Below are 141266 nucleotides of genomic sequence, written 5' to 3' on the forward strand. Positions count from 1 at the left end.
TTACAACATAAATTCCTAGGTATTAAATTGTAACTGAAAGATTTCAAAGTTTTCGTTGTGATCCTGTATTGTGGGGGACCAGAGTTAACACCACCTGTCCGTAATTTTTAACATGTAATGCTTTCAGAGAGCACATCTATAACCAATGGTGTTAGGGTAAAATATATATTTCAAGTATTCCCAAAGTTTTTTTATTTCTGGCTTGTTGACAATTTTAAATTTATACTCGGGGGTCTGCCTGCGTGCAGTAACTGAAGTACAACTCTTATACGACATCAAATTGATTGGAGTCAAACAACGCAAGAAATTTTGGATTTTTTATTCAAGGTTTTTTTTATATCATTTTGTATGAAAAATAAGTTATCATATAATTGTTCATTGTAACAAATCAAGAAGTTTTATCACATAAGATCTATGTAGCAAAAATTGCCATGAACACGAACATGAAGGTACATTTTGGTATGAAAACAACAAGCAATATCATAAGTCCAGTTTAGAAGCACTTTCTGTGGACTATGGATGGTCCAGCCTCATCATACTCCTGCTTGCTGATCCACATCTGCTGGAAGGTTGACAGAGAGGCCAGGATGGAGCCACCAATCCAGACGGAGTATTTCCTCTCTGGGGGAGCAATGATCTTGATCTTCATCGTGGATGGAGCAAGGGCTGTGATTTCCTTCTGCATTCTGTCAGCAATGCCTGGGAACATGGTAGAACCACCAGAAAGGACAGTGTTGGCATACAAGTCTTTACGGATATCTACATCACACTTCATAATACTGTTGTAGGTGGTTTCATGGATACCGGCAGATTCCATACCCAAGAAAGATGGCTGGAACATTGCCTCTGGGCAACGGAATCGCTCGTTTCCAATGGTGATGACCTGACCGTCAGGGAGCTCATAGCTCTTTTCCAGGGAGCTTGAGCTGGCTGCAGTTTGCATTTCCTGCTCGAAGTCAAGTGCAACATAGCAAAGCTTTTCTTTAATGTCTCTGACAATTTCACGTTCAGCTGTGGTTGTGAATGAATAGCCACGTTCTGTGAGGATTTTCATGAGATAATCTGTAAGATCTCTACCAGCCAGGTCAAGACGCAGAATGGCGTGGGGAAGGGCGTAACCTTCATAAATAGGAACAGTGTGAGACACACCATCACCAGAGTCCATCACAATACCAGTGGTACGACCAGATGCGTACAGGGACAATACTGCCTGGATAGCAACGTACATTGCTGGGGTGTTGAAGGTCTCAAACATGATCTGGGTCATCTTTTCCCTGTTGGCCTTTGGGTTGAGTGGGGCTTCTGTCAATAGGACTGGGTGCTCCTCTGGGGCGACACGGAGCTCATTGTAGAAGGTGTGATGCCAGATTTTCTCCATATCATCCCAGTTGGTGACGATACCATGTTCAATGGGGTACTTGAGGGTGAGAATACCTCTCTTGCTCTGGGCCTCATCTCCAACATAGCTGTCCTTCTGACCCATACCAACCATCACACCCTGAAAACAAATTATAAATAAATTTATGCCTTGACAAACTAATAACAAGCGACAAAAGCTCAATGGTTTTTAAAGAATTATTGTTCATCAAGTTGATTTAAAGGGCGAGTTATTCTAATCTGCCAGGCAAAAAGCCAATTATTACATATACAATGTTAAATTTAAGAGTATTCTGTCTTGCATTTACAGATAAAATTATAAGTTCAATAGTAAAGAAGTAAGCCATGCTTATAACGAATAGACAATCTGCTTTGTTATAAAATATAAATAGGCCCATCTCCCCCGCACGGTAATTTCGTGCATCTTGGGTATTAGTCTCATTTATAAGACGCGCAAAGAATTTAGAGATACTTTTTATATGGGCTAAATTCTTTGGAACGTCTCATCGTTGAAGGACCTTTTTTGTGGTGGAAACCAGTAAGTTTAAATTTTCATCAATTTGCGTAAAATTGCAAAATAACATTACCAACTCATTCAGTTTTAATTCAGAAGTTCATTTTTACATCAAATATCGTCGATTCGAAGTTAGAAAGGCATAAATTCTTCAGTTAAACTTCTGCTTAAATCGCAAAACAATCACTGACCTGTAGCCATGTCATGAAACTGATTTAAATATGAACCAATCAGAAGAAGGCATTACGGTGTAACGTGTACGCGTAATTTTATTTAACATGAGCTTTTAACACCGACTTTTACGTAACTAGATCTAGTATGCTAAACTTTGTCGATTTAATAAGCATATGTTCAAAACAGATATGGTGCAGTTTCTATTCACTGTTCTAAGTTTCAGGAAGTGTTTATGCATGTCTTTTTCGCACCTCTGTCTGTGTTGTTTTATGTACTTACATTCTACGTTACAAAGGACGGTATACTGTACGATCTGTATCAATATTATTTATGTACAGTATAAAAATAAAAGATGTAATTTATTTCAGAACTTTTTAATTGTCAATTTAGAAAAAAAACAATGCTAAATTAATCCAGAAAAGTATAACATCAGTTTACTATGTAACGCGCTGCACCACAACAGACGAACGCAAACTGTATTTTACGCTGTTTATTCTTCCACTTTAAACCAGATGCTTTACATCGAGGTCGTGTTATCGATTTATATCTACACAGCGAGCGAATCGAGAGATATTGAAAAATTGAATAGTGGTTGGATTTAAATTGCTCAGGCGTGCAAAATTCAAAGTGTCATTACTTAATTTTTACGGAACATTATCGAGAAATGAATTGTCTACACAGGTATGTAAATATTATTGCAATCCGTTGTTATTAAGTGTCTTATATCGGGGCTTGAATGTTGCGCACAAAATCCTTGCGCAACAATATAGACAAAGAACAAAAAATACCCACCACATAATTGGTCTTTCACCCTTTGTACGCTCCAAATATTACCCATATAAAAAGTAGCTTAATATTTAAGAGCGTCAAAAATTTGGACTACTTGGGTATAAGTAGTTTTGCAATTTATTTGCACACAACATAATCCAAAATTGCATTTGTACGAGGCCTGCTTATTCCTTGTTTTTAAAAGATTAAAACATATTAATTCTAACATGTTTGGCATATTGACAGGTATGATTCACAAATAACGTATGTACGGCTAGACAGTGTGCCGCGCATGCGCAATACGCTACCGACTAAATGCAAATTAGGCCCTGCCCTAAGAATGGATATGTAAAACATTAGTAAACGCTATTCTCGCTACAATACAGTTTAACGACGAGTGCTTTTAAACTAAGTGTTATTTCCCAGAAACAACCAAAGGAAACAAAATAAAATTTAATATTCCAATACATAATCTCGATTGATAACGGTTTCAAACTAATTAGATCTATCTCACATTTGTGCACGCGCAATTGCAATAACTTAAATCCGCATCTTAATAAGTTTACAATTGATATTCAGATGAAGCAAAATATTTATTTAAGCACGTTTATCCGAGATAATGTTAAAATATTACTAACCTGATGCCTTGGTCGGCCGACAATCGAGGGAAACACGGCTCTTGGGGCATCGTCTCCTGCAAAACCAGCTTTGCACATCCCAGATCCATTGTCAACGACAAGAGCTGCAACGTCTGAGTCGTCACACATTTTGTTAAATAGATGTTGTAATTGTACGTCCAATAAAATTCGCTACACGTCTTCGCTGTGCGAGTTGTTCTGTTGGAGTGACAGACACAAGGGCTATTTTATACCGTTTATACAATTGTAGTGGTCGTTGTCAGTGCGCATGCGCTAGAGAATTCATATTACCAAATATGGACATGCGCTACAAAGCAGAACAGCGAATCACAAGATTACAGGTAGAGCCTAAAACGGTGAATGGAATTTCAATGAGTGTGTAAACACACCTAAGATAGTTTGGAAGTATACTTCGCAAAAAAAAGCGAGCTTCACAATGTGGTGACGTACATGTGGTCGTAATCAACCTTTATTTCGTTGGATGTAGAACGATACGAAATACATTACACATGTATATACATCGATATAGCCTTCATTACAAATTTTCTGAGCAAATCATGTATCAGATATGTATTGCCGACGCCAGAACGGAGGCAGTATAATCATTCACGGTATGCTAACATTTGACGTGGTTTGGGGATATGAATGCCTACATTTCATTTTCTCACATTTTAATAAGACGCAAAATGGACAATTTAAGTTAAATAAAAGATAACAATTACCATTGATACCCAGTATAATGTCTGCACAAAAAAATATGAGGATCCCCGAATACAGATCATTGCGCGTCTGAATGGGTTTACCACTAGAACCCGAAATGTAAATGTTATGAAACTCTTATTTTAATGATTTTCGGATATATTATGTCTTAACTTATATTCTAGTTTGTTAGTCCTCAACGTTTGATCTGTTTTGAACAAAAAAAGGAAGATTGTTCAAAATAGCAATTTTTTCACGTTACAAGAAACATGCGATAATTTCACTTGTCAACGTTTCGGGCAAACCCTAAGATAATGATCAGTATAAAATTACACAATTTTCGGTATCTGGAGAAACGAGAGCGATGCACAACTCATGATATATAAACATTGTAGGGGCGAATCATTGATTTTATATGCACTATTATCTTCATGCATCGTGCCATCATGTGCGCTTTTATCTTCGTGCATCTTTTCTTGCTATCCCACAACAAAGTATATTGGTTTTCTGCTAAATAACATGGACAAATACCTTACACGAAGATGTGTGGGTTTTTTTTTCAATCAGCCCCATACTCAATCTGTTCTATTATTAACAAGAAATATATTTTAAAAAGATATACGGCGTTGATTGTGGTTGATTTGGTGAAAGGTAAAGAGTTCAATGAATGAGATCAAAGATAGCGAATGTCTTTTTCTGTGCAGTTCTTAGCTGCATCACACGCAGTACGGGATGTTACGCGGAGTTTTCGCGGCTTATTTTACATTATTACATATTGCTGGTCATAAACCTATAGATACAAAACAGAAAACCAAAAGAAACACTACGTCAACCGGCCACACGCGAAGTATCCGTACATTCATACGCGCGTTTCTTCGAACAAACCTGTTTCAGTGGTTTGTCGATTATTACAGTATCGAGAATTAATACATTATTATGATACTGGCGCTAGCAATCCTCTGAAAATAAAAGGTGCACGCGCAAACTGCGTTGATGTCGAGAGTTGAGTGTAAAACTGTTCTATCTATCAAGCCGTTTCATTAGAGATACAATTGTTTCATGCAGTAAAACAGTATTACAAAGACGCGTCCATGTTTCCAATGTTCTGGTGGTATGTTCAAATCAGCCGATTAAATAAACGAAGTGTATTCATTCGTATCTAGCCGCGGGAAATTGTATTTGAATTATATTGGACACTTACAGACAGACAGACAGACAGACATAGTTTATTCAGACTTATGCAATAGTACATCGTCTTAATACTAAAAATACACATCATATTATGTCACGTGAATGCGAATAATAACATAACATTATATAACATAAAATCAATACAAATAAACATAATATATGGTAAGAACACATAAGTTCTAACGAGGGGTGGTGAAAGCTATTCAACAGTATTATTTAGGATTGTATTTCTTACAACTAGAGCTTCTTTTATATATTTGCATACATTGGAAATTATTAATCTATCACAAGAAACTAATATTTTGTGAAATTTATACACAGATGGATTAATATAATATGTATTCCTTATATATATTTTTTTTAAATCGATGTAACATCGGCATATACATATAAAATGATATTCGTCTTCTAAATCAGTGTCATTACAACATAAACAATATCGTTCATTGCGTGGAATATTGTGTTGGGCATATCTGCCAGTTTGAATTCTCAACGGGTGTGCAGAGACTCTTATTCTTACAAAAAATAAACGCAGACGTCTAGGAAAGGTGAAAAGCTGGCCTATACAGCTATGCCGAAAAAGCGACTGGTTGCCGTTGCAACGTGTATATTGTGCCCAAATAGCGATCGAAAGTTAGCGGGTTCGATTGATCATTCCCACTGTGGGAGCTTCCCTTATTTCATCTCCCTCAAATACTAGTTCTACCTAAGAAAAGGACTCGATAACGTCTAAATAGGCGCTCCTTGTTAATGCAATCGAGCTTACATAAATAGATTTAAACTACAGAATCCCAAGTGAGGTTTTTTCATAACGTTAACGCTTGTTTTAAAGGTTTTTGAGGTTAAACATAAATTAGCAATACGCTGTTATTTTCAGTTGTGGACTTTAATGGCATGTCATATAACATGATGCATTTTGAACCGCAAAATAAATAAGGATCGATTTGGACTTCTAGGAGAAACGTCAAATGGCGATTTGCAACATCACACGTAGAAATCGTATGATTAGTTATCGGAGTGCAATAGCTGTTCGTTCGAATACTGTATATTATCGTCTGCAACTGAATTAGTTCATTCTGACAGTTTCTGCGTCTAATGATATTTATTTCTTCAGTTAATCTCACTTTAATTAACCTGTCTGTATGGACGACGTGTTCTGACAGTTAACAGTCCTGTTTAATGTGCATATCTATTTATCTATTGACGCATCACTGACACAGGCTAACACCCTAGGGTGAAACGATAGAGATACCGATTGGAATTTGCGCATATCATTATCACCACTAACGTTTATCGCCTCATTTGTCATCTTACAGAAGTCTGGAGAATTCATCAGAATTATGATTAGGTAATAACACATTTGGCCGTCTATAGTATTACTTATATTTATCTATAAACTGCTACTGTTTAATCGCCACCATACATCCGCAGCAATTAATGGCTGATTAAATTACAATCACTACTACTACTACTCATTATTCTTTTTATTGTTATTCTACTACTACTACAACTACTACAACAACAACTACTACAACTACTACTACTACTACTACTACTACTACTACTACTACTACTACTACTACTACTACTACTACTACTACTACTACTACCTTCACTACTACTACTACTACTACTACTACTACTACTACTACTTCTACTACTACTACTACTACTTCTACTTCTACTACTACTACTACTACTACTACTACTACTACTACTACTACTACTACTACTACTACTACTACTACTACTACTCTACTACTACTACTACGCTACTACTACTACTACTACTACTACTACTACTACTACTACTACTACTACTACTACTACTACTACTACTACTACCACTACCACTACTACTAGTACTTATATTACTACTTCTACTACTACTACTACTACTACTACTACTACTACTACTACTACTACTACTACTTCTACTACTACTACTACTACTACTACTACTACTACTACTACTACTACTACTACTACTACCACTACCACGACTACTAGTACTTATATTACTACTTCTACTACTACTACTACTACTACTACTACTACTACTACTACTACTACTACTACTACTACTACTACTACTACTTCTACTACTACTTCTACTACTACTACTACTACTACTTCTACTACTACTACTACTACTACTACTACTACTACTACTACTACTACTACTACTACTAACAAGAGCACCGCATAACGGGTGCCACGCTCGGCTGCAAAATCTTGTCTTTTTTTTTTAGAGGTCACAGTGACCTTGACCATTGACCTAGTGACCAAAAAATGGGTGTGGTGTGTAAAACTCATCAAGGTGCATCTACATGTGAAGTTTCAAAGTTGTAGGTGGAAGCACTTTTATTTTAGAGCGAATGTTAAAGGGATCTTTTCACGCTTTGGTAAATTGACAAAATTGAAAAAAGTTGTTTCAGATTCGTAAGTTTTCGTTTTAGTTATGATATTTGTGAGGAAACAGTAATACTGAACATTAACCATGCTCTAATATAGCCATTATATGCATCTTTTGACGATTTTAAAACCTAAAAATTATAAAGCGTTGCAACGCGAAACGATTGAATAATTTGGAGAGTTCTGTTTTTGTCGTTAAATTTTGTGAAACTACGAAGATTGCTTATATAAAGTATAAAATACATCACGGATGTGTACTCAGCGGAATAGCTCAGTAGGCTAAAGCGTTTTTACTTCAGGACTCTGGCAGGACTCCAGGGGTCACTGGTTCGAAACCTGCTCCGGACAATGTTCTTTTCCTTTTTTTATTTTTTTTCTTGATTTTTTACTTGAGCTTTTACGATCCAATGTTTACATTTATCAATATAAAGCATTTAATGAATAAGTTAAAAAAATGCAAAAATCTGTGAAAAGGCCCCTTTAAGGTTGCAGCACGACGCCGGCGGACGACACGACACGACACGACGAGCTGGCTATGACAATAGCTCGGGTTTTCTACGAAAACAGCCTCGCTAATAATAATAATAATAGTAATAATAATACTACTAATAATAATAATACAAAGACTTCTGTTTGTTGCATACCAGCGTCTCATGTTACGATCTAATACAAAATGCGCTCATTTTCTTTTTTGTACTGTATATCTTAGGTCCTGTCAGTGCAGCCGCATTTACCAAATGCATACATGTTTCTTATATTGTTTATTGAACTCAGTTGTTTAAAATAAGGGCGTGGTGGCGTGGGCATTTATTTGGAGAAGTTTATTAGATCTATACGGTTAATAAATAACATGTTATCATTATGGTTACTAATTTACGACCGAATAGTTTATATTTCGTACTATGTTATCTATCAAGCCGTCCGTCATTCGCTTGCAACCTTTTATGATTAGATGACGCATGTTGTTGACTTACCTGGGAGGGTCAAGATGTACCGAAAGCAATATCAACAATGTGTTCACCTGAACATACCGCCCCAGAAGCAGTCAACCATATTTGGTATTGAGTCCATTTTTGGACAACGTACAATTATTTTGTCCATACATGGTTACATTAAAATTAGGAAATTCTGTTTTCAGCAAATGCCAAATGTGTATTTATATCCTTTTTATTTGAGCTTTACCCAAATTCGTAACCATTATAACAACCGACCATATAAAGATATATAAACTGCTATTCATTCAATCGCTATAATTTTGCATGATAAATGAAGTCAGCAAAATCGATTACCGTAATGTAGCTGTGAAAACCAATCAAATTAATTTCAATTCAATTGCGTCTTTGAAGACGATATTAAAGCGTTAATCAATGTAAACTGAGTTTCTTTATTTTATCGTGTTAAGAAGCGGAATTAAACAGTTGTGTGAGTGCGTGTGTTTGTATAATTGGTTTATTTTTTTTTCTATAATAAAAATGACCTGAGCAACATTATCAGCGCTCATAACTTATACCTAAATCGGCGACAAATAATAAAGAACGATTCGCATTTAAAAATATTAAGATCGTACGCGTTTATTTACCCTATTGTATTAAAAATACTTACAACACGGCGTAAAAGGGCATATTGATGGTGTAATAATGTTTCAAAAGAAGACTAACGTTTAAAATGTTTATACCGCATGTATATTTGCTCGTACCACACGCGTCTTATTGTAAATAACATGTTTACAAATATTTATTTTTAAGTAAAAAATGGGCCCCGACCGATTTTGCGATCGCGACAAACTCAATAACTGTTAGTTGTAGTAAAATCGTTATAGATCTATATTACGCGCGCCGAAGTTTTGAAAAATTCTCATTAAAATTTGTGACTTTTGTAGGGGTGTGTGTTCTAACCTCAATAGGGCAATTTATGGACTTTTGGGAGCAAAGTTTAATAAAGAGGAAAAGAATTTCAACCGATAAGCATTGGTGATAGCCTTTATCAAATACCATTGGAGGGAAGTTTATCGACATATCCTTTGAAACCCACCCACTAGATGTGTATAAATGTATCTTTTACTGTCTCCACCTGTGATAAGTTACAATGAGCATGGTTTGCGCGTTCCCAGTGAAACGTCTTTTATGACACGCAGGTCTTGTTCCGTTGTGGTATTTTTCTTAATTTTACTAGAATAACTTCTACTCTATCTCAGAATTTAAACTTACAAGAACTCTTTACGCAGGTTTGGCAAAACGCCTACATTAAGCACATCCCGGAGTGGACTCTGGTTGAGAAGTAATTTCTGCTGGCTCACAGGGTTCACACCCCAAAAGTCGCAGCGCTCGAAATTACAATTGTCGAAATGACGGTAATGTCTTTCGATACTCCGAAAAGCGGTTTGGTCCATGCACTGAAGACGCTATTGCGTTTTGTTTAATCGTCATCATCATCATCATCAGCAGCAGCAGCAGCATCCTCAGCATCACCACCACCATCCTCTTCCTTCTCCTCCTCATCACCACCATCATCATCATCATCATCATCATCACCACCACCATCACCATCCTCCTCATCATCATCATCCTCCTTCTCATCATCATTATCATCATGATCATTTCATTTACCGGTCTTGCCGTTGACGAACACAAACCACTAACAGATATCTCATACACAGTGAATAATATCTTGTATTAGATCAATTATGAATTGACAACGTGCGTGTTCAATCATATAAAGTTGCTTAAATAACTTTCTCGTGAGTTCTTTAAAAGATACAAATATTGAACATTCGTGCAAATATTAATCCGACAGCGACCCGATGACTGGCGAGACATATACAACGTGTATTATATAGGTTGACATCGCATCTGTTAATAATTGTTCATTTTTATCATGCACATAAATATTGAAGCGACAAAATACAATAGACTGTCGAGTCATTAAATTGTTCATTACAAAAATGTAGTACATGTAGTCTTTAGATTTGCTGTAACTTGTGAAATTCATCCTGTAATTTGTATATGATATGCAATCACATGCATTTGGAATCAGGCACATCTAGGTGGGTTTACGGCATGATGCTAATGTCGGACCGACATCGAGCTATGTTGTACATCCGGTCTAAAACATTTGTAAACCCCGATATTAGGCCGATATTAAAATTTAAATCGGTCCTTTCTTTGGCCAGTATAAAGCGTTTACTGGGAGTCATATCTCGTCGGGGTCATATGATTTCGAGTGTAATTCAAAATAGTGTAATTGTCTGAGCTTTGTTAATGGTTAGTCCATATCAGCCAGTAGTGTTTCCTTCCGGGAATTCCGATGCCCACACACCTCGAAATTGAATGCCTTTCATTTAAAAACTGCCGACAATTACTTCTACATGTACATTAAATGTAAGTTCCAACTTTCGTGAGTCTAGTAAGTTTATTAGATAGAACCATTGGAACACATTCCAGGTCCTCACATCATGCAGCCTCAAGTACGGAAGGACATCGAAACTCACACGGTTTTTGTATCGTGACTGGACATGGGCTCGCTGAGAATGATGATCATCTTGACTAATGCAAAAGTGTATCATGGAAATATTTAAGAACATGTGAAGAGGCGCGCTATGCTATATAGCTGCATCCTATATCATTTCTGAGATTGCGTGCGATCACTGTGTGGACATGTTTGACACGCGAACAATCTTATAAATCACACAGGGACTTTCAGTACAATTAAGTCTATAATCGCTTTAAAAAGTACTTTCGAAATTTCTCTAATATTTTGTTCGTGCCATACAGAATTTGCGTGATCATCTACAATATCTGGGTTATCAGAACGCACATCCGAAATTAACAGACCAGACAGATCAAATCCAATCTCTCGTGGGTCGGTAGTGAGTGATATGTGATGATATGTAACAGACCAATTCATCATAAATATTGAGAACTGCCGAGTTTGAATATAGAACACGTTCCAAGGTCATAGATCAAACGTTGTTACGAGTATCATTTCACGATCTCGTATTATTTCACGCTAACTTCTGATAACATTACATAAATGTATTACGATTCATAAATATTTATTAAGAAAATGCTTTCGTCGTTTAATAACAGTATATGTATGGATAATTTGCAAGTTCTTAAATTGAAACACGTTGAAGAAAGTTTGAATGCTGTCTAATACTCTCACGGCCGATAATCAAGGGCGCCACCTCTTTTTGCGTTGCATTGATAAACGAGCCTGTTACTGCCGAGGTGGCGCCAAGGACCAGATGTTCTGAAATGTCAAGGATAATTCTACCGAGCAAGTTAGTTTTATATTGGATTTTTAATATATTTCGCATTATTTTTAAACTCCGGAATTCTTCGCTAAATCACAATATTTGTCCGATTTTTGAAATATTGCGAAATATGTTGGACCAGATGTGCTCAGCACGGGTACAACGTGCTCCATTTGCTAGACCAATTACACACAATTTTATGGTTTAATTTGTTTAAATCGTCCGTACCATCGTCGAATGAGACAACACCTTTCGCTCTCAATATTTGCACATTAGTATACTGTATTAAATACATGTATCTGAACATGTGTATATAAATATGATATATCAATCGATAAATATTTATACACCATTAAAACGTAACAATGCTTTCTAATCTAATCAAGTAAGTATAGGTCTTATATTGAAAATCATGTATGTATAGCGGGCATTCGTTTCCGATTTCTCATAAAGCACAGCATTTTCGCAAACTTAATTTCAACAGGATGGTTGTACTTTTAAGCAAGGACATATAGATATTATTCGCCGACAACAAGAACTATAATGCCGGACAATAAAGATGCCGATTCGATGTGAATTACAATGAAATCGACGGGGTTTATCTCGCCCACGCGTATGTTTACAATGAAACATGTTGTTCGACAACTCCGGAATTAAGGACGGCATTTAAGTATTGATTAAAGTCTAAATGCCGAATGCTATAACGGTAAAAGTTTCAGAACATAGGATAGGCTGTCTGTGTGGTTGGAGACGGACGATGGATTTTATGCACTTTTACGAATTGGAGCTCTCATATTCGTTCGCTTCGTGTATTAAACGCGACGTTAATCGGGAATGCTGTACATACATAGTTTTGTAAATTTAATTAATCTGGAAATTTCGAAAAATGTATAGGACGGTAAAAAACTTACATCTTGTCTTTAAACGAGTAGTTGCGTGGTCCATTAAGATTGTTTAGCATCATAGCAAGACGACCTGACCTGCTAATGTGCATTAACTATACTTTACGTACAGCAACAGATACATATGTGTGTGCATGCAATGTTTGGGCAAACACTTAATATATACGAGGGTGTAGATATTATAAGTTACAAGTACATTAAATCGAACGTTTTTATTTATTTTCTTTCACAGCCACATTATTTGAAAATTGTTCGTCACCATGCCACATAATTGCACAAATGAACAATTAAGTATGCAACTGTCCTATCAAAGCACAACCCCTTCTCACAACTCGAATTACAGATCTTGTATAGCACAGCCTTAATTAAGTAATACTGACAATAAAGTAATACTTCAACAATAAACAGATCTAGTTTCCAGTACATGACTGGTTTGCAAGTTTAGACAGTTTTTTTAAGATTTAGAAGCACTTTCTGTGGACTATGGATGGTCCAGCCTCATCATACTCCTGCTTGCTGATCCACATCTGCTGGAAGGTTGACAGAGAGGCCAGGATGGAGCCACCAATCCAGACGGAGTATTTCCTCTCTGGGGGAGCAATGATCTTGATCTTCATCGTGGATGGAGCAAGGGCTGTGATTTCCTTCTGCATTCTGTCGGCAATGCCTGGGAACATGGTAGAACCACCAGAAAGGACAGTGTTGGCATACAAGTCTTTACGGATATCTACATCACACTTCATAATACTGTTGTAGGTGGTTTCATGGATACCGGCAGATTCCATACCCAGGAAAGATGGCTGGAACATTGCCTCTGGGCAACGGAATCGCTCATTTCCAATGGTGATGACCTGACCGTCGGGGAGCTCATAGCTCTTTTCCAAGGAGCTTGAACTGGCTGCAGTTTGCATTTCCTGCTCAAAGTCAAGTGCAACATAGCAAAGCTTTTCTTTAATGTCTCTGACAATTTCACGTTCAGCTGTGGTTGTGAATGAATAGCCACGTTCAGTGAGGATTTTCATGAGATAATCTGTAAGATCTCTACCAGCCAGGTCAAGACGCAGAATGGCGTGGGGAAGAGCGTAACCTTCATAAATAGGAACAGTGTGAGACACACCATCACCAGAGTCCATCACAATACCAGTGGTACGACCGGATGCATACAGTGACAATACTGCCTGGATAGCAACGTACATTGCTGGGGTGTTGAAGGTCTCAAACATGATCTGGGTCATCTTTTCCCGGTTGGCCTTTGGGTTGAGTGGGGCTTCAGTCAATAGGACTGGGTGCTCCTCTGGGGCGACACGGAGCTCATTGTAGAAGGTGTGATGCCAGATCTTCTCCATATCATCCCAGTTGGTGACAATACCGTGTTCAATGGGGTATTTGAGGGTGAGGATACCTCTCTTGCTCTGGGCCTCATCTCCAACATAGCTGTCCTTCTGACCCATACCAACCATCACACCCTGAAAATTGCAAATTACGCTGAATTTAAAATTCATACACACCTATCAAAGATTGCAATCAATGAAGAGTTTAACTTAACCGTATCCATAATACAGATGCTTACATTCAATTTTACATTTCCAAATAAACTATTCAGTTTTCTGAACTATATTCAAGCAGAAAATATTTAAGGTGCCATTCACAACAAACGGTAATTTATGAGTTTGGTTTATGAAATAAATATCAGTTTAATATTTAATGCACTCAACCAATAAGAGTTGACATTTCATGACCGGATCCACGTGTAGGCTAATTACCACCTTACTGGCAATATGCAAATTAATTGGGCCCCGCCCTGAATATGTAAAACACCTTATTTTAAGTTTAATGGAACAGAAAAAAAAGTTAGGTTTGATATTGATATGGGCAGATTTGAATGACTTAACACAAGTTATATTGTAACAAATCATGCAGAATTATAGAATAAACTAACCTGATGCCTTGGTCGGCCGACAATCGAGGGAAACACGGCTCTTGGAGCATCGTCTCCTGCAAAACCAGCTTTGCACATTCCAGATCCATTGTCAATGACAAGAGCTGCAACGTCTTCGTCACACATGTTTAAGAGATGTCCGACTCAACGTACGAAAATAAATCCAAACGTTCGCTCCGGCTGAAGGTTTGTCTACGACTGAAGACGCTTAGAGCGTGTCGCGATATAAAATGCGCATGCGCGTTTACAGAGTTAACCATATATGGTAATAATTTCGAAGTCGCGATAGAGTCACGTGACCTGCGGCGCGTTAGTAATGAACAGGACACACAGTCGCAAACTATAGTAAATATGTCGTAAGTTAGGTTAGGTGTTCGAACTCTATGTAAATTGATAGGTCAATCGATATATTCTGCACGTGTTTTCATTTTCTTTATGTACGTGTTAGTATGCAAATTGGTAAATTGAAATTTTAAATGAATCTAAATACTCGTAATTAAGAATAATAAATCTACCGCTAGTACTATGAGAAAACTTAAAAAATGCCTTTGTCATATACTGTAGCGTTAATCCTTTTTTTAGACTGATTTTGTTCTGTCGGCAATTAATGTATCAAATATATTTTGCTGTGTATTGAAACAATTACGACCGAAGCGCTGTAAACGTATCAAATACAGTTTGAATAAAGCTCCAAAATTGATCTCTTAACAGTTATCAAATTACAGACAAACACTCAAATTGTAATAATCGATGTCAGTAAATACGTGTTATCAGCGAGTTAATCAATAACTCAACAAAAATATGAACGACCGATATCAGAAAAAATCTATTCAGGCCTGATTCAAAGTGTTAGTAACTTATTATGTGAGTTAATTTTGTTTATATAGGTCTAGACTTTAAGTAATTTAAACCTAAGTAGTGAGCAAAACCCTTACACTCATTAATTGTATGTATAATCCAGGGCCGTACCCAGGATTTTTTTACTGGGGGGCCCAACCGGGGAGGGTGTGGGAGGGGTCCCCCTCCCTATAAATATACTTTTTTTAATTTGGCACTTTGCAAGGTGAATTTTAATGCTTATAAAAAACGTATTTTGTGATATGAATTAATGGAATATAACAAGTAAATCAGCTCATTTCAAAAGTCTTAAGCTTTAAACATTGGTGTGAATTCACAACAATATTAAAAGCTTTAGATTTCCGAAACTTACAGGTTAAAACTAACGATTATCCACATCAACTCTCGAATGGCTTCCACCATTGTTTCACAAATCAATAACGTCACAGGTTTTTTTAAATCTGATTTTTTGGGAAATACCTTGCCATTTTTGAGGAAAAATATTGCGCAAAACGCCTAATTTTGGGGGGGGAAATAATGAAAGTCTTAAATAATCAATTAAACATATTTTACTGCTTTCAAACAAATTCAAGGAAAGAGACAATTTAATTATACAATAATTTTCTACACTGGATCAGGTTGACTTATATAATGAGATCGATTTGTTGTTTCAATTTTCATTTTTTACCAATGAGCCATTAATAGGTTGATATTACTTAATTCTCGGTACTCAATATTTTAAATACTGAATTATGTCAAATTCTTATCTGTTGCTCGGCAAATTTATGAATCTGTTTTTCTTTAAAACAAACATGGTAACTCTCTCATCGTAGTCTTTTTCAGTGATTTCCTTTCAAAAATTATAAATACTCAGTTTAAATACCTTTCTCAGTGTTTTTGTTCCGGTTCAAATTCAGGGCCCTATTCTCAATATAAAAATTCCCAATAAAAGGTTTAAAAAAAAACTTTTAGAAGGGAAAAATACGTCTAGGGCCTTCTCAAAGAAGGAAAAAAACTTGCGTCGGCAATTATCAGACCATAGTCTACGAACTCCTGTAGCAGTTGCTTCCATTCGCTGCACGTATCAAAATACATGTTACATCAACCATTGATAGATGAAGCATTCATGATCACAATGGGGGACTGATCGGGGATGTGTGTACAAGGCGATAAGAAAACATTGCCTAGAGGCTTATCTCGATTGGCGAGCGTTAATCCGCTTGTAATCAGGGACAATAAAACACAGCTGCTCTTTTGTTTTGAGGGAAAGTGTACTGTGGGCCCTTGCAAAAGAGAAAAAATGCAGTGGGCCGATTATAAAAAAATCATAGTTCGACAGCCAGCTGGGGGGGGGGGGGGCCGGGTCCCTGGGCCCTTGGCCTGGGTACGGGCCTATAATCTTACTACCTGTTAGCAGAGACGTATATAACTACGCCTCTGCTGTTTGGCTGAGTTGATATTTGCAAATCTAAAAAGAAATAGATCTAACTATTTTAATTTTCCAAAAAATTCATGTCTGAATAAGAATGAGGATAAACGACGGACAGTGAAATTTGATTTAAGACAATGGACTTGTATTATACAGAAAACTTTTTAAAAGGTCTAAATCTGTTGGCACAGCTATGCTAGACTACTGAAATCCCTAAGTGTTCAAGTTTCATTGGGAAATATTTTTTTTCAGGACAAAAGGCAATTATTAAATTGATAAAAGATATGAATGCATCATTGGCATCAAATAGATTTAAACAATATATGTTTGATTATATGATAATATAAATAATAAACATGTGCAAAATGTAAACATGAGATTTAACGACAAACTTCAATAGAAAAAACCCTTTCATTTTGAGAGTTTTGCGAAATTTGGACCACATACTGTTTTAAGTTGTTATAACCTGGTCCAAGACTATTAATGGATGAAATGTATTTAGTAAACCAACAGATTATCAATTCCATTCATATTTTCCAATGATTAACTAGCTAAAACCAGTTATTGGTATTAACATGGGCAGGTCATTTGTTGTTTAAGTTCAATCCTTCTATCACAATTAATCCTTAATTGCCCAAAGTATTCAAGGTTATTAGGTTAATTATGAGTCTTCCTTGTAGGAGCATACCTATTTTTGGTATTTCATTTTAATGTAAACATTTTTTTAAGACAAGAGATTGTCTTCTTTTTGTCTTTCTTTGTCATTTGTATTACCTGAATTATTAAATCAGTTAGACACTTAAGACATTATTAAATCAGTTAGACACTTGGACATTTCACACATAAACCAATATTTTGTGCGACCAAATTTGATTCAATCATTTAAAACTGTTGTATGAAAAATACCATCAAACAGTATTGTGCGAAAAAAAGATTTAAACTATGGGAACTGGGCCATGAATAATTAAATGAAACAAGGGTGTGTCAAGTACAATTTACATCAAGTGAGAGAGTTTTATTTAAATTGAAAATTTCCCAGGCTGGAGATTACCAGATTCTACCAGTGTAGTCCTTATTTCATGTACAAGTAAGGTATCAGATATCAGCATGTAAACAAACAAGAACCTTTGATCTTATTTACAAAACCCGTCGACCAATCTTAAGTGCAGTTAGAATAGGTGAAAACCCTTATGAAAATAAACACATATTGGATTTCTGGAATATTTAAAACAAACAGTGTTGGGTCAGCAGTTCTTAAATCAGACTTGTTGTTGAGTATTTAACTCATGTTTCTATGAATTACAATATGTAAAGCTTTTTTTATAATTCAATATGATAATTAGCGCGATTGAAACAACAATATAAATATTCAGTTTGAAGTGCCATTTAATTCTAAGTCCCAGTTAATTAGGCTATACAACTTTTTACTTTGCTGACAATTCATATTGAGTTTACCCTTTTATAAAAATGCAAAGATTTTAAAGAGTTTACAAGACAGAATGATGTCACACAAAATGAATCAAACATTTCTGAGCCTTGGTCTGGAGAATCAGACTAAATAATGTGTGCCTAAATAGTCATTTCAGATTAGCCTGTGAAGTCCACACAGGCTAATCAGAAAACTGTATCTTTGCATTAGACTTCTTTTAAATAAAAAATACCATACAAGCGTTTAGTGTTTTTCCTGAGTAGCTTGTGCACAATGCACAGGCTAACATTTCATGACAAACTGTATGCACATGCATTAAGCCCTCTATTCCCAGAACATGGATCATACATGTGTATAGTATTGGATCATACATGTGTATAGTATTGGATCATACATGTGTATAGTATTGGATCATACATGTGTATAGTATTTTGTTTTCTATGTTCAGAAACTGGCATTTTTTTATATATTTTTACATTTGTATATTCTCTAATGCTATGTGATGAAAGTGCAAATCTTAAAATAAAGGTCACTTAAAGAACTCATAACTATCAACTGTTAATTAGGCATTACCCTAGCCACAAATAATGCTATGCAAATAAAACTGTAAACTTTTGAACTATGGCCGTGGGCTACCATAGGCTAAAACTAACCATTTCTATAAATAGAGGATGACTAACATCTTGTTATAGATTTCTCAATCAAGTACTGGTGTGTGTCCATTTTCCATTTAATTGTCTGCTGTATGATAATGGTCCTTGTTTCTGTAGATAATTGGTAATGAAACCGTTAAACCAAAGGTGTTATTGTTTGGACCAGTTTCAAAATATAGTTTCTAAAAAAAAGAAAAAAGGAAGTTTGCTATCTCTACTCTGTGGCAAAAATTGATGAATACCCCGCACAAATGTGTCAACTAGCAATGTTTTCTAGACACAATAATTCAGAAATGTGTTTAAAAGGAGAGATGTGTTTGTCAGAAACACAATGCCCCCTATTAAAGCTATATATTTGACCTTTGACCTTGTAGGATGATCTTGACCTTTCACAACTCAAAATGAGCAGCTCCGTGAGATACAAACGCATGCCAAATATCATGTTCCTATATTCAATATTGCAAAAGTTCATGCAAAAGTTTAACCAAGGTTAAAGTTTTTCACAGAATGACAGACAGACAGGTCAAAAACGATATACCCCTGATCATTCAATCCGGGGGCATAAAAATGTCTTTCACAACCACATGTCTAGCCTAACCTGACATCTAAGCTGATTGATGTGACAAGATCTGCTTGTCTAGCCTTACCTGACATATCAGCTGAATGATGTGACAAGATGTGCATGTCAAGCCTTACCTGACATTTCAGCAGAATGATGTGAAAATATGTGCATGTCTAGCCTAACCTGACATCTCAGCTGAATGATGTGACAAGATGTGCATGTCTAGTCTTACCTGACATTTCAGCTGAGTGATGTGACAAGATGTGCATATCCAGCCTTACCTGACATCTCAGCTGAATGATGTGACAAGATGTGCATGTCCAGCCTTACCTGACATCTCAGCTGAATGATGTGACAAGATCTACTTGTCCAGCCTTACCTGACATCTCAGCTGATTGATGTGACAAGATCTGCTTGTCACGCCTTACCTGACATCTCAGCTGATTGATGTGACAAGATCTGCTTGTCCAGCCTTACCTGACATTTCAGCTGAATGATGTGACAAGATGTGCATGTCTAGTCTTACCTGACATTTCAGCTGAATGATGTGAAAAGATGTGCATTTCCAGCCTTACCTGACACCTCAGCTGATTGATGTGACAAGATCTGCTTGTCCAGCCTTACCTGACATCTCAGCTGATTGATGTGACAAGATGTGCATGTCCAGCCTAACCTGACATTTCAGCTGAATGATGTGACAAGATCTGCTTGTCCAGCCTTACCTGACATTTCTGCTTAATGATGTGACAACATGTGCATGTCCAGCCTTACCTGACATTTCAGCTGAATGATGTGACAAGATGTGCATGCACAGCCTTACCTGACATCTCAGCTGAGTGATGTGACAAGATTTGCATGTACAGCCTTATCTGACATCTCAGCTGATGATGCGACAAGATGTGCATGTACAGCCTTATCTCAGGGGTGTCAATTCACCAAAATCTAAAATCCTGAAAATAGGCCTATCGTTTTACGGACAGAGCAAAAAAGGGTTAATAATTCATGTAACTTTGTTTACTATTGTATATAACTTATGTAACTTTGTTTACAAGTGTATATAACTTTGTAAACATTATGTCAAAGTAAAACAAGAGCACCGCCTTGCGGGTGCAGACCGCTCATCTATTTTCTTTTTAAAGGTGAAGGGACTCTCATTTTCAATCACAAAGGAGGGAGGGATGGAGTGAAGAGCGGTGCATTGTGTGGGGGTGTGGACATTTATTACATTTTCTTCCAAAAATGCGAAAAAAAGGAAAAAAAAAATCGGGGGGGTGGGGGTGGGGGTGGGGGGGATTCTTGGGTGCGATGGTTGGACAGTATTTCAAACATAAAATAATAAAAATAAATATTTGTGTTTTTTAACCGTTTCATAAAAAAAAATTGGGGGGGGGGGGGTGAGGTGGGGGGGGGGGGGGTATAGTGTGAGGGTGTGGTGGTAATTTGTGAGATGATCTTAAAAAAAAAAAAAAAAAAAAAAAAAAAAATAGGGGGGGGGGATTCGGGTGGGGGGAAGGGGGGTGGGGGGGGGGATTCTTGGGTGCGATGGTTGGACGGTATTTCAAACATAAAATAATCAAAATAAATAGTTTTGTTTTTTAACCGTTTAAAAAAAATTGGGGAGGGGGTGGGGTGGGGGGGGGGGGGGTATAGTGTGAGGGTGTGGTGGTCATTTGTGAGATGATCTTAAAAAAAAAAAAAAAAAAAAAAAAAAAATAGGGGGGGGGGGGGGGGGGGGGGGTTGGGGGGGGGGGGCACGGGCGATGGTTTGGGGTGGAGTCTATTGTGGTATGTCAGGTAAGAGTAGTTTTGTCAAAGTATCAATCAAATCGAATCATAAATAAAGAAGTTATGGCAATTTTAGAGAAATTTAATAATTTGACCTTGAGAGTCAAGGTCATTCAAAGGTCAAGGTAAAATTCAACTTGCCAGGTACAGTAACCTCATGATAGCATGAAAGTATTTGAAGTTTGAAAGCAATAGCCTTGATACTTAAGAAGTAAAGTGGATCGAAACACAAAATTTAACCATATATTCAAAGTTACTAAGTCAAAAAAGGGCCATAATTCCGTAAAAATGACATCCAGAGTTATGCAACTTGTCCTTTTACTGTACCCTTATGATAGTTTGCGAGTGTTCCAAGTATGAAAGCAATATCTATGATACTTTAGGGGTAAAGTGGACCAAAACACAAAACTTAACCAAACTTTCAATTTTCTAAGTATAAAGGGCCCATAATTCCGTCCAAATGCCAGTCAGAGTTACATAACTTTGCCTGCACAGTCCCCTTACGGTAGTTAGTAAGTGTTGCAAGTATGAAAGCAATAGCTTTGATACTTAAGGAATAAAATGGACCTTAACACAAAACTTAACCAAAATTTTCAATTTTCTAAGTATAAAAAGGGCACATAATTCTGTCAAAATGCACGCCAGAGTTATCTAACTTTGCCTGCCCAGTCCCCTCATGATAGTAAGTAAGTGTACCAAGTTTGAATGCAATAGCATTGATACTTTCTGAAAAAAGTGGACCTGAACGCAAAACTTAACCAAAATTTTCAATTTTGTAAGTATAAAAAGGGCACATAATTCAGTCAAAATGCAAGCCAGAGTTATCTAACTTTGCCTGCCCAGTCCCCTCATGATAGTAAGTAAGTGTACCAAGTTTGAATGCAATAGCATTGATACTTTCTGAGAAAAGTGGACCTAAACGCAAAACTTAACCGGACGCCGACGCAGACGCCGACGCCAAGGTGATGACAATAGCTCATAATTTTTTTTCAAAAAATAGATGAGCTAATAATTTGTGTTTAAGATGACATTTTGTGACAATAATCTTACAATTCCAGAAAAAAATCCTCTGATTTATATCAATATCAAAATTGGTCCTTAAGGGCCAAAATCCTGATTTCAGGCATAATCCTGAACTTTGACGCCTCTGTTATCTGCCATCTCAGCTGAATGATGTGACAAGATGTGCATGCACAGCCTTACCTGACATCTCAGCTGAATGATGTGACAAGATGTGCATGTACAGCCTTACCTGACATCTCAGCTGAATGACGTGACAAGATGTGCATGTACAGCCTTACCTGACATCTCAGCTGAATGATGTGACAAGATGTGCCTGTACAACCTTACCTGACATCTCAGCTGAATGATGTGACAAGATGTGCATGTACAGCCTTACCTGACATCTCAGCTGAATGATGTAACAAGATGTGCATGTCCAGCCTTACCTGACATCTCAGTTGAATGATGTGACAAGATGTGCATGTCCAGCCTTACCTGCCATCTCAGCTGAATGATGTGACAAGATGTGCATGTCCAGCCTTACCTGACATCTCAGCTGAATGATGTGACAAGATGTGCATGTCCAGCCTAACCTGACATCTCAGCTGAATGATGTGACAAGATGTGCATGTCCAGCCTTACCTGACATCTCAGCTGAATGATGTGACAAGATGTGCATGTCCAGCCTAACCTGACATCTCAGCTGAATGATGTGACAAGATCTACTTGTACAGCCTTACCTGACATCTCAGCTGAATGATATGACAAGATATGCATGTCCAGCCTTACCTGACATCTCAGCTGAATGATGTGACAAGATGTGCATGTCCAGCCTTACCTGACATCTCAGCTGAATGATGTGACAAGATGTGCATGTACAGCCTTACCTGACATCTCAGCTGAATGATGTGACAAGATGTGCATGTCCAGCCTTACCTGACATCTCAGCTGAATGATGTGACAAGATGTGCATGTACAGCCTTACCTGACATCTCAGCTGAATTATGTGACAAGATGTGCATGTCCAACCTTACCTGACATTTCAGCTGATTGATATAGGAACATACAAATTAATAATTGTAAAATTTGCATCATTATTTCCAGAGATCTCGCAAGGAAGAAAAACCATTATTATAAACTGTTAATTTATTAAAGGCTAAGTCCCTGTAAAATTCATTTGACCGGAAAACTGAACAGACTGGGCATGTCCACCCTAAAGAGATGCTGCATATCCAGTTTGATACATTTTTTAATATTAATGTTCAAGATCTTGTGAAGACACCAATAATTACTCAAGGGGCAAAATCTCCATGAAACCTCACTTGAGCAGAATGACCTAACAATATGAGCATGTCCATCCCATAGGGATACTGCATATTAGGCTAAATCAGTTTCAGATCATTTGTTCCAGACATATGACACAGAAACGTATCATTCATTTGAAAATGTCATATAATCGATCTTTGTTCTGGTATAACTGGGCTTAATACAAGTGCGTTAAGTGACCTACCAGGGCAACAGTATTAGCCCATGCGGATTTCACATGTTAATCTGGTATGACACTTTATGCACATGCATTAATTCCAGTTTTCCAACAACAGGGCTAAATCAATCAAACTGCAATAATGTCCTTAACAATTCTTTAAGACGAACAACCTGAGATATGCATATCAAATAGAACATTTAAACGGTATTTATTCCAATTTTATTTATTAATTCAGTAAAAATACTTCCTAAATATATAAATCTAAAATATCATTTAATAATCTGAAAGAAAAAGTGATATAAAACCTTTGTCCAACGTTTCAATTTGATAATCAACACACAGGTACAAATTTCCAATAATAAACAATAAAGATTTCTTCGACATGAACAGAGGTAGTGCTTTAATTCATAAAACGTATCGGTTAAACCTAAGCTAAACACTAAGAAAATGTATTCAAACATTGATACTAAAAAACAACACTTGAAATGTGAATCCAAAATTTATCTAAAGCACATAATAAATTCAGAGCCAGTTTAAAGAAACCAGTACATGTATACAACACAATCTGTTAATTCTATTAACACTTTCATTCCAAAGCCAGGATAATAGGCTCTGCCTCTGGTTTTCATGTCAGAGTTATTCTATCACTGTTCATTTGACCTCATCACTATTGTGCTTCTTTAGTTAATGAAACTAATTTGTTTCTATTGCACTGTAAACACTGTTTACAACTTTACACACAATCATAATTGGGATAAAAGCCATACATGCAATTTTATTTTGGATGTAATTACCATTTTCCTGATAATATTTTATGCAATGGATCTGCCATGAATGTAAGGAATTATAAAAATAGATTATTATGCAGAATAAACTAGAGCTTTGTCACAGACGTGACGAATACCCCCACATGCCGCATTGACACATAATATTTTGCATGTCGTCTTCACAAAAAACAGCACACACCATGCTCAATTTTTAAAACACACTAAGTTACCCCTTGACCTAGTTTTTGACCCAGAAAGGCCCACGTTCTAACTTGGCCTTAAGATCATCTCCATAAAACTTCTGACCAAGTTTGGTGAAGATCGGATGTAAACTATTTGAATTAGAGAGTGGACACCATGCTGAATGTTAAAAAACGCATTAAGTGACCCCGTGACCTAGTTTTAGGCCCGGAATGGCCCATGTTCAAACTTGTCCTAGAGATCATTTATATAAAACTTGTGACCAAGTTTGTAAGAGGATTGGATGAAAACTACTTGAATTAGAGAGCGGAAAACATGGTAAGGTTTAAAACGCACTAAGATACCCCGTGACCTAGTTTTTTTACCCGGCATGACCCATATTCAGTCTTGACCTAGACATCATCTAGATACAACTTCTGACCAAGTTTGGTGAAGATTGGATGAAAACTACTTGAATTAGAGAGCGGACAACATTGTGATGTTTATAACGCACTAAGTGACGCCGTGACCTTGTTTTTGACCCGGCATGACCAATATTCAAACATGCATCTAGTTACAATTTCTGACCAAGTGTGGTGAAGATCGGATTTAAACTACTTGAAATAGAGATTGGACACCATGCTCAATGTGCAAACGTACTAAGTTACCCTGTGACCTAGTTTTGATCTGGCATGGCCCATGTATGAACATGGCCTTCAGATCATCTAGATAAAACTTCTGACCAAGTTTGGTGAAGATCGGATGAAAACTACTTGGATAAGAGAGAGGACACCATGCTGAATGTTAAAAAACGCACTAAGTGACCCCGTGACCTAGTTGTTGACCCGGCAAGGTCCATGTTCGAACTTGGCCTTAAGATCATCTAGATACAACTTCTGACCAAGTTAGGTGAAGATCAAATGAAAACTACTTGAATTAGAGAGTGGACAACATGCTGCGTGTTTAAAACGCACTAAGTGACCCCGTGACCTAGTTTTTGACCCGGCAAGGCCCATGTTCGAACTTGGCCTAGACATCATGTAAATACAACTTCTGACCAAATTTGGTGAAGATCGGATGAAAACTACTTGAATTAGAGAGCGGACAACATGCTGAATGTTTAAAACGCACTTAGTGTCCCCGTGACCTAATTTTTGACACGGCAAGGCCGATGTCCGAACTTGGCCTAGACATCATGTAGATACAACTTCTGACCAAGTTTGGTGAAGATCGGATGAAAACTACTTGAATTAGAGAGCGGACACTTAATAAGGACAGACAGACAGATCGACCAACAGACAGACAAGTTCACTCCTATATACCACCTTAAACTTCGTTTAGCAATCACAGCATACATAAAGAACTTGTTCAATTAGATTTAAGTCTTTGCATTCAACAAAGTTTACCTGGTGTAAATAAAGAATCTTAATTTATATACAACATTTTTTTTAAAACAAGTGTATCAAAACCAATCATTGAAAATCATATAAAAATTTAAAACAATAAGAGAGAGATCTACTCTGTTCATCAGTGTACTGCTAGAGCTTTTGTTCACACATTCTAGTCCTTTATGTCTGGATAACACACACTGTTATCGTTTGGTAATAATTTGCAAACTTTATCAGTCAATTAACAAATTTTTTTAATAATCGCATCAAATACTTCAATTCAAGACATGTACGATTGTTCTAACCCAGTTTTAAAATGTTATAAATTGATGCCATCGTACAACACCACATATTTAACCCATTTATGCGTTTAGAAAAAAGGCCTTGGAAGCCAGCATGATGTGGCGACTCATCAGGGTCTGAGCTGTTTGCTTAAAGGAATTTCTGTAACAAATATTATAAATATAGAAATAAATATACTCAACATCCCTAATTTCGGAAATAAAATGCAAAAACTTTTTATGTATTTACAATCTTTCATGATTCTAAAAATATGAAAATCGGGATAAATGCATCTGCGTAGAGACGTAGCACTGTTTTAGTTTATACATATTACAAAGAAAGTGAAGGATTGAGCATTATAAATGGTATCATAAGAAACTCTTTAACTTGACATAAACTTAAAATGTTTGACATAATAAACTATACCTAATATTGCAACACAATAATATCATTAGACAATATTTGATTCATTTTTTAATGAAGCTTTGTCAATTGACAAAGTATTATTTACCTTAAAATCATATTACAATCAAATCCTCACATTTTTTTTTTCATTCATACCTCCTCATATTGTTTTTGGTATATATGGAGAATAACATATGTGAATGACTTCAATGAGTATATAAAATTTCAATGCCAATATTTTATTCTCGCAATTTTACACCAACATATAAATATAACCATATAACGAGGAATGTAAAATAAAAATTAAACAACAACCTTTTTATGGCACTGTCAATTATTTACCTAATTCTACTCAGATAAACAAACGGTGTGTGATACTAGTCTTTGTATGAGAACCACAGTTGTGTCATGTGTTGTATAAAAATCTAAACAGACTAATGGGTATTTCCCAATAGTGTACATGTCTTTTGTGCATAACGGAGTTTGCAATTGAATAAATCTTGTATTTCCTTTGTAAAGTGGTTGTCGTTTTTCTAAAGTGTTATTTTACTTTCTGATTAATGAAATTTTAATCCGTTTTGAAAAAAGTTATACAATCGCATATACTTGCTTATAAAGATTAAAAACGTTAACAACCTACAATAATTATATACAATCGAGTCTAGTATACAATAGCCTCGTTCTATGAAAACCGGGCTTAACCCTTTGCATGCTGGGAAATGTGTCGTCTGCTAAAGTGTCCTCTGCAGAATTTCTAAAATTAGCATTTTCTTCTATTTTTTTCCAAGAATACTATCAGAATAGCAAACAGTTTGGATCCTGATGAGACGCCATGTTCTGTGGCGTCTCATCAGGATCCAAACTGTTTGCAAAGACCTTTAAAATTCGGTTCCCGCACTGAAAGGGTTAAGGCATCTGCATAACGTGTTGTCAGCAAGACTAATCAGGGATCACACTTTCCGCTCACATGGTAATTTTCGTACCATATGAGTCTTGTCTTAACAAAAATTAAGTTTAAGCAAAAAGTATCGTTCCATTTAAGAATGTGCACACTGCACAGGCTAATCTGGGATGACACTTTATGCACATGTATTAAGAGCAGTTTTCACAGAGTGCGTATCATAATATCACGTACAAAATGCTATGCATATATCATGTTAGTCCCCAGGTTTGATCTCTTGCGTCTACATGGGTTTGGCCAAAGGAAGAACTTTGCTGTACCAAAGTGTTCAAAGTAGGCACTACAACAAGATCGAACATGAACCCTGGAACGAGACGTAATGTAGTGTAAGACACAATATTAATGAAAGTATATGCTAGATTTTAAATTTGACCTTTTCATTTACTCATACACTGAACAATACATAGCAACATGTTTTCACTCACAAATTCCCTGTCCATTAAATAGCAATCAATTTATAACAAAACAAATTAACAATACATGTAATTTCAATAATGATTGAGTTAAATTATATGCCAAATTGACAAATATATACATTAAGATTGCAAAGGAAAATATGCGAACTATGTTGATAATATTAATGTATGTAAGTGGCACACAGTACAGCCAAATGGGGCAGACATTTTTGTGAAGTGTAGAATCTTCAAACATTAATTGATGCTTCAAATGAGGCAACATGATTAAGTGCTGACTATATGATTTTAAGACATTCAAGTTTGGTCTTATCTTACCAACATAAATTTTCCAATTTGATATATGAATACCGCAAGCAGGAAGTAAATATCTATTAATACTAGGTTCTCAACATGTCCTAAATTCCTCATCTTAAGATTTCTTTATATTATGAAGTTCCCACTCTTTCATAACCCATGTAAATCTGCTTACAATTTATTGCAGTGGATGGCCTTTTGAAATTAAAACAAACACACACATTATATCTCGGAATACTTCTGTATACAGAAGCTAGCTAATGGCAAGATTAGAGACCGAATTTAACTTCCCACTTGTCTTTTTTAGATCTGTTTTTCAAGATTTCCCTTTTTTAGTCCTTAAAATCCAAAACACTTCCTTAGGTATTACCGCTATCCAGTTCCTGCTTGACATCAAAAGATCATCTATCTAGCCATGAGACATGCATGAGAATCTACTTTAAACTTCATTGGTAATTCCCCTAAATTGTTTGACAGATACATTTTTTTTAATGACATGTGCAAAGTAATTATCTGTAAAACAAAATGATTTTATTATGCAAACTTTAAAACTTGAAGTGAAATCTGCATTGAATCGAAAATTTGAGAAGCAGTTTTCCAGTTATCTTGCAATATATTGCAGATAAAATAAATGCCTAATGTTTTAGAAGATTTGACTTGCAATGAGACACAGGTCCTACTTACTGATTTAAATTCACGTCATCAACTCCCTTAATCTTCATGGTGTCAAGAGTAGTCAAATTCTGAAATATTATTAATAGTAATACTGGTAATAAGAAATAATTGTAATTTCCTATACTAAATATGTATTTAACATTAAGTATTCTATCTCTTAAAGTTTAACTGGCCCAGCGTCCACAAAATATGCTAAAATTGATTTCAATAACCTTTTACATTGATATTGTATTCATTTTTATAAATTTTATGTTCACAAACAAAAATCTAAAAAAAAAAATGGAAATCAATTTAATCAAACTGACGATGATTTTTTGGCATCCTCATAACCACTCATATTAAATAAAAAGCAATAAAATCTATTTAAAGAGCCAGCAAAGATTACATTGATATCACTTAAAATCAATATTTTGTTATAAAGTAAAAATGAATTTTGTTTTAAAAAAATAGTTGTTTGAACAAGGGACCAGATCTTGAATATCCTATTTTGAACTTGATTGGATAAATTTAAATGTGACTTTCAGCAACGATTACATTTATCAGTGCGTAAGTATTTCATAAAGATAAGTATAAAAAAAAATAATTTTTTTTTAATTATTTAATTTATAATTTATTTATTAAATATTATTAAATTATTTAATTTATTTAATTTTATAAAGATAAGTAGTAAGATTATTTAGCTGTCCTTTAAAAACCTGAACCATGTTACTTGATGTTTTCATACAGATCTTTATTCAACTCTAACCTGACATTCTTTTATATCCCACTATTTTCTAACAAAATTTTGAAAATGAATAAAAATTATGTTTTGAAACCCCGCAAGAATGTCAATGTCCTCAGACTCTGCCTGTTTGTGAATAAATGCATATGTATTCCATGGAGTGTTATTTTTCCTCTGAAAACATGATGTGGACGCTAAAGACAATTATAATTTGAAATGCAGAATGTACTCAATACTTTGTTATGAATACTTACCAGTAACAAGTTAAAATGGTGACCTATCACTTGCATCAACATGAAGTAGGCCATGGTAGACGCCATAATAAAACTGAGATATGAAAACCAGAGGCCATGTTTCACTGGAAACGACTCCTGCAATAGAAACACTGGTAAACTTCCTAAAAATTAGCCTCGTTATGGGAAAACTGGGCTTCAACATGTGGGTTTAGTATCCGCACAGGCTAATCAGGACAATACTTGCATTCTTATGGTATTTTTTAACCCTTTGCATGCTGGGAAATTTGTCGTCTGCTAAAATGTCGTCTGCAGAATTTCTAAAATTAGCATTTTCTTCGATTTTTTTTCAAAGAATACTATCAGAATAGCAAACAGTTTGGATCCTGATGAGACGCCACGTTCTGTGGCGTCTCATCTGGATCCAAACTGTTTGCAAAGGCCTTTAAAATTCAGCTCCAGCGCTTTAAGGGTTAATCAAGAAAGTCTCTTCTTATTGAAAATCAAGTTTAGATGGAAAGTGTTGACCCTAATAAACCTGGGCAGACTTTTAGCATTTTTGAACCTTTTTTGTTAATTTAAAAAGCAAAAATCATGAACTTTTTTTAATACCATATACCAAATGACAGCGTGTGCCAGGTCTAATATGCATACTCTTTATTTAATTAAATACAATTCAAGTTTTTAGTACATGTAAGGAATAGTGTTTTAGGTATTGCATTAGTTAATTTCAATATTCAAACGGCTTTATGCTTGTGAAGTACTTAAGGCTACTTTGTTATGTTACGTTCTTACCTAGAAAACAAAAGTAGATTTTGAGAGTGTTTTAGTTGTGTCCATTCATGGTAACATTATGCACTGTAACACATTTACTTTATTATAAAAGAAAAGTCACAAATTAAAAAGAATGCCAACTATTACAAGGGAGGTAACTATATCATGTATTTCAAACTTTTATTTTTTATTACCTCAGTATTTACCTCCCTTTCATAAAATTCTAATTTTTGTAAACCCTTTCCCCGCTCCGCACCTAAGTGAAAATGGCTATATGCAACCAGCATTTAACAAGAAATATAAGGTGTTTTATAATGATTGTTATTTATCAGTATATTCGGGTTGGAAAAGAAGCATTTAAAACATAAATCTATTTTGAATGGTCTTTTCTTTAATTTGATTTTTAACAGACTGCAAATTGGTCAAAAAGCATATCTTTTAAAGTGCTAACATCAAATATGGTGAAACAATTTTGAACATGATAAGTTATATCAAGTGATGCTTTTTGCACTGCTGATTGTATGGCTTGTCAGCCACATGTTTGACAGCCACTTTGTTATATCAATTTTTGATCAGTTTTTGTTTTAATTGCTATATCAGCCTTGCTGTGGGAAAACATGGCTTAATGCATTTGGCTAAAGTGTCGTCCCATATCAGCCTGTGCAGTCCACACAGGCTTATCAAAGACATCATGATTCGCTTTTATGTATTTTTGTGTGTAAAGGAAGTCTCTTCAAAAAGAAAATCCAGTAGTGGCATTGACAATGGACACTTTACACACGTGCATCAAGCCGCATTTTTCAAGAGTGCAACAGAAATATATTCATACACACTGTGTCATACTATCTCACCTGATTGCATGCTACACACTTGGGCCACCACCAGAAATGCAACATGAGGACAGCAAACGTGTTGAGACTGAACAGGAAGGAGTAGAATAGCAACAAGGAGAACACGTGATGGTTACCGTCCCCAACACAGTTGTTGATCCTGCAAGTGGATAATACGGGATTTAGTATTTAGGGAATGGTTTTATTATGTTATGAATTTCTTTCTATGATCCTCGTCCCACAAAAAATCGGTTGTTGAAGTATGGGGCCAGCTAGCTCAAAACAAGAATGCACATTCGCTCAGTCTGGTTTACAACATCCACGTCCCTTGTGAGACCATGAAACAGTACGTGACTTTATAGTGGACAGGGTAGCCCCTGGTCAGACTGCGCTAAGGCACAGGCTGGGCTGGATCCACCCTGGCTGCATATGCCATAAGATCCTCTTGTGCATCATGCGCATAATTATGGAAAAAAGATTTCTGATTAAGCTCGCATGACTCTAAATCAGAAGTAGAAAGCATTTGGAAAGCACAGATTTACCTCAGCCAATTTGTACTGATTAAAAATTATTGAAAAATAATAATAGTCTAAGGGACAAGCTTACAATTTGGCAAAATGATCATTCATAAAAAAATATTGTTATAATTTGCCACAAAAGGACTAAAAGTCCCAAGGATCTAACCTGAAACCCCACGGAAATCTGCCCCAACACCTGGCAGCCATTATTTTCAATAAATAGCATTATTTGTTGATATGAGTCCAGATATCGTAACACTACAATTTTTTTTTGCAAGTCTCATGATGCGTGATTAAAATATGCTAATTCAAGGGTGCTCAAATTGTTTAAATATACAGAAACTTGTCTACAACTTATTGTGGCCATGAAATGCTATGAACAAGAACCATATCTTTCTCAATATTCTGAACATGTTTCATAAATCTTAGACAATAAAAAATATAATTTGGAAAAATACCCTGTATCAGAGTGGTGGCATTTATAAGGGTAGGAAAATTAATTGGCAGGTGGCAAATACAAGAGCAACTTGTTGTACAGGATAGGGCCATTTATTAGGGTCTGGCTGTGAAACCAATATTATTGGTCAGACACTAATTTCTGTGGATTTTCATAGGTCAGCTGAACCACAAAATCAAATGTTCAACAAACATTTATGTTTTGAGTCTTTAAAAAGACATTATATGGTCAAGTTTTTAAAATGACATTGTAAGAAAATCCACAAAAACAAATATCACAAGATTCAAAGAAAATGGCAGAATCTAAGTATCACCAAATGTAATGTCAAGACAATAAGATGAATCAACAGTAAAAGAGTGTTAGCAAATATAAGGGACTTCACAGTACAGTGATTTTTTTTGCCCGATCTGGAAAAGTACTGGTACCAGCCCAATTGGGAAAATTGTGCGCAAAAAAACCTTAAATTGGGAAAATTTGCATCTTGAAGTCTTCATATTGGGAAATTGAAGTATTTGAGTTTTTGCTCCCAAATACTTTAAAATTGATCACTTAATTTTGTCAAGTTATCCATATCATATTTACTTAGGTTCAAGCCGTAGAGCTGCATAAGGAAACTAACTGAATGTGCTGTTTTCCAGTACTTGATAAAGAAGGAAAAAAATCGCTGCAGTACCATGGGCAGTGATGGTCCATGCGTACAACACACTGTTGACAGCGGCGACAGTGGTGGGCCCGAGGTGGCCTCCACCTCATACAGGTCTTACATGGCTCCCAGCCTTTCCCCTCTGTAAAACGACACAAGTATGTTTAACCCTTTGCAGCTCAAATGCGCACTTTGACATGCTTGTAGTCCCCATGAAAATCAAATTTAATTAAAGATCTTCTGTTTTAAAAGCTTCGTTGCAAACCATTACCAGTAGTTACTGATGAGCAGCAAAAAGCATAAAACCTGAACAGACTGCAAGTTAGTCACAGGCAGTTCTGGTTTAATGCTGCTTGCATAATATATAGCCATTTCAACTTTGCTTCTGAGTGGGAAAGGGTTAAAATTTTGTGCAAAATTATAAAGTACACCACGATTAATATCTATAAAATACCATGTGATCTATTTACTAATAAAATGTAAAAATGATATTTAATCTTAGCATCAGTGTTAATTATTGTGCCAAAATGCCAATGCGTGAATAGTTCAGAGAAAATATCCCTTTTTGTGTAATGGCTATTGTGGTCTCTAGTTCTCATCTTCACTTGCAGGGCTCTTACAAATCTTTCCAAAACAAAATGCTGGTTATTCCCATGATACAGACATAAGAATGCCAATATAAGCCTTATATTGCGAGTAAACTAAAATAAATACTTGTAGATTTAAAATGAACAAATTAATAGACATTAAATTTAAACACAAATATATACAATAAGCACATTTTAGCTGTTTTAACCGTAGCGAGAACTATACCCATTCATGGCAATTGGCTGCAATATGTCAAGACTGTCAATAATTTATGAAGAACAACACAACACAAATGACTACCTGATAACTGCTATACTTACGTGCAACATAGGGGTCAATATCAGGGACTCTTCCAGGATTTAATGTGGCAACTCTCAACAATGAGCTCAGGCATAATACAGCAATAAATACATGGACTGAAACAAACATTTGAGAGAAATTGTTATACCAATACAAATATTACAGAACACACAATCATGTTGCCAAATGGTTCATTTTCTGTATCTTTAAACAAACACAACAACAACATGTAATATAATTTGTACTTCAAATTGTAGTTTTAACAGAATGCCTACACACGTAAGACCATGTTCTATCATTCTAGTGAAAATAACCCTTCAGTTGGGAATACCTAGAAATCATAAGTGCCCAATTTGAAACATAAAACAGTGAACAGTACTAAAGTAAATGAGCAAAGCTCGGTGTAAACGGAGCTTAATGCATGTTCGTAAAGTGTTGTCCCAGATAAACTGGATGTTCTCTAAACAGATACTTCATTTAAACCAAAAATACCATACAAGATGAAAGTGTCATCCCGGATTACCGGTAGCCTGTGCAGACTGCAAAGGCAAATCTGTGACAACACCTAACCCTTTCAGTGCAGGAACCGAATTTTAAAGGCCTTTGCAAACAGTTTGGATCCAGATAAGACGCCACAGAACGTGGCGTCTCATCAGGATCCAAACTGTTTGCTATTCTGATAGTATTCTTTGAAAAAAATAGAAGAAAATGCTAATTTTAGAAATTCTGCAGACGACATTTTAGCAGACGACAAATTTCCCAGCATGCAAAGGGTTAACTCATATGCATTAAGCCCTGTTTTCCCAGAGAGATTTAGAATTAATGTCTCAAGATAAGTAAACCTACATATCATAAACCCCAGGGACACATGGCCATCTTGATAATGTGGCTCCAGAATTACATAGTATGAGGACCACATGCCATACAGCCAATAGGCAAATATGCCCGACAGCAGCATGACCCCCGTCCTGTCATGGACAAAGTGAATGCGCCCTATAAATGGCAGTCTGACAGTGTTTGTGTCATCTGGGACTCTGTTAGCAATGGCTTGTTCTAGTATAGTTTGACGGAGGTTCACAAGAACGTGATCATCAGGGTCGTTGATAGGATACTGGACAGACATCCTCACCTTGAATGAACAATTGAATTGAATGAACTGACAATTATTATAGCTGACAACAGTGCTCTTTAAAATCGTGTAAAAATTAATTTTTTGGTTGGGTTGATATTAATTTACAAATAATGGATCAGGCTGGCTGAAATTTCATTGAAGATTTAATCCAACTTGATAAAAAAAAACTCATTCGTTTAAGTAACTGAATACAAGTCAGTTATATTGTTAGTATTATACAATGTATAATACTAACAATATAACTGACTTGTATTCAGTTACTTAAACGAATGAGTTTTTTTTTTTATCAAGGTTGACGCAAGTCGGTATATTCCCCCGGGTCATATGTGACGCATGACGTAATTTTCTCAAGAGTCAAAAAGGGGTCTTCTGTAATTTTCAAGCGTCAAAACCCGGGAGCTCGGGTCAAAGGAAAGCCCTGATACATTAATTTGAAGTTCTTTCATGCTTTTCTTTTTACCAAATTTGTTGATTTTAAATAAAATATGTTTACATCTTTTACATGGTGTTTATTAACAACAATGTATATTATGTATTGATTCAGTTATCTTAAACTATGCATCAAACAGCCTTTTTTATTGCATCAGAAACTGTAATAACAATTAAATTTGCCCTACATGACATAGGTAATAGAACTGTTTATGAACATAACTTTTTAAAATTGTATTTACATTTTTTTTTATATTAAAATCAATAATAACAATATTGCAAGTTAAGTGGAAGGGATTTTAAAATGCTTTTGATTTGAACTAGTCATATTTCTACGTTCAGTTTGTACTAGCTAATGTAGCCCAGTGCCAATGGTTACCTCCCATATGGTTGTTTTTTTCCAGTTGCGAGCCCTTTTGAGTCATGCGAATAAAAATCACATGTAATCACTTATTATAAATAGATGTTTGCAAATGGTGCATTTTGTTATGGTAAAAAGTCTTTTAACAGTCACCATTGTTTTGCTGATGAAAAATGTGACAAAAGCAAGTAAACCTTGTAATTCAAAATGTCTTGTTAAGTTCTAATCAATTACAAACATTATTTCCTCCTTTATGATTTTTTCATATAATGTTTTGTAAGTAACACAAAGTTGTTTATTTATTAGTATTTTCCATGCTTCATCATCTTTTTCACAAGACAATAACCTCCCTTGCGATGTCAGTTTTAATGCTATTTATAACACAGTTTGCACATCATTAAATTGGAACAGCCAATCAGAACCAATGGATCAAGAAGAACCTTACTAACGAAGATGGAGGTTTGACACTTACATATATCCACACCATCAATATTTTGATGTTTAAAGACACTTAACATTTGAAAAAAGCAACAAATATAATTAAAATAATGTTTATAATGATTCATAGTCATGTATTTATAAAATATTTGTGATGTAATATCTTTACGTAAATTACAAACCACTCAAAAGGGATATAGCAAATAGTGATAGTAAGTGCTGCTTGACGTTTTAAATTTATCTCACTTTTACAGCGAATTCGGTTAATTAAAGCCCGTTTATTAAACTTCTGGTTTAATCAATGGCACTTGCTACGTTGTCAGGCTACGTTGTAAGCAAGTGTTGTTCCTTGTATATAATAACTTAATGTTATATTGATGTTCTAAAACTATTAATTCAATATGAATGAAATTGTAATTTATAATGCACGACTCTTTGTCTCAGAACAATATTCTGATTAAAACAAGAGAAGTGTTTGTCAGAAACACAATACCACCTATTGCACCGCTTTGAAATAAAATTTCAATATATCATTTGGCAGATTTAGAAATTATCTCCCTTTTAAAGCTTATTACTGCCCTTGGATTGTTTTTTTTTTACTTTTGACCTTGAAGGTTGACCTTGACCTTTCACCAATCAAAATGTACAGCTTCATGAGATACACATGCATGCCAAATATCAAGTTGCTATCTTCAATATTCAAAAAGTTATGACCAAACTTTAACAAAGGTTAAAATATTGGTTAGTTTTGAGACACACACATACAATGAATGAATGACAGACAGACCAAAAACAATATGCCCCCGATCTTTCGATCCGGGGGCATACACAAATTATTTGATCAGCGGTTATTTTTGGAACTCGGAGTAATACACTGACCTTGGTTACACTACAGTCATTATCAAAGTACGACAAACACTCATGAAAACTCGAAATTATCCAGTTAAACTTATTTTGTTTAAATAGAAAGGTTTACTGAATAAAATGTGGGATAAATAGAATAATAGGTTAGTGTTGATTATAGATCAGGTTTATCTTAGCCTCGCGTGATAAACCTGATCTGTAATCAACACTAACCTATTATTCTCTCTCTATATATACTGGTGACCTAACTTCCTAAGACAGCTGGTTAATTAAATTTAACCAAATTCAATTGCATTAAAATGGGACAGGTTGAGAGTTAATAAGTTGTTCAAACGATTGGAAAAGCTATTCATACCCAATATATTATTAAAGAACCATGGTATTACGTAGAACTTTAAACAGGACTTAGTTGCAATAATCCAACTCCCAGCTATTGACCCTACCGGTCGATGGGAGTTGCAACTGATTACATGTTTGTTTATGTTAAGATGCCGCCTGGAATCCAGGTGGCACTTAAATCAGGAATATTAGCCACAAAAAATATTTTCTGGCATAAATAAACACAAATAGATACACATCCATAATGGGCAAATTTAAACAACTTACATGATATAGTATGCTCGCATAATATTGATATTAATCCAAAGTTACAAACAATTAAACGGTTCATTTAAATGTGTTTTTTTTGCAATTGACAAAGCAGAGTATTCAGAATTGGAGAACACGCTATAGACTATCTCCAGAATCCTCTGCAAGATAAATCTTGTGCCTAATCAACCAATATCCGAGTATACACCGAATATCTCCAGAACATTTGTAAGATAGATAGAATTGTCAATTCAAAACTTCGGCTTTCGGTTGAACACGATTTTATTGACATATGTGAGACCTAATTTTTTAACATTAAAAGCGGTTGTCAAGCAGAACTCTGAGCTGTATGTATGTAGAAAAGTTCAGAGCATTAAAGAAGAACTATAAGGGTGAATATTTGATTAGGTTCCATTTACTGTCCATATTCAACAATTATCTAAATGGTAGACATTAACAGAAATAAGTTTCATAATTACAATGTTAAATAATATGTAAACAATATTAGATAAGAGTTCTTAGCAGATCACATGCTTAAAGCAGTTTTATGCTTTGTCGAAGCAACTAACCCCCATGTATTTTAGTAACGGTGTGTTGTTCTAATTCTAAAAGGGTAAGTTTCTAGATTTTTTTAAATAAAAGAATGTCAAACGAAAATAAAAAACCCAACCATATGGAACTAAATATATTTAAACTTAACTTAATAATAGTTACATTTAGTAGCTTTATATGCAGAATATTTATAAATGGTCAGTTATGCCTCTGTCCGTAATTTTTCAAGTCGACACCGTTACGAAGAAAATTTCATCTACCGCATGGGAATGATATGGGGATACAACTTTTTCCGTAAAGTAAACATTCTCTCAACCTTTTACGTCATAATTAAGCAATGAAAAGAGCGCGAAAAATGTGAAAATCATCAAAAAGTAAGTAAAATATTGAACGTACTTTTATTCAGTGTCAACACCGCTCTCCCATTTTTTTTGCTATTTCCACTTCTTGTTCTTTTATGATTTTCAAATATTATGTATTCTTAGATGCCACAAAATAATGTGTGCGTAATGTGTTTTTGAGACAAGTAGCATGCTGTTTGTGGAAAATCAAATGCCTGAATGTCATCACCATTACAGTCCACACCTTTATCAGGGGTGTCAATTGGCCTTAATCTTAAATCCTGAAAATCATCCTAGAATTAGGGGGACAGAGTCAAAAGAGTTTTAATTATTCATTAAATTATGTTTCCTTTGTAAACAATATGCCAAAGGTCAATAATTTGTGTTGAAGATGACATTTTGTGACAAGAATGCTTAAAATAACCAAAACAATCCTCTGTTTTATATCAATATCAAAACTTTTCCTTGAGGGCTTAAATCCTGAATTCAGGAATAATCCTGAAAATTGACACCTCTGTTTATGCTGAATGAGTAACGGTGATCACTGATGACAAGATTGTAACGGTGTGCACAAATATATACACACATTATGGTGTGAATAAACTTCGTTTTCATATCGCTGATTGTTTTTCAAACAACAACGCAAATTTTACATGGAATTTATCAGACAAAAATGGAGAATTAATACATTTGGAATCAGTTCTGTCAGAATTACCGAATGTCATCACCGTTATGTTCCACACCGTTACGCTGAATGAGAAACGGTGTTGACAACATCGTAATGGTGTGGAGAAATTTATACAAACAATATGATGCGAATAAAGTTCGTATTCATTTCGCCGATTGTCTTTCAAACAACATCACAAATTTTACATGGAACTTATCTGACATACTTTCTAGTAAAAAACACGATGCGAATAAACAAGAATATGAAAGTATAAGATAATCTGTCCACACCGTTACAAATGTGACAACACTGTTACGCCGCATAAAAAAAGAAGACTTTTAGAAACATTAAGATTCAACAAAAACTGCAATATTTTTTATGGGTAGTGAACAACTGAAATGGTATCATCAATAATGTAACACTGATACGCATTTAACATACATGCAGATTAGTTTCAGCCTTCCAAAACTACTCGTTTAGGACTTGTTTGTTTGCTTCATGTGTACTTTTTATTTTACACCGGATGTAAACAACACAGACGGTGTTCCATCAAATTAATCATGAGGAAAAGTATCCGCTTGATTTGTCCTAAACACAGTCATTGACCATTCTAAACATATCTTCGTTATTTGCTTTCAGCGTTGTCGCAACGAGAGAGGGAGAGAGAGAGAGAGGGAGAGAGGGAGAGGGAGAGAGAACAGAGAGAGAGAGAGAGAGGAGAGAGAGAGAGGAGAAGAGTAGAGATGAGGGAGAGAAGAGGGAGGAGGGAGTCTCTCTTTCTCTCTGTCTCCCTTTTCTTTATTTTCTTGTCTTTTCTTCTTCTCTCTCTCTCTCGCTCTCTCTCTCTCTCTCTCTCTATCTCTCTCTCTCTCTCTCCCTATCTCCCTCTCTATCCTCTTCTCTTCTGGGGGTGTAGAAATATATATATTGGAGGGAGGGAGTGGAAAATCTCACTCTAGTTTAGGACGATTGACCTGTAGCTGTCAACTGTATTGAACTTACCAATGATATATATGCCTTTTTACGCAGGATTCAGGGCAGTGTTTTAGATAAAGCATAAGAAAGCGATCTTGTTCATGTGAGGATTTCTGTCTTAGTCTTCAGAATTGTTTAGCCGAGATAAGGATTTTCTTGAACATGTTGAAGGATATGATTTTCGAGCCGGTAATGTTTTTAGGAGTTCTGATTTATTTTCAAAATGAAGTGGTTTTTGCATTGGCGCATTTCAAACGTGTTGGCCCAGATTTCTAGTTGGTTCAGGTCTTTCCGTGGTATTTTGGTCCCGACGACTGCTGGTGTAGAAGAAAATCGTCTGCAATTTGGCGGTATTTTTGGAGACTTTAGTAGATAATTGAAGTGGCAGGGAAATAGCAGCAGACCTTGGCCTGTGCCCTGTGTAATACCGGATTTGACTGTAGCCCGTGTGGATTCCTCTCCATCCACAGCAATATTACTGACAGGGTCTGATAAACGGCTAATTTTAATCTTGAATTAAAATGTTTAATTAATGACGCAAGTTAATTCTGTTTACAAGTTCTCGCTATACCTTTCTAAAAATAATGTTGAGCGATGTTCACTTTCAACTTTTTTATGATTGGTCGAATTGCTAACTCGAGCGCACGGGTTTTCGAAAAATAGTTCATACTTGTTTTTGTAAGCGTGGAACACACAGCGTTAAAAAATTTGAATTTGAATCCCATAACCCATCCTCTTGAAAATAGGTGAATTGATCCAGTTTGCCGACAGGCTTTTCGTACAGCATTATAATTGATTAGGTAACACTGTTAAGACGCGTATGCTCATATTGCACCACATAACACGCCGTAAAACTATAATATTGAAGTACACATATAAAAACTTTGTTTAAGATGAGTACATACAGAATTGAAAACGAAAAAGTCGCCATCAATAATCGTTTATACTACCAAGAAGACACACCTTGAAAAAACCTTCAAAATACCATCATGTAAAAAACGATTGCAGACTCAACTCATTAATTCTTCTTGATGGCCATCAGATATCTGCGGGGTTAATTGAGTGCCTCAAAGCTCAATTGGCCAAACACTTTATCTAAACTGTAAAGAACTCTGTTCTAACACGTACATTCTGGACTTTTAATCTTTTATACTGCAACTTTTCTTCAACACCCACACAACGACATGATAATCAACGAGTTGATTGTGGTCGTCAACTGGTAGAAGAGTAGGTATTTCGTGTCAAAAACCTTTAACATAGGAAAAGCTGTTTGTCATTTGAAAATCTGGTCCAAACATGAGCTTAAAAGAAAGTATACGGTATTGAAACGAAAAACCAAGGGGAGCACAAACACCATAGAGCCGAAAGAGCGTATCCATTAACAAGAAATATTAATAAACTGACTAACCTGGCGAAAATATCCGCGACTTCATCACGAAAAACGACGTCATCTTGGCACAAAAATCCAACTAACTTCACTTAAACCCAGTAAGTTTCAGGCTATATATATATATATATATATATATATATATATATGCATGACCCCCTGTTGTAGTGTATCTGAGATGAAGCACGAAAAGTTACATCATACGATAATAACAAAGGAGAATAATTCTTAGTTAATAAAGTGAATGGTTACACTATAGTTTTTGTGCACAGCACATATTCTCATTGATTTCTATACACCAATGAAGTTTCATTTCGAAATGTTGTATCAGATCAGAGATATAGACCTGAAAAATTTCATGATCATAAAAAACAAAGGGCAATAACTCTTATTTAAGAAAGTTATTATAAATACAAACATGAAGTTTCTTGTGGAAGCCTTGAATGGTATCTGAGATTGAGCCCGAAAAAGTTTTGTTACGGTCGACATACGACCGGACAACGCCAATTCTATATCCCTCTGCCTTTGACGGTGGATAATGCCGTTGCACAAGCATGTCAATTGAAAAAATAAAATGGCAATAACTCTTATTTAAGAAAGGGAAGGGTTATGGTTCTTGTACATGGCATTTCACATAATTGATATCTATACACATACATGTATGAAGTTTCATGTTGATATCTTATATAGTTTCTGAGATATAGCCAGAAAACGTTTTGTGACAGATTGACAAACGGATGGACAGCGCCAATTCTATATCCCTCCGCATGTGGCCTACTTGAGTCTGCTTTTGGCGTGCATGTACCATGTGGCTTCCTTCAAGGTTTAAGTACAAACTTGTGGTCAGCGACTTAAAAAACCACAATAAGCCAATGTTCTTAAATATTTCATTGCATGGGGAAGTTAGATGAAGCACGAGATTCGGGACACACTTTTTCTATGTAACATCCCCTAATGTGCGGTTATGAGCGGCATAATAAAATGAAAACTGATGACATTTTGGATATATTTAATGAGCTAGTGGTTGTGCAAATTGAAACAACAACATTTAAAAAGTTACAAAGCTGTGATGTTTATGGTGCATTTAAATGTAAATTCCTTTCAACTTAAAGATTAATCACACCAGTGTGCGCTTATTAAACATACATATACTAACAAAAATTGCTACTTTGTGAAGATACAGTAGCTTAGACATGCTCAATACCTATGGGAAAAATGTCACAAACATTGTCAAGAGTGCCCTTCCTATTGTAATGTTTTAAACATTCAATTCTGATGAAGCAAATCATGTATATGATGATTATCAATTTAATTACTATTACATTTCTTTTGATGATGTAGTGTAACAGGTCTTTAGATCTATATGACAAATTCTGTGAAAACACAGCTTCTACATAAACACAAGACTAAAGCTGACATATATACAGTAAATAAAACATCTCTAATAGCTCCGAATAAATACATCAAACAGGAATATTAAAAACTTATACTGTATGGATGCAATGAGAAGGTCTGTGGGAAAATTGGGCTTACTGCATGTAAAAAAAAGTGCCATCCCTGACTAGCATGTGCAGTCACACTTTCTGCCTAGACGGGATTTTGGTCAACAAGTCACTTTTTTTTAAACAAAAAATTCCATGAAAGCGGATAGTCATAATTGCAGTCTGCACAGGATAATCTGGGACAACACTTTAATCACACATATTAAGCCTAGTTTTCTCATAGCACTTTTCAAACTTAAACATGATTATGAAATAAGAAGTTGTCCATTCTGAGTTTTTAGAACTTTTAGGAATGAAATTTCATTAATCTTATTTCAAAATAGCAAACTGAGGTAAAATGTTATCTGATAGCAAAACATGTACCCTTATGCTAGATAAGCAATTCTCTCAACCCAGTGTAAGTACAAACTAAATTTAAGGAAACAAAGGACATAAATAACATATGGTGAGCAAAATCGTGTAGCAAATAACCAGTTATGATAAAAATAATACATAAAATAATATTGCATGATTGTTCATTCCAATTAGATTGTATTGCTGAAAGCCGAATGGGCAAAATGAAAATGTATAAATGGTCTTGAAGTAATTAATATTAAAATCGATTTCTGACAAACTTGGACCCCAGTGATTCTTTTAACATTATCAAAGCGGTAATTGACCAGAAAATAAAAAGAAATATATGGAACCTTGAGTGATTTTCTGTAACAATCTCCTGATCAGACTGCAAATTAGTGCAAGCTGGTGTGGGGCTATGCTGGCTGAACATGACATAAGACCCATTTTTGCAAGCTGCGGTTAAAATCTTTCTGTCTGAACTGTATAGATATAAGTGCATTGCAAAACTGTTGTGCTTGGACGGATTCATAATATCAGATCCACACTAGAACACATAAAAAACTATACATTACAAACAAATTATTATTGTAAATCATAATATGACCTAAAACATTTAATTGGTAATATTTTGTATACAATTATTTAACATGTTATAAAATATTTGATATCAAGAAATAAACCAAATTATGATTAGAATTGACAACTGCATACACAATTTCAAATAAAAGTGATTTTAGTACAAAATGTACAATAATGGTATGTATTTCCAAAACAGATAACACCATGAATATATTAGCATGAACACTTTTATTCCAATGACATAACTATCAAGGATAAAGTCTTATTCTAACTGTACATACCTCAATGCTACACCATGCTAATACAATATTGAGCTATTAATTAACCCAATTGTTTTTTTTTTAAATAGGAATGAATTGAATTATGCCAATTCACAATTCAATTCATTCATATTAAAAACTTTCTATTTCTCATCTGACCCCCTCTTCCATTTAAAAATCTCATGTATTATAACAAAAAAACACAAAAAGTTTAATTTATTTTTTTAACATCTATACATGTTCGGCAATTTCATTGCAACCTAATAAAATATACAGTATATGCAATAGTGTGAATGTAACAGATCAAAATACTAGAACATTTGAAAATGGATACTTATTGTCCCTCCAAAGAAAAAATGAACAAGAAGTACAGGTAGCTAAAAATATCAACTGCTTACAATACTAAAAAGCCAACAGAACCATTCATCTCTTGAATTATTTGCATAAATTGTATTATTAATATGAGCCGCCCACATGGAAAATGCGGCTAAACGCATGAGCGTAACGTGTCGTACCAGACTAATCTGTAATGACACTTGACTCAGATGCATTTAGACTGGTTTTCCCTGATCTTGGCTCATTCATTTCGGCAGCCTTACTTTACTTCAAACTACAAAAACAACAATGACAATATTGCCAGAAATGTTGAATACCGGTAATTAAAACAACATGATAACACATATTATAATATAAGACCAAATATTCCCTGCATACTGGATGTATGATTTTCTTGCTAATAGTTTTTAGAATTAACACACATGGAAGAACAGGTTATTAGAATAACAAGAGGGCCATCAGGCCCTAAGGCGCTCACCTGAAAGCCAAATGAACTAGACTATTCTGAAAAAAATGCAAGCTGATTCATGAAGATTATTTTGGACCAAAAAAGTGACTTTTAACATGTTTTTTTTTACCTTGTGACCTAGTTTTTGAGCTCATATGACCCAGCTTCAATCTCTGGCAAAATTTCATTGGGACAAATGTTCTGACTAAGTTTCATGAAGATTGGCCAATAAATGTGGCTAATATAGCGTCAACAAGTTTTCACTAAAGCCATATAAGGACAACTGCCCCCCCCCCCCACCCTGGCAGCCATGTTTTTCAATGAACCATAAGCATTTTCAAACTCACTCGAGCTATTGTTAGAACAAATGTTCTGATCAAGTTTCATAAAGATTGGATAATAAATGTGACTTCTAGAGTGTTAACAAGGTTTTGTAGTAAATAGCCATTTAAGCTAAAATGCCACGCCCCCTTGCGGCCATGTTTTTTTTAACGGATCTCAACCATTTTTGAACTTAGCCCAGATATTATTAGTTCAAATATTCTGACCAAGTTTCATAAGCGTTGGACCACATATGTGACTTCTAGAGTGTTAACAAGGTTTTACCATACAGTAAAGCCATATAAGGAAAACTGCCCCGCCCAATGGCGGCCATGTTTTTTATTCAACTTGAACCATTTTCAAACTAGTCCAAGATATTATTGGGACACATGTTTTGACCATGTTTCATGAAGATCGGACTAAAAATGTGACTTCTAGAGTGTTGACAAGGTTTTACTATAGCCATATAAGGAAAACTGCCATGCCCCCTGGCGGCCATGTTTTTCAGCCGACCAGAACCATTTTCGAACTCGTCCAAGATATTATTATGACACATGTTCTGACAAAGCTTCATGAAGATTGGACTAAAAATGTGACTTCTAGAGTGTTAACAAGGTTTTACTATAGCCATATAAGGAAAACTGCCATGCCCCCTGGCGGACATGTTTTTCAACCAACCGGAACCATTTTCGAACTCGTCCAAGATATTATTGGGACACATGTTCTGACAAAGTTTCATGAAGATTGGACTAAAAATGTGACTTCTAGAGTGTTAACAAGGTTTTACTATAGCCATATAAGGAAAACTGCCACGCCCCCTGGCGGCCATGTTTTTCAACCAACCGGAACCATTTTCTAACTCGTCCAAGATATTATTGGGCAACATGTTCTGACAAAGTTTCATGAAGATTGGACTAAAAATGTGACTTTTAGAGTGTTAACAAGGTTTACTATAGCCATATAAGGAAAACTGCCACGCCCCCTGGCAGCCATGTTTTTCAACCAACCGGAACCATTTTCGAACTTGTCCAAGATATTATTGAGACACATGTTCAAACCAAGTTTCATGAAGATTGGACAATAAATGTAACCTTTAGAGTGTTAACAAGGTAAATGTTGACGACGCACAACGGACAAAAGGCGATCACAATAGCTCACCATGAGCACGTTGTTCTCAGGTGAGCTAAAAAGACTAGACAATACTTCAACAATAAAAGACACAAATGGATCGGAATAAAAACATTTGCAGCACGATACAAACAACTGAATATTTGACAAAATTACTTTTTTTCTTGAATACATAAATAGATGTAAATATACTGAATCAACTTAGGGTGTCTTAAAAAATAAGTGATGTAATTTTCATACCTTTTTTTTATTATTATCAATATTTTATTAATTTTAATTCTTCAACAATGTTTATAAGTAACAACAATTTAAACCTTGTTAATTATGCCATAAACATAATACCCTATTCTCTGATATGTAAATGTGTATCATATATCACCATATGCTTTTAATTACCCTGATGCCTTTAGAATAATTTACTATTTTGATTGAAACAATAAATAAATAAAAAATACTTAACATCTCTATTCAGATTTTAGGAGCTTTTAGATTTCTCATTTGAGTTCGGAAGGACACAAACACATTTTTATCATGAAGAATTGATGGAATTATAAAGCCAGTGTGAAATACATGCCAATAAAAGTTATAATAAAAGATTAAGAAAGTTTTTATAGACAATGACTAAAAGAAAATAATTTATACAAAAATCCTTACCCTTATTAAAATCTAAATTGCAAATATCTTTCAAAAACTGTTAAGATTATGAATGTTCGTAGACAACCTTATACAAATGCAGACATAAAACAGCTATATAAAAAATACATGTACATGGAAATAAAACAATCATATATGTACTTAAAGAAAAGACTATAATACATGTTCATAAAGGAAAAGCAATGGTATAAATACATGGAGAAAAAACAAGTATACATATGCTTAAAGATACAAAACATAGAAACAAAATAACAATATCTAAAATATCAATGAAGTGTTTATAGATTTATCACAGAAGTGTCTAAAACGCAACGATAATAAAATCTGATTATTATTATTAGCCTGCGTGGACTGCACAAACTTAAACTTGGAAAGACACTATGCAAGTGTTTTAAGCCCCATTTTCTCACAGAATGACTGATTTCAAGTTGTCATACTGTTAACACAAAACACATATCACATAAATTTGGGAAAACAAGTAATTTCCAAAAGCAATGGATTTTTTTTTTCATTTTGATTTGTTTTATAAATAATCTGCTTGGATTTCAAGCACAATAAAATAATTTTGGAATAAATATTAAAAGGAAACGAAATGTAAGCTTTGATGAGAATATGCTTTTTTTTATACATTTTTCAAATCCTGAAAAGACAGAATTAAAACTTAAAGGTTAAAATTCAATACTGTAAATAACTTTCTCCTTTCCATGGGCAAAATATGTCAGTTTCATAATTATTTATCATCAATTGAACATAAAGTACAACAATAGCACCGCATTACAGGTGCCACGCTTGGCTGCGAAAGCTTGTCAGATTATTTTTTGTTTAGAGGTCACAGTGACTTTGACCTTTGACCTAGTGACCCAAAATGGGTGTGGCGTGTAGAACTCATCAAGGTGCATCTACATATGAAGTTTCAAAGTTGTAGGTGGAAGCACTTTGATTTTAGAGCACATGTACAGGTTTATGCTAAAGTTTTATATTAGAGGTCACAGTAACCTTGACCTTTGACCTAGTGACCAAAAAATGGGTGTGGCGTGAAGAACTCATCAAGATGCATCTACATATAAAGTTTCAAAGTTGTAGGTGGAAGCACTTTGATTTTAGAGCCTATGTTAAAGTTTTATATTAGAGGTCACAGTGACCTTGACCTTTGACCTAGTGACCAAAAAATGGGTGTGGCGTGTAGAACTCATCAAGGTGCATGTACATATGAAGTTTCAAAGTTGCACTTTGATTTTAGAGCCTATGTTAAAGTTTTATATTAGAGGCCACAGTGACCTTGACCTTGTGACCCAAAAATGGGTGTGGCGTGTAGAACTCATCAAGGTGCATCTACATACAAATTGTTATAGTTGTAGGTGGAAGCACTTTGATTTTAGAGCCAATGTTAAGGTTTTAGCACGACGCCTATGGCGGACTGCGGAAAACAAGCTGGCTATGACAATACTTCGGGTTTTCTCCGAAAACAGCTGAGCTAATAAAATTGCTATTTATCATTTGGCAGGTATAGAAATCATCTCCTTTTAAAGCTTATTACTTGCCTTGAATTTTGCCCAATCCAACATTAAGTCCACAGGTATGTAATGAACATCAATGAAATTATAATGAATCATTTAAAAAATAAAAACTTTGACAAATCAATCATTTGAGTTATAAATAATCAAAATAATAAATCTGTACAGTAACTGTGAAAAGAACTTCAATTCTTGGTAAGGAAATATATAATATGAAATTTATAATTATATAAATTACTTCCCTTGAAAATAATTGTCTCTAACAAATCTCTATTTTTAGTAGCAAATAATTAAAAGCCACTACCTTGACTGAGATTGACCACTCGAAATGTGCAGCGCCATGAGATACAGATGCATGCCAAATATATAAAGTGGCTTTGTTCAATATTGAATAATTTTCTCCCTTTTTAAAGCTGCTTACTTCCCTTAAATTTGCATTTTTACCGTAGATCGTAAAGGATGACCTTGAACTTTTACCACAATGTGTTTGTCAGAAACACAATGCCGCCTAATGCGCCGCTTTGATTTATTTAACAAAAATATATACGTGGGCAGGTCAGATAACTATGTCCATTTAAAGCTTATTACTTCCCTTGACTTTGTGTTTTTGACCCTAGACCTTGAAGGATGATGTTGACCTTGAAATTTTACAACTCAAAACGTGCAGCTCCATGAGATACACATGCATAATGATAATAATAATAATATTTAAATATATTAGCATAATCTAATATTTACTTAAGTGGACCACCATGATTAAATCCAGGTAAATAAAATAATTGATGCAGATCAAAGGGTTGTCATGCAATCATCACAGATAAAGTGACTCAATGGAATGTGCAGAAATATGTCTAGAACCAAGGTTCCAAAATCAAACCAGGTCCTCAGTTGGGAAGTTTTCTGTACTCGAAGATTGCCATCAGAATCTCCACAATCTGAAATAAACCAAGTAAGATTTCAAGCCTACATGACTTTATTGCACAAATCAAACTTCAATTATCTATCATTTAAATCAACAAAATGTCTACTGTTTTATCAAACATTGGTTCAACATGGGAATACAAATCAATATTTCAATAATTAAACAAGAGCACCGCCTTGCGGGTGCAGACCGCTCATCTATTTTCTTTTTAAAGGTGAAGGGACTCTCATTTTCAATCACAAAGGAGGGAGGAGTGGAGTGAAGAGGGGTGTATAGTGTGGGGTTGTGGACATTTATTACATTATCTTCCAAAAAAAGCGAAAAAAAAAAAAAAAAAAAAAAATCGGGGGGGGGGGGGGGGGGGGGGGGGGGGGGGGGGGGGGGGGGGGGGGGGGGGGGGGGGGGGGTTTTGGGTGCGATGGTGGTTGGACGGTATTTCAAACATAACCGTTTTAAAAAAAAAATGGGGGGGGGGGGGGGGTATAGTGTGAGGGTGTGGTGATAATTTGTGAAATGATCTTAAAAAAAAAAAAAAAAAAAAAAAAAAAAAAAAAAAAAAAAATCAAAAAAAAAAAATTGGGGGGGGGGGGGGGGGGGGTGGGGGGTGGGTATAGTGTGAGGGTGTGGTGGTCATTTGTGAGATGATCTTAAAAAAAAAAAAAAAAAAAAAAATTAGGGGGGGGGGGGGAGGGGGAGGGGGGGGAGGGCACGGGGGATGGTTTGGGTGAAGTCTATTGTGGTATGTCAGGTAAGAGTAGTTTCATCAAAGTATCAATCAAATCTAATCATAAATAAAGAAGTTATGGAAATTTTAGCAAAATTTAATAATTTGACCTTGAGAGTCAAGGTCATTCAAAGGTCAAAGTAAAATTCAAGTTGCCAGGTACAGTAACCTCATGATAGCATGTAAGTATTTGAAGTTTGAAAGCAATAGCCTTGATACTTCGAGTGGATCGAAACACAAAATTTAACCATATATTAAAAGTTACTAAGTCAAAAAAGGGCCATAATTCCATAACAATGACAACCAGAGTTATGCAACTTGTCCTTTTACTGTACCCTTATGATAGTTTGTGAGTGTTCCAAGTATGAAAGCAATATCTATGATACTTTAGGGGTAAAGTGGACCAAAACATAAATCTTAACCAAATTTTAAATTTTCTAAGTATAAAGGGCCCATAATTCCGTCCAAATGCCAGTCAGAGCTACATAACTTTGCCTGCACCGTCCCCTTATGATAGTTCATAAATCTTGCAAGTATGAAAGCAATAGCTTTGATACTGTAGGAATAAAGTGGACCTAAACACAAAACTTAATCAAATTTTCAATTTTCTAAGTATAAAAAGGGCACATAATTCTGTCAAAATGCCAGTCAGAGTTACATTACTTTGCCTGCACAGTCCCCTTATGATAGTTAGTAAGTGTTGCAAGTATGAAAGCAATAGCTTTGATGCTTAAGGAATAAAATGGACCTAAACACAAAACTTAACCAAAATTGTCAATTTTCTAAGTATAAAAAGGGCACATAATTCTGTCAAAATGCATGCCAGAGTTATCTAACTTTGCCTGCCCAGTCCCCTCATGATAGTAAGTAAGTGTACCAAGTTTGAATGCAATAGCATTGATACTTACTGAGAAAAGTGGAACTAAACGCAAAACTTAACCAAAATTTTCAATTTTTTAAGTATAAAAAGGGCACATAATTGTGTCAAAATGCACGCCAGAGTTATCTAACTTTGCCTGCCCAGTCCCCTCATGATAGTAAGTAAGTGTACCAAGTTTGAATGCAATAGCATTGATACTTTCTGAGAAAAGTGGACCTAAACGCAAAACTTAACCGGACGCCGACGCCAACGCCAACGCCGACGCCGACGCCAAGGTGATGACAATAGCTCATAATTTTTTTTCAAAAAATAGATGAGCTAAAATGATTTTTCCCCGCTCTACAATACAGTAGCATTATTTATGAACAGCCTGTAATGCATAGCCATAATCATTAGAGTTTCACTCATACATATGTAAGACCAGTAATACTGATTTATGAGCACCTGTTACATGTGTCACAGTTTCAATCTTTTCATAAATATAACAAGGCTTCTCTCCAGATGTGACATGTGCCCTAAAATAACAACCTTGTTCGGCTAAATTTTTTTGATTGAATTGGGACCTAATATGTCAAAGTGGAGTATAACATTTATGCTACAATTTGTCTGGTCATAAGAAAGCATTATCCTAAGTAATATTATCACAGTTACAGAGCGGTAGCAAAAATTTATTACATTTGACCTTGATTTGTGCCCTTGACATTTTGCAAAGCTGTACCCTACAAATCATCAGGTCAATGGGCAGAATAAGCCTAAGTAATGTTAAAACCCTCCCCAGCATTTAAAAGTTACAAACACAAAGCTAAATTCTGTGACCTTTGATAATTTATTTTAACTTGGCCTTTCGAGTTGGATCAAGAGCTAAACAAAACAAATTGTCTGGCAATGGAGAAGAATAACCAAAAGTTATTTAAACATTCTTGCGGCCTCTTAAAAATGAACAGAATAAACAGAATCTGGATGAATGAAGATACAAACTATCGTATATTTTCCAACACATAACACACATGGCTGCTTCAACTACTATAATTTTCTGTAGGCAGCATAAAAATGCTGATGTTACAACAATTTATAACAAAATATGTGTGAATGAATTATTACAAACATACATCAATATCATGTCATAAAAGTTCAATATAAGTTCAACCCTTTACCACTTAGATACGTATTTTGATGTATTTGTAGTACATAAGAAAGTTAACTTCAATTAAAGGCCTTTCTTACTGGATTCAAGTTTTAAAGTCTTCATATCCAACCCTTAGATACTGATCAGCAGCAAACAAAATAAAACCCGAACAGACTGCGAGTTACTTGCATGCTGTTCTGATTTTATACTGTTTGCACATGGCCATTTTCACTTTGCTTCTAAGCGGGAAAGGGATAATATTATAATTGTGGTCACTAATTAGTGTTCACTTACCATGAACACAGCCACAATTATGGCAGCAGTTCCAATGAGGATTCCATTCTGCTTCAGGTAATCCCTCAGTTTGTCATAGCATCCCTGAAGTGTTGAATATACACATCATTATGTGAAGAACATGAGAGGTTTGTAAAACTGTGTTTATGTCATTGCATTATTGAATGACCACACTTCTGTACATATAGACAATACAAGAGTTGTTTGTACAAGAGCTGTCAGAGGACAGCGTGCGCGACTTTTCGAGTGCTTGACAATATAATGTAAGCCATCATGTAGAGGGGGGTATAATGTGGGTGTGTGGTCATTTAATAGATGATTTTTCAAATATAAGAAAAAAAAGAAAGAAATTTTTTTTTGGGGGGGGGGGGAATTCTGGGGTGGGGCGAGGGGGATGGTTTGGGTGGAGTCCATTGTGGTATGTCAGGTCAGTGTTGTTTTGTCAAAGTATGAATCAAATGTGATCATAAATAAAGAAGTTATGGCAATTGAAGCAAAATTTATTAATTTGACCTTGAGAGTCAAGGTCATTCAAAGGTCAAGGTCAAATTCAACTTGCAGTAACATCATGATAATAAGAAAGTATTTGAAGTTTGAAAGCAATAGCCTTAATACTTTTGGAGTAAAGTGGATGGAAACACAAAATTTAACAAAATATTCAAAGTTACTAAGACAAAAAAGGGCCATAATTTCGTTGAAAAGCCAAGCAGAGGTATGCCCTGTACAGTCCCCTTAAGATAGTTAGTGAGTTTTCCAAGCATAAAAAGCAATAGCTATGATACTTTAGGAGTAAAATGGACCAAAACACAAAACTTAACCAAATGTTCAATTATCTAAGTATAAAAGGGGCCATAACTCTGTGAAAATGCTTGATAAAGTTGTCTGCTCTTGTTTATAGATTGGGGTCATGTTGGTAAAGAAGTATGCAAAATATAAAAGCAATATGTGAAAGGACATAGGAAATATTTGAGGTGGTACGCAAACTTTAAGATTGCAACGCTAACGGGAACGCCGACGCCAGGGTGAGTAGGGCAGCTCTACTATATATATTTCATATATAATAGTCAAGCTAAAAATGGATATGCCCCTGTAGGTAAGGTAACCATTAAGGTACAGAGCAGCTGTAGATCCAGCCCCACTTATGTCCTGTGCCCCTGTATGTCCAGAACCAATGTAGAGACTAGTGTATGGATCATTTACTCGAAATGACTCTGAAGTACCTGTCTGACTGTCATCAGAAAACTTTACTTACCCAGCCATCTTCAACCAAAGACCATAAACATTTGTACACATCACTTATCAATACCTGCATACCTTGGGGTCCATAGGTGAATTACTTAAGGGAAAATACTCAGTATTTAGTTAATTAACTTTAGATGATGCAGAAAATAGGATTAAAGCCAGACCACATTTTTCGTTAACACTTTTACGTACTGAAAACTGCATTCTAATTTTATCATTTAAAACTTTTTTGTTTCAGCAAGATTGCATGAAAAGCAAAATCATATTGCAACATAATCATGTTCGTTAAGTAAGTAATTGAAGTACTTGGTGTCTGAATAGATATAAAGAATTGTCTCAGATTGGGGATGAAACCAGAAACCTCCTGATTCATAGGAGAACATCCAATCCACTACACCAGTGCGACCTGCAGAAACCTCCTGATTCATAGGAGAACATCCAATCCACTACACCAGTGCGACCTGCAGAAACCTCCTGATTCATAGGAGAACATCCAATCCACTACACCAGTGCGACCTGCAGAAACCTCCTGATTCATAGGAGAACATCCAATCCACTACACCAGTGCTACCTGCAGAAACCTCCTGATTCAAAGGAGAACATCCAATCCACTACACCAGTGCGACCTGCAGAAACCTCCTGATTCATAGGAGAACATCCAATCCACTACACCAGTGCGACCTGCAGAAACCTCCTGATTCATAGGAGAACATCCAATCCACAACACCAGTGCTACCTGCAGAAACCTCCTGATTCATAGGAGAACATCCAATCCACTACACCAGTGCGACCTGCAGAAACCTCCTGATTCATAGGAGAACATCCAATCCACTACACCAGTGCTACCTGCAGAAACCTCCTGATTCATAGGAGAACATCCAATCCACTACACCAGTGCGACCTGCAGAAACCTCCTAATTCATAGGAGAACATCCAATTCACTACACCAGTGCGACCTCCAGAAACCTCCTGATTCATAGGAGAGCATCCAATCCACTACACCAGTGGGACCTGCAGAAACCTCCTGATTCATAGGAGAACATCCAATCCACTACACCAGTGCAACCTGCAGAAACCTCCTGATTCATAGGAGAACATCCAATTCACTACACCAGTGCGACCTGCAGAAACCTCCTGATTCATAGGAGAACATCCAATCCACTACACCAGTGCGACCTGCAGAAACCTCCTGATTCATAGGAGAACATCCAATCCACTACACCAGTGCGACCTCCAGAAACCTGATTCATAGGAGAACATCCAATCCACTACACCAGTGCTACCTGCAGAAACCTCCTGATTCATAGGAGAACATCCAATCCATTACACCAGTGCTACCTGCAGAAACCTCCTGATTCATAGGAGAACATCCAATCCATTACACCAGTGCTACCTGAGGAAACCTCCTGATTCATAGGAGAACATCCAATCCACTACACCAGTGCGACCTGCAGAAACCTCCTGATTCATAGGAGAACATCCAATCCACTACACCAGTGCTACCTGCAGAAACCTCCTGATTCATAGGAGAACATCCAATCCACTACACCAGTGCGACCTGCAGAAACCTCCTGATTCATAGGAGAACATACAATCCACTACACCAGTGCGACCTCCAGAAACCTCCTGATTCATAGGAGAACATCCAATCCACTACACCAGTGCTACCTGCAGAAACCTCCTGATTCATAGGAGAACATCCTATCCATTACACCAGTGCTACCTGCAGAAACCTCCTGATTCATAGGAGAACATCCAATCCACTACACCAGTGCGACCTGCAGAAACCTCCTGATTCATAGGAGAACATCCAATTCACTACACCAGTGCGACCTGCAGAAACCTCCTGATTCATAGGAGAACATCCAATCCACTACACCAGTTCAATTATAGATTGTGTAGTTATATGTCTCCGTGTATCAATTATGTCAGAATAGATGGTGTACTGACATATGTCAATATAACACTTACATCAGTGTAGATGGTGTAGCTGTACCATTTACGTTAGTATAGATGGAGTAGTTATACCACTTATGTCAGTATAGATGGTGTAGTTGTACATTGTACCCCTTACCGGGTATGTCAGTATAGATGGTGTAGTTATACATGTCCATATTCAGTATAGATGGTGTAGTTATACATGTCCATATTCAGTTTAGATGGTGTAGTTAAACATGTCCATATACCACTTACATCAGTATAGATGGTGTAATCATACATGTCCAATTACCACTTACGTCAGTAAAGAGGTTGTAGTAATACATGTCCATATTCCTAATATGTCAGTATAGATGGTGTAGTTATACACAGGGCTTTTTTTCCTTCTTTATGAGTGGCCGTGGAAGGACATTTCACAATTTTGAAAAGGACAATTCACAAACCTTACATGACCGTGAATTTTTACAAAATGGGCCGTTTTTCACAATTTTAATAATTTCACGACTCGGTTTTTCACAATTTTAAGAAGTTCGCGACTCAATTTTTCACAATTTTGAAAAGTTCGCAACTCAATTTGTCACAATTTTGAAAAGATTGCAACTCATTTTTTCACAATTTTGAAAAGTTCGCGACTCATTTTTTCACAAAGTAAGGGGGCCAGGGCCGCTTCACAAAGTCAAGAAAAAAAGCCCTGATACATGTCCATTACCACTACCGTCTGTACAGATAGTGTAGTTATACCTTTTTTGTCATTATATATGGTGTAGTTATACATGTCCATATACCACTTACATCAGTATAGATGGTGTTGTTATACCCGTCTTTATACCACTTACATCAGTATAGATGATGTAGTTATACCACTTTCGTCAGTAGATAGTGTAGTTATACATTGCACCACTTACCGGGTATGTCAGTATAAATGGTGTAGTTATACATGTCCATATTCAGTATAGATGGTGTAGTTATACATGTCCATATACCACTTACATCAGTATAGATGGTGTAATTATACATGTCCGATTACCACTTACGTCAGTAAAGATGTTGTAGTAATACATGTCCATATACCTGCTATGTAAGTATAGATGGTGTAGTTATACATATCCATTACCACTTTCTTCTGTAAAGATAGTGTAGATATACCTTTTACGTCAGTATAGATAGTGTAGTTATACATCTCCATATACCACTTACGTCAGTGTAGATGGTGTAGTTATACCACTTAACATCAGTATAGATGATGTAGTTATACATGTCCATATACCACTTAAATCAGTATAGATAGTGTAGTTATACATGTAAATATACCACTTATGTCAGTATAGATGATGTATTTATACATGTCCGTATACCACTTACGTCCGTATAGATGGTGTAGTTATACGTGTTCACAGGATCCACCTTGTTGGGATCACCATATGGGGCCCAGTTCTCGTACTGGGTCGAGTTGGTGTTGTTTGGGTCGAGACGGCCTGTGCACAAGACCAGGTCAGACTTCTTATCACAGCAGCTGTCTGGTACCAGGCTTCCATCTTTAGGTAATACAACATGGAACACATTGTATTTGGTGAGGTTTAAAAAAAAATTACTCATAAAATGGGCATCAATTTGGAGGCTTTTTCACACAAACAAGTGTATTTATTATGTGGTTATCTCCGCCGTCTGTTTGTCAATTTGTCTGTCCTGGCCACTATCTCATACACTATTAGCACTAAAACCTTGAAACTTACACACATGGTATCTATAAGCATATGTGCGACAGTGCACTATTTGGAATTTTGATCTGACCCCTGGTTCAAAAGTTATGAGGGTTGGGGTGGGGCCGGGTCAAAGATTTTCACTAACAACATGCAGCATGGGAATACATGTTGGCCTCTGCCTCGCCATTTCTAGTTCATAGTGTTCTAGTTGTTTGTGTTCTATCCTGTTATCTATCCTGGGTACAATAAGCAAATGGCTACTTCAATGTCAGAGATTGTGTTCTTAATCAATTTACTGTATTTTTAAATGGTGTTTCATGCAGGCATGTCCATACCTTTATTTTGGAGGGATTTCTTTTTAAAGTCCTTACCTGTGTACAGTTTTGAATACAAATCAATTGAATGATGCTATTAAATATGCAGATGTCTAATTTAGTCATTGCTAGGCAATGCTCACAAAAATACACAAAGTAAATGGTAAATCAAGCACTGTTTCATATATCATTAAAATTGAGCTGGGCTGTCAGAAATGGGGCTTAATGAATGTGAGTAAAGTGTCATCCCAGATAAGCCTGTGCAGTTTGCACACGCTGATCAGGGATGACACTTAATGTTTAAATTTGATTTTCCCATAGAAGAAACTTCCTTTCAACAAAAAATGCAATAAAAGCGAAAGTATCTTCCCTGATTAGCCTGTGCAGACTACGCAGGCTAATCTGGGACGACACTTTGTGCACATGCTTTAAGTCCTGTATTGTAGTAGAGTTCTACTCAATGGATGTGACGTACTTGAGTACTTGTCCTTGTACCAGAAGCTCTCTCCCTGGTAGAGGAACCAGGACTTGTGGGACGTGATGTTACCCGAGGCTCCACAGCATGCAAACTGGGAATACAAATGTAAAAACATGAAATGTGATGGAGGATTCAATGTGCAGTACTTAACCCATTTATGCCTAGTGGACTCTCCCATCCTTCTAAATTGGATCATTTTATTTTCAAAATTAGGGATTTCTAGTATACTTATTTCTATATTTAGAATATTTCTTACAGAAATTCTTTTAAGCAAACAGCGCAGACCCTGATGAGACGCCGCATCATGCGGCATCTCATCTGCATCTATGCTGTTTGCCAAGGCCTTTTTTCTAGACTTTAGGCATAAATAGGTTAACCCTTTTCCACTAAGATATCCATTTTGAATTTTTGATGCTTTTTTAGTCCCTTAGTAAATCATATTAAATAAGAGACCTTTCTTACTTTATTCAAGATTTAAAGGCTTGATTTCCAACCATAAGATACTGAAAAGCAGCAAACGGCTAGTTGGATTAGCGTGATGCATATTGTAGGCAGAGTGATAAAAACTATTATTGGCCACTCGCAGAGAAATTCACTGTACAAGTAGGCGACTGAATGTCCAATTTCTATATTGTGATTTGCACCTCCCCTGTAGAAAACAGCGTATATGCGGATAATCTGACATCGGAGGGACTTTCACCAAAATGTTGAATGGACGTTAAACTGCCATTTTTTGGCGTAATTTACGACATAACATCCTTTTACAGAAGTGCTGGGTCGGCGATAGAGGGTTTGATAGGCAATACTTACACTAGTCTGTATATCATCCCAGTGTTCAGTGATGTAGGGATAAATAGGCAGTCCATATTTCTCTCGCACACTATCCTCCAGACCCCGTTTCACAGAAACTTCGATCTGTTAAAGGTAAACAGAATATACACACTGATCACTTTTAGCATTTCTGGGGACCATTGCAGGGAATAAAATTGACATGACAAAGAGTATCAATGTATTAGTGCTAAAACGAAATTCGATCCATATGATTATCCAAGAGCATCGTTTAATTCCACCGCATTCAGCTTTGGTTTGGATCGGACTTTCGTTGTTTAGTTGTCTGTAACCTTTTTTTGATTGTTTTTTATTCTTAGGCGAAGTATCATACTTATTTTGTTTGCTGCCAGGTTTTGTGATAAAATTATAATTCTTATAAGTATATTATTCTCCATTCCTTTATTTTCCTAGATTCAAACTTTGAATTTATATATTTGGATTAAAAAAGGATCAGAAGGCAAACTATTGGACTCCTTGCAACCCTACAATTTATTATTAATAAGTAACAAATAACATTTGATACATATACATAAAATAGGAACTCAAATTATTTTCAATAATGTATTTTATTAATGAATAAAAAACTATTATAATATAAAGTCAATTAAAATATAAAAATTACAAAAATAAGTCTGCTTATTTATTTCATAAGTCCATACAAATAAAAAACTAACTCATTACTCTTAAATTGTTATGATATTCTGATATCCCTACATCCCTAATTATCAGGCTATGAATCATCTTCCTTCATGAAAGGCAAACAGGTTAACTCTTTCAAGACATTTTAGCAGAAGACAAATTTCCCAGCATGCAAAGGTTTAATACTATAAGTACATTTACCTCTCCTATAAAGACATAGCCAAGAATTCCCGCTGCGCACAGGCCAAAAGCTGTAAACGTCATAATTGATAAATGCTGAAAAAAAGAACAAATGGTGTCACTGTGAGAAAACAAATGACATGAAAGTGTGATCTTGATCATCCAAGTTGAAAACAACAGACAAGTTACTGACAATTTATTTTTTGAAAAAAAGCAAGCAAATCTCAATGTCCACTATTGAAATATCCACTATTGATATATGAATTTTCATAACAATCTAATTCATCTAAATAGAATAACAATATTATGCTTTGCACATGAACATTACATCTAGGGAAATATATGTTTCAAAGAAAGAGTTATGGTTCATTTACTCTGCACTTCCTCTCAGTCTTCAATAAATATATTAAGTTTTGTTAAAATCCCATGGCTCATTTTTAGTTATGAGCTGCACCAGCATGATATTATGGTGCAAAAATGGGCTCTTCACAAGAAAAATAGGAAGCAAAATAACTCACAAAAAGAAGAGCTTTAATAGTTGCTGTACTCTTCACTTACCCACAATTTTCTCAGTGAAGTTTCATATTTATATCTTAATTGGAATTTTAGTATGCACTAGAAAATTAACAAAGGAAAATAACCCTGTTAATATTGAAGAAAGAGTTATGATACTTTTACTATGAATTATCCTTCAACATTCAAATTCAATATTTTTCATGTTAAGTTTGCAATAGTAAATTACAGTATGTAATACGTTGAACACCCAAAACAAAAACAAACTGAAATAACTCCAAAAATACTATAGACAGAATTCTGGTCCGTAAACCTGGCACTTTCTCTAGATATCTTCTTTTAATATATAAGCTTTATTTTATTCCCTTCAAGAGTTCTGAATTTATGCTTGGCACTGGAAAAACACATGGTAATAATTCTGTAATACTGCTCTGTGTACAAACATGTTTCAAAACCCTAGCCTCATTTTACAGGTTTAAAAAAGAGTATAACTCTTTAATCCATATACTGGCCAAGATTACTCACAAAGCCCAGAAGACATTTCTGTGGTATAAAGACTCCCAGGAGGCCTATGATCATGATGAAGATGGTGATGGAGCCACACACAATCATGATCACAGAGTCCACCTGGTACAGGGCCGCGTCAAGGAGTGTGCTCACTGTACGGCTGCCGTAGTTCACCTCGTGTGTCCAGATACCAATAAACAGGATTACCATACCCCCCACCTGCAAAACAGTGTTGGGTGTTGTGAAAGCATGCTAAGCAGGTTGGGTTGACTGCCATGTTTTGACAAACGGGACAAACATATGCAAATGCAACTCTTCGCCTTTTTGATTTCAGTGAACAGGGAAATTTTTCCCTATTTTTTCCAGTACATTGGAAAAAAAAATGAAATAGGGAAAAATTGTCGCATTGGGAATTGTTCTGTTTTATGGTTCCAACTTTATATAGATGAAAAATGCTGCCATGTGTGACTTTAAATAGCATAACATGTACTTCAAAAGGTAACAAGCAGGCCTGTATGACGGATTGAACAAATTTAATTACAAGATTCCAACTTTACAGGGTATTAAATGTTTGACAGACCTTTTAGAGTTTTATTCCGAGGTGTCATAGATGGCAAATAAACAACAAGACTATTGCCAAGCAATAAAAGTCCCCTACCGGCTCCACCATTGTCAGAAATTCCTCTATTGTCAGAATATTTTTTTGTTGCCATAGCAACCAGAATTTTTTACGTAGGAACAAAATGAAATGACGTGCATTATGTCCATATTGCCATCTATCCATGTTGGAAGTTTCATTAAAAAAATTTAAAGTTATTGCAGGATCCAGAAATCCACCATTTTCAGCAGTATTTCTAGTCTATTTGTTGCCATAGCAACCATAATTTTTGACTGAGGAACAAAATGAAATGACGTGCATAATATCCATATTGCCATCTATCCATGTTTCAAGTTTCATGAAAAAATATTAAGAACTTTTTAAGTTATCGCAGGATCCAGAAACCCCCCCCCCCTATATTTAGCAGTATTTCTTATCTATTTGTTGCCATAGCAACCAGAATTCTTGACGTAGGAACAAAATGAAATGACGTGCATAATGTCCATATTGCCATCTATCCATGTTTCAAGTTTCATGAAAAATATGAAGAACTTTTAAAGTTATTGCAGGATCCAGAAAAAACACCATTTTCAGCAGTATTTCTAGTCTATTTGTTGCCATAGCAACCATAATTTTTGACGTAGGAACAAAATAAAATGACGTGCATAATATCCATATTGCCATCTATCCATGTTTTAAGTTTCATGAAAAAATATGAAGAACTTTTAAAGTTATTGCAGGATCCAGAAAAAACAAACATTTTCAGCAGTATTTCTAGTCTATTTGTTGCCATAGCAACCAGAATTTTTGACGTAGAAGCAAAATGAAATGACATGCATAATGTCCATATTGCTATCTATCCATGAAAAAATATAAAGAACTTTTAAAGTTATCGCAGGAACCAGAAAAAACACCATTTTCAGCAGTATTTTTAGTCTATTTGTTGCCATAGCAACCAGAATTCTTGACGTAGGAACAAAATGAAATGAGGTGCATAATGTCCATATTGCCATCTATCCATGTTTAAAGTTTCATGAAAACATATTAAGAACTTTTAAAGTTATCTCAGGATCCAGAAAAAAAACCATTTTCAGCAGTATTTCTAGTCTATTTTTGCCATAGCAATCAGAATTCTTGACGAAGGAACAAAATGAAATGATGTGCAGAGGCGTACCCAGAAATTGTTTAGAGGGGGGGGGGGGGGCTGAACTGGGAAGGGTGCGGGAGGGGAGTCCCCTCCTGTGGATTTTTTTTTGAAATGGCACCTTGATATGATGCAATTTCCTGCTGTCTAATCAGCATTTTTGCATGATAAAAGTGCATGAAAATAGATAAAGTCATCGAAGATAATTAATTACTTCAAAGTTTTCAATACATTTGCTTTTTACGTAATTAAAAAGTACAATTTGATCAATTTTTTTGGAAAGTACCTGATAGCAGCAACAGACTCATTTTCAGTTGGAACATTAGTTTTTTGCTTTTGTTCCAAATGGATTCAAGTGTTGCCTGTTGGCGTTTCATTTTGAAAATGATTTAGTTTCATACTAGCAAAGTAATTCTTCATTTTTGAGTCCTTTTAATTTCAAAAACTATGGATGAACATCAAAGCAGTTAGCCCAATTTGTAAAAAAAATTAAAACAAATTGACATTCATTAAGTGTGCTGTTGAATTTCACTGGCAATAACTTGTTACTCAAAAGGATTATCACTCTCAAGAGCTAATACCAATTAAATTCATAAAAGAAACTTACTGAAAAATTAATGATGATTGTCCATTGCATTCGTCTAATCAAATAGCGCAGTTTATCACTTACAGTCAATGAAGCGTGCAATTTAGCTAGCGAAGGTTAGATCGTCTGTACACATGCCTGGGGGCTAATCACACAAATCGACAGCTGTTTAAGGCTTAATTAGGGGCATATGACAGGAAATTCACAAGTGAATTGAAACTGCAAGGGGCTCATTAAAAAAAAATCATATCTAGCCAGCCAGCTGGGAGGGGGGGGGGGGGCTTTAGCCTCCTAGCCATCTATCCATGTTACAAGTTTCATGAAAAAATATGAAGAACTTTTAAAGTTATCGCAGGATCCAGAAAAGTGTGACAGACACACAGAGCGAAAACCATAAGTCCCTTCTGGTGAAACCAGTAGGGGACAAATAATGCAACTTAAAAGTTTAAACTTACACATTAACACTTGCCCCCTCAGAAACAAAATGAAAATTACTATATACAACCAGCATAAAACCAGAATGGCCTGTGAGAAGCTCACTGTCTGTTCAAGTTTTATGCTGGTTGCTGCTCATCAGTATCTCAGGGTTGAAAATGAAGGCTTTAAAACTGAAATCTAGTTAGAAAGGTGTTGAGTTCAATGTGAGTTTTTAGTAGACAACAAATGAGTCAAAGTAAAAAGTGGGTATCTTTGTAGTAAAGGGCTAACCACATCTTACCAGAATGAAGAGCATGATGAGGTAGAGAAGTTTCCGGTAGAGCAAGGAACACTTGTCATTTCTGGAGTTGCTCCTCGTCACTAGTTCATCAAATTCCATTGTCATTTTTCAGCCATATACGAGCAACCTTACCTAGTTTGATTTACAAAAGTTAAGCATGAATAAGGAACTACTCAGCGTTATAGATAATTTTTTACCCATGGGGGTAAATACCCCCACTTTTCAAAGCATGGGGATAAATGGTCAAATTTTGCCTTGCTTGAAGGGTAATTTGCTAAAAGTTAAACCAGAATATAGCCGGGGTACAGACACGCTACTTTAATAATGTTAAACACAATTAACCATTAACTATGTGTATTCCTTCATATTAGTTGGTTTCTTAATTTCTTGTCATTTTAACTTGTATTGTTGGCAGATTACATTTAAGAAGATCTTGGTTCTTATCGTCCACCACCGTGAGCCATGGAAAACTTTCAACAAGCGCTTGACTGTCTGCTAAAAAATCAATACTAAATTAACCATGCGTCTAGATGATTCAGAGTAAACATACCGACTGTCTAACTATTTCTACAATCCAGCTCTAATTTTTACGATAACCAGTCTCATATTTTGGCTAAAGACAATCAGCTGTTTATATTTTTTGTTTACGATGTACCAGGGTTCGACATTAACTTTTTTTACAGCAAGACCATCGGACCAGCTGCTCTTAAAATGTACTAGCCCGAATCTGATGTCTACTAGACCATAAATGACATAGCAAATAAGCACAATTGTTTCATGTAACTGTTTAATCAGGATTTATCAGTAAATACCGGTAATCAGTGAACACCAGAAAGTTATTTTTATGCATAGAGTAAAACGAAAAAATAAAACTATTTTATTGCTTTTCTTCGTCAAATTCAAGCCATGGGAACTGAATCGATTTTCCATAGGATGAAATTGACCTTTTTGTTTTTCTTCATATTTACGTTTCCTGTCAGTTTTACCGTCGGATTCTTCTTTATTAGCTGATTTGTCAGACGAAAATTCGAACTTGGACAAAGCCATTATTTAAATTACATTATCTTGTGTGCAATGCAAAAATGTTTACATTGACGATACCGATTTTTCGATAGAAGTCGTAAAAACATGCTGTTAAGTTTTACGACACTGCAGAAAATCATTAATATTCATAACGTCTTGACGAATGAAACAAGCAATTTAATTCCTGCGGGAAGCTCTCATTCGTGTCTAAAAATAGTGATGAATCATGTGAATGCTCCGCGTTAATTTATATACGATAGTTTTGTTCTGATGTAAATAACGGATATGAGAGTAATTTTACACATTAAGGAAAAAGTTTTTCCCAGAAGTTAGTTATATGAATCAGTATTTTTATTTTTTATGTACGACCAGTCGGACAAGCTTATCCGCAGTTTTACTAGCCCGACCATCGATCTTACTAGACAATGTCTGTCGGACGTGCCTTAGTGTCGAACCCTGTGTACGCAGAGAATTTACAGCATTAGCGTAAGTCCAGATTGGCTTGCTTAAATGTATGCACGGAAATGATAAATTGAGGGTATCTTGATATTTCTAATGCGTATTTTTACGCTGATACGCAGCTATGTAGAACGCTGTTATTGTACCAGTTCATTATAGATAAAGATTAGTGCCTATTCGCTATAATTTAAAATAGCTTTTATTTGTTTTTGTGTGTATAATTTCGATTATATAAAATTATATAAACTTGATTGTTGCTTTTGATGGTATGTAAGATCTTTGTTCATTCATGTTTGATTTAATTAGAGTGACATCTAACCTATTTTTTGTAGAAATACCCAACATAATAAATAAATTGAATAACAGACAGTGGTGTTGTTTTTTTTGTGACTACACTTATAATTTATGGATTTTTCGTCATTAAAACAAATTCTGAAATGAATTGAATTCAAATATGATTGTATATTCACTCATTTATATGATAAATTTAAATGGTGTTTACAAGCGAATGATTATTTCTTTAATAACGCGAGAATACCATGTTGCAGTCACAGGTGGAAGTAACGTACCCAGGATAGTATTTTTCATATATATATTTTTTAGGAGCCCAATATATTCAAATAAATATATAAAATCATGTTTAATGAGAAAAAAATTGACAAAGAGCCATGAAAAAAAAATCCCCACTCTCAATATCAGAGGGTGGGGATTTTTTTTCACGGCTCTTTGTCAATTTTTTTTTCTCATTTAACATGATTTTATGTATTTATTTGAATATATTGGGCTCTTAAAAAAATAAATAACAAAAAAATACTATCCAGGGTACGTTACTTCCACCTGTGGTTGCAGTCTATAGACGAGTTAATTGTTATTGTTTACATTCGGGATTTTCCGCGCATGCGCACTGACTGGTTGGCAAAAACACTGGTTACAGTAACGTAAAACATGTATAAAGGGCTTTTGTTTAGTCAATAAATTGATAATAAATACGAAATAAACATTAAAACTCTTTAAAAAAAAAGGGCAAATATAGCATATTTAGTACCAAATAAATGTATATTCACAAATAACATTTCCTCTTCATAAAAATACGAAGTAGTTATTAGCATAGAGTAAACGTGATCGGAAGACTTAATACTGACAATTCCACAAAACAAAACAATAAATTAGCCGTATTCTTTCTGATAATAAGACTTGAATAAATTATATTTAAACACTAATAAAACATATTTTAATTGTATTATAATTTTAAGTGGTGTGGATAGTGTTTTATTTCATCAGCGATCAATAGAGTCAGAGGTGCATTTAATCAATTATAAAAAAAGCCCTAAAAAGCGGAATACAGTACTATTTTTAAATATTGTGGTAATTTTCTTTTACATTGAATGAATTTACGTTTCGTTTACATTGAATGAATATAAATTCAATTTACCATACAAACGGAAAAACCCTGCATATTAATTACCCAAATGTAACTGTCTTTGCATGTATATTGAAATCTCTATTAGTAATAAGGAGTGATAAAAATATAGCATTTTATGATAGATGCATATATTTAATTTATCTAACGGCCCCTTTTGTGACTGCTTATGTTCATGATCGTGTTTCGGACCCTGCAGTAATGTACAATCTTTACACATAATAGCGGAGTTAACTTTTGCCGGTACCCGTTAAATACCTTAATTGCATAGCAGTAAAATTGCACAATATTTAAATGCATAGTTATTAAACAATGTATTATTAAGTTTAACTGGCTAATAAATATATACACTCGTTCCCGTTAATACATTTCCGACAAATGTCTTCATTTTTGTTAAAATATTTCATAAAAAATTAACTTATCAGTATTTTTAGCTTTAAAATGTGGCTTAAATGATTGCTCAATATGCCAAGAGATGACATAGAGGTATCGTGACTTATGTTTACTGACCAGACACTCGTCTGCAACATGTGGTTTATGCAGGGGTCCAAGTGTAGGTCCCTGGGTTTATGACACCATGTTTTCTTTGTAATTGTCTGGACAGTATCCGATCATAACGAGATAATCGGTTTGTGATAACAAAGGTGCAATTATACACCGGGATATAAATGCTGCAACAAAGAGTGCCAAAATTAGTGTGAACAATAAAATAAAACAATTACATTACATAAAAGAATTTATTGAATGTGTAAGAAGGCAAGTTTTTCCAGACACAAAGGTTCAAATCAGTTACCCTATGTCGCGTACATACAATTGACCTATTCGTTGTTTGTTTTTATCCTTATTTGTTTTCGTTCATTAAATTTAATTCATTCTAAAAGAATTTTAATTTCTGAGAAGTTTTTAACTAAAAATGGTCGCGATGAAGTGCCAAGTAGAGAGATTTTTGTTTAACCACATACCGAGCTCTTAGATTGTGTTCCACTCCCGAGTTCGTTGTCAGTAAAAACAAATAATAATAAAAACAATAAAATCGTTCCAAAGATGCATTTCCTTGCATGCTAATGTTTTATTCAGACATAATTAGTAAAATTATATTCGATATTGTGCATGATTATCATTAAAAACGAAGATTTCGTCAACCTTCTCTATATGCGCTTATATAAATTGCACCTCTTTTGCCAACCAGTGGGCGGAGTCTAAACTTTGCAGGTGCGTGTGACGTCACGCGTTAACTCGTCTATTGACTACATTGTCCCCAGTCAATAAGTGATTCATTTCACGTACGAATATATAAATCAATAGCTTGATGCTTTCGATGAACGTGGATTTGACATCATTCACGAAGAGCTCACATTGAGCTTTATATTATACAAGAATTCCTCAAATATGATTAACATGTTACCTGTTGATTGTTGCTTGTTGTTGTTTACAGTACCTGCAAAATGGCGACCGGCTACAGATCAATCACTCTGGATCAGCAGACGATTTATTTCATAAATCAATCTCTGGGTTAATGGTCGCCATCTTTCGAACTACTTTCAAAAGTACAACAACAACAATAACAGTAGAAGACAATTTTAATTGCGAAAAGTTGAAAAATTGAGTACATGTGTCACGGTTGTTGAGTGAAATAGTGTTATTTTTAACTGTGTATGAAGCATGTGAACTGGTAGTGGAATAACCGAATTGTTTGTGGAAATGGAATTAAGTCAAGAAATATATCTAATAATTCATCATCGTGTACTGTGTAGAATTATCATCAGCATCATTTCGGTGGAACATTGCACTATTCAAAATACAAGTGTTTCATAGATATGGTGCTTTTGACATAGTTCACTAACCATCAAGACTGAAATGGTTTATGCACACAGGTAAAGTAAATAATTGAATTTGTGCAGAATGTTTATTTTTTACAAATTATTATTTAATTTGACCAATTTATTTTAGATTGATTGCACTGAAACTCAAAGTCTAAAGCTTAGTAAGACACTTAAGCCAGTTTTCTGAGAAGAAACAATACTTGTTCAGAGTATAGCAGGCTCATGCGGCCTCTGGTTTATTTATTTGGCCTCTGCCTTTAACCTGGGTTGCTTTGATTTGAGGTGTTTAGCACCCAATGGGCCCATATCAACAAGGCTCTAGACCCTATATGTAGTTATTCATATTGTTTAAAGATTTTGAGAACCCTCACTCGGTGCCAGTGGGGATAAAACAGGGACCTTCTTATAGCTAGATGAATGCATCAAATATGCCAGCAACACTTTATAATCAATAACTTTATAATTGATGATTCTGTTCTTTTAACTACATTACAAATTTACCAAAACAATGTGAAACACATTTTTATGCCCCCAAAGGAGGGCATATAGTGATCGCACTGTCTGTCTGTCTATCCGTCACACTTTGCATTAAGGTTTCAAAAAAATGCTCATAACTTCTATGTCGCTTTAGATGTAACATTCATATTTGGTATGCATGTGTATATGGACAAGGCCTTCCCATACACACACAAATTTTGACCCCTTTGACCTTGAACTTAGGGTCGGCGTTTAGGTTTTGAAAAATGCTCATAACTTCTATTAAAGCGTTTATTGGGGGCGTATGTCATCCTACGGAGACAGCTCTTGTTTTTGCTACTGTCCTCTGCACAAACCATGATATATCTGCATATATGCATCCAACCAAATCAGTAAAACTATTTGTCACTTAATTACAGTAAACTTATTGCATGTTAACTTTTCAACAATATATATATACATGTATATATAATTATATATAACAGATCTTGAAAAAAACACACATCAAACTTCAAATTGTTTTAGTAAATTATAGGCTTTAATTGGTATTGTGACATTGACACCACTCATGCATGCGACTATACAATTATACAACTATGGAACACATTATTTATGAGAAATTCCAATACATCAACATATCGTCTCAGATTTAAGGCAGATAATCTAGTGCTTTTTTGCTGCCATTTTTACTATTTATTACAAATTTTTTCATTTTATGTTATGATGCATTGATCTTGTTTCTAAATTAATCAAGCAATCATGTTAAACTTTTGAAGAAAGATGTTGACTGATAAATATAGAAAATATAATCACTACAAAGTGAACAAAATTCAGTTGAATACTGTGACCAACAAAGATTTGCCAAAGAGCAATTCAGATCATGATTTTAATTAAATACAAGTAATAGGAAAGTCTGCCTATTGGATCCCAGTTAAGACTTATTTGTCAAATCTGCACATTAATTTTCCCTTAGCCATGTAGAATTGGGGACTAAATACCATCAAGTCATGTAAAAAGGAGCAGGGTATAGCACGCTGCTATTGATCTCTTGAGCTTTCACATGAATTTTACGGGTAATTTTCATACAACAAATGATATTATATAGTGTAATGATAAAGCATTATGAGCACAAATTATATCTCTTACTAGTGGTGCAAAAATCATTTAAGTGTCACATTTCAAAAGAAAATTTATATAAAAAGGTATTCTTAATTGTTAAAACGTTATAAAAGGTTATTTCAATTCACTAAAGCATTTAATTACAAGAACAAGTGCATTTTATGTCCATTACAAAACATGTAACAGTATTGGCATTGTATTTATCTGCATTTGATGTGCATTTAATACACTTAAAAATGAAGACAAGACACACTTCTAACAGAAACAAATATATTTTTTTCTGCATTTTTCCAGCATTAATACTCTTCAAGTGTATTTTTTATCATCCCAAATACTTTTTACCAGAAAAAAGGTATGTTAAAATGCATTTTTAGTTTGTTTTAAGTATATTTTCAAATGCATTAAGACACTCTTTTCTTTTGCAAAAAATGTTGAACAAAAACTTGAAAATATTTAATATACTAAAGTGTAGTAATAATTAAAGTTTTGTATGAGCATCAAAAACAGTGTCAAATTCATACCAGTGCCTATTTAGTAGCAGTAGGCCTTATATGGTCTACTTGTGGTAGAAATAATGCATTTTGTATAATACAACATACATAAATTAAAAAATATAGCTGCCCATACAGTTCAATACAAGGTTCAATTAACTACACTATGCAAAGTTGAAATATGACATCAAGATTGGAATAATCTTTTCAATAAAGAATTATATGCTGTTTTAATTTATAAGTGAAATAGACACTTGCATATACAAACTGATTTTACATCAAAACTAAATGTTTAATTTGATTTTTAGCTCCACTGGCCAAAGGTCCTGTGTCCATCGTGCATCCATGCATAAACTTTTTCTTTAAACATCTTCTCCTAAACTACTAGTCCAATTCTGATGAAATTTCTTAGGAATGTTCCTGGGGTGAACCTCTTTCAAATTTGTTAAAATTATGCCCCTGGGGTCAAATTTGACTCTGCCCTGGGGGTCACAAAATTGAAAATTTGCTTAAATAAGGCCTATTTTGTGAAAACTTTCAAAATCTCCCGTCCATAACCATTGGACCTAGGGCTATCAAATTTGGTATGTAGAGACATCTAATAGTCCTCTACCAAATTTGTTCAAATTATACCCCTGGGGTCAAATTTGACCCTGCCCTGGGGGTCACAAAATTGAACATATGCTTATATAGGGTATATTTTGTGAAAACTTTACAAATCTTCTCGTCCATAACCATTGGGCCTAGGGCTACCAAATTTGGTACGTGGTGGCATCTTATAGTCCTCTACCAAGTTTGTTCAAATTATGCCCCTGGGGTCAAGTTTGATCCTGCCCCAAGGGTCACAAAATTGAACATATGCTTATATAAGGCCTATTTTGTGAAATCTTCAAAAGAATTCTTGTCCATAACAATCCGGCCTAGGGCTATCAAATTTGGTACATAGTGACATCTTATAGTCCTCTACCAAATTTGTTCAAATTTAATCCCTAGGGTCAAATTTGACCCTGCCCCGGGGTCACAAAATTGAACATATGCTTATATAATGCCTATTTTGTGATAACTTAAAAAAAAATCTTGTCCATAACCATTAGGCCTAGGGCTACACAATTTGGTATGTAGTGACATTGTATAGTCCTCTACTTAGTTTGTTCAAATTATGCCCCGGGGGTCAAATTTGACCCTGCCCCGGGGGCCACAAAATCAATTATATGCTTATAAAGTGCCTATTTTGTGAAAATTTTAAAACTCTTCTTGTCCTTTACCATAAGGCATAGGGCTACCAAATTTGGTATGTAGTGACATGTTATAGTTCTCTACCAAGTTTGTTCAAATTATGCCCCTCGGGTCAAATTTGACCCTGCCCGGGGTCACAAAACTGAACATACGCTTATATGGGGCCTATTTTGTGAAAACTTTCAAAATCTTGTTGTCCATATTCATTGGGCCTAGGGCTACCAAATTTGGTATGTAGTGGCATCTAATAAACCTCTACCAAATTTGTTCAAATAATGCCTCTGGGGTCAACTTTGACCCTGCCCCGGGGGGTCACAAAATTGAATAAACGCTTTTAAAGCGTCTATTTTGTGAAATCTTTAAAAATCTTCTTGTCGAAAACCATTTGGACTATGGCTACCAAATTTGGTATGCAGTAACATCTTATAGTCCTCTACCAAGTTTGTTCAAATTATGCCCTTTGGGTCAAATTTGATCCTGACCCGCATGTCACAAAATTGAACATTATATACGCTTATATCTTGCTTATTTTGTGAAAACTTTAAAAATATTCTTGTCCTTAACTATAGGACCTAGGGCTACCACATTTTGTATGTAGTGAGATATAGTAGTCCTCTACAAAGTTTGCTCAAATTATGCCCCTGGGGTTAAATTTGACCCAGCCCAGAAGGTCACAAAAGTGTACATGTGCTTAAATAGGGCCAATATTTAAGTATTTGCACATGCAGAGAAATTTGTTTCAGCCTTTTTCAGCAGTGGAGCGATACAGGGCCATAATGGCCCTCTTGTTTAAATACTCAAAAAAAAAACAAAAAAACGTGTTCATGCTTGCATGAACAGTTATAAATGCTGTCAGAATTATAAAATATGCAATTACTATAAATACAAATGCCAGGGAAAAGTGCTTTTTGTACTAAAAAATTCGAATGAATATTACAATAATACATTCTGAATACTTTAGTATGTAATTAACAGTTTTGTCTGAGAAAATCACTAAATTTTATATATTATTTCAAATTCACATAAATCATATTTCAAAAACACATAATTACTTCAAATCCTTTCACACAATACTGAAAAAAATGCACAGTTTCTGATTGTTTTTGATTCTTTATAATTTATACATGTACCATTTTTTAATCTTGATGCATCCTCAATTGTATAATGCACATCTCAATCTGTTAATAAATATAATGTAAAGATTAAGGCTGACTCAGTAAAATAATAATCCATGATTTCTGCAGTACTTGCAGACAAACTAGGAATACTGCTGTGATATTATCTATCTATCTAATGGGATATTAATTTGGCTTCAATAGAAAAAAATCAAAGCATACATATGTATAAAATGTGTATGTATATATTAGTTAAACTTAAATTGATTGACCATCGATAAAAAGATATTATAATATATGTATATATATATATATATCCTTGTAAAACTAAAAATTAAATATGTATGTTTCTATTACATCATTTAGGACTTATTTTCAGACAAAGAAGAGTGAAGCTTAAAACAGTATCCAATTGTAACAGTCAATTTTGGGAAAATCAACCTTATAATTATTTTCTGTGTTGGCCAATGTCATAATTGGTATAAAATGTATATTGAACTGGAAGTTTTCTTTATTTTAAATGATAACATTTGCTTGGTCAGCCATAATTGTCACAAGCAAGTGGTCTTTTTACACTGTAGTTTTCTCACTGACTATGGGTTTGTTCTGAGAATGAGCCACACAAAGTATCGTTGGGGAGATGAGTTGTCAATTTTATGTTTATCAGTCTTTCATAATCCAGTATACCTGTAAAAAGGGAATTTGTAACTAATAATCACACAATATACACAATTACAATTGTATGCATTTAGATTTATTTAGTACTGCACATTAATCATTTTCCAAAAATATGTAGCAACATTATATTATATAATGCTGCAATACTAAAGTAAATTACTAATTAAAGGTCGCTGATGTGTAATGGATGTGGTGTCCATCTAATGATCTGGAGGTCACTGGTTTGATCCCCAGTGTGGGAGCATTCTTAAGAAATCTCCAAGAGACACCCAAGTACTGGTTCTAGGCCCAGGAAACGAACTCAAGAGCATTTCACATACATGTTCGTAGTTAGTAATTTACATTTAATCGAACTAAAAATGGGTTAAAACTAACAACTGAAACCCTTATTAATACATTTTATTTTGAATCAAGCAAATGTGGAAATTCATTAAAAATAATGAGTAAAATTTAAAAATTCTACTTTAAAGTAATCATGATAATTTAGATTATTTTCATAATATTTAATGATGATAATGATACAATTATTTATTCCCTAAATGATCAAAATAAAACATGTAATATTAATTTATGAAAAAAAACGTTTATTTTTATCAATATCATGGTAATTACAACTAGATACAGGCAATTAGATCAGAAACGTGCATTAATTATATTAATGAACAACGCAGACATTTGTAGTGATTTTTGGTCACTATTTGATTAACGTTCTATACATGACCTGTCATAAAAGGTATTTTTTTAGCCAGTACTACAATCGGCAATGATAGTCTGTATTGCATACATATTCCAACGTCTATGATCGATTCGCTTCCTCAAACTGAACAAATATTTAATGTTTACATCGCGAAACGTAATGCATCCAGTTTCACTTTCGGTTTGGTTGGTTTTGTAAACACCGTAATTTCATCTTAAAAATTGGATGATAGGGTGATTACAGTAAATAATAATGGAAAAGTAAAAGTAAATTTTGTGTGCTTTATATACTTTATATGCATTGTTTGCATGTATACTTTGTGTGCTTTGCATGTGTTTCTTGCTCTATATACTCTATATGCCTTGTTTGCTAGGTGTATTTTTGTGTGCTGTGTATGCTTAGTATATTTTGTATGCCTGGGCATGCTTTATGTGCTTTATTTGCGTTGAATTGCTATGTATGCTATGTATACTTTATGTGCCCTACGCTTTGTATACTCTGGTTGCTTTGTACGCTCCGTACGCTTTGTATGCTCTGCATGCTATGTATGCTCTGCATGCTTGATATGTTTTTTATGCTCTGCATGCTGTGTCTACTGTAGTTCATATTTTATTCTTTCTCTTAAAAAATTATCTGACTTTTAATGTAAACAAATCTAAATTTTGTAGTACCATATCTGATGTTGTAATATCATGCTATATATTTATATGTATATCTGCCTTTTAATTGTAGAACAAATTGTTTCCAGTCTTTCAGCTTTTATACACTTGTTATTTCTTATTCATCATGTTTTATAGTCGGTTGTACAAGCTGTCTGAGCTTATGTTTGTTGTTTAACCCTTGCCGACTCAAAATAAATCTTATCTTATCTTATCACTTGGATAATAGGTCAAAATGCAACACAAATGAACGTTAATAGTGCTCTTAATATCAAAGTTTCGGTAAAAAGTTTGGCGCTAGTTCAACGCGCATCGTATACAGCCTCATAACAATAGACTGACAACCTTTTGGGTAGTAAAGTAGTAATACAAGGCAATATGGCGACCGTTAGCCACGAGGCCTATCTTACGGAGGAATCCGAGATAGCCGATGTATCACGATTGCAGATCAATAATCAATAGCCCGATTAGGCTAAACTACACCAATTTATTTCAGTAGTAGCTATACTAGTAACATTTTAACATAACCGTGCTTATTTTGGTACCGTTACAATAATGCTTTTGAAGAATTAATTAAGTATATTAAAATTTACTTTGCTTAAAGATAAGAAAACCATATTTTGAAAAATCTTTATGTGATAACATATTCCTTAAATCGAGATTATACACGTAGATCTACCCAGGGACCTATACATGTATAGGTCCCTGATCTACCTGGATTATACGATTTTTTATATGTGTAAAATCGTAATATATTGATACAATATGTTACAATAACACAAAATAGGCAAGAAGAATTATACATTGAAGACGAATTAAAAAAAATGCAGCAAACACAAATTAGCGCCCCGAGCCGATTGTGACGAAGATATTTCGTATATATTTTCCTACAATAACCGAAGCATTCGTCTTTTTAGTTAGTGTTCGTGTGTCGTATGAATATAAATCGTTGCAGGAATTTAAAATGATCCGTTAAACTAAATATAGATTCACATCTTACATGTAGTTGCAAAAATACAACTCCCAGCTATATTGACTCTACTGGGTCGCTGAGAGCTGTACGTATGTACTCATAAAAGCTCAGAGCTTAAATATATGGCTAATTTCGCATTTTTCGACACATGTTCTTCTTAACTTTTATTTTAATTTATATTGAAATAAATGTTTTATAAGTTTTTTACACATTTTATTTAAATTAATAAATATTTGACAAAATCGTATAATCTCGCTTTAAATAAATATTTTAGTTCTGGTTGTTGAGAGAAATTAACCTATCAATCGGTAACAAAACGAGTTTTCTTATCAACAAACCTGAAACTATGTTACCGCTTTTTAACGTTTATTGATAGTTTATTTAAATACATAAATATTTACAAACCGATATTTATATTGTAATTTATCTTTTTTTAAAATACATGTCAATAAAGACATACACGCGGCCAATTACGCATGCATTATTTCTATAAAGGGGAAGAGAACAATGTTAGTATGGCTCGGCTACTCATGATAGCCCATTGAAGATACACTCCACATTTCAGGAACAGAAATTCGTACTGTTATAAAATGGTTGATGACACATGCAGTTCGTTAATTCTACCAGAGCGCTTAAGTAGGCACATTTGTTGTCTTGAGGTCACATTGGCCTGATAAATAGTCACGTTCAGCACTGGGACAGGGCACAGGAAACATGCAGAAGAACAATAAGTGATTATTACACAGGAAGAAAATAAAAGATTCAGAGCTGTCCACGAGGAACGACAAGAGAGGAAGACTAAGTGGCCATTGAAAGAAGTGTTAAATTGCGAGACCGCTGTAAAAGGCAAAAGTATCAGCTTCAATATCTCACTCGATCATACTACATTGTAAATTATATCATTTTAATTCTTCTCAAAACTGGATAAAGGCATCTTATGAGACCATCACAGACAATAATCACTCTACAACGAGATTAAAGATTTCATAGATTGCATATTGATTGGATATTGAGCGGAGTTAAGCTGGTCTGTAACACGTTTAGCTCAAACGCACACAAAGGGATTACCGGTAATTATAATCCAGCACGTGACAAACACGCACGGTCACAAATGTTCATGCGATAGGGTCTCCCACTTTATAGACTTGACAACACATTCATCGCTATAGCGATCGGGTCGAAGTCCGGCATGTCAGTACGCTCTACGGAACGGAAATTGATGGGTCACCGGAAATTTGCAAAAAGGGTATGTATTTATTTAGTGATTTGCGTACATAACATTAAGAACAAATTAGTAATAATAAAACTAAAACTAAATTAGTTTTGAATAAAGAAACTGTTATGGTCAACCCTTACCTGGAATATTGTTGTTAATTCCATCATTTATTTTATTAAAGTAAACGCTCTGTAAATAACTGAATACAACACCTAAAGATTCAAACACTCCAATGAATAATGATGAATGATGAATATTCTGCCCGTGTGCTGTATTCAACAATGTTGAAATGCAGTAACATTTATAAGACTGATTTGCTCTTTCTTTGATGGTTGTAGATGATGGGATACCTTTGAATTATATGATGAAATAATATTAAAATTTCAGATACAGCATCAGAAATGCATCGCATAATTCTGTATCGGATGCGTCCAATTGCAGCCAAAAATGGTGGGACCGAAGCGTGCAAGCACGTCGTTAATATAGCACAGACATTAATATGAAGCACTGTTGATGAAAAACAAGTACTGAGTGTTTTAATTATTAATAAAACTATTTCAATAATTACTTGCAATGTTTCGATGGTTTATATCACATTTTACATGTGCGCTCTATCGCATATTGATAAGCTCTCCGAAGTAGCCATTACGATTATTTGTCTCTCAATGTATTTTTGTATAATGTTTTTTTTCGTATTGTTATATTTGCTTGAATTAAGCATGAAAAGGATATTGTGATGTAAGATCTTTTCAAAACACTAGGTAGTATCTCAATTACTTCATGGTACATGTATGATAATTTCTATATATTTCTAATAAGTATAAAATGTACTTTAATATCCCATTTCTATGCAGGCAAAAATTACCGGTACACATTTGAACTTTCTTTGTATTTCAGAATCATAGTTATTTTAATTGTACCGGTATGTTTATTTTATAGATATTAATCACATGGACGAAAGCTATACATATGAGACCGAGTAAGTGGCACATATTCTACCATGTAATGCTACGCAACATAGACATTGAAGGTGGAGATCTGTTTGGTGCAAAATCCCGATAGATCTGGTCAGTTGTACTTGATGCCATATATCTTAGGTTATTAGTAGCTATTGTTGACTTATATCTTATGTTGTTAGCTGTTGTTATTGGCGTATATCTTTTGTTATTATTTGTTATTTTTTACATTTTTCATAAGTTGTTTTACAAGCATATCTGTTATAAATACATTTATTTATAACTTTACAATCATAACGTTTACATTCATAATTGCGATATTTATACGCCGATTACATTCATAACTGTTATATTTATACATCGTTTACAAGCATGACTGTGATATTTATACGACGTTTACAAGCATAACTGTGATATGTATACATCGTTTACAAGTATAACTGTGATATTTATACAACGTTTACAAGCATAACTGTGAGATTTATACATCGTTTACAATCATAACTGTGATATTTATACTTCGTTTACAAGTATAACTGTGATATTTATACGACATTTAAAAGCATAAATGTGATATTTATACATCGTTTATAAGCATAACTGATATTTATACCTTGTTGACAAGCATGACTGTGATATTTACACATCGTTTACATGCATGACTGTGATATTTAAACATCGTTTACAAGCATATCAGTGATATTTATACATTGTTTACACGCATAACTGTGATATTTATATCTTGTTTACAAGCCTGACTGTGATATTTATACATCGTTTAAAAGCATGACTGTGATATGTATACATCGTTTAAAAGCATAACTGTCATATTTATACAGCGTTAACAAGCTCTGTGATATTTTATTTCACTGGTTTGAGTGTTATATTGTCATGTTTTACTTATTTTCTAATTGATTTCTATTTACAAACGAAATTGTGGCAATTATATGATGTTAACAAGGATATGTTTCCTGATTATATACATCGGTTTGATATTTATTCTTCATAAGAATTTCTTTAAACAGATTTTTATATTTATCAACACAAGTATGATAATTATAAGATGTTTTCCAGCATAACAGCTTTATTTTTAGGATTCATTTCAGCACATTGTATGAAATATAAGGTTAAAATGATGTCATATGCACATGTGATATGTATTTCATAAAGATCTTTATGCTAACAGACACACATGTAATATTTAGGAATTTCGGGTGTTCACAAGTATGTTACACTATTTTGATTTGAAAAGTTTTTAATATTTTTATGTGATTTTATATTGTGTGTTTACACATTTTTATAAATTCTATTTTTGTATTGACAAACATAGATTGGTATTATTTAATATTGTGATTTTCAATGTTTTTTTTTTATGTTGTTACTGCTTGCATATGGTATACATATAGCGTAATTACGTTTTATTTTTAAAACTGATTAGCTCATCAACACTATCTGTGATATTTTGTCTGTAAAATTCATAAATATACGCGCTAAGCTTGCTTGTTTTCTGTGATACCGACTTAAGTGTACATACTATAAATATTGGTGATAGGATTATCTGTTGAATGCATTATTATTTGTGTAAATCCGTCCATTAATGCTCTTGATTTGTGTTGCGTTTGAATTAAATTAATTTGATGTTAAGTACGAAACTTCAAAATATTTAAAATTTACTTAAATATTTCTTTATGTACTTACCGAGTGTTCGAGTGTTTTTGTTTCACTTTCATAGCTTGTCTAATGTATGGGGCTATTAATGACTTAAAATTTTGTTAAAAAATTTAAATATATTTTTTTTTAATTTTTTTCATGAGTGTGGAACACATTTTGTCTGACGAAGACATTTTTTTAATGTTAAAATATAAACATTTTGCATTTTGTGATACATGTATTGCACATAATTCGGTGATGGTCATACTTTATTTGGTGTCGGTGACTCTGTAAATACATTCGCATAGTCTATAAATATGTTTGTATTATTTTGCAATAATACTTTGTCGATATAGTTCAAAATAAATTACTGAATTTTATTTATTATCTCCCATTTTTTACAGAACTACTTAATTACATATGTATATTGTATCAAATTCGAAAGCATACAAATGTAATGTTTGATATAATCCTCATTTGCGTGCCGCTCTGCTCTCCTCAGTTTGCGTGAGTAGTCAACGACCTACGCAAGTGTTTGATGAGATCGATTGTATCTCTGCAATCTTTCTATAACAACAGGGGTAGAGCACTTTGTTCATAGGCTCATGATGCTTTAAGATATGTCCGATCAACCGGCAACTTTCGTATGTATTTCTTTTTTCATGTCGTACATCAGTGTCGTCAACTTGCCCACTCTGTCACTTGTGTTATTGGGAGGATTCTCTTCTGCATTCGATATTCAACCACTGACTATCACACAATACAAGGTACACGTACAAACAAAACGCCATTCGCAAATACCGTCATAATGGCAATTGTACATGTTAGATTGATGTTTAAGTTTAAAAAAAACAAGACATGTGTAATTTACCATATGTTGATGTTTTGCCGCACTGGACTCTCAAATTCTTCTTCCTTGCAAAAAGTACCAATCCTGGAAGTTTATTCCCTTTGAATGCTTACAACTTGTTGTGGTGAACATACTGAGAGGCTCCTTTCGTGTTCAGGTAATTGGAAAACTGACGACGCTAAGGTAGATGCGATTCGTCCTATTCGCAAACAATGTCAGCTTTAGACATGCTTGTTCTGTTGAACTTTTCAACATGTCCGTTCTTTGCAAAGGACCGCGCGCGCTGGTCTTCGTCATTCTGATTTCCAATATCTAACAGAGCATCTTGAAGACCCTGCTTGGTTTCGAACGCGGTCCCTTGGTCGGTGCGTATCACCATTGGTGTGCCCTGTCTTTCTATTATGGTGTTATGGAATCTTATAACATACCCATCAACTCTTTGCTTTGCAACGGGGTGATCTCGAATATTTCTTCAATACATGTGTTAACACGATCATGTACCCGTTGCCTCTTAGTGTTACCGAATACGGACTATTGAAATAAATCGCAAGAAAACCAAATGGTGCACCAGCACTAACATGACCCATGTGTGTCTGCAGCGACTGCTATTGCTTTTAAGCAGCTTCAGAGATAGAACAACTAAAAGTATTCACATAAGCCTTAACATTGCACCAGTAATAGCCTATCGCCAATATTACTTGGGTTCACCTGACCCTAAATGACGATGTGATCTACTTAATACTGACGTTTGTTAATAACGTACTATCGACTGTATGAAATCACATATCTCATTCAGCTTTTGGATTATCTTATATAACACTTTATCTACAAATATGCGAGTGAGTCCCATATTACCCAATAACATGTTGACAGGGGCATCGGATGATACAGGTGATTGATAAGCTAATGTAGATCCAATTCGTCTTACTAATAGGCTATTTCCGTGTTCAGGTGATTGATAAGCCAATGTAGATCCGATTCGTCTTACTAAGAAGCTATTTCCGTGTTCAGGTGATTGACAAGCTAATGTAGATCCGATTCGTCTTACTAAGAGGCTATTTCCGTGTTCGGGTGATTGATAAGCTAATGTAGATCCGATTCGTCTTATTAAGATGTTATTTCCGTGTTCAGGTGATTGATAAGCTAATGTAGATCCGATTCGTCTTACTAATAGGCTATTTCCGTGTTCAGGTGATTGATAAGCTAATGTAGATCCGATTCGTCTTACTAAGAGGCTATTTCCGTGTTCAGGTGATTGATAAGCTAATGTAGATCCAATTCGTCTTACTAAGAGGCTATTTCCGTGTTCAGGTGATTGATAAGCTAATGTAGATCCGATTCGTCTTACTAAGAGGTTATTTCCGTGTTCAGGTGATTGATAAGCTAATGTAGATCCGATTCGTCTTACTAAGAGGTTATTTCCGTGTTCAGGTGATTGATAAGCTAATGTAGATCCGATTCGTCTTAATCGCCAACAAAATCACTTAAGCCATGCTTGTTTTGTTGAACCGCGCGCGCTGGTCCGTGTCATTCTGATTTCTAAAATCCAACAGAGCTCCTTGAAGACATTGCTTGTATTCGAACGCAGTCCCTTGATCGATGCGTATCACCATTGGTAAGCCCTGTCTTTCTATGATGTAATGGATTTTTATGCCATGCTCATAAACTCTTTGCTTTGCAACGGGGTGATCTCGAATATTTCTTCAATACATACGTTATCACGATAATGCACCCGTTGCCTCTTAGTGTTACCTAATACGGACCATTGAAATAAATCGCAAGAAAACCAAATGGTGCACCAGCACTAACATGACCCATGTGTGTCTGTAGCGACTGCTGTGTTTTTTTTAGCAGCTTCAGAGGTAGAACAAGTAAAGCTACGCACATCAGCCTTAACATGGCACCAGTAATTGCGTGACATCAATCTTACTTAGGTTCGCCTGAAACCTAAATGACCATGTGATCTACTAAATACTGACTAGGTAAACAACATACAATCGATTGTATGAAATCACGTATTGCATTCAGCCTTTGAAATTTCCTATATAACACTTTATCGTATATTTTTTATACTTTCGTCTTCCACACAGCAGAGAGTAAACTTGCAGAATATCTGTCCCAGTCAACACAGGAAGTTTTAAGGGCAGCGGAGAAACTTCCCTGGATGTCAGTATAATTGTCCACTTTAATAAACATATATTTGAACAACAAACGACGGAAAATAAGTCTTAGAAACACATTTTGTTGTTGTTGGAATTTGAATCATCTTCAACAGTATTTTAGTCACACAGCCGTATAACCCACGATCTTCAGATTTGTAGTCGAACGCTCCACCGACTGAGCTTGCCGGGGCGACAAATTATACTTCATTTAAAATTATGTGGTGTCTTTTTTACTGACACACGCAACAAGGAAGAGAAGTTAAATTCATGCGACCAATGTATTAACCGCTCGCATATTGCTGGTAACGAACCAAGGCTATATATGTATATAATTTGGTTAAGATACATTTCTAAGTTTTATATGGTAATAATACCTACCGAACAATTTGACAACTAAATAATGCGCGAAGAATAATTATCTGAAAGGTTGAATATCTTCACAAAATAGATGATATAAGCCAGCATTATATAAAAGCGCGCAGTTACATGACATGCTTGGAACGAGGAATCACTAAGAATCTGGTAATAGCAGCATGTATTTAATACGGAAAAATATAAATTTGGGTTAACCCATTTATGCCTAGTGGACTCTCCCATCCTCCTAAATTTGATCAATTTATTTCCAAAATTAGGGATGTCTAGTTAATTTAGTTCTATATTTAGAATATTTCTTACAGAAACGCCTTTTAGCAAACAGCGCAGACCCTGATGAGACGCCGCATCATGCGGCGTCTCATCTGGGTCTACGCTGTTTGCCAATGCCTTTTTCTGGACGCTAAGCATAAATGGGTTAAGCCTTTAATTATATATTAATTTGTTTTGATAAGGTTATGTTCTTTCTATTTATGCTAATTATTTATAAGCCCCAATTTAAATTTGTTAATTATCTTGTTTAGCCGTTGTCTTAGTCTTAGTGTTATTTAAAAAAATGACAAATAACTTTTTTTAAATCGCTTTCGAGCTCGGGGACCTTTTTAACTGCATTTTAACTAACTAAAAAATCGGAAATGTGTGACGCATGATTAAACAAAATGTGCAAATCAACACGAGTCAGATTTTATCACTGGACATATAGAATAAACACAATCTAATGGAGTGTGTTTACGTTAAATTTAAACTTCAAAACCATTCTATACATAAATGGTGACGTCACTACGTTATTGTCACCTCTATACTTAGACGCATCACGCACCTCCATTTGGAGGCATTTATGACTACGACACAAAGAAGTCCGCGGATGAATGAAGAATTTGCTTTATAAGTAAACTTTCATGTTATGATTTAAAAGTTAAGTATAATTTTGTTCAGTCTTACGGTCTTATGTTAGTATCATTTCAAATTTTCGTAAGTTTTCAACAATTTCGCTCTTTATTCATTTTTTTTTAAAACTGTACTTTCACTTTCGGTTGTACAACAACATGTATCCTTTATCACAGGCAGCAGTATCATAATTTTTTTTATTTTAAATTCCCCCCCCCCCGACCATACACCCCCCCCCCCTGAGCTTACCCCAGGGGTTCCAGATTGTTAAATGTACACCTATTGTGTATAGTTTAACTTTCCAACAACGAATATTGACAAAAAATAACAGTTTAAAAAATTACCCCTCTTATAGGTATTATATATACACAAGGTATGAAACGTACTATATGTCTATTGCTGAAAGATTGTGGAACACTGAACGTGACCTTTTTCACCGAAAACACACATGTTCCCATGCAGTTGCCTACAAAATGCAACTGGATTCGTTAAAAGACAGTAAAAGCAACGTGATGACACAACTAACCGATCTCCTGATCGGCTAATAACTTTAATATTTAATTTAATTTGACTTTCTCGCTATATATAATACCTATAAGAGGGGTATTTTTTTAAACTGTTATTTTTTGTCAATAAACGTTGTTGGAAAGTTAAACCATACACAATAGGTGTACATTTAACAATCTGGAACCCTTGGGGTAAGCTCGGGTGGGGGGGGGGGTATGGTCCGGGGGGGGGGGGGGGGGGGAGGGCAATTTTTTTTTATGATACTGCTGCCTGTGTCCTTTATTGACGAAAGTTTGCAATGAAATAGCGTTTTCAAAACCGCTTAAAAAGTTTCAGAAGGTGTATCTGATGCATGTTATGAATAGACACAATGTCATAGCTATATTGCCGACTACTATAAGAACAATTTGGTATTTCAAGTGGCTCCATTTGCATTGCAAGAAAAGTTCAAATTGACTCGTTCAGTTTGTTAAATTTTGACACCCTAATTATATATTTTTTTATAAATGCCTGATAGTTTTTTTTCTTTAAATAATTGAGATCAATGAAAATTTTAGTAAAAGCACAGCATTGATGTTCTATGATGGTCATTTTTTAGTGGAATAGTATGTTACAATAAAACAATTATAACTATTGTATTAATGAATTTAGATTAGGTGTCATCTTTAAATGGGGTAGTAATTCATTATATGAGATTAGCACATTATATAGTTGAAAGATAAATAACACTTTAATGACTTACCATAGTAAAATAAAGTAGCATAGAATATGTTGCAGGTCATAAAATGTAAAACTGAAATTGAAGAAGCTTTACAAATATTTTACACTGACAACACTGTTGGTTTAAAAAAAAAAAAATCTTCCTATCTACCTGCCCTAGTTTTTTTGGGGCAAATTTAAATATTATTAATATCATTGAGTTAAATTTTTAAAATATCAATATGTTTTGATTACATTAGCTTATTTTATTATTAATAATAAATACTTTGCAAGGAAAGTCCAATTCTGTTTTAATTAGTCTTAGTTAGGTACTAGTAAAATTGAAAATATCAGTGACATCCAAAACTTGGCTTATATGCGAATGAATGCATATTTTCTTTGACAGTTACATAGTACCCTATTTGATTGGATTAAAAACAACAAATAACTATAGTTCCACAACCCAGCCTAAGTTGACTCAAACTGAATTAATTCATCAATTGATCCTATTTAATTATATTAAAAATAACATGTGTAAGATTTTGAGAATATCCCATGTATTCCTCTAGTATTCCTCTAGTACACCAACATGCACGTCTTACTAATGATTTACATGCACTCCTTAAACAGTTTAACAAAAATAATGAATGATTAATCCAAAGAAAACAACAAACAAGCTGCTTCATATTAAAAGTTAATTACATAAGATTACATAAGCAAAAAAAATCATTTTGATAATAAATCAAGATTATACTTCAACCAAACCATTATAAATTTATTGTGGGGTGGGGGGGGGGGGTAATGTAAGCACTAAAACTAAAATGGGGGAAATGTCTGGGGAGGGAACATCTTAGGGGGAGCGTCCGGAATTCCTGCTAAGGGCGACAGTGTTGTTAATGTGTCTTTAGAAGAAATAACTGAAGGAAAGTACTCATTGGTGTATGCCCATCCAGAAGCATTTCTGAGCATATCAATTGGAACAGCAATATTGAGTGCATTTGAAAGAGATATGCATTGCTTTTGATGAAGCCCACAAGTCATGGTCCTTTAATGGTAGCTTTCCTATTAGGGAATTTTATACTTAGTTTTTACTCTACAATCTAGCTCTTTTGTCATAAAATGAGAAGTTTTATTATCCAACAGGTTTTGTGTTTGAACCTCACAAATTTTATAATACCAAAGTCCCATCATATAATCATCATCACAATCAGCAGCAGCATTATCATATTCATCATCATCATCTTTAGCAGCAGCATCATTGTGTTCTATTATCAGAATTCAATACAAATACAAACACAACCATTACAACTCTTACTACTACTACTACTAATTAATTAATTATCTACTACTACAACAAGAACAACAACTACGACTGCTACTACTGATCTTACTTCTACTACTACTAGTCTACTACTACTACTACTACTACATGTACTACTACTACTACTACTACTACTACTACTACTACTACTACTACTACTACTACATGTACTACTACTACTACTACTACTACTACTACTACTACTACTACTACTACTACCACCACCACCACCACAACCACCACCACTACTACTACTACTACTACTACTACTACTTGGTACACCAGAACTTGTTGTCCATGGAGACGATAATGAGAACTCCCAGAGTATTGATCGAACCCACACCCAGCGGACATCATTCTCTACACCATAGCGACCATGAATTAATATTTGACGCCATGTAAAACATATTTCACCTTATTACAAAAAACATGGAATTCACAAAATGACTGAAAATTCTTTAAAATAAATGCAAATTTGAAACAAAACAACCTAAGCAATACATAATAAGAAACACTACATTATTGAAACACTGATACCATGAACATTTTAGGGTGTAACACCTTATGTACATGGACCAGACCTTTTGTGTACTTTGAAACTTTATGTACCACCTACATAAAATATAGGTGTTATTGTCCATTCATTCATAGCAGTCCTAATGAATTAAGGTCATTCTCTAAACATGATTTAAGTCTAAAGAAGGAAATAATTTGATTTTTTTACAGTTTGAACATTAAGGTCATTCTCTCTTCTCTTCAAAGTATCACATTTCAATTATACAATATAATACAAACATTTTAGACTTTATAATCCTTAGTCAGGATAAGATAAGAGACAAATGAATTTTTATAATTTACTTCAATTTCAGGTAAGACTAATAAGTCATTTATTAAGTACTACATGTACTTGGGCTAATAAATTAAACTAAGACACTCAGTGACACTTAGACAATCTGACAAAATATAAAATCTATGGCCAATATATAAGTCTAAATTCATAAATACTATCACACAAAATACATTTCATCAATATTACACATTCATATTAAATTAGTTATCTCTTTATATTATAAATATGGTACATAAAGTGTCAGATAGTGGTACATAAAGTGTCGGTACATAAACGGACTGGTACGTAATGTGTGACATTCAACATTTTAAAAATCAGTTAACAATATATGGACTTCATTGTTTTGCATATACGCAATCAAAGCATATTTATTAAAAATTAAAACGCACTGTTTATGGCTGTATCTTTTTATTTATACATGCATAAACTATTCTGGTTATTAATACATTTTTAAAATTATATATAAACAAAGTTACAAGAGCACCACATTATGGATGCCAAGTTAGGCTGCGGTGCAGTTTTGAATAAATGAAATTTATTAAAAGAATTTTTTAGAGGTTAGTGACCTTGACCTTTGACCGAGTGACCCCAAAATGGGTGTGGCGTGTAGAAATCATCACGGTGCATATACATGTGAGGTTTCAATGTTATAGGTGGAAGCACTTTGATATTAGAGCCGATGTAAAGATTTTAGCACGACACGGACATCTGACGACGAGCTATGACAATACCTAGGGTTTTCCCCGAAAACAGCCGAGCTAAAATTGAGCGCCATTAGTCCAAATTGACGCTCTTAAATATTAAGCTACTTATTATATGGGTAATATTTGGAGCAAAGAATTTAGCCCATATAAAAAGTATCTCTAAATTCTTTGCGCGTCTTATAAATAAGACTAGAGCGCCATATAAATTAAATGGAAAACATACAACATTATGTCAAGAAAAATAAAGCTGTAAAAATCTCACCTGCTCGTCTTTGATGTTGCAATTAGCACATTCAGCATTTTCAGTATCTACTAAATAAATATATGAAAGTGCCAAATGTCCAAGATACCATGACGTCCTCCTCAAAATGTTGGATCCTTTGAGTTTGAACTCCATTTATTTTATCCCTGATTAATCCTCTCACACATGAGGCCTACATGTAAGATTCCTTGTAATGTTCACAGCGTTTATTTTAAATCGTTTACTTTCTCAAATTTCAGCAGGTATTTAATTATAAATATTTATTTATTATTTTGATTTATTTACTATTTCGAAGATACAGTCTTGCAACGTGTTTAGTTAGTCTAAGTTACGTGTTTAGTGATTCTTACAAACAATAGACTGACATGAAAAGTGGCTCCTTTTGAAGCACAAACTGCATCCATGTATATATTACAGCTGGCCCGGTTTGATGGGGCCTGTTTTTGATAATAATTAATTACCATTTTTCACTTCCGTGTTTATTATGTATACCAACGCCATGATGGAAAAAAGTCCGTTTCCCACAATGCTTAGCGCGCATTCACACAGGTCAGTAAGACCGGTGTGACACATTGCTTCAAAACTTCATTCATTTCAAAAGACAATACAAATCTTTTTTTAGTCGTGCTACGTTTCTTGTTGCTTATACTATATTGTAAGTCGGAAAAATTTATCTTACCATTAAAGTTGTTTTAATATTTATATAACAACACTAAATTGGCTATTTGCTGTCTTATTTTCATTCACATTTATGTAGCAATATAATAGGCGAGTAATATTATCGGATAATAATCTATACGTGAAATAATGCATTAATTACAGTATTTGGATTTCATAGGCATTCAAAGGAATAATTCTTTAATGTTTTAAATCTCCTCAAAACTTATTAAAGGCATCTTATGAGACAATCACAGACAATAATCACTCTACAATGAGATTAAATATTTCATAGATTGCATATTGATTGGATATTGAGCGGAGTTAAGCTGGGCTGTCTCACGTTTAGCTCAAAACATCACATATCAATCAATAACAATCCAACACGTGACAAACACGCGCAGTTACGAATGCTCATGCTCATGACGCAGCTACTATATAGACGCTGTTTACATGACAACACCTTCATCGCTGGAGACAACGGGCCAAGGCCGCTATGGCAGTCCGCCATACGGCACGGACATTATTGGAAAACTGGAAATGTGCAAAAGGGTATTTATAGCGGATCCGTGGTCTAGTGGTAACACACTGGCTTCACAATCCAGAGATCGCTGGTTCGATCCCCCGCTGCACCTAACCTACTTACTCGTCTTTCGCATGAGACGTTAAACCGAGGTGCAGTGTACTAGGTGCTATACACCGGGCACTAAAAGACCCAGGGTCACCTCTGGAACGGGGTGTCTCCTGTATCTTGCACTATCCCCCGTAACCAACTAACACGTCTTTCTGGGGGCGATGGCCATATGGGAGACAATCCCGGTGCACTCGATAAAAAACAAAAACAACAACAACACCTTCATCGCTGGAGACAACGGGCAAAGGCCGCTATGGCAGTCCGCCATACGGCACGGACATTATTGGAAAACTGGAAATGTGCAAAAGGGTATTTATATATGTTTTCGTTTGTGACTGTAACGTTTGTAATGATGAATTATTGTTAAAACAAAAACAAATTATTCTGCAATATATGACATATTGAGGAATCTAAATTTATGATGAATGCTGATATTTTTCAGTCGACCCTTACCTGGTATCGTGTTATGTATTACAACATTTTGAAGTCACTGTTTTTTTTCCATTACAAAAGTAAACACACGCAAATTACTGGAAAAAAAACAACACATTCATTGACACCATGATCACTTTGTATGTGTCCGGTATTCAACCAGATCGAAATCCACGAGCATGTATACGATAGGATGTTATTTCTTTCATGGTTGGTTGATCATGGAATACTTTAAATTATAAGCTGAATTTAAATTCCATTTTCAGAACAACACACAAAATGCATCGCACAGTTCTTTGAAGTACCGGATACTTTTAACTGTATTCGGGCATGCCCATTGTGTACGCAGGATGACGGCCACTCGACATTCAGAGCCCCCCAAAACAAGGCTACCGAAAGTCCACGCACATTGTTACTATACCACTGGCATGTCACGCGCTGTTGATGTAAACCAGGTACTGTGCTGTGTGTTTTAATAATACATTAAGTTATTTTTCATTTACTTTGCAATTATCGGTTGTTGATATCACATTTCACATGCATGCTCAATCCATTAATTATAATATTTCCACTATTCAACAGAAACTTGTTTGCAACACACAATAAGCCGATGTAAGTGTTTATTTCGATGTATTTAAGTATAATATTTTTGTGGAGTTATGATATCTCAAACTTAGCTCGTAAAGAACATTATGGAATAAGTTTTATTTTCATAAAACAAGGTTATGGCAGTGTTTTTTCCTCTCAATTAGTTCGTGTTATTATACTTGCTATATATATTGCTAGTAAGTATTACTTTAATATCACGATTCATTATTCTCTAAAATATAAACGCTATTAATCTTTACACCTTTTGTATTTCAGAATCATAATTATATCAAAGTCTATATATTTATATATATTGGATAACATGGATGAAAGCTATTCATAGGGACCAATGGATTGGGCATATTCTACTCAACATAGACACGGACTGCGGAGATCTGTTTGGTGTAAAACACCGGTAAATCTGGTCAGTTGAAACTATTGACGTATATCTTATGTTAATGGTTGTTATTGTTGACGTTTATTTTTTTGACGTATATGTTATGCCATAAGTTGTTATTTATGACGTTTATCTTATGGTATAAGTTGTTTTATAAGCATGTCTGTGATAACTATTTGGAATTTTTATCTTAACAAAAAAGCAGTTTTTTTACAAACATGTCTTTTAAAAGTTATCTATATTTACAAGCACAACTGTGATATTTATAAGGCGTTTACAAGCATACCTGTGCTATTGATAAGGCCTTTACAAGCATAACTTATATATTTATTATGCGTTTACAGGCATAACTGTGATATTTATACATCGTTTGCAAGCATAACTGTTATATTTATACATCGTTTACAAGCATAACTGTTATATTTATACGTCGTTTACAAGCATAACTGTTATATTTATACGACGTTTACAAGCATAAATGTGATATTTACACATCGTTTAGAAGCATGACTGTAATATTTATACAACGTTAAAAGCATAACTGTGACATTTGTACAGCGTTTACAAGCATGACTGTGATATTCATAGAGCGTTTCCAAGCATAACTGTGATTTTTACACCTCGTTTACAAGCATGACTGTGATATTTATACATCGTTTACAAGCAATATTGTGATATGTATAGATCGTTTACAAGCACAACTGTGATACTTTAACATAGTTTACAAGCATAACTGTGATAATTATAAATCGTTTACAAGCACAACTGTGATATTTATAAGTTGTTTTCAAGCACAACTGTGAAATTTATAAGTCGTTTACAAGCATATCTGTGATATTTATAAGGCGTTTAGAAGCATAACTGTGATATTTTTAAGACGTTTACAAGCATAACTGTGATATTTATAAAGGCGTTTAAAAGCATTACTGTGATATTTATAAGACATTTACAACGATAAATATGATATTTATAAGGCGTTTACAAGACATTATGTGATATTTAAAATCATCCGTTTGATATATATGTATATATATATATATACGTCTATGTTTACACTGACTTATTTTCAAAGATGTTTACATTTACAAATGTTTACCAGCATAACTGTGGTAGTAAGAATATGCTTTGAAGGTTATTACATGCAAGTTAAAGTTCAAATTATGTTATATCAATCTGTGATATGTATTTATTAAAGATCTTTTACATGTTCATGAGATTGTGTATATAAATATTGTATTAATAATATTTTATATCAACACATATATTTTGATTATTTAATAATTAGATTTAAAATGTTTCTTGTTTTTGTTACTGCTTGCATATTGCATAGATTACGCAATCAAACACGTTTTAATTTTTTGATTAGCTCATCAATACTATCTTTGATATTTTATTTGTATATTTTTATACATATAAATGTATATTTTGTTTAGTTTAGTGTTTGATTGATTTTTGTGATACTGATTGTAGTGTACACTGTGTAAATATTTGTGAAATGATTTATGGTTGAATTATTTTTATTGATGCACACTCACAAGTCCGTCCATTTACTAGTATAACGATTTTATTATTTTTGTTAAAATTCTTACGTTATTTATTTTGTGATGCGTTTGAATTAATTTTTATTAAATGTTCATTAGGAAACTTGGTTTATTTTAAATACTTAAATTTTCCCTTAACGTTTCTTTATGTACCATATTTTACCAGTGTTTGTTTAATTGCTATTGTTAGTTAGTCGAATTAACGAAGATCATTATGGACTTAAGGGCCAAAATACTTAAATCTAAATTGTATTTACACATTTCACATTTGTGTAATGCATTTCGTCGCCCCAAATGTTTTCCTTGCCTGCAAAGGAAAATGTTCATAAAATACGAATTTAATTAGTTATGCTGTTTTGAACAAAAATATTTAACGATATTGTGTTTTGAAACAAAATCTGAAGATATGTTGTATAAAACGTTTCTGTAATACACGAATATACGTTAAACAGGTTATCAATTTTCTTTTATAAGGTTGATACATGTTTTTGTCATATTTGTTAAACATAATTCGGTGATTGTTATTTTTTTTTTGGTGTCGGTGTCTTTATAAATATATGTGTATAGTCTATGAATATGTTTATTTGTTGCAATAACATTGTCCTGAATGAGTTCGAAATAAAGTATTACAATTTTTTATTGTGCTCCATAATGCAGACAGTACTACTTTATTATTATTTGTATTGCATCAAATCCGAAATCAGAAAAAAAACATTTAAGTGCATGATATAATCCTCATCTGCGGTCACCGCTGCTCTTTAAAATTGGTGAGTAGATAAACACAACCTTCCGACTGGCCTCTTCTACGTGCATCTTGTATTTTGTGAAATCTTGCCCAAAACACATGAGTAGAGCACTTTGTCTATAGGCTCATACTGATTTAAGATATGCCCGATCAACCGATGTCAAATACCGTACACCAGTATCGACGCATCGCTCATATCGCTTGTGTCCTTTGGGCCATTCTCTCCTGAAAGGGATTAAATATATTTAAACACTTGATTAATTGTAGTTACTTTCGCTGTCCAGCTTTAATTATTTTATCTTCTTACAATCTATGACTGTCACATAACACAAGCCCCAGGGCCAATTACAAACATACATGCACCTCCGCGTTGACAATTACCGTCATAAGGGCAATCATACATGCAATAATGAATTGAATGTTAAGAAACACTACTAGACATATGCTGTTTTCCATATAGTGATGACAACCCTCACTGGACCCTCAATTTCCTCTTCCGGGCAGTACCCATATTGGGTGTTTATTTTCGTTGAATCACTTCCGTTTTGCTCTTTTGGTACCGATGAAATGACAGCTTGTAGTCGTAAACATTTTGTATTTCTTTACTGTGTTGAGCTACCGTTGCCGTATGACTTCAGGAAATCTCGCGAGCTCTGAACACCCTGCATCCGTAAAGTATATTTGCCTTTGTTATCTTAGCGGGAAATCGCTGAGGCCATATACGAGAACATATGTGAGCATACCCACCTCTCTTCATAGTGTTAGAAGGTTTTAATGAAAGGATTTTAGTAGCAAACAGCTGTTTGCTTTTGCAAGGGGATGGTCTCGGCATATTTCTTAAACACATATGTTTACACGATGATGTACCAATTGCATCTTGGTGTGACCGGAGAACATCCCATGGTGCACCGGCACTAACATGCCCTATGCGTGCCATTGGCAACTTCTTTGACTTTTTGTTATCAGCTTTACAGACAGAATAACTAATGCTGATTTTATTAATATTGTGCCATTTTTAACGTCAATCTTATTCTTGTTTTCTTGACCCTAGAACGACCGGATATTATCATTGTTATACGACCCTGAAATCTGCTTAATTCTGACTGCCGTAACAAAGACGGTACACTCAGTTGTATGAAATCACGTGGCGCATTTCGACTCGGAATTTCCCACATTACATTGTATCTACCAGTATGAGCGAGTCCCATATGTAGTGTCGGACACCTGACACCGGAGGATGTTCCATAGTTTCGTCTTCCACACAGCAGAGAGTTATCTTGTAGAATATTTTCACACGAAGGCTTACGGGCAGCAGAGAAACATCACTGGATTAATCATGCTTTACGTTCGAACCTTAATGGTGAGCATATAAGTAAGCAATACTAAAATCGCATCATAAATGATGAAGTTGCGCTCACCCATTGTGTCAGCTAATTAATGTGTTTTGATAACATATTCGCATCACAGATAAGAAACTAATGCTAAATTTCATAATACAATTGTAATGCTTATTTTACCTTTGCATGACGTGCATCGACGTGGGATTGTGTTACCGGCTTTTGTCTGTCGTCTAGTGGCGTCCGTCCCAAAATTTATACAAATGAAAGCCCAATTTAGACTAAATTGTACATGACTGATCCTAGAGTTGTCATCTACACAGATACAAACATAATTAAGGTCTGCGACACACTTAGTTCATTGTTTCTAACATAATATCTCTCAGCAAAATGTCGAGCCCGTTTGAAGTATGCCATTCATTTCTTTATTTATTTTTACTTTTTAAAAGTGCAACATTGACACCAGAACAAAACACACCATGTTCTTCATCAGGGTGAAGCATTTTGTTTAAAAATTGCCTTAAATGATGAAGTGACAGTTTAATTAGACATGCATCATGCCTAGATTTAACTTAAAAATTAAGTTCGACATTACCCTGTGCGAAACGCAAGATTTGCACACAATACTTTGATAGGAAGTTTCATAGATAGTTTCATGATAAATTTACAGTCCAAATATGTTGGATTAAACCCAAATTTTACCTTTGACGTTTGAGCTATGGAAATGGGTTTCACACAAGACACACATCGAATAATTGTATTACGTTTTTTTCTTCAAAAGTCTGATCAGTTATAAGTTATAATCAGGACAAGTTGAATGATGTTCACATGTTATCGTTGATCTCTTGGCATGGCCTTGAATGTTTATCTACCAAGCCGGATATTACACGCGACAAAACGTCTCCTGATGGTGAACATTAGCGGTAGGTTATTACAGAAATGCTTGAATGATGATGTGATGGAGTAACAATCCTGATTTTTGCCCACATTTAATTGTCAACCTCTATCGGTGGTGGGTCTCGAAAGACACGGGTCTTACAATCAATGTACCTTTTCTTAATGGTTAACATAAAAGAAACCAATAATACCATCCCTTAATAAATGTTGCAATAACAGTCCAGTGAAGCTTGGATTGACTGACCAACTTATGCTCGCACTCAGATGTGCTTAACATTTGTGGCAGCTATATCAAGCTTACTATAATCGAGCTCGACAACAACAAAAACAACACAAAGGATTCAAAAGGAAAATTCTCGAACGACCTCTCCTTACAAAGCATTAAATGTCATTTTATAAAACTTGATTGAGATAATTTAAGTATTTTTGTTTTAGACAATCTTAAACACATAACAGTTCATGTAATCTTAAATCGACGCCTTCTCTATTAAATCTAATCGACTTGTGTTGTTCTATGTGTTCTAATATTTCAATTATCATATAATATGTTTTGTTGAGTTTGTCAAGTATGGCCATTCGCTTGAACAAATAAAAAACAACAGAACAAAACAAAACAGATTTGAGGGTAAATGGTGTTTCGCTGGTCTAAAGTACAATGGACGTATATGAACGTACATGTTTTGAGACAACAGATGAACACATATGAATCATATAACTACACAATTATTCGAAACACTGAAAAATCAGTAGGAGAAAAACAGCCTTGTCCCCGGTTACTATGTTTTAGGAGAAGGTGATCTTAGAAATTCAATCAACAGCTGAAATGATACGAAATTTCTTAGAATGATATCATGTCATGGTTGACGAGTAAGAAGTATATATCTAAATTACATAAAACGGCTAGACGCAACAAATTAGATATACTTCCATTTAAAAGTTTCAATATGATAAAAAAGGAACATCCTGTTTCGAACCACTTCAGTAATCTGTATTGAATCGAATAACATATCATTTGTATATATACTTCATGTCAAGGGAACGATAACTTGAAAAAAGTATCATAATATTTTATAGGCAATTAATACGGCAATAAAGCGTAACATTTTACATGCGAAAACCCATACCCATACATTTTAAAATGCAGTTAAGGGGTGTTGCGGCAATTTATTTAACCAAGAATATATTTATAGGTAGCAGTACACGGTAGGAAGCAGAAATATGCGAATTGGCCCCTCAAAAAGTGAAATATTGGGAAAGGGTAGGTTTGCATGTCAAATTTGAGGGTAATAGGTCTTATTGTATCCCCAAATTGCATTTAATCCTGAGAATATGACCATTTTCAAATGCGAAACTGTGGGGTCATGACCTCTTGTTGTTGTTGTGTTCTTTGTTACTCAGGAAGGAAAACTGCGGTAGGCATTTTGTATTTTGGGTTATTTTTAAGCTGGAATCGCTGGTAGGGTCACGCTGTGAAGTATTGTGCGAAAACCACCTGGTTACGTGGTATTTATTCATGGTTTTATGGATTGTGCTTTGTTTGGCGTGTAAAAATATTCCAAAAGCAGGCTATCATTACCATTTCATTCGTCCCCAGCCACTTTCGTACATGGTAAAACGTTTATTTTGAAGCCACTGTTTGCGGCCTTGCAATTTTTTCACTTTTGTCAACAGTATCACCTGTTCAGGTTCCATATGCTTTTTTATATCTTAAATGTAAGTTTCAGACTACTTGTGTGAAGTGAATGTGTTTTTATGATTGCAGGTACATTGTTTTCTGAATTGAGCGTGGTGGAGATCAAGAAGGCGTCCGCGGCTCCGAGAGAGTGTGTGTCTACCGTGGTCTGCTACCATAGCAACACCGATGATGCTATTATCACAACTCAATATTTTTGTTATCAGTACCATCAGGTCACAATACAGGGCCCTCAATCTATTAAATCTGCCGCCGAAATTCGGCGGCAGTCCCCCACCTGAAAAGTATACTTTTTTCCCCTTTTTGGGGGAAAAATTCCCCCTAAAAAACAAATATTTTTTTTTATTATAGAAAGATGTGTCTCATGATTATTATATCTCAATTCTATTTCAATTTAATCTTGTCAAACATACTTAATTATGAAAAATGCAATGAATATAGTGCAAACATGTACAATTGTAATAATGAGAGAGTAAGTAAAAAAAAATCCCCCGAAAAGGGAAATGCCGCGAAAATTCCCCCTTCTAAGGGCTGCGGACCCCTTCCCCCAAAGAAGTGTGAGGGCCCTGCAATATACCAAAAGATTTCCTTAACAAATTCAATGTAAAACCGACAACTTCAACGAAAAATAAAGTCAAACTTTTGCGCGTAGACACCCGCATACCCATACCTTTTCTTAAAGAGCATGCCAAGCCGAATGGATTTACACAATAAAAAAGATAGGTCATCCAGTATGTAAGAAAGAACTCGACGCGAATCAACGGTCACTGTTTTAAGGCCACCTTTTTACCGGCTGTCTCCAGTTGATGAGGGTTTCCCGCCATCTGTCAAAATCTCATGTAGTCTCCAACCTATAAGCAAAACACTGAATTTGTAGTATACAACAATGTTTTCCCTACCACATGCACACAGAAATATTCAAAAATAAAGTCACGGCAAGTGCCCATACAGAGAATTGTGTCTTCAAATAAATGACGTTCCATTCTTTAGAGGGTATAGCATTGAACACAAAAATGATTTAGTATATTGTAACCATCAGAAATGACCGAGTTGGTTCATAATTCAATTGTCAGTGGTTCGATCCCAGGTGGGGTTAACTTTTTTTTTTTACTTTTTTTATTTCTTTAATTTCATTCTTGTTTTATACTGGAGCTTTTTAGTCATGTCGTTTAAATGTATCAATTGAAAGCATTTAATCACAAACTTCAAAACAAGCCGAAATCTGTGAACAAGTACTTGTAAGTTATTAATGATTAAGGTCGAGTTTGATACTGTATGGTATTATGTTTGTGATTAAATATTGTTTTTTAATAATGTCTTTTGGTAAGCTGTTGTGATCCCAGTAAATATTGTAAACAATTTCTAATGTTTATGCATATTTATTACAATCTATGTACCGGAACTTGGATTTTGCCCAATTGATGTATTTTTATAAAATTTGACGTAGACGGTAGGGATAGTTAAAACAAACATTTCGGTTAAAAGTGCGGTGACCCCCTTTTTTATTTGTGCTGTATGATGACAACACGTAGATGAACATATTTGAGCAGTTTTGCAGAATTCTATTTGACAGATTTTTTTATAAATTACATTTTGATGTTAAAAATAGTAAAAAATTGATTTTTTTGGTGTGACATATATTTTTTTAATTTAACTTGTGTTCTCCATTTTTTTTTTGGCATTGTGTTGATTAATTAAATGGTATTTTATGTATCTCAGCTTATATTATATCTATATGTTGTTTATTTCATAGGTTATTAATTGGTTTGAGGCAATTAGAGATTTTCCAGTTTAAATGAAAAAGTACATGTTATAAAATGGTGAATAAAATCAAAACAAGGCCGTTGACCCTATATTTTCATTTCATTTTTCATAAAGTATTTGTATATAGTACTTGAATATAAATTTTGAACAATATCTATTTGGTGGAAAAAAATCAGCAACACTGCAGCAACACCCCTTAAAGCGTACATGCATCAACAATATTCAGATATACCCAAACAGTTTTATTTTATTTTATACGGTCATAAGCTGAATAATTATTGACATTTTATTATTATTTCCATATTGTTTGGTAAGTTATATCCGATGAAAATATATGCCCCAATTTAAATGTGTTAATAATGTTAAGCCGTTGTCGTAGTGTTAACTTTTTTTTAAATCGCTTTCGAGCTCGGGGACCGTTTTACTGCATTTTAACTTATTATTAAATCCGAAACGTGTGACGCATGATTAAACAAAATGTGCAAATCAACACGAATCGGATCTTATCACTGGACATATAGAATAAACACAATATCATGGAGTATGTTTACGTTAAATTAAAACTTCATTCAGTCCAAAAGACATGACAAATATTTTGTTAAAGTCGTGCTACGTTTCTTATTCCACTAAAGTTGTGTTTATATTTATGAAACAACACGGAATTGACTATTTGCTGAATTATTTTCATTAATATGCATGTAGCAATATAATAGGGGAGTAATACTATCGAATAATACTCTAAACGCAAAATAACGCGCCCGAACGTAATCAATGCACACACACATTAATTACAGTATTTGAATTTCATATGCATTTAAAGGAATAATTCTATAATGTGTTAAATCTCCTCAAATCATGATACAGACATCTTATGAGTCAATCACAGACAATAATCACTCTACAACGAGATTTAAGATTTCATAGATTGCATATTGATTTGATATTGAGCGGAGGTAAGCTGGCCTGTAACACGTTTAGCTCAAACGCACACAAAGGGATTAATTATAATCCAGCACATAACAAACACGCACGGTCACGAATGTTCATGCGATAGGGTCTCCCACTATATAGACTTTACAACACATGCATCGCTATAGCGATCGGGTCGAAGTCCGGCTTGTCAGTACGGCCTACGGAACGGAAATTGATGGGAAACCGGAAATTTGCAAAAAGGGTATGCATTTATTTAGTGATTTGCGTACATAACATTAAGAACAAACAAAACTAAATTAGTTTTGAATAAAGAAACTGTTATGGTCAACCCTTACCTGGAATATTGTTGTTAATTCCATCATTTATTTTATTAAAGTAAACGCTCTGTAAATAACTGAATACAACACCTAAAGATTCAAACACTCCAATGAATAATGATGAATGATGAATATTCTGCCCGTGTGCTGTATTCATCAAAGTTTAAATGCAGTGCAGTAACATTTATAAGACTGATATGCTGTTTCTTTGTTGGTTGTAGATAATGGGATACCTTTGAATTATATGATGAAATTATATTAAAATTTCAGAAACAGCAACAGAAATGCATCGCATAATTCTGTATCGGATGCGTCCAATTGCAGCCAAAAATGGCGGGACAGAAGCGTGCAAGCACGTTGTTAATATAGCACCGACATTAATATGAAGCGCTGTTGATGTAAAACAGGTACTGAGTGTTTTAATTATTAATAAAAATATTCCATTTACTACTTGCAATGTTTCGATGGTTTATATCACATTTTACATGTGCGCTCTATCGCATATTGATAATCTCTCCGAAGTAGCCATTACGATTATTTGTCTCTCAATGTATTTTTGTGTAATGTTTTTTTCGTATTGTTATATTTGCTTGAATTAAGCATGAAAAGGATATTGTGATGTAAGATCTTTTCAAAACACTAGGTAGTATCTCAATTATTTCATGGTACATGTATGATAATTTCTATATATTTTTAATAAGTATTAAATGTACTTTAATATCCCATTTCTATGCAGGCAAAAATTACCGGTACACATTTGAACTTTCTTTGTATTTCAGAATCATAGTTATTTTAATTGTACCGGTATGTTTATTTTATAGATATTAATCACATGGACGAAAGCTATACATATGAGACCGAGTAAGTGGCACATATTCTACCATGTAATGCTACGCAACACAGACACTGAAGGTGGAGATCTGTTTGCTGCAAAATCCCGATAGATCTGGTCAGTTGTAACTGATGCCATATATCTTAGGTTATTAGTGGCTATTGTTGACTTATATCTTATGTTGTTAGCTGTTGTTATTGGCGTATATCTTTTGTTATTATTTGTTATTTTTTTTACATTTTTCATAAGTTGTTTTACAAGCATATCTGTTATAAATACATTTATTTATAACTTTACAATCATAACGTTTACATTCATAATTGCGATATTTATACGCCGATTACATTCATAACTGTTATTTATCCCATTTTCAGCGCGACATTGACGGTATAACACGTTGTGGAATATACTTGCTTGTATTCAACACTGTGGAATATACCTGTCGCGTGCACGGACTACTTTTTAAATGACGTCATGCGATATGCGCTAAAATTAGGTCGATATTGTTTGGTTCATTGAGCGAATTTTAAGGTCACCCATTAGAAGAAAATGTGCATATTTTGCAGAAAAAATATATATGACATGTTCACCAAAAGAACTGTTAAAAATAAAATATAAAATTACACGATTTTTGTTTTGTTATTTTTTTATTTATATTTACTTTACCACTGAATGATTTTTCATAAAAAAACAAAGTCGACAAAACTTTAAAAGCTTCAAAATTATACGACGTTCAACCTTTAAATCTAGTCATATGACATAATTTTCGCCATCCGTATAATGAATCTGCTGATTGATGGCGTCATAAAATGACATACTTATTGCGTCATTTCCCCCATTTTTTTGACGATTTATTATAAACGCGACTTATTTCACATGTTTTCTACATGTACTGTATGTCGACATATCTGACTTGTCAATGGATCACATTTTCCTTATTTCGTGCAATGTGCATTGTTTATAACCAAAGCATGTACTTTTGACATTTAACTTAAATATCAAGAATGTACAACAAGCCATACACATATCGCACAGTTAATGAATAATCTGCTATGTTTGCTTTCCTATTTAATTCACGTTAGGCATAGAGCTGTGTAAAGTATAAGATGGTAAAAATAGCACCACACTGGAATGGGGAACGTCCCATTTTGTACACGGGTATTTTCTACTCATTTATCTGTTGTGTATTGGAATGTTTTCCATTATTTGTGTATTTATATATTAAATAATTTTCTCGTACAATAAGGGCATTTACCATAGATAAATAAAACATTGTGCAAGTTTAAACATAATTATGTTTGTATGCAGAAATCTGCAAATGCAACCGAGTTTACCAACGGCTATTATTAGATAAACTGCTCCGGTTCATTTGAATAGCAGTAATGTCGAGTACATGACGTAGCGTGTGACGAAGAGGAAAGTTTATCGCGTTCATAAACTCATTTGAATAAAGTGATAGAATGGCATAGGGGCCTAAGGGTCTTTATTTAACTATGCTAATATAATTATTAAAGACCCTACTGTAGATGCAAAATCGTCAATTATTGAGTTAAATGGATTATTAGATGGATTTTAAGGATAATGAAAGGTAAGATACTAGTTCTTACGTGTTTTGATTTTTGTTTGTACTTTTGTCGTTCCTTGTTCTCGGGGAAATGATTTTAACATGGGCGCCATTGATGCATCGGATCACACACGGCATACCCATAACATTATATAAAAAACACGTTCTGCGCGTCCTTAAATTCGTCGTCCGAAGTCGGAAAACGTATTTCCCTGTATATTTTGTCAAATAAAGTGTCAGTCGCTGCAATTGTCTGTTTACTCGTCAAAATTGTCAAGGTCTTCGATAGCTAAAGAAACTTCAGCGTACAGTTTATTTAGTATTGACAGACCTGTACAAAGTCGCGCCAGTCAAAAATCATAAAAAGCGATATTTAAAGTTATGGTAGCCAGAACTAGGTCGTCGATGGTGTACATGTATGTTGACATCGACAGCATTTTGTCAGAAGCATTCGCCGCCATATTGAATTTTGATAATTTTCTTTCGAAAATAAAATGAATTATAGTAAGTAAAATCTTCTTTTCGCGGTCGTAATGTGTTAAAATTCGCATACTGCGTAAAATTGAATGTAGGCATATGGTGACATTTTTACTTGTTTTACAGTTTGTGTGTGCATTTTTTAAAGACTATTTTGCGTACCAGAACAAATACATGTATATCACTACGCATGGTTACATTTGTTAGATTTTAAGCGCTTTTATGACTGAATTAAAATTATTGTTAAGGTTATTAGATCTATTTATGTTAATTGTCACGTTGAAAAAAATCAAATGGGATAAATAGAATACTAGGATTAGCGTTGAATAAAGAGAAGTTTATGTTGCTCGGCTCGAACACCGAAAGCGCTCGCCAAGGCTCGCGCTTCCGGCGTTCTAAGCCTCGCAACATAAACTTCTCTGTATTCAACGCTAACCTAGTATTCTCTATATTTATACATCGTTTACAAGCATGACTGTGATATTTATACGACGTTTACAAGCATAACTGTGATATGTATACATCGTTTACAAGTATAACTGTGATATTTATACAACGTTACAAGCATAACTGTGAGATTTATACATCGTTTACAATCATAACTGTGATATTTTTACTTCGTTTACAAGTATAACTGTGATATTTATACGACGTTTACAAGCATAACTGTGATATTTATACATCGTTTATAAGCATAACTGTGATATTTATACCTTGTTTACAAGCATGACTGTGATATTTACACATCGTTTACAAGCATAACTGTGATATTTAAACATCGTTTACAAGCATATCAGTGATATTTATACATTGTTTACACGCATACCTGTGATATTTATATCTTGTTTACAAGCCTGACTGTGATATTTATACATCGTTTAAAAAGCATGAGTGTGATATGTATACAATCGTTTAAAAGCATAACTGTCATATTTATACAGCGTTAACAAGCTCTGTGATATTTTATTTCACTAGTTTGAGTGTTATATTGTCATGTTTTACTTATTTTCTAATTGATTTCTATTTACAAACGAAATTGTGGCAATTATATGATGTTAACAAGGATATGTTTCCTGTTTATATACATCGGTTTGATATTTATTCTTCATAAGAATTTCTTTAAACAGATTTTTATATTATCAACACAAGTATGATAATTATAAGATGTTTGCCAGCATAACAGCTTTATTTTTAGGATTCATTTTAGCACATTGTATGAAATATAGGTTAAAATGATGTCATATGCACATGTGATATGTATTTCATAAAGATCTTTATGCTAACAGACACACATGTAATATTTAGGAATTTCGGGGTGTTCACAAGTATGTTACACTATTTTGATTTGAAAAGTTTTCAATATTTTTTATGTGATTTTATATTGTGTGTTTACACATTTTATAAATCCTATTTTTGTATTGACAAACATAGATTGGTATTATTTAATATTGTGATTTTCAATGTTTTTTTTATGTTGTTACTGCTTGCATATGGTATACATATAGCGTAATCACGTTTATTTTTAAAACTGATTAGCTCATCAACACTATCTGTGATATTTTGTCTGTAAAATTCATAAATATACGCGTTAAGCTTGCTTGTTTTCTGTGATACCGACTTAAGTGTACATACTATAAATATTGGTGATAGGATTATCTGTTGAATGCATTATTATCTGTGTAAATCCGTCCATTAATGCTCTTGATTTGTGTTGCGTTTGAATTAAATTAATTTGATGTTAAGTACGAAACTTTAAAATATTTAAAATTTACTTAAATATTTCTTTATGTACTTACCGAGTGTTCGAGTGTTTTTGTTTCACTTTCATAGCTTGTCTAATTTATGGGGCTATTAATGGGATAAATCTGGTCAGTTTGTAACTATTGACGTTTTCTTATGTTAATGGTTGTTATTGTTGACGTTTATTTTATGTTATTGGTTTTTATTTTTGACGTATATGTTATGCCATAAGTTGTTATTTATGACGTTTATCTTATGGTATAAGTTGTTTTATAAGCATGTCTGTGATAACTATTTGGAATTTTTATCTTAACAAAAAAGCAGTTGTTTTTACAAACATGTCTTTTAAAAGTTATCTTTATTTACAAGCACAACTGTGATATTTATAAGGCGTTTACAGGCATACCTGTGCTATTGATAAGGCCTTTACAAGCATAACTTATATATTTATTATGCGTTTACAGGCATAACTGTGATATTTATACATCGTTTACAAGCATAACTGTTATATTTATACATCGTTTACAAGCATAACTGTTATATTTATACGTCGTTTACAAGCATAACTGTTATATTTATACGACGTTTACAAGCATAAATGTGATACTTACACATCGTTTAGAAGCATGACTGTAATATTTATACAACTTTAAAAGCATAACTGTGACATTTGTACAGCGTTTACAAGCATGACTGTGATATTCATAGAGCGTTTCCTAGCATAACTGTGATTTTTACACCTCGTTTACAAGCATGACTGTGATATTTATACATCGTTTACAAGCAATATTGTGATATGTATAGATCGTTTACAAGCACAACTGTGATACTTTAACATAGTTTACAAGCATAACTGTGATAATTATAAATCGTTTACAAGCATAACTGTGATATTTATAAGTTGTTTTCAAGCACAACTGTGAAATTTATAAGTCGTTTACAAGCATATCTGTGATATTTATAAGGCGTTTAGAAGCATAACTGTGATATTTTTAAGACGTTTACAAGCATAACTGTGATATTTATAAAGGCGTTTACAAGCATAGCTGTGATATTTATAAGTCGTTTACAAGCATTACTGTGATATTTATAAGACATTTACAACGATAAATATGATATTTATAAGGCGTTTACAAGACATTATGTGATATTTAAAATCATCCGTTTGATATATATATATATATATACGTCTATGTTTACACTGACTTATTTTCAAAGATGTTTGTATTTACAAATGTTTACCAGCATAACTGTGGTAGTAAGAATATGCTTTGAAGCTTATTACATGCAAGTTAAAGTTCAAATTTTGTTATATCAATCTGTGATATGTATTTATTAAAGATCTTTTACATGTTCATGAGATTGTGTATATAAATATTGTATTAATAATATTTTATATCAACACATATATTTTGATTATTGAATAATTAGATTTACCATGTTTCTTGTTTTTGTTACTGCTTGCATATTGCATAGATTACGCAATCAAACACGTTTTAATTTTTTGATTAGCTCATCAATACTATCTTTGATATTTTATTTGTATATTTTTATACATATAAATGTATATTTTGTTTAGTTTTTGTGTTTGATTGATTTTTGTGATACTGATTGTAGTGTACACTGTGTAAATATTTGTGAAATGATTTATGGTTGAATTATTTTTATTGATGCACACTCACAAGTCCGTCCATTTACTAGTATAACGATTTTATTATTTTTGTTAAAATTCTTACGTTATTTATTTTGTGTTGCGTTTGAATTAATTTTTATTAAATGTTCATTAGGAAACTTGGTTTATTTTAAATACTTAAATTTTCCCTTAACGTTTCTTTATGTACCATATTTTACCAGTGTTTGTTTAATTGCTATTGTTAGTTAGTCGAATTAACGAAGATCATTATGGACTTTAGGGCCAAAATACTTAAATCTAAATTGTATTTACACATTTCACATTTGTGTAATGCATTTCGTCGCCCCAAATGTTTTCCTTGCCTGGAAAGGAAAATGTTCATAAAATACGAATTTAATTAGTTATGCTGTTTTGAACAAAAATATTTAACGATATTGTGTTTTGAAACAAAATCTGAAGATATGTTGTATAAAACGTTTCTGTAATACACGAATATACGTTAAACAGGTTATCAATTTTCTTTTATAAGGTTGATACATGTTTTTGTCATATTTGTTAAACATAATTCGGTGATTGTTATTTTTTTTTTGGTGTCGGTGTCTTTATAAATATATGTGTATAGTCTATGAATATGTTTATTTGTTGCAATAACATTGTCCTGAATGAGTTCGAAATAAAGTATTACAATTTTTTATTGTGCTCCATAATGCAGACAGTACTACTTTATTATTATTTGTATTGCATCAAATCCGAAATCAGAAAAAAACATTTAAGTGCATGATATAATCCTCATCTGCGGTCACCACTGCTCTTTAAAATTGGTGAGTAGATAAACACAACCTTCCGACTGGCCTCTTCTACGTGCCTCTTGTATTTTGTGAAATCTTGCCCAAAACACATGAGTAGAGCACTTTGTCTATAGGCTCATACTGATTTAAGATATGCCCGATCAACCGATGTCCAATACCGTACACCAGTATCGACGCATCGCTCATATCGCTGGTGTCCTTTGGGCCATTCTCTCCTGAAAGGGATTAAATATATTTAAACACTTGATTAATTGTAGTTACTTTCGCTGTCCAGCTTTAATTATTTTATCTTCTTACAATCTATGACTGTCACATAACACAAGCCCCAGGGCCAATTACAAACATACATGCACCTCCGCGTTGACAATTACCGTCATAAGGGCAATCATACATGCAATAATGAATTGAATGTTAAGAAACACTACTAGACATATGCTGTTTTCCATATAGTGATGACAACCCTCACTGGACCCTCAATTTCCTCTTCCGGGCAGTACCCATATTGGGTGTTTATTTTCGTTGAATCACTTCCGTTTTTCTCTTTTGGTACCGATGAGATGACAGCTTGTAGTCGTAAACATTTTGTATTTCTTTACTGTGTTGAGCTACCGTTGCCGTATGACATCAGGAAATCTCGCGAGCTCTGAACACCCTGCATCCGTAAAGTATATTTGCCTTTGTTATCTTAGCGGGAAATCGCTGAGGCCATATACGAGAACATATGTGAGCATACCCACCTCTCTTCATAGTGTTAGAAGGTTTTAATGAAAGGATTTTAGTAGCAAACAGCTGTTTGCTTTTGCAAGGGGATGGTCTCGGCATATTTCTTAAACACATATGTTTACACGATGATGTACCAATTGCATCTTGGTGTGACCGGAGAACATCCCATGGTGCACCGGCACTAACATGCCCTATGCGTGCCATTGGCAACTTTTTGACTTTTTGTTATCAGCTTTACAGACAGAATTACTAATGCTGATTTTATTAATATTGTGCCATTTTTAACGTCAATCTTATTCTTGTTTTCTTGACCCTAGAACGACCGGATATTATCATTGTTATACGACCCTGAAATCTGCTTAATTCTGACTGCCGTAACAAAGACGGTAAACTCAGTTGTATGAAATCACGTGGCGCATTTCGCCTCGGAATTTCCCACATTACATTGTATCTACCAGTATGAGCGAGTCCCATATGGAGTGTCGGACACCTGACACCGGAGGATGCTCCATAGTTTCGTCTTCCACACAGCAGAGAGTTATCTTGTAGAATATCTTCACACGAAGGCTTACGGGCAGCAGAGAAACATCACTGGATTAATCATGCTTGACGTTCGAACCTTAATGGTGAGCATATAAGTAAGCAATACTAAAATCGCATCATAAATGATGAAGTTGCGCTCACCCATTGTGTCATTAATTAATGTGTTTTGATAACATATTCGCATCACAGATAAGAAACTAATGCTAAATTTCACAATACAATTGTAATGCTTATTTTACCTTTGCATGACGTGCATCGACGTGGGATTGTGTTACCGGCTTTTGTCTGTCGTCTAATGACGTCCGTCCCAAAATTTATACAAATGAAAGCCCAATTTAGACTAAATTTTACATGACTGATCCTAGAGTTGTTATCTACACAGATACAAACATAATTAAGGTCTGCGGCACACTTAGTTCATTGTTTCTAATATAATATCTCTCAGCAAAATGTCGAACCCGTTTGAAGTATGCCATTCATTTCTTTATTTATTTTTACTTTTTAAAAGTGCAACATTGACACCAGAACAAAACACACCATGTTCTTCATCAGGGTGAAGCATTTTGTTTAAAAATTGCCTTAAATGAGGAAGTGACAGTTTAATTAGACATGCATCATGCCTAGATTTAACTTAAAAATTAAGTTCGACATTACCCTGTGCGAAACGCAAGATTTGCACACAATACTTTGATAGGAAGTTTCATAGATAGTTTCATGATAAATTTACAGTCCAAATATGTTGGATTAAACCCAAATTTTACCTTTGACGTTTGAGCTATGGAAATGGGTTTCACACAAGACACACATCGAATAATTGTATTACGTTTTTTTTCTTCAAAAGTCTGATCAGTTATAAATTATAATCAGGACAAGTTGAATGATGTTCACATGTTATCGTTGATCTCTTGGCATGGCCTTGAATGTTTATCTACCAAGCCGGATATTACACGCGACAAAACGTCTCCTGATGGTGAACATTAGCGGTAGGTTATTACAGAAATGCTTGAATGATGATGGAGTAACAATCCTGATTTTTGCCCACATTTAATTGTCAACCTCTATTAATGGTGGGTCTCGAAAGACACGGGTCTTACAATCAATGTACCTTTTCTTAATGGTTAACATAAAAGAAACCAATAATACAATCCCATAATAAATGTTGCAATAACAGTCCAGTGAAGCTTGGATTGACTGACCAACTCATGCTCGCACTCAGATGTGCTTAACATTTGTGGCAGCTATATCAAGCTTACTATAATCGAGCTCGACAACAACAAAAACAACACAAAGGATTCAAAAGGAAAATTCTCGAACGACCTCTCCTTACAAAGCAATTCGTGTCATTTTATAAAACTTGATTGAGATAATTTAAGTATTTTTGTTTTAGACAATCTTAAACACATAACAGTTCATGTAATCTTAAATCGACGCCTTCTCTATTAAATCTAATCGACTTGTGTTGTTCTATGTGTTCTAATATTTCAATTATCATATAATATGTTATGTTGAGTTTGTCAAGTATGGCCATTCGCTTGAACAAATAAAAAACAACAGAACAAAACAAAACAGATTTGAGGGTAAATGGTGTTTCGCTGGTCTAAAGTACAATGGACGTACATGAACGTACATGTTTTGAGACAACAGATGAACACATATGAATCATATAACTACACAATTATTCGAAACACTGAAAAATCAGTAGGAGAAAAACAGCCTTGTCCCCGGTTACTATGTTTTAGGAGAAGGTGATCTTAGAAATTCAATCAACAGCTGAAATGATACGAAATTTCTTAGAATGATATCATGTCATGGTTGACGAGTAAGAAGTATATATCTAAATTACATAAAACGGCTAGACGCAACAAATTAGATATACTTCCATTTAAAAGTTTCAATATGATAAAAAAGGAACATCCTGTTTCGAACCACTTCAGTAATCTGTATTGAAACGAATTACATATCATTTGTATATATACTTCATGTCAAGGGAACGATAACTTGAAAAAAGTATCATAATATTTTATAGGCAATTAATACGGCAATAAAGCGTAACATTTTACATGCGAAAACCCATACCCATACATTTTAAAATGCAGTTAAGGGGTGTTGCGGCAGTTTATTTAACCAAGAATATATTTATAGGTAGCAGTACACGGTAGGAAGCAGAAATATGCGAATTGGCCCCTCAAAAAGTGAAATATTGGGAAAGGGTAGGTTTGCATGTCAAATTTGAGGGTAATAGGTCTTATTGTATCCCCAAATTGCATTTAATCCTGAGAATATGACCATTTTCAAATGCGAAACTGTGGGGTCATGACCTCTTGTTGTTGTTGTGTTCTTTGTTACTCAGGAAGGAAAACTGCGGTAGGCATATTGTATTTTGGGTTCTTTTTAAGCTGGAATCGCTGGTAGGGTCACGCTGTGAAGTATTGTGCGAAAACCACCTGGATACGTGGTATTTATTCATGGTTTTATGGGTTGTGCTTTGTTTGGCGTGTAAAAATATCATTCCAAAAGCAGGCTATCATTACCATTTCATTCGTCCCCAGCCACTTTCGTACATGGTAAAACGTTTATTTTGAAGCCACTGTTTGCGGCCTTGCAATTTTTTCACTTTTGTCAACAGTATCACCTGTTCAGGTTCCATATGCTTTTTTTATATCTTAAATGTAAGTTTCAGACTACTTGTGTGCAGTGAATGTGTTTTTATGATTGCAGGTTCATTGTTTTCTGAATTGAGCGTGGTGGAGATCAAGAAGGCGTCCGCGGCTCCGAGAGAGTGTGTGTCTACCGTGGTCTGCTACCATAGCAACACCGATGATGCTATTATCACAACTCAATATTTTTGTTATCAGTATCATCAGGTCACAATACAGGGCCCTCAATCTATTAAATCTGCCGCCGTAATTCGGCGGCAGTCCCCCACCTGAAAAGTATACTTTTTTCCCCTTTTTTGGGGAAAAATTCCCCCTAAAAAAGCAAATATTTTTTTTTTATAGAAAGATGTGTCTCATGATTATTATATCTCAATTCTATTTCAATTTAATCTTGTCAAACATACTTAATTATGAAAAATGCAATGAATATAGTGCAAACATGTACAAATGTAATAATGAGAGAGTAAGTAAAAAAAAATCCCCCAAAAAGGGAAATGCCGCGAAAATTCCCCCTTCTAAGGGCTGTGGACCCCTTCCCCCAAAGAAGTGTGAGGGCCCTGCAATATACCAAAAGATTTCCTTAACAAATTCAATGTAAAACCGACAACTTCAACGAAAAATAAAGTCAAACTTTTGCGCGTAGACACCCGCATACCCATACCTTTTCTTAAAGAGCATGCCAAGCCGAATGGATTTACACAATAAAAAAGATAGGTCATCCAGTATGTAAGAAAGAACTCGACGCGAATCAACGGTCACTGTTTTAAGGCCACCTTTTTACCGGCTGTCTCCAGTTGATGAGGGTTTCCCGCCATCTGTCAAAATCTCATGTAGTCTCCAACCTATAAGCAAAACACTGAATTTGTAGTATACAACAATGTTTTCCCTACCACATGCACACAGAAATATTCAAAAATAAAGTCACGGCAAGTGCCCATACAGAGAATTGTGTCTTCAAATAAATGACGTTCCATTCTTTAGAGGGTATAGCATTGAACACAAAAATGATTTAGTATATTGTAACCATCAGAAATGACCGAGTTGGTTCATAATTCAATTGTCAGTGGTTCGATCCCAGGTGGGGTTAACTTTTTTTTTTTACTTTTTTTATTTCTTTAATTTCATTCTTGTTTTATACTGGAGCTTTTTAGTCATGTCGTTTAAATGTATCAATTGAAAGCATTTAATCACAAACTTCAAAACAAGCCGAAATCTGTGAACAAGTACTTGTAAGTTATTAATGATTAAGGTCGAGTTTGATACTGTATGGTATTCTGTTTGTGATTAAATATTGTTTTTATTAATGTCTTTTGGTAAGCTGTTGTGATCCCAGTAAATATTGTAAACAATTTCTAATGTTTATGCATATTTCTTACAGTCTATGTACCGGTACTTGGATTTTGCCTAATTGATGTATTTTTATAAAATTTGACGTAGACGGTAGGGATAGTTAAAACAAAAATCTCGGTTAAAAGTGCGGTGACCCCCTTTTTTATTTGTGCTGTATGATGACAACACGTAGATGAAAATATTTGAGCAGTTTTGCAGAATTCTATTTGACAGATTTTTTTATAAATTACATTTTGATGTTAAAAATAGTAAAAAATTGATTTTTTTGGTGTGACATAATTTTTTTTTATTTAACTTGTGTTCTCCATTTTTTGGCATTGTGTTGTTTAATTAAATGGTATTTTATGTATCTCAGCTTATATTATATCTATATGTTGTTTATTTCATAGGTTATTAATTGGTTTGAGGCAATTAGAGATTTTCCAGTTTAAATGAAAAAGTACATGTTATAAAATGGTGAATAAAATCAAAACAAGGCCGGCGACCCTATATTTTCATTTCATTTTTCATAAAGTATTTGTATATAGTACTTGAATATAAATTTTGAGCAATATCTATTTGGTGGAAAAAAATCAGCAACACTGCAGCAACACCCCTTAAAGCGTACATGCATCAACAATATTCAGATATACCCAAACAGTTTTATTTTATTTTATACGGTCATAAGCTGAATAATTATTGACATTTTATTATTATTTCCATATTGTTTGGTAAGTTATATCCGATGAAAATATATGCCCCAATTTAAATGTGTTAATAATGTTAAGCCGTTGTCGTAGTGTTAACTTTTTTTTAAATCGCTTTCGAGCTCGGGGACCGTTTTACTGCATTTTAACTTATTATTAAATCCGAAACGTGTGACGCATGATTAAACAAAATGTGCAAATCAACACGAATCGGATCTTATCACTGGACATATAGAATAAACACAATATCATGGAGTATGTTTACGTTAAATTAAAACTTCATTCAGTCCAAAAGACATGACAAATATTTTGTTAAAGTCGTGCTACGTTTCTTGTTCCACTAAAGTTGTGTTTATATTTATGAAACAACACGGAATTGACTATTTGCTGAATTATTTTCATTAATAGGCATGTAGCAATATAATAGGGGAGTAATACTATCGAATAATACTCTAAACGCAAAATAACGCGCCCGAACGTAAACAATGCACACACACATTAATTACAGTATTTGAATTTCATATGCATTTAAAGGAATAATTCTATAATGTGTTAAATCTCCTCAAATCATGATACAGACATCTTATGAGTCAATCACAGACAATAATCACTCTACAACGAGATTTAAGATTTCATAGATTGCATATTGATTTGATATTGAGCGGAGGTAAGCTAGCCTGTAACACGTTTAGCTCAAACGCACACAAAGGGATTAATTATAATCCAGCACATAACAAACACGCACGGTCACGAATGTTCATGCGATAGGGTCTCCCACTATATAGACTTGACAACACATGCATCGCTATAGCGATCGTGTCGAAGTCCGGCTTGTCAGTACGGCCTACGGAACGGAAATTGATGGGAAACCGGAAATTTGCAAAAAGGGTATGCATTTATTTAGTGATTTGCGTACATAACATTAAGAACAAACAAAACTAAATTAGTTTTGAATAAAGAAACTGTTATGGTCAACCCTTACCTGGAATATTGTTGTTAATTCCATCATTTATTTTATTAAAGTAAACGCTCTGTAAATAACTGAATACAACACCTAAAGATTCAAACACTCCAATGAATAATGATGAATGATGAATATTCTGCCCGTGTGCTGTATTCATCAAAGTTTAAATGCAGTGCAGTAACATTTATAAGACTGATATGCTGTTTCTTTGTTGGTTGTAGATAATGGGATACCTTTGAATTATATGATGAAATTATATTAAAATTTCAGAAACAGCAACAGAAATGCATCGCATAATTCTGTATCGGATGCGTCCAATTGCAGCCAAAAATGGCGGGACAGAAGCGTGCAAGCACGTTGTTAATATAGCACCGACATTAATATGAAGCGCTGTTGATGTAAAACAGGTACTGAGTGTTTTAATTATTAATAAAAATATTCCATTTACTACTTGCAATGTTTCGATGGTTTATATCACATTTTACATGTGCGCTCTATCGCATATTGATAATCTCTCCGAAGTAGCCATTACGATTATTTGTCTCTCAATGTATTTTTGTGTAATGTTTTTTTCGTATTGTTATATTTGCTTGAATTAAGCATGAAAAGGATATTGTGATGTAAGATCTTTTCAAAACACTAGGTAGTATCTCAATTATTTCATGGTACATGTATGATAATTTCTATATATTTTTAATAAGTATTAAATGTACTTTAATATCCCATTTCTATGCAGGCAAAAATTACCGGTACACATTTGAACTTTCTTTGTATTTCAGAATCATAGTTATTTTAATTGTACCGGTATGTTTATTTTATAGATATTAATCACATGGACGAAAGCTATACATATGAGACCGAGTAAGTGGCACATATTCTACCATGTAATGCTACGCAACACAGACACTGAAGGTGGAGATCTGTTTGCTGCAAAATCCCGATAGATCTGGTCAGTTGTAACTGATGCCATATATCTTAGGTTATTAGTGGCTATTGTTGACTTATATCTTATGTTGTTAGCTGTTGTTATTGGCGTATATCTTTTGTTATTATTTGTTATTTTTTTTACATTTTTCATAAGTTGTTTTACAAGCATATCTGTTATAAATACATTTATTTATAACTTTACAATCATAACGTTTACATTCATAATTGCGATATTTATACGCCGATTACATTCATAACTGTTATTTATCCCATTTTCAGCGCGACATTGACGGTATAACACGTTGTGGAATATACTTGCTTGTATTCAACACTGTGGAATATACCTATCGCGTGCACGGACTACTTTTTAAATGACGTCATGCGATATGCGCTAAAATTAGGTCGATATTGTTTGGTTCATTGAGCGAATTTTAAGGTCACCCATTAGAAGAAAATGTGCATATTTTGCAGAAAAAATATATATGACATGTTCACCAAAAGAACTGTTAAAATAAAATATAAAATTACACGATTTTTGTTTTGTTATTTTTTTATTTATATTTACTTTACCACTGAATGATTTTTCATAAAAAAACAAAGTCGACAAAACTTTAAAAGCTTCAAAATTATACGACGTTCAACCTTTAAATCTAGTCATATGACATAATTTTCGCCATCCGTATAATGAATCTGCTGATTGATGGCGTCATAAAATGACATACTTATTGCGTCATTTCCCCCATTTTTTTGACGATTTATTATAAACGCGACTTATTTCACATGTTTTCTACATGTACTGTATGTCGACATATCTGACTTGTCAATTGATCACATTTTCCTTATTTCGTGCAATGTGCATTGTTTATAACCAAAGCATGTACTTTTGACATTTAACTTAAATATCAAGAATGTACAACAAGCCATACACATATCGCACAGTTAATGAATAATCTGCTATGTTTGCTTTCCTATTTAATTCACGTTAGGCATAGAGCTGTGTAAAGTATAAGATGGTAAAAATAGCACCACACTGGAATGGGGAACGTCCCATTTTGTACACGGGTATTTTCTACTCATTTATCTGTTGTGTATTGGAATGTTTTCCATTATTTGTGTATTTATATATTAAATAATTTTCTCGTACAATAAGGGCATTTACCATAGATAAATAAAACATTGTGCAAGTTTAAACATAATTATGTTTGTATGCAGAAATCTGCAAATGCAACCGAGTTTACCAACGGCTATTATTAGATAAACTGCTCCGGTTCATTTGAATAGCAGTAATGTCGAGTACATGACGTAGCGTGTGACGAAGAGGAAAGTTTATCGCGTTCATAAACTCATTTGAATAAAGTGATAGAATGGCATAGGGGCCTAAGGGTCTTTATTTAACTATGCTAAAATAATTATTAAAGACCCTACTGTAGATGCAAAATCGTCAATTATTGAGTTAAATGGATTATTAGATGGATTTTAAAGGATAATGAAAGGTAAGATACTAGTTCTTACGTGTTTTGATTTTTGTTTGTACTTTTGTCGTTCCTTGTTCTCGGGGAAATGATTTTAACATGGGCGCCATTGATGCATCGGATCACACACGGCATACCCATAACATTATATAAAAAACACGTTCTGCGCGTCCTTAAATTCGTCGTCCGAAGTCGGAAAACGTATTTCCCTGTATATTTTGTCAAATAAAGTGTCAGTCGCTGCAATTGTCTGTTTACTCGTCAAAATTGTCAAGGTCTTCGATAGCTAAAGAAACTTCAGCGTACAGTTTATTTAGTATTGACAGACCTGTACAAAGTCGCGCCAGTCAAAAATCATAAAAAGCGATATTTAAAGTTATGGTAGCCAGAACTAGGTCGTCGATGGTGTACATGTATGTTGACATCGACAGCATTTTGTCAGAAGCATTCGCCGCCATATTGAATTTTGATAATTTTCTTTCGAAAATAAAATGAATTATAGTAAGTAAAATCTTCTTTTCGCGGTCGTAATGTGTTAAAATTCGCATACTGCGTAAAATTGAATGTAGGCATATGGTGACATTTTTACTTGTTTTACAGTTTGTGTGTGCATTTTTTAAAGACTATTTTGCGTACCAGAACAAATACATGTATATCACTACGCATGGTTACATTTGTTAGATTTTAAGCGCTTTTATGACTGAATTAAAATTATTGTTAAGGTTATTAGATCTATTTATGTTAATTGTCACGTTGAAAAAAATCAAATGGGATAAATAGAATACTAGGATTAGCGTTGAATAAAGAGAAGTTTATGTTGCTCGGCTCGAACACCGAAAGCGCTCGCCAAGGCTCGCGCTTCCGGCGTTCTAAGCCTCGCAACATAAACTTCTCTGTATTCAACGCTAACCTAGTATTCTCTATATTTATACATCGTTTACAAGCATGACTGTGATATTTATACGACGTTTACAAGCATAACTGTGATATGTATACATCGTTTACAAGTATAACTGTGCTATTTATACAACGTTTACAAGCATAACTGTGAGATTTATACATCGTTTACAATCATAACTGTGATATTTTTACTTCGTTTACAAGTATAACTGTGATATTTATACGACGTTTACAAGCATAACTGTGATATTTATACATCGTTTATAAGCATAACTGTGATATTTATACCTTGTTTACAAGCATGACTGTGATATTTACACATCGTTTACAAGCATAACTGTGATATTTAAACATCGTTTACAAGCATATCAGTGATATTTATACATTGTTTACACGCATACCTGTGATATTTATATCTTGTTTACAAGCCTGACTGTGATATTTATACATCGTTTAAAAGCATGAGTGTGATATGTATACATCGTTTAAAAGCATAACTGTCATATTTATACAGCGTTAACAAGCTCTGTGATATTTTATTTCACTAGTTTGAGTGTTATATTGTCATGTTTTACTTATTTTCTAATTGATTTCTATTTACAAACGAAATTGTGGCAATTATATGATGTTAACAAGGATATGTTTCCTGTTTATATACATCGGTTTGATATTTATTCTTCATAAGAATTTCTTTAAACAGATTTTTATATTTATCAACACAAGTATGATAATTATAAGATGTTTGCCAGCATAACAGCTTTATTTTTAGGATTCATTTTAGCACATTGTATGAAATATAAGGTTAAAATGATGTCATATGCACATGTGATATGTATTTCATAAAGATCTTTATGCTAACAGACACACATGTAATATTTAGGAATTTCGGGTGTTCACAAGTATGTTACACTATTTTGATTTGAAAAGTTTTCAATATTTTTTATGTGATTTTATATTGTGTGTTTACACATTTTTATAAATCCTATTTTTGTATTGACAAACATAGATTGGTATTATTTAATATTGTGATTTTCAATGTTTTTTTTATGTTGTTACTGCTTGCATATGGTATACATATAGCGTAATCACGTTTTATTTTTAAAACTGATTAGCTCATCAACACTATCTGTGATATTTTGTCTGTAAAATTCATAAATATACGCGTTAAGCTTGCTTGTTTTCTGTGATACCGACTTAAGTGTACATACTATAAATATTGGTGATAGGATTATCTGTTGAATGCATTATTATCTGTGTAAATCCGTCCATTAATGCTCTTGATTTGTGTTGCGTTTGAATTAAATTAATTTGATGTTAAGTACGAAACTTTAAAATATTTAAAATTTACTTAAATATTTCTTTATGTACTTACCGAGTGTTCGAGTGTTTTTGTTTCACTTTCATAGCTTGTCTAATTTATGGGGCTATTAATGACTTAAAATGTTGTTAAAAAATTTAAATATATTTTTTTTAATTTTTTTCATGAGTGTGGAATACGTTTTGTCTGACGAAGACATTTTTTTAATGTTAAAATATAAACATTTTGTATTTTGTGATACATGTATTGCACATAATTCGGTGATGGTCATACTTTATTTGGTGTCGGTGACTCTGTAAATACATTCGCATAGTCTATAAATATGTTTGTATTATTTTGCAATAATACTTTGTCGATATAGTTCAAAATAAATTACTGAATTTTATTTATTATCTCCCATTTTTTACAGAACTACTTAATTACATATGTATATTGTATCAAATTCTAAAGCATACAAATGTAATGTTTGATATAATCCTCATTTGCGTGCCGCTCTGCTCTCCTCAGTTTGCGTGAGTAGTCAACGACCTACGCAAGTGTTTGATGAGATCGATTGTATCTCTGCAATCTTTTTATAACAACAAGGGTAGAGCACTTTGTTCATAGGCTCATGATGCTTTAAGATATGTCCGATCAACCGGCAACTTTCGTATGTATTTCTTTTTTCATGTCGTACATCAGTGTCGTCAACTTGCCCACTCTGTCACTTGTGTTATTGGGAGGATTCTCTTCTGCATTCGATATTCAACCACTGACTATCACACAATACAAGGTACACGTACAAAAAAAACGCCATTCGCAAATACCGTCATAATGGAAATTGTACATGTTAGATTGATGTTTAAGTTTAAAAAAAACAAGACATGTGTAATTTACCATAAGTTGATGTTTTACCGCACTGGACTCTCAAATTCTTCTTCCTTGCAAAAAGTCCAATCCTGGAAGTTTATTACCTTTAAATGCTTACAACTTGTTGTGGTAAACATACTGAGAGGCTCCTTCCGTGTTCAGGTAATTGGAAAACTGATGAGGCTAAGGTAGATGCGATGCGTCCTATTCGCAAACAATGTCAGCTTTAGACATGCTTGTTCTGTTGAACTTTTCAACATGTCCGTTCTTTGCAAAGGACCGCGCGCGCTGGTCTTCGTCATTCTGATTTCCAATATCTAACAGAGCATCTTGAAGACCCTGCTTGGTTTCGAACGCGGTCCCTTGGTCGGTGCGTATCACCATTGGTGTGCCCTGTCTTTCTATTATGATGTTATGGAATCTTACAACATACCCATCAACTCTTTGCTTTGTAACGGGGTGATCTCGAATATTTCTTCAATACATGTGTTAACACGATCATGTACCCGTTGCCTCTTAGTGTTACCGAATACGGACCATTGAAATAAATCGCAAGAAAACCAAATGGTGCACCAGCACTAACATGACCCATGTGTGTCTGTAGCGACTGCTATTAATTTTAAGCAGCTTCAGAGATAGAACAACTAAAAGTATTCACATCAGCCTTAACATTGCACCAGACATAGCCTATCGACAATCTTACTTGGGTTCGCATGACCCTAAATGACGATGTGATCTACTTAATACTGACGTTCGTTAAAAACGTACTATCGACTGTATGAAATCACATATATCATTCAGCTTTTGAATTTTCCTATATAACACTTTATCTACATATATGCGATCGAGTCCCATATTACCCAATAACACGTTGACAGGGGCATCGGATGATACAATTGTTAATATTATCGTCTTCCACACGGCCAAAACTTAACTTGCAGAATATCCGTCCCAGTCAACAATCGAAGTCTTATGGCTGTTGAGAAACTTCATTGGATGCCAGTAATATTGCCCACTTTAATAAACATATCATTGAACAACAAAAAAGGAAAATAACTCTTAAAAACACATTCGTTTGTTTGTTCAACAGTATTTTAGTCACACAGTCATCCTACCCACGATCCTCAGATTTGTAGTCAAACGCTCTACCGACTAAGAAATGCCGGTGCGACAAATTATACTTCATTTCAAAACTTAACAACAATCATTGTATTGTTAAGCACTCTAATGATGTTAACGCTTTCGAAAGTATGTCTTTCGACCCTAGAGCGAAAGAATAAATAAGTATGTAAAATTAGTGATTATTCGACGTTTTTCTTGCATATGAGTGAAAGTGCACATAAGGAAGTAATTCATGCTTATGATCATTGATCGATTAAATATTTATCACTGTACGCAGACATTTTAATCAGGAACGGAGACATTTTAATGGGGAAAATAAATAAGACAATTTCAAGTTATACACGTTGTAGATGGTTATGTAGGCGGTAAATGAATGTCAATCATGCTATATTCATTCAAATTAGTTTAATTATACTATTCTTTCAAACGAAGCTGTAATACTGGGTCGTAAAAATTGAAATATCTTGTACTGAGTGATGCTTGTCATCATGACGAACGGCTTCGGTTGTTGTTAACAACAGCTATCAAAACAAATATCGCTTCGTATGTATAAAATGAAGACTATCTCATCTTTAAAGTTATAGCCCTATAATCTTCGAATTTTGATAAATAAACAGTGACAATTTAAGCTTTAAAGTTTCATTCACACAACGCATACTTTTCAGATATACATCCATACACGTCGCTATGTCGGTATATCAGCTCTATTTTTTTGTTAAATTGCTCATTAATTGGCTGTTTAGAAGTATTAATAAGCAGTCTATATTCGATTCCAATTAATACTTGAAACATTTTTTGATAGAATGACTATAAAATCCTTAAAATTAATTTTTGGCCAAACTATGTCAACCTCGACTTTATCAAACTATTTCTACCTCAACTGACAAAACAAATAACTATAGACAAACTCGTCGGCAAATAGTCACCAGCACACAACATTTAACTTTTATCAAGTGACATATTTGGAATCATGTGATAACTGCCTGTTACATTTGCTCATTTCATAAACTAGCAAATCAATCCAATACATCAAAGTTTTCAGTTCAAAATTGCATATGATTGACATTGTAAAAGCGGTGATCTTATTATCATTTTTATAATGCATATACCTAACATATTCATAACTCAGATAAGAAACTAATGCTTAATTTCATAATACAATTTTAATGCTAATTTAACCTTAGCATGACGTGCATCGACGTGGGATTGTTTTACCGGCTTTTGTCTGTCGTCTAGTGGCGTCCGTCCCAAAAATGATACAAATGACAGCCCAATTTAGACTAAATTTTAAATGAATGATCCTAGAGTTGTCATCTACAAAAGATGCAAGCATAGTTTAGGTCTGCGGCACACGTAGTTCATTGTTTCTAACATAATATCTCTCTGAAAAATGTCGAGCCCGTTTGAAATATGCTATTCGTTTCGTAATTTGTTTTTACTTTTTAGAAGTGCAACATTGACACCGGAACAATACACACCATGTTTGTCATCAGGGTGAAGCATTTTGTTTAAAAATTGCCGTAAATGATGAAGTGACAGTTTTAATCAGACATGCATCATGCCTAGATTTAACTTTACAATTAAGTTCGACATTTTCCCTTTGCGAAACGCAAGATTTGGACACAAAACTTTGATAAGAAAATCAGTTTTATGATGAATTTACAGTCCAAAGATGTTGGATTAAACCCAAATTTTACCTTTGACGTTTGAGCTATGGACATGGGTTTCACACGCGACACACGTCGAATAATTGTATTACGTTTTTTTCCCTCCAAAGTCTGACCAATTATAAGTTACAATCCGGACAAGTTGTATGATGTGCACATGTTATCGTTGACCTCTTAGCATGGCCTTGAATGTTTATCTAGGAAGCCGTGTATTAAAGGCGACATACCGTCTCCTGATGGTGAACATTAGCGGTAGGTTAATTATTACAGAAATGCTTGAATGATGATGGAGTAACAATCCTGATAAGTTGTTTTGTGCCCACATTTAATGGTTGACCTCTATCGGTGATATGATGGGTCTCGAAAGACACGAGTCTTACACTCAATGTACCGTCTCTTAATTTTGAACATAAAATAAGCCAATAATACAATCCCTTAATAAATGTTGCATTAACAGTTCACTGAAGCTTGATTTGACTGACTCATGCTCGCACTCAGATGTGCTTAACATTTGTGGCAGCTATATCAAGCTATCCACTATCGAGCTCGACAACAACAACAACAACAGCAACAAAACGGATGCAAAAGGAAAATTCTCGAACGACATCTCCTTACAAAGCACAAAGTTTCATTTTATAAAACTTGATTGAGATAATTTAAGTATTTTTGTTTGAGACAATCTTAAACACATAATAGTTCATGTAAACTTAAATCGGCGACTTCTCTATTACATCTAATCGACTTAAGGGTAAATGTTGTTTCGCGGGTCTAAAGTACAATGGACATTCATGAACGTACATGTCTTGAGATAACAGATGAACAAATATAAATCATATAACTATACAATTATTCGAAACACTGAATAATCAGTAGGAGAAAACCAGCATTGTCCCCGGTAACTATGTTTTAGGGATAGGTGATCTTAGAAGTTCAATAAACAACTGAAATGATACGAACTTTCTTAGAAAGATATCATGTTATGGTTGACGAGTAAGAAGTATATATCTAAATTACATAAAACGGCTATACCCACCAAAATAGCAATACTTCCGTTTAAAATACGACATACGTTTTGTGTGATAAAATCAAAATTTAATTTAAAAAAAATATATCAACAACACAAATATACAAAAGAACCGTGATTCATAAAGAAAAAAACACAGTTACAATGGGATAAAAAGGAACATCCTATTTCGAACCATTTCAGTAATCTGTATTGAAACAAATTACATATCATTTATATATAATTCATGTCAAGGGAACGATAACATGAAAAAAAGTATAATTATATCTTGTAGGCAATAAATACGGCAATTAAGCATTACATTTTACATGCGAAAACCCATACAAGTGCTTTTAAAATGCAGTTAAAGCGTACATGGATCAACAATATTCAGATACCAAAACAGTTCCATTATATATAATATGGTCATCAGCTGAATATTTATTGACATTGTATTATTATTTCTATATTGTTTAGTAAGTTATATACGATGAAAAGTTAAGCCCCAATTTAAATGTGTTAATTGTTTAGCCGTTGTCGTAGTGTTATGTTAAAAATTTCGAGCTCGGGACCGTTTTACTGCATTTTAACTTAATCTTAAATAGGAAACGTGTGACGCATGATTAAACAAAATATGCACATCAACACGAATCAGATTTTATCACTGGACTTATAGAATAAACACAATATCATGGAGTGTGTTTAAGTTAAATTAAAACTTCATTCATTCCAAACGAGAAGACAATTTTTTTTAGTCGTGCTAAGTTGTGTGCAAAATTTATCTTACCACTAAAGTTGTGTTAATATTTATGAAACAACACGGAATGTACTATTTGTGGCTTATTTTCATTAATATGCATGTAGCAATATAATAGGCGAGAAATATTATCGGATAATACTCTATACGTGAAATAATGCGCCCGAACGTAATCAATGCACACACACATTAATTACAGTATTTGGATTCCATATGCATGAACAGAAATAATTATTTAATGTTTTAAATTTCCTCAAAACTTGATAAGGCATCTTATGAGACAATCACAGACAATAATCACTCTACAACGAGATTAAATATTTCATAGATTGCATATTGATTGGATATTGAGCGGAATTAAGCTGGCCTGTAACACGTTTAGCTCAAAACATCACATATCAATCAATAACAATCCAACACGTGACAAACACGCGCAGTCACGAATGTTCATGCACAGCACTCAGCTACTATATAGACGCTGTTGGCGAATTATACGTGACAACACCTTCATCGCTCGAAGCAACGGGCCAAGGTCGGTATGGCAGTCCGCTTCTCGGCACGAACATTGTTGGAAAACTGGAAATGTGCAAAAGGGTATGTATATATATGTTTTAAGTTTTTTCTGTTACTTCTGTTAATGATGAATGATTTTGAAACAAAAACAAACTATTCTGCAATAGATGGCATAGTGAGTAAACTTAATTTATGATGAATGCTGATATTTTTCAGACGACCCTTACCTGGTATCGTGTTATGTATTACAACATTTTGAAGTAACTGGTTTTTTTTTCATTACAAAAGAAAACACACGCAAATTACTTTGAAAAAAAAAACCAACACATTCATTGACACCATGATCATTGTGTCTGTGTGCGGTATTCAACCAGATTGAAATCCACGAGCATGTATACGATATGGATGTTATTTATTTCATGGTTGGTTGATGGTGGAATACTTTAAATTATATGCTAAATTTAAATTCCAATTTCAGACCAATACACAAAATGCATCGTACAGTTGTTTGAAGTACCGGATACGTTAAACTGTATTCGAACATGCCCATTGTGTTCGCATGATGACGGCCCCTCGACACTCAGAGCCTTCCAAAACGGAGCTACCGATGTGTTCACGTACATGAAAATATACCACTTACATATCATACGCTGTTGATTTAAACCAGGTACTGAGCTATGTGTTTTAATAATAAATTAATCCATTTTTCATTTACTTGCAGTGTATCGGTTGTTGATATCACATTTAACATGTTTGCTCAATCCTGTATTTATAATATCTCCATAATTGATTAGAAACTTGTTTGCAACACACAATAAGCGAATTAAAGTATTTATTTTCGATGTATTTTATTATAATGTTTGTTTATATGGAGTTATGATAGGCTATCTCAAACTAAGATTGAACAGAAAATGATGGAATAAGATTTCTTTCCATCAAACAAGGCTATGGGAGTGTTTTTCTCTCAATTATTTCATGTCATTATACTTTTATATATATATATATATATATATATATATATATATATATATATATATATATATATATATATATATATATATATATATATATATATATATATATATATATATATATATATATATATATATATATATATATATATATATATATATGTATATATAGTATTACTTTAATATCAGTATTGTCTTAAATATAAACGCTATACATCTTGCCTTCATTTGTATTTCAAAGTTATAGTTATATCAAAGTCTATCTATTTATAGATATTGAATAACATGGATGAAAGCTATTCACAATGACCGATGGATTAGGCGTATTATGCTATGAAATTCTATTCAATATAGACACGGAATGCGGAAATCTGTTTGGTGTAAAACGACGGTATATCTGGTCAGTTGTTACTATTGACGTACACCTTATGCTATTGTTAATTATTGTTTACGTGTATCTTATGTTATTGATTGTTTTGTTGACGTATATTTTATGTCATAAGTTGTTATTGTTGACGTTTACCTTATGTTATAAGTTGTTTTACAAGAATATCTGTGATATTTATTTAAGATTTTTATCTTAACAAAAAGCAGTTTTTTACAAACATGTCTTTTAAAAGTTATCTTTATTTACGAGCATAACAGTGATATTTTTAAGTCGTTTACATGCATAACTGTGATATGCATAAGGCGTTTACAAGCATAACTGTGATATTTATAAGGCGTTTACAAGCATAACTGTGATATTTATAAGGCGTTTACAAGCATAACTGTGATATTTATACGTCGTATACAAGCATAACTGAAGGTGTTTACAAGCATAACTGTGACATTTATAAGGCGTTTACAAGCATAACTGTGATATTTATACGGCGTTTACAGGCACAACTGTGATATTTATAAGCTATTTACAATCATAACTGTGATATTTATTAGGCGTTAACAAGCATAACTGTGATATTCATACGACATTTACAAGAATAGATATGATATTTAAAATCATCCATTTGATGTATATGACGTCTATGTTTAGAATGACTAAGTTTCAAAGTTGTTGATATTTACAAATGTTAATCAGCATAACTGTGGTAGTAAGAATTTGATTTGAAGCATATTTCATGCAATTAAAGCATTAAAGCAAAAATTAAAGCATGATTGATTGCGTAATCTATGCAATATGCAAGCAAAAACAAAAACAAGAAACATGGTAAATATAATTATTAAATAATTTAGTTATTTAATAATTAGATTTACCATGTTTCTTGTTTTTGTAATTGCTTGCATATTGCATAGATTACGCAATCAATCATGCTTTAATTTTTAATATCTTTGATATTTTGTTTGTATATATTTATACATATGAATGAATATTTTGATTTATTTTTTTTGTGTTTGCTTGATTTTTTGTGATACTGATTTTAGTGTACACTATGTAAATATTTGTGAAATGATTTATGGTTGAAATAATTTTGTTGTTGCGCGTTCACGTCCGTCCATTAATTACGATTTTTTTCTTTGTGTTAATATTCTTACGTTATTCATTTTGTGTTGCGTTTGAATTAATTTTTATTTAATGTTACTTAGGAAACTTTGTTTATTTTAAATATTTAAATTTTCCTTTAATATTTCTTTATGCACAATATTTGACCATTGGTTAATTTTTATTATTAGTTAGTCGAATTAAGATCATAAATGACTTTTCAAAGGGCAAAAATGCTTTAATCTAACTTTTATTTACACATTTCACATTTGTGTAATGCATTTCGTCGCCCCAAATGTATCCCTTGCCTGGAAGGGACACTGTTCATAAAATTCGAATTTAATTAGTTACGCTGCTTTTAACAAAAATATTTCACGATATTTTGTTTTGAAACAAAATTGAAGATATGATGTAATCCACAAATATACGTCGTTAAATAGGTAATCAATTTTCTTGTATAAGGTTGATAAATGTTTTGTTGATATTTGTTAAACATAATTCGGTGATGGGTATTATTTATTTGGTGTCGGTGACATTATAAATACCTGTATATAGTCTATAAATATGTTTATTTGTTGCAATAGCATTGTGTTGAAAGAGTTCGAAATAAATTATATTATGCCCAATAATGCAGACAGTACTACTTTATTATTATTTATTATTGCATCAAATCCTAAATCATAAAAAAATATTACAATGAATGATATAATCCTCTTCTGCGGGGCACGATGCTCTTTTAAAAAGTTGTGAGTAGTCAAACACAAAATTTCGATTGGCCTCTTCTACGTGCTTCTTGTATTTTGTAATATCTTTCACAAAACACATGCGTAAAGCACGTTGTCTATATATAACATAATGCTTTAAGATATGCCCGTTCAACCGATGCCCTTCATATTGCATACCGTACACCAGTATCGACACCTCGCACATTTCGCTGCGTACACCAGTATCGACGCCTCGCATATTTCGCTGCGTACACCAGTATCGACGCCTCGCACATTTCGCTGCGTACACCAGTATTGACGCCTCGCATATTTCGCTGCGTACACCAGTATCGACGCCTCGCACATTTCGCTGCGTACACCAGTATCGACGCCTCGCATATTTCGCTGGTGTCCTTGAGGTCATTTTCTTCTGAAACGGATTACTTATACTAAAACAGTTGATTAATTGTAGTTACTCTCGCGGCCCACCTTAAATGATTAATCTTCTTCAACTTTAAGACTGTCACACAACAAAAGCCCCAAGTACAAAAATACCTCCGCGTTGACAATTATAAGGGCAAATTTAGACGTTATAGTGAATTTAAAGTTTAGACACACTTAGTTATATGTTATTTCAATATTTTGATGATTACCCTCACTGAACCCTCAACTTCCTCTTCCGGGCAGTACCCATCTTGGGTCTTTATTCTTTATTCCGCTTGATGACACCTGAGTATGTTCCATAGTTTCGTCTTCCACACAGCAGAGAGTTGACTTGTAGAATATCTTCACACGAAGGCTTAAGGGCAGCAGAGAAACTTCCCTGGAGTAATCATGACTAAAGTTCGAACCTAAATGGTGAGCAAAAAAGTAAGATATGCTTAAATCGCATCATAAATGATGAAGTTGCGCTCAACCATTGTGGCAGCTATAACATTTTATCGCAATTGGACTCGAAATAAACAGCAGCAAACAGTTTTAAAAGTAAAATTCCAATCTTGTGTGCGTAGATTACATTGCATGTGAGAGCATGGAACGACAACTCTGTGTGGAGATTGGTGAAATTCTCGAACGACATCTCCTAATAAACAGGGAAGATTGGGCGTAAACTGCAGCTTACTGGGTTTAAGTGGTGTTAGTTGGAACTTACTTCCAAGATGGCGTCGTTTTTCGTTAATAAAACACTTACATTGCACCACATACTATGCTGTAGAACTATAATATGGAATTGCACATACAAACTTTATTAAAAATGGTCGGTATTTCGTGTTAAGCTCTTTTACACCGGAAAGAGCTGTTTGCTATTTGGAAGTCAGATCCCGAAATATGCTTATTAGAAAATCAGTTCCAAAACTGGGACTTTAAACCATTTTTGGAAATATATTAGTTATCAGAGAGTAAATGGCGTCAGGAGAATACAATAATCGTGATTTTAGTCATATTTACTTAACACGTTCGTCAATACTGTGTATTATTAGAGAAATTGATATTTGTACATCCAATTTTTCGAACGTCACGTAAGTAAACTGTTTTGTGTGAATTGTTTTCTTTCAATAACTTTTTCATCTCGACGTGAATCAAAACAACCGAGAGAAGCACAAAGGGCGCATTCATTTAAAGGGACCTGTTCACGTTTTGATATATTGACAAAATTGAAAAAAAAATGTTTTAGATACACACATAGTTTAGGTCTACGGCACACGTAGTTCATTGCCTTAAATGATGAACTGACAGTTTTAATCAGACATGCATCATGCCTAGATTTAACTTAACAATTAAGTTCGATATTTTCCCATTGCGAAACGCAAGAATTGGACACAAAACTTTGAAAGGAAAATCAGTTTTATGATGAATTTACAGTCCAAAGATGTTGGATTAAACCCAAATTTTACCTTTGACGTTTGAGCTATGGACATGGGTTTCACACGCTACACACATCGAATAATTGTATTACTTAAAAAAAAGTCTGATCAATTATAAGTTACTATCCGGACAAGTGGTATGATGTTCACATGTTATCGTTGACCTCTTAGCATGGCCTTGAATGTGTATCTACGAAGCCAGGTATTACATGCGACATACCGTCTCCTGATGCTGAAAATTAGCGGTAGGTTATTACAGAAATGCTTGAATGATGATGGAGTAACAATCCTGATATGTTGTTTTGTGCCCACATTTAATGGTTGACCTCTATCGGAGATGGGTCTCGAAAGACACAGGTCTTACACTCAATGTAGCGTCGCTAAATGGTGAACATAAAAGAAACCAATTATACAGTCCCACAATAAATGTTTCAATTATAGCCCAGCGAAGCATGGATTGACTGACGCACTCATGCTCGCACTCAGATGTGCTTAACATTTGTGGCAGCTATATCAAACTAATCACAATCGGGCTAGACAACAACAACAAGAAAACGCATTCAAAAGGAAACTTCTCGAACGACCTCTCCTTACAAAGCACAAAGTGTCATTATATAAAACTTGATTGAGATAATTTAAGTATTATTGTTTTAGACAATATTAAAAACACATAATATTTTATGTAATCTTAAATCGACGCATTCGCTATTAAATCTAATCGACTTTTGTTGTTCTATGTTTTCTAATATTTTATTTATCATATAATATGTTTTGTTGAGTTTGTCAAGTATGGCCATTCGCTTGAGCAAATCAAAACAACAGAACAAAACAAAACAAATTTGAGGGTAAATGGTGTTTCAGGGGTTTAATAGTACCATGAACGTACATGTCTTCAGACAGATGAACACATATAAATCATACAACTAAATATTATTCGAAACACTGAAAAATCAATAGGAGAAAAACAGCATTGTCCCCGGTAGCTATTTTTTAGGGGAAGGTGATCTTAGAAGGTCAATCAACAACTGCGATGATACGAACTTTCTTAGAAAGATATCATGTTATGGTTGACGAGTAAGAATGATATATCTAAATTACATAAAACAGCTAGACGCACCAAATTAGAAATACTTTCGTTAAAAAAACGACATATATTTAGATTGACAAATTCAAAATAAAAATAAAAATTATATCAACAACACACATATACAAAAGAACTATGCTTCATAAAGAAAAAAACCCAGTTACAATAGGATAAAAATGAACATCCTATTTCGAATCATTTCAGTAATCTGGAATGAAAATTGCATATCATTTATATATAATGGTTATCAAGGGAGAGATAACTTGAAAAAAAGTATTATTATATCTTATAGGCAATAAATACGGCAATAAAGCTTAACATTTTACATGCGAAAACCCATACCAGTGCTTTTAAAATGCAGTTGAAGCGTACATGGATCAACAATATTCAGATACCAAAACAGTTCCATTATATATTATATGGTAATCAGCTGAATATTCATTGACATTTTATTATTATTTCTATATTGTTTAGTAAGTTATATACATACATAACATAACATAACATAACGTTTATTTGGCATTAAATAGCATATTGCATATTTATAGCCTATACACAGTATGTGTTTGAGATAGCGTATTTAGGTGGGGGGCTAGGGGGCTAAAGCCCCCCCCCCCCCCCCATCTGGCTGGCTAGACACGATTTTTAATAAAAATGAGCCCCTTACAGTTTCAATCCACTTGTGTATTTCCTGTCATATGTCCCTAATTAAGCCATAAACAGCTGTCGATTTGTGTGATTAGCCCCCAGGCATGTGTACAGACGATCTAACCTTCGTCAGCTAAAGTGCACGCTTCATTGACTGTAAGTAATAAACTGCGCTATTTGATTGGCTGAAGAAGATACATTTAACTAATGGAATTCATCCATACATTTAGCTATAGATAAATGTTTACAAATGGCTGCCGCATGAGACTTGTGAAAAACAATATTTCAATTTGTAGCAATTAAAGAGTTTAGACGAACGCAATGGACATTCATAATTATTTTTTCGGTAATTTCTTTGATGAATTTAATTGGTATTAGCTCTTTAGAGTGATAATCCTTTTGAGTAACAAGTTATTGCCAGTGATATTCAACTGCACACTTAATGAATGGCAATTATTTTTTATTTTATTTTTTGTTTTGTTTTTACAAATCAGGCTAACTGCTTTGATGTTCATCCATATTTTTTAAAATTAAAAAAGACTCAAAAATGAAGAATTACTTTGCTATATGAAACTAAATCATTTTCATAAAGCGTGACAACATCGAGGCAGCAACACCCGAATTAAACTACACAAGAAACCTAACGACTCCCTTTGTTGACACTTTTGTGAACGAAATGGACACCAAATTCAGTGATTTGCAGACTAAGGCAGCCATGGGATTGAAGTTTATAACTGAACAAATGTGCTCCTCTCCTATCAGTGCTAGTGACCTTGAATGGTTCAATGATGATCTCCCTTCCTCTCAGTCCCTCCCTGCTGAGTTGCACTTTATATGGCAGGCTAGGTGGAAAGGTGTACCCAACCCACCTACTACCCTTCAGGGCTCTGTTGCACATTGTGACTCCCAGCTGTACCCCATCATTTACACTGTTTTGTCCATATCATGTGTGTTCCCTGTCACATCATGCGAGTGTGAAAGGAGTATCAGTGCCCAAGGACTTGTTAAGACAAAACTAAGATCATCAATGGGTCAGGACAGGTTGTCCGCTGTGTGCCTGCTTTCCATTCATAGGGACATGGACATAAACATTTTATTGTTGTACCTAAATAGACCTAGTAGGATATCCAACATGGTTAAATAAGAGGTCCACCCATCTAACTCTGTTAAAAAAGTTATGGATACAGATAATGTCTCCCACCACTTTAGTGGTTTGAGAGACATTTGATTTACCCCTGTGTGTCTGTCTGTCCGTGTGTCTGTCACACTTGATGTGTGAACTCAAGTTCTTATTTGTTTTACATGCACTTTTATCATGAAAATGCTGATTAGATAGCAGGAAATCGCATCATTTCAAGGTGCCATTTAAAAAAAAATCGACGACGGAAGGGGACACCCCTACCCCACCATCCCCTGTTGGGCCCCCCCCCCCCTCTGAAAATTTTCTGGATACGCCTCTTTGCTGCAAAGACATGGTACATGTATTTGAGAAGTACAAAACAAAATGATGTATACAAATAGTGGGTTAAGCAAAAAAAGAAAAAATTACATGTCAAAATCATTCAAAGAATAGAATAAATAAGTCATTTACGTAATGAATATATAATTTCGGTGGTGAATTTCATTTACAAAAAAAGGTCTCATTGTTTAAATTATCGATTATATTTTCAATGCTGGATACAATTAAAAAAATTAAAATTGTTCAATTACACAGACTTAGTTAAGTAACATTATTACGTAATGTTTATGTTAAAATTACAAAAAAAATAAGTAGATTTATTTAATCATTTAGCATTAAACATATGTTTGCTGTCTCTTTTATGTAAATTGAATATTCTAATTGATAATGATAACAAAACAATTACCTTTAGAATATTCTAATTGATAATGATAACAATATGATTACATTTTCAAATTTTGAAAATCATACAAAGAAGTGATCTTCTTCATTACAAATAGTCAACATAATATAAAATAATCGCACAAGTTGATCACTTTTACTATATCCAATACAGTCATTCGATCACCTTACTATTTTTAACAGTAGGCAAACGAAAATAATAATCACAGTTAATACGATTCACTTATTATTGTATCTGTTTCAATAGACATACAAAAATGGTGGCGTTAACAGCATATATATTTATACTACGTTACATTTGACCTTAGTTCGAGGGCAAAAAAACATATTTTGATAGGTTATTTAGTTTCTTTGTTGATTTTGATGACATTATAATTTCGAAATTGTTCAATGTTGGCCAATGACGAAAGTATGGTTCTAGGGATTGTTGTCTAATTTCTTTATATAGGGGGCATACTAATAAAAACTGAAATTAGCTTTCTATAGCATTCATGTTGCAGTAAATACATTTCCTATTTTCTTTTGGTATGTTTTCATGACGACCTTTTTCTATGGCTAGATTATGTGCAGAGATTCTGAATTGTGTAAGTGATATTCTAAATTTGTTGTTATTAATACATTTTAAATATTTTTCCGTTTCAAAGTCATATTTGAAATATCGGTATACAGACAGTCTATTTGAGTTGTTTATATTTGAGAACCAAGTCTGTTTTTATATATCCAAAATTCGATTTGTTATTATTTTTAGCTCATATTCGTTTGGGGTATGCGTATTTTGTTGCGTCCATATGGTAGCTAATCCAATGTGTTCGAGTAGCTCTTTAATCTGATAAGCCCAGTTCTTGCCGGCATATGTATTATTATGTTCAGCATCGCTCGTAAGCAGATTATAAACAGATGCATACATTTTTGCTTAACTCGGCGTTTAGTGCGTGTATATGTATTTTTCGATTTGATAAATAATTGTCGGTTATGTTCATTGGATCTGTCCTTTAGAAATGTATTCCTATGTTTATAGAACTCCGCTCTGGATGTATAACATTCGTTATTAAACCATGGCTTTTTGTTGTGGTGAATTTTATTATGATTTGTGTTATTTATTTCGGTTTTTCCAAACACTTCTATCGCACTATGTTTTAAAATATTTATGAAGTCATTTGATATCTCATCAATGTCGCGCTCGTTTAAAATGGACTGTTCGAGTGACTGCAATTGCGCATTGTATTGTGATAAGTCATTCTTAAACGGGTCTATTTTTGAGTCGTCCCATTTTATTTTAAAATCAAATGCGGCTTCGGATTTGTTGCCTTCCTTGTCGGCAGCGTGTCTTGACGCGAGACTAAAGAGAATGCCCGAATGGTCAGAGAGCTCATTTGGCTGAAGTATTTTAAATATACGATGAAAATTTAAGCCCCAATTTAAATTTGTTAATTATCATGTTTAGTCGTTGTCGTAGTGTTATGTTAAAAATTTACAAATAACTTTGAGCTCGGGGACCGTTTTACTGCATTTTAACTTATTATTAAATCGGACACGTGTGACGCATGATTAAAAAATGTGCAAAACAACACGAATCAGATTTTATAACTTGGCATATAGAATAAGCACAATACCAGTATGTTTACGTTAAATTAAAACTTCATTCATTCCGAAAGACAATACAAATCTTTTTTAGCCGTGGTAAGTTTCTTGTTGCATTAACTATATTGTAAGTCGGAAAAATGTATCTTATGACTAAAGTTGTATTAATATTTATGAAACAACACGGAATTGACTATTCGCTTTCTTATTTTCATTCACATGCATGCAGCAATATAATAGGCGAGTAATATTATCGGATAATAATCTATACGTGAAATAATGCACCCGAACGTAATCAATGCACACTAACATTAATTACAGTATTTGGATTTCATAGGCATTAAAAGAAATAATTATATAATGTTTTAAATCTCCTCAAAACTTGATAAAGGCATCTTATGAGACAATCACAGACAATGATAACTCTACAACGAGATTAAATATTTCATAGATTGCATATTGATTGGATATTGAGCGGAGTTAAGCTGGGCTGTTTCACGTTTAGCTCAAAACATCACATATCAATCAATAACAATCCAACACGTGACAAACACGCGCAGTTACGAATGCTCATGCTCATGACCCAGCTACTATTTAGACGCTGTTTGCGAATTATACGTGACAACACCTTCATCGCTCGAGACAACGGGCCATGGCCGGTATGGTAGTCTGCCATACGGCACGGACATTCCTAGAAAACTGGAAATGTGCAAAATGGTATTTATATATTTTTTAGTTTGTGTCTGTTTATTTTTTTATCATGAATAATTTTGAAACAAAAACATTTTTTTCTGGCATATTGAGAATACTTAATTTATCATGAATGATGATTCTTTTTCAGTCAACCCTTACCTAAAATCGTGTTATGTATTCCAGCATTTTGACGTAACTGTTGTTGTTTTCTTCATTACGAAAGTAAACACACGCAAATTACGGAAAACAACCCTGACACATTCATGGACACCATGATCACTGTGTCCGTGTGCTGTATTCAACCAGATTGAAATCACCAGCATGTATACGATAAGGATGTTATTTATTGCATGGTGTTTTGATGATGGAATTCTTTATATGCTGAATTTAAATTCCAATTTCAGAACAACAAACAAAATACATCGCATAGTGCGGATACGCTCAACTGTATTCGTTTGTGCCCATTGTGTTAGCATGATGACGATCACTCGACATTCAAAGCCTCCAAAACGGGATTACCGAAACGTCCACGCACAACGATAATATACCACTGACAATGCACGCGATGTTGATGTAAACCAGGTACTTAGCTATGTGTTTTAATAATTAATTAATCTATTTTTCATTTACTTTGCAGTATATCGGTTGTTGATATCACATTTAATATGTACGCTCAATCCAATATTAATAATATATCCAGTATTCATCAGAAGCTTATTTGAAACACACAATAAGCCGATTTAAGTATTTATTTTCGATGTATTTTTGTATAATATTTGTTTATATGGAGTTTATATATCTCAAACTAAGCTTGTAAAGAAAATTATGGAATAAGATTTATATCCATATCACGAGATTATGGCAGTGTTTTTTCTCTCAATTATTTCGTGTTATTATACTTAATTATATATATATATATATATATATATATATATATATATATATATATATATATATATATATATATATATATATATATATATATATATATATATATATATATATATATATATATATTCTAATAAGTATTACTTTTATAACATGATTCATTATTGTATAAAATATAAATGCAATAAATCTTAACTTCATTTGTATTTCAAAATCATAGTTATATCAAAGTCTATCCATTTTTAGATATTGGATTACATTGATGAAAGCTATTCATAGAGACCGATGGATTGGACATATTCTACTCAATATAGACATGGACTGCGGAGATCTGTTTGGTGTAAAACGCCGGTTTATCTGGACAGTTGTAACTATTGACGCATATCTTATGTTATTGTTTGTTATTGTTGACGTGTATCTTATGTTATTGATGATTATTGTTGACCTTTATCTTATGTTATTGCAGTGCTCCAGCTAGGATTTGAAAAGGGCAGGGGGGCTTATTATTCAAAAGGGCACTTTCGACGCGCAGTATTTTGTCAAAAGGGCACTTTCGACGCGCAGTATTTTGTGAAAAGGGCACGTTCGAGCGCGCGGGTGTTTCTGGAATGCTTCCTATTGCATGTTAATTTATATGTTATAAATAATTGTATTATTCCCATTATTATTAAACCATTCAAATATAATGTCTACAATGAGGATTAAAGTAATTACAATGTAATAAGAGATTTATGAATAATCATATTTAAAAAAAAAAAAAAACATTTTTTTTTTTTGCGGGGGGAGGGGGGCAGGGCGGAGGTTCGGAGAGGCAGGGCGGAGGATCGGGAGGGCAGGGCGCGGCGCCCTTCGATTTAGGCCTAGCTGGAGCACTTTTATTGGTTGTTATTGTTGACGTAAATTTTATGTAATTAGTTGTTATTGTTGACGTTTACCTTATGTTGTTTTACAATCATATCTGTGATAACTCTTTCAGATTTTTATCTTAACAAAAAGCGATTGCTGTTTAGGAACATATATTTTAAAAGTTATCTATATTTACAAGCATAACTGTGATATTTATAAGGCGTTTATAGGCACACCTGTGCTATTTATAAAGCGTTAACAAGCATGACTTTATTTTTATAAGACATTTAAAAGCATAACTGTGATCTTTAGAAGTCGTTTACAAGCATAACTGTGATATTTATAAGTCGTTAACAAGCATAACTGTGCTATGTATAAGTTGTTTACAAGCATAACTTTGCTATGTATAAGTCGTTTACAAGCATAACTGTGATATGTATAGGGTGTTTACAAAGCATAACCGTGATATTTATAGGTCTTTCACAAGCATAACTGTGATATTTATAAGGCGTTTACAAGCATAACTGTGATATTTATAAGGCGTTTACAAGCATAACTGTGATATTTGTAAGACATTTACAATCACAACTGTGATATTTATAAGGCGTTTACAAGCATAACTGTGATATTTATAAGTCGTTTCAAAGCATAACTGTGATATTTATAAGACATTAACAATCATAACTGTGATATTTTTAAGGCGTTTACAAGCATAAAAGTGATATTTATAAGGCGTTTACATGCATAACTGTGATATTTATAAAGCGTTTACAAGCATAACTGTGATATTTATAAGACATTTACAAGCATAACTGTGATATTTATAATATATTTACAAGTATAAGTATGATATTTATGCGGTGTTTACAAGAATATCTTTGATATTTAAAATCATCCGTTTGATATATATACTTCTATGTTTGCACTGACTTATTTTCAAAGATGTTGATATTTTTATAATATTTTGTATCAACACATATTTTGGTAATGTAAAAATTAGATTTACCATGTTTCTTGTTTTTTGTAACTTCTTGCATATTGTATAGATAACGCAATATATCACTTTTTTTTATTAGCTCATCAATACTATCTTTGATATTTTATTTGTATATATTAAAATATATTCATGTATACTTTGTTTAGTTTTTTTGTTTTCGCTCAATTTGTGTGATACTGATTTTTGTTTACACTATGTAAATATTTGTGAAATGATTTATGGTTGAATTATTTTTGTTGATGCACACTCACAAGTCCGTCCATTGATTACGATTTTTTTCTTTGTCTTAATATTCTTACGTTCTTTATTTTGTGTTGCATTCGAATTGATTTTTATTTGATGTTACTTGGTTTATTTTAAATATTCAATATTTTCCTTTAATATTTCTATATGCACCATATTTTTTGTTTAATTTGTATTGTTAGTCGAATTAACGAAGATCATTAATGACTTTAAAAAAGGCAAAAATGCTAAAATCTAAATTGTATTTACTCATTTCACATTTGTGTAATGCATTTCGTCGCCCCAAATGTTTTCCTTGCCTGGAAGGGTCACTGCTAAGAAAATACGTTATGTTGTTTTGAACAGAAATATTTCACGATATTTTGTTCTGAAACAAAAACTGAAGATATGTTGTGCAAAACGTTTTTTTGTAATGCATAAATATACGTCGTTGAATATGTTATCAAGTTTGTTTTATATTTTTATAAAGTTTTTTTTTCATATTTGTTTAACATAATTAAGTGATGGGTATGATTTCTTTGGTGTCGGTGACATTACATGTATATCGTCTATATAATAAATATGTTTATATGTTGCAATAACATTGTGTTGATAGAGTTCGAAATAAATTGTTAAAATTTATTTATTATGCTGCATAATGCACAAACCATTACTTGATTATTATTTGTACTACATCAAATCCGAAATCATAAAAAAACATAATTTCGCATGATATAATCCTCTTATGCGGAACCGGCTGCTCTTTTAAAAAGTTGTGCGTAGTCAAACATAACCTTTCGATTGGCATCTTCTATATGCCTCTTGTATTTTGTTAAATCTTGCACAAAACACATGAGTAGAGCACTTTGTCTATATAGGCACATGAGTAGAACACGTTGTCTATAGACACACAATGCTTTCAGATATGCCCGATCAATCGATACCCGTCTTATTGCATACCGTACACCAGTATCGACGCGTCGCACATTTCGCTGGTGTCCTTGTGGTCATTCTCTTCTGAAATGGATTTGATATATGAAAACACTTGATAATTTTTGTAGTTACTCTCGCTGTCCACCTTAAATGAGTTTATCTTCTTACACTCTAAGGCTGCCACACAACACAATCCTCAAGTACAAACATACATCCGCGTTGACAATTACCGCGATAAGGGCAATAATAGACGTAGATCTTATAGTGAATTTTAAGTTTAGAAAAAAACTACACATGTTATTTGCAATATGTTGATGATTACCCCCACTGGACCCTCAATTTCCTCTTCCGGGCAGTACCCATCTTGGGTTTTTATTGTACTCGTATACATTTTTACTGCATTAAGATGAGGCAATGGCAGAGGCCATATATGAGAATTGTAAGCATACCCACTTCTATTCATAGTGTTGGAAAGCTTGAATACACGGTTTCTAGTAACAAACAAGCAGTTGTTTGCTTTTGCAAGGGGATGATCTCGGCATATTTCTTAAACACTGTTTACACTGTGTACCTATTGCCTCTAGGTGTGACCGGAGAACATCCCATGGTGCACCGGTACTAACGTTACCTATGTGTGTCCTTGACAACTTCTGCTGCTTTTGTATTAGCTTCACAGACAGATCAGCTAACAATACAGGTAAGCAAATCAGCCGTAATATTGTACCAGTTTAACTCCAATTTTATTCTTGTTCCCTTGGCCCTTGAAAGACCGGATATAATAACTGTTATACGACCGTGCAATCTGCTTAATTCTG

At 34.1% G+C, this 141266-nt stretch overlaps 3 protein-coding genes and 1 long non-coding RNA gene across 12 annotated transcripts; 1 reads left to right on the forward strand and 3 right to left on the reverse strand.

Moving 5' to 3' along the window:
• Positions 1-304: 304 nt before the first annotated feature.
• LOC127861375 (actin, cytoplasmic) lies at positions 305-15101 on the reverse strand. 3 transcript variants are annotated; one of them, XM_052399778.1, is made up of 3 exons: positions 14870-15101; positions 14254-14396; positions 305-1355 (listed from the first exon to the last, which is right to left on the reverse strand). In XM_052399778.1, the coding sequence occupies exons 1-3, from the start codon at positions 14993-14995 to the stop codon at positions 494-496; spliced, it is 1131 nt and encodes a 376-aa protein (XP_052255738.1). In that variant the 5' UTR covers positions 14996-15101; the 3' UTR covers positions 305-493. The 3 variants fall into 3 exon arrangements, with proteins under 3 accessions (XP_052255738.1, XP_052255739.1, XP_052255737.1); XM_052399779.1 differs by having other exon boundaries at positions 305-1230; positions 13652-14396; positions 14870-15098; XM_052399777.1 differs by having other exon boundaries at positions 305-883; positions 13782-14396; positions 14870-15096.
• Positions 15102-24437: 9336 nt separating this feature from the next.
• Positions 24438-40404, reverse strand: LOC127862408 (palmitoyltransferase ZDHHC21-like). 4 transcript variants are annotated; one of them, XR_008040603.1, is made up of 9 exons: positions 39245-39394; positions 35331-35613; positions 34505-34600; positions 33627-33738; positions 32000-32138; positions 30396-30512; positions 29430-29488; positions 25990-28339; positions 24438-25832 (listed from the first exon to the last, which is right to left on the reverse strand). XR_008040603.1 is itself a non-coding variant. In XM_052401504.1 (9 exons), the coding sequence occupies exons 2-8, from the start codon at positions 35605-35607 to the stop codon at positions 28216-28218; spliced, it is 924 nt and encodes a 307-aa protein (XP_052257464.1). In that variant the 5' UTR covers positions 35608-35613; positions 39245-39395; the 3' UTR covers positions 24438-26831; positions 28210-28215. The 4 variants fall into 4 exon arrangements, 3 of the variants coding, with proteins under 3 accessions (XP_052257464.1, XP_052257463.1, XP_052257462.1); XM_052401504.1 differs by having other exon boundaries at positions 24438-26831; positions 28210-28339; positions 39245-39395; XM_052401503.1 differs by lacking the exon at positions 39245-39394 and adding an exon at positions 40298-40404 and having other exon boundaries at positions 24438-28339.
• Positions 40405-43210: 2806 nt separating this feature from the next.
• Positions 43211-68994, reverse strand: LOC127862311 (tetraspanin-11-like). Of its 2 annotated transcripts, none has more exons than XM_052401378.1 (9): positions 68941-68994; positions 64634-64765; positions 61606-61806; positions 60589-60663; positions 59728-59832; positions 58915-59008; positions 57785-57957; positions 53243-53326; positions 43211-50231 (listed from the first exon to the last, which is right to left on the reverse strand). In XM_052401378.1, exons 2-9 carry the CDS (start codon positions 64736-64738, stop codon positions 50181-50183), a joined length of 888 nt encoding a protein of 295 aa, XP_052257338.1. In that variant the 5' UTR covers positions 64739-64765; positions 68941-68994; the 3' UTR covers positions 43211-50180. The 2 variants fall into 2 exon arrangements, with proteins under 2 accessions (XP_052257338.1, XP_052257339.1); XM_052401379.1 differs by lacking the exon at positions 68941-68994 and adding an exon at positions 65054-65139.
• Positions 68995-100743: 31749 nt separating this feature from the next.
• On the forward strand, positions 100744-116370 carry LOC127862848 (uncharacterized). Of its 3 annotated transcripts, none has more exons than XR_008040816.1 (3): positions 100744-101099; positions 101446-101582; positions 115975-116370. It is a non-coding gene; the product is annotated as an uncharacterized LOC127862848 (long non-coding RNA). The 3 variants fall into 3 exon arrangements; XR_008040818.1 differs by lacking the exon at positions 101446-101582 and adding an exon at positions 115424-115560; XR_008040815.1 differs by lacking the exon at positions 115975-116370 and adding an exon at positions 101997-102547.
• Positions 116371-141266: the final 24896 nt, after the last annotated feature.

The sequence above is a fragment of the Dreissena polymorpha genome, chromosome 16 (assembly GCF_020536995.1).
Source record: "Dreissena polymorpha isolate Duluth1 chromosome 16, UMN_Dpol_1.0, whole genome shotgun sequence".
Lineage (NCBI taxonomy): Eukaryota > Metazoa > Mollusca > Bivalvia > Myida > Dreissenidae > Dreissena > Dreissena polymorpha.

What these genes read in the sequence shown, in the direction of transcription:
- LOC127861375 (XM_052399779.1), bottom strand. Translation starts at nt 14,995, where the DNA reads ATGTGTGACGAAGACGTTGCAGCTCTTGTCATTGACAATGGATCTGGA. An exon ending in TCGGCCGACCAAGGCATCAG is followed by an intron (nt 14,397 to 14,869) that starts GTTAGTTTATTC and finishes TGCAATTTTCAG; the next exon opens with GGTGTGATGGTTGGTATGGG. An exon ending in GAAGTGTGATGTAGATATCC is followed by an intron (nt 1,231 to 13,651) that starts GTAAAGACTTGT and finishes TCAACACCCCAG; the next exon opens with CAATGTACGTTGCTATCCAG.
- LOC127862311 (XM_052401378.1), bottom strand. Translation starts at nt 64,738, where the DNA reads ATGACAATGGAATTTGATGAACTAGTGACGAGGAGCAACTCCAGAAAT. An exon ending in GGGATGATATACAGACTAGT is followed by an intron (nt 59,009 to 59,727) that starts GTAAGTATTGCC and finishes TTGTATTCCCAG; the next exon opens with TTTGCATGCTGTGGAGCCTC. An exon ending in TAATTGTGGCTGTGTTCATG is followed by an intron (nt 50,232 to 53,242) that starts GTAAGTGAACAC and finishes GGTTTATTTCAG; the next exon opens with ATTGTGGAGATTCTGATGGC.
- LOC127862408 (XM_052401503.1), bottom strand. Translation starts at nt 35,607, where the DNA reads ATGTCTGTCCAGTATCCTATCAACGACCCTGATGATCACGTTCTTGTG. An exon ending in GTCCCTGGGGTTTATGATAT is followed by an intron (nt 34,601 to 35,330) that starts GTAGGTTTACTT and finishes TGTTTGTTTCAG; the next exon opens with TCCATGTATTTATTGCTGTA. An exon ending in ACCATTTTAACTTGTTACTG is followed by an intron (nt 29,489 to 30,395) that starts GTAAGTATTCAT and finishes ATAATATTTCAG; the next exon opens with AATTTGACTACTCTTGACAC.